This window comes from Choloepus didactylus, chromosome 6, assembly GCF_015220235.1.
Source record: "Choloepus didactylus isolate mChoDid1 chromosome 6, mChoDid1.pri, whole genome shotgun sequence".
In the NCBI taxonomy this organism is placed as follows: Eukaryota; Metazoa; Chordata; class Mammalia; order Pilosa; family Megalonychidae; genus Choloepus; species Choloepus didactylus.
This window is the reverse complement of record NC_051312.1, coordinates 34,961,143-35,104,181: the sequence shown is the minus strand read 5'-3', so window position 1 is coordinate 35,104,181 and position 143,039 is coordinate 34,961,143. Positions and strand designations below refer to the sequence as shown.

At 50.1% G+C, this 143,039-nt stretch overlaps 1 protein-coding gene across 4 annotated transcripts; it reads left to right on the top strand.

The window, feature by feature from the left end:
* The first annotated feature begins 83,416 nt into the window (after window positions 1–83,416).
* CD82 (CD82 molecule) lies at window positions 83,417–132,292 on the top strand. 4 transcript variants are annotated; one of them, XM_037838709.1, is made up of 10 exons: window positions 83,421–83,614; window positions 102,131–102,204; window positions 108,295–108,377; window positions 113,248–113,320; window positions 116,820–116,944; window positions 117,111–117,185; window positions 127,554–127,655; window positions 130,397–130,600; window positions 130,905–130,988; window positions 131,359–132,292. In XM_037838709.1, the coding sequence occupies exons 3-10, from the start codon at window positions 108,315–108,317 to the stop codon at window positions 131,434–131,436; spliced, it is 804 nt and encodes a 267-aa protein (XP_037694637.1). In that variant the 5' UTR covers window positions 83,421–83,614; window positions 102,131–102,204; window positions 108,295–108,314; the 3' UTR covers window positions 131,437–132,292. The 4 variants fall into 4 exon arrangements, with proteins under 4 accessions (XP_037694640.1, XP_037694637.1, XP_037694639.1 ...); XM_037838711.1 differs by lacking the exon at window positions 83,421–83,614 and adding an exon at window positions 83,628–83,914; XM_037838710.1 differs by lacking the exon at window positions 83,421–83,614 and adding an exon at window positions 97,333–100,308.
* Window positions 132,293–143,039: the final 10,747 nt, after the last annotated feature.

Sequence of the window (143,039 nt, the reverse complement as noted above, 5' to 3'; positions counted from 1 at the left end):
CAAGGCTCGGAAAAAAAGACACATGATCATAGTTTCCAAACCTCTGAAAGGCTGTTTAGTCCTACAGGCCACCAAAACAAAGCCTGACTTAAAAACCTGCGCTCTCATAACTTACTGGTGGGAGTATAAATTGGTCTGGCCTTTCTATATGTCATTTCAGCAGCAAGTGTCTAAAACCTTAAAAAGATGCATGTCCTTTGCTCTAGCAAACTCATTGCTAAAAGCAGAAGGAAATCATGAAATGAATACACAGGGTATAATCAAGGACATTCACCAAGCATTGCTTATTATCCTGAAAAATTGAAAGTAATCTTAATCTCCAACATTAAAGACTGGTAAACAAAATTGTGGAGTATCCATGCCAAGGAATCAAATGCCCATTAACCACCAGGCACCATGGCAGGGGAGGCCCAGGATGCAGATGGGCCCAGAGTGCCTTACAAAACAGAATGTGGACCACAATTTCATTGTTATTAAAACAACCTTGATATTAGTGCTTCTCAATCCAGCTGTGCTGAAGGATCGTTTTAAAAATTTCCAGTCCATTGCAGGTCAATACTTTTGCAAAACACAATAAAAAGGTAGTGGCAATGTCCAGTTGCTATAAAAGTTTTAAATGCTTATTCTGGTTTAACATATGTATTTCTTCATGTTTCAGGAACAAACATTTTGCTGGCCATACTTTGAATTACCCTGCTTTATATCTCATATTCTGATATAGAAGTTTGGGAGAAATGCAGTAAAATGTCGAGTGTTTGTTTCCAACTGGTGGATTAGGGGTGATATTTCTTTTCCTTTTTTCTTCTATTTTAACTTTTCTGCAATAAAAATGTTTTTCTTGAGTAATAAGAGAGAGCTGAAAGAGTCCAAGACTGGGCTGGATGAGCATTTTGTATTTGTAATTCTCTTTGCAGGTGTCTATGTGTGTATCTCATGACGGACTGGGAGTGCCTTAGGGACAAGAAAATGTGTCTTAGTCATCTCTATAAACCTGGCACCTGGCAGAGGGTCAGGCCCATAAGTGCTCCTTTAATATTACTAGATGCACATAGATTCATAAGGAGGTTGAATAGGCTGTTCTGGCACAGTCTAAGAAGCCAGGAGCAGATGGCCAAGGCATCTTCCAATTCCCGAATGAGGTCCTCTACCGCCTTGATGAGCCCAGATGTTGGTCAGCAGCTTCCTGCGTCCACAGCCAGGTCTGGAGGCAGGGAGCGTTGGTTCTCTTCTACGACTATGTCACCTCACCCCCATCTTGGCCATCCCCACCACCCCATCCTTATCCCTGGGTTCTGAACTCTCCAGCCTTCCCGCCAGGCCGGGTCAGTCTCACCCATGGATACACGGAGCAGCCCGTGCGTCACCTGCACCACACAGCCCCTGCCCAGCCAGCACTGAGCCACCAGACATCACGTCAATGGGTCCCAACCCGAGGCTGAGCCCTGGACGAGGCATCCTGAATGCAAGCGCCTGCCAAGGCCCCGGGCACCATCTGCTGGCTCCTCAACTCGGCTCTGGGGAGTTTTCCCAGGGACCTCCACCCTGCCAGGAGGCCCTGCCAGCTGGAGAAAGAGGGAGGAAATGCAGGGGCAGCCCAGTTGTGGTTAGCATGGGAGGAGGAGGTGGGTGGAAAACTCTCCCCCTGCCATTCCTGTGGGGTGGAGGCCTTGCTGTCCCCCAGGAGAGGCGTCTGGCTTTGTTGTTTCCTAGGGAGAAGAAAGGGCAGAGATGAGTTTTCCTGGCGCCAACAATGGGGAAGAATGTAAACCCCTGCTGGGATGACAAGGCCTCTGTCTCCCTGGGACCCAGGTCCAGTAGATGCCTGTGGGCCAGGGGACCGTGGCAGACAAAGCTGGCTGCTCAGAGCTGCCACTCATTCTGGCCCCAAGAGGGAGGGCCGGGTGACCTTAGGTAGCTGTTGGTCTCTCCCAGGGGCACAGACAGCTGGAAAGAACTCTGTGCCTTCCAGGGGCAGCAGATCATGGAGGTCGGGGCACGGAACTGGGGATTCAGACTATTCTAGAGTTTTGCATCAACCCAATGAGACAGGTGTTGGTGTTATACCTGTTTTACATATAAAGAAACCAAGGCTCAGAGCAATGAAGTGACTGATTTGCCCGAGGCCACAGAGCTGGGAAATGACAGAGCCTGGATTCAAACCCAGGCTGGCCTGTCTCTGAGACTCCAAGCTCTTTCTGCCAGGTGAAGCATGATTTTGAGTGCAGTCACACCCCTTTCCGGAGTCCTTCGCCTCTCCAGGCTCCCCCTACATCTGGCATGTGGGCTCTGCTTCTTCCTGGCTTCCATCCCCGTTTGAAAGTGCCAAGAGGTCAATTAGTATCAATGTACTCATTACAATAATTTAGGAAGTTTCCACCCCCAAAGGGTTAGCATTTTCAGAAGGGACTCTGGGAAATCCCAAATCCTCAAGCCCCAAAGGAGTGAATGTCTAATGGTGGAATTTCAGACATGATGGCAGTTCTTTGCTGGTGGATTCCTTCATGGGGCTCTTCAAATTGACCTATGTCTTGCATATAGCCAGCTCAGCCCCCACTAATGTCTTGAACTGGGTCAAAAGACCAGGATGGTCACCTGAGTTCTGACTCCCATTAGCTGTGTTTCCTTAGAAAGTCACCTGCACTCTCTGAGCCTCAGGAAACTGAAACAGTTGGCTAGAAAGTAGCCCACCTGTATCAGAATCAGTGCACGTGATAGTTGCAGGTACTCGTATCCCACTCCAGCTTTAAAGGATAAGCCTCTCTGGAGTGAGATGCCTGGGAATCTGCCTTTTAAACAGACTTCCTAAGTGATTCTGATAGGCACTATGGTTTGAGAATCACTGATGTAGAGGATGTCTCGAGTTAGTTTCATGCTCTGTATGTGACGGTGAGGGTGGTGGTCATTATGTATCTCTCTGTCTTCCCGCCACCCCCATGCTATCTCTGAATTCACTATGTCCGGGAGAAGCAGTGATGGTGGATCAAGCATGCAGGGAGTTAGGGCTGCCTTGGTAATGCAGCTGGACTTCACTGGGCACAGGGCTGGAACCTGGGTAAGGTCAGAGCTCTGTGCTGGGAGCCTCCAGGCTGGGTCTTTGCTCCAGGGCTGGCTGGGTCTGGCCCCAAGTCCAAGTGGACTGGAGCCTCCTCATCTTCTGCAGATCCCTGCTTTCCTCCCCAGGCTGTGGAGGGTGGGCCGGCCATGGGCCTGGGACCCTCTGCCTACGCTTAGCCCTGCTAAAGTGAATCAGGCCCTCCTCAGAGGTACTTCTTGCTGATGTTGGAGTCAGAGGCCAGATATGGGAACGGGAACCAGACAAGGGCGAGAGGCTGGGCCATCCCATTTGTCCCAAACTTGGGAAGACAAGTGGAATCCTGGAATTCTGGCTGAATTCCTGGAGGAACCTGGAATTTAGGCCAAATGCTTGGAAAGACATCAGCAACAACATTCAAGTGAAAAAAGCATCTTATAAAGCAGAATTTATAGTGCAATCTCATATTTGTATAGACTGTATATTTCAATGAATATATAGGTATGTGAATCTATCTATATGTATATCATGTAGAAAAAGGATTGGAATCAGATCCCTCAAAATGTGAATAGTGGTTCTCTCAGGATGCTGGACTTTAGGTTATGGCAGACACTGTGATGTGTTCAACAGCACCCACCCCTCTTCTTCCTAAACTCACAACTAGACTACATTTCCCAGGCCCCCTTGCAGCAAGCCATGGCCATGTGACTGAATTCTGGCCAATGGTGTGTGAGCAGAACAACCAATAAAACCTAGGGCACAGTTTTCACTTATTTTTTCCCACCCACTGGCTGGAAACACAGCACCCAGGGCTCTAGAGGATGGTGGAGCCACAAGATATAAGAATTCTGGGTCCCTGAATCATCAAGTGAAAGCCCACGTACCCAACACCCTCATTGGGCTTTTGCATGAGGAAAAATAATCTATTGTGTTAGGTCACTGAAATTGGTTTTTTTTTTTTTTCCAATTAGTAGCAGGTAGCCTACCCTACTTAGTACATGAGTGAGTTTCTTTTTTTCCCTTGTGCTAATTTTCTTAACATTTATAGTAGATACATATTTTGCTAAGAAGAAAAAGCAAACCACACAACTTATTTTTAAATGACAATATAAAAAACTAAATTAGATGGTTAAGCATAAAGGGCCTGAAAAATGTTTTAATGTTTTTGAAGGAAAATTTAATAGAAAAATTTGATACCACAGGAAAAAAAAAATCTTGCTGTTCTGGAATCCCCTGTACCCTGAGGAGATCCCCGCCTCTCTGAACTACCACCCAGAAGGACTTGAAGTAGCTTTTCTCCATGAGCTCCCCCAGGCTATGCTGGCCAAGGAGCTTTGCTCCAGCTTGGCTGTTGGATTACATCCCTTGGCCTGCCTGGCAGTCTCCATGCCGGCAGGTGCCTATGAAGCCCTTCCCCTCATTTTACAAGTGGGAGCCCCAAGGCACAGACAGCTGGAAAGGAACTCAGGCTCCGACCCCAGGCTTCTCTCCAGCCTCGGTGGGTCCTCAGGTGTAGAGAACAGTCTGAACTCCAAATGGGCATCTCCCCAACTTCAACACCTTATGGTTTTCACCAGGGAGAGCTTTGCTGCCTGCTGTTGGATCCACTGTGATTTCACAGAGTAGCCAGACCCAGGTATGGGACAAATGTCCCCCCATCCCTGCCACTCAGAGCTGCCCCTTCCCAAGGGTCGACTTCCAATTCAATTTCAAAGAACCCTCCCTGTGAGAAACAATAACCTTCTGCCAATTCCTTAACTGCCCCTACCCTGTGTGAAAGCTAAACTTAATTTAATTCTCACACTCCCCACTCCCATTTTTCATGCATGAGGTGGTGGGAGCTAGGCATCTTTTCATTATCAATAAACATGGGGTCCTTGAAGGCCCAGGCTTTAGTGCATATTTCTTGACAGGTAAGACCTTAACCCTCAGGAGAATCTCAGCACATGATAACCACGTGAAACAGCCACCTCCTGGGTGTGGTAACTTAATCCTCACATCCTTCTCCTCATACCGTCATCATCATCATCATCATCACCATCATTATCACCACCATCATCATCATCATCATCCCCACTTTACTGTCCAGTGAATCTAAGTCAGTCATCCAAGTCTATTCAGCTGGGAAAGAGAGGAAAGTGGATTTGAACTCAGATCTGGAACCCATATCCAGGCAATTTCCATATCCCAGGCTGCCTCTCTTCAAACACACACACATGCATTTATAATGACAAGGTATAAAGATACCATTCTAGGTATTTATAAGTATTAACTCATTAAATCCCCACAACAGCCCTAGGTCATCAGCACCTCTAATACCCCCATTTAACAGATGGGAAAAATGAGGCACAGCAAGGTCGGAAAATGGTACCACGGCTGAGCTGAGATTTGAACCCAGGTAGCAAGTCCCCAGACCCTACAGCTAACCCCTGGTTTCACTGCCTCCTTCTAGCATTCCCCATCCACACAACACTTTCGTTTTTTAAGAAACTCTACAGAAAAGAAGAAAAACCCAATAATGATTAAACTCCATCTCTTTGCATCCCTCCAAATCCAGGGCTGAATCTGTAACACACATAAGTATGATCATAACTGGCCACTAGCTGTCTTGGGCTTGGCCTTTGCACGTTCACCTATTTCCACGTGTCCACAGAGTCTACGGGGGTCCTCCCATTGTGCCGATTTCCCCCAGTTGCTTAGCCAGCCCCTCCCTTGTCAGGGTTTGGGGATGTCTCCTTCTACTAAGAGTGAGCCCTTGCCGAGAGCTAAGCCTGAACCAAGTGCTGGGCTGGGAGGTTTGCACATGTCAGCTGCCTGAACGTGCAAGGCAAGTACTTTATCATTTTCAGGCAGGCAACTGAGGCAGTTGGGCTACTTGGCCAGAGCTGTGCAGCTATTAAATGTGGCTTCACCCCGGATCCGGCTAGCTTGACATCAGGAACCGGCCCAGGAACTAGCCATTCAGTCTTTTAGGACCTGTTGGCTGAGGTCGCACCACATACCGGACTCAGCCTGTGCTGGGATCACAGATATGAGTAAGATGCAGGCCCTGCTCTCCTCTGGTTCATGGTCTGGCCAGGCCGGCATTAAACTCTCTTATCTAACAAGCAAGCAGCTCTCCAGGACCCCAAATGACAGCCTGGCCAGCCTCCACCCTTCACCTTGCCCTATATGGTGCAGCCTCCCAGCCTCAAGCTGGCCACCCAGTGCCAAGGCCTGCCCTCCCCTGGAGGGCGGTGGCATCTGGTTCTGCTTTGCTTGGGAAAATAGCTCCGTTTACAAATATTTGGACTGGGGAGCTTTTTTCCCCATTTGGCCTCAGCTTGTGCCTCAAAATGAAGCCTTCCTGTAAGGGAGTCGAGGCAGGGCTGCAGGCTGTGAAGCCTCTGTTAAATTCAGCATTTTCCTTAATGGAAACTGCAAACCCCCTAGCCCCCCACCCATCAGGGCTGCTGGTGGTCTGGAGCCCCAAAGCAGGCAGTGTTTCCAGATGTCAGGGCCAAGCTGGCAGGGACTCACTGACAGCATGTCATGCAGAGACCCAAGTCCCCTCCCCATGACACCTCAACCAAAGGGCCTTCACTCCCCTTCCCCATAACTCTCCTCTCAGGCTTGCCCCCCTTTCCCTACCAGCTCTGGCAGCCATCTTGATCCTCACGGACCACTGAGGCGTGGAAAGTAGCTGACCGGGCAGGAAGGGTATGGCAGGATGGAGGCCAGGATGATTCTCCTCAGGGGTTGCACCAGGTAGAGCTGAAGTGGAGCTGGGTCTCAGCCAGACATCTCTGAAGACTCTTGGACAAGCAGCATAGCAGTTCAAAGCGAATGGCTCATTCCTCACTCACCAGTTACTGAGTTCCTACTCAGTGCCAGCACCGAGCTAAAATGTGGGGGTACTGTGTGTGCCAAACCAGACACAGTCCCTCCCTCTTCTGCTCTCCCTTCCTAGTGGGGAAGGTGTGAAGATATCACCTGGTCACACTGATGGGCGTGGAGCTTAATTATGTGCAGGTCCAAAACAAAGAACCAGATGGGGATCCTGGAGGACTTCCTGGAGGAGGTGATGATTCACCTGTGTTCCATCATATAAGGAGAATGAGGTTAACTGGGTTGGAGGAGCAGGGAGTTTGGGAAGAAGGGAAGGGAGCTCAGATCAATGGGAAGCCAGAGAGTGAGGGGGAGAGTTTGAGGGGCCGGGGCCGGCAGACTGAGCAGGACTTTGAAGAGCACAGTAAGTACCTGGGTCCCAGCCACCAACTGGTCACCAGTGTTTTCATCTGGCTGTGTGCCCACTGGGCAACTTGCCTAATGACCAATGTGTCTAATGGCCATCCCTCACTGGAGAATTTTGTGGGGTTCTTATTATTTCTTTTATCGAATTTTGGCCATGGTTTTGATATTTTGAGAACTGTATAATATACCCAAGTGATCAAAATTTGTTGAAGAATATAAAAATGTATCTACGATGGTTTTTCAAAATCCTATGGTTTATGAAAGTGTAATTGTAAAGCTACAATTGAGTCTAACAGTTAAGAACAGGAAGCCTTGGGTTCGAATCCCAGGTCTGTCCTTCACAAGATTTATGAATCTGGACAAGTCACTCCCTTTCTCCAAAACATTTTTTTCAGCTGGAAAATGGGAATGAAAGTATCCATTTCACAGGATTATTGATAGAATTAATGGAGATAATAGCGGTAAGCACACTGTATTCAATTAACTATAGTCATCGTTTTCATTAACTTTTTCTTTCCTCCAACTGAAAACCCATTTCATCCCCCGTGTTTCTTATCTTGAAAATTATCCCCACCATTTATCTAGTATTGTTCAAGCCAAAAAAACCAGGGGTCACCTTTGGTAGCTCACTTTCTTTGGCCCCAGGAGCTGATCCAATCACAGGTGACTTCAGTGCTGCTTCCTAAGTCTACCCCACACCAGTCATGTCTCTGCTTCCCCCACTTCTTCTCCAGCCAGCTCCCCATCATCACTCCTAGATCACTGCACTGCCCCCTCACTGCTCTCCCATGTTTCGTGTCTCCCAGGCTGCCCCGGTCCATCCTCCATACAGCAGCAGAGTGACTCTTTAACAATATCAAGATAAAGCCACCCCAGTGCTCAGAGGCTTGGGGCAAATTCCTATCAGGGCTGGGATAAAACCAAAGTCCTTCTGGGGATTCCCAAAGCCCCTTCTCTGATTCCGTGTCCCCCCTTTCTCCCTCTTGCTCACTTGGTCCCAGCCACATTGGGCTTTTCCCAGGTCTTGGAACTCTGTCCCAAGGCCTTTGCACTTGCTGTTCCCTCTGCCTGGAACATCCAACCCTGAGATCCTCACGGCCATGGATCCTTCTTAACACTTGGGTTAAACTTTAATTTCAGTGCCTTGGGGAAGCTTCCCCGACCAGCTGTCTTAAGTCACTTCTCACCAACCCTCACTCTCTATCCCTTTATTTATTGATTATTTAATTTTGTTTTGGTTTATTTCCTTCACAGCACTTTGAACTTTTTGGAATTATCTTATTCACTTATTTGTCTACTTGTTAGTTACCTAGATAGAATATAAGTTCCTAGAGAAAAGAACCTGTCTTTTTTATCACTATATTCCCAGCATATAACAAGGGCTTGGTAAGTATGTGTTAAATGAATGAATTATTGTTAATACAAAATTAATGTGGAAATGCCTCAAGGGTCACCTCTCTCTGAAGCCACCGCTGGTGTTGCAGAGCAGCTGTGCCTGTTTCTACCAGCCACCCAGCCTGCGGTCGAACTGTTTTAAGTAAATTGGTCCAGAGCTGCTAAGCTAGCAGCTGCAGGGCTTTCCTGAGGATGGCTCAGCCCTGTTGCCTTGGTGGCCTGGAACCTACACCGAGGGACAGACTGGCACAGGCAAGGGCCTCCATCCCCACCATGCAGCTGACAGGCCAGAGAGCAAGGAGATCAGAGCCAAAAGCCAGAAACAATTTTCAACAGAGAGAGGAAGCTCCAACCGCCGACCGCAGTGTAATGAAACGAGAGAGCCACCCAGCGAAAATCTGTGTTTAGAAAACTGGGCTCTTCCAAGGCCTGGTCATACCAGTTCAGCATCTAGTTCCTGCCCTGGAGCTCATCTCCCCCTGCTGTACTTGGAGCCTGCACAAATGGCTCTGCATTGCTACTCCAATACCCTGGGGCTTTTTTGGAGAGCTGGGAGTCCCTGATATCCTGGGGTTCTCTGAGTCAAAGGAGACGCAAGTTCCTAAGGCTGGAAGGAGAAGGAATACCCTGTGCTTAGTCTGGTCTTGGGATTCGGAGGCTGTCCCAGAGCTTCTTGCATAAAGAAGATTTCCACAAAGCTAACCTGTATTACTACAGCAGTTGTGGGCAATGGACTCTGGAGCACCAGTGGGTTCAGGAATGTCCCCCCAAAATTGATGTCCTCAGGATGTGACCTTATTTGGAAATAGGGTCTTTGCAATTGTAACCAGTTAGGACGAAGTCATACTGGATCAGAGTGGGATGTCAATGCAGTGATCGCAGTGCCTTTATAGGAAGAGGAGAGGACACTGAGAGGCTTAGAGGGAAGACAGCCACATGAAGATGGAGGCAGGACGGCCGGGGACTGCCGGAAGCTGGGAAGAGGCAAGGAAGGACTCGTCCCTAGAGCCTTCAGAGCCAGTGTAGCATGGCCTTGCTGACCCTTGATTTTAAGACTTCTAGCCTCCAGAGTGGCGAACAATACATTTGGGTTGTTTTAAGCTGTCCCATTTGTGGCAGCCCGAGGAAACGAAGACAGGAGGCATTGGATTCAAATCTTGGCTCTACCAATGCACAGCTAGGTGACCTTGGGCAAGTCACTCTACCTCTCTATGGCTGGCTTTCTCACTGTAAAACGAGGATAATAACAGTACCCATGCCAGAGGGAAGCCTTGAGGACTGCTGGAGAGAAAGTATATAAGGTCCTCAGCACAGCAAGGGGCATGCAGGCAGTGGTCAGTGTTTGCCCTTATGATTACGCCTTACCCACCCTGATCAATTACCCAGAATATGAAATCAGACAGTAAACCATGACACTGCTACATCTCAGGGAATTGAAGTTTCGTTTTACTTTGTCACCATTTCAAAAGGCAGTTCTTTCGGATTCTGGTCAACTAACCTGAAAGTTTTCAGAAACTTTTCAGTCCTCACAGAGATTGTAAGAAAGAAATCATACTTTGCATGATCGGGCTAAGGCCTCACTCCTTACTACCAACCTCTCCCTGCCCCAATCTTTCCTGGAGAATACTCTTTCTGAAGCATAGATCTGGGAGATGGCAAGATTATTTTCATCTATCTGGAAAGCCCAAGACAATTAGTGGAAAAATTATTACAAACAATAGGACAGTTTGGTGAGGTATCTGGTGACAAATAAAGAATACAAAAATTAGTAGCTTTCTTATACAAATGTAATAACAAGTATAATGGAAATAGAGTCCATTTACAAAAACAACAATAACAAAAAGGCATAAAATACCTAGGAATGAATTCAATAAGAAATGTGAAAATCCATATGAAAAAAATTTATATAACTCCCCTGAAAGATAGAGAGGAGGACTTGAATGCATAGAGATATATCTTGTTCTTTTCTAGAAAGACTCAAAATTATACAAATGTCAATTCTCCTAAAACTTATTGAAAAACTCAACCCAATCCCAATAAAAATTCCAGTGCAGTGGTTTCTGGAACTTGACAATGTAGTCCTAAATTCTATTTGGAAAAACAAATATGAGAGAGTAAATATTTGGGAAAAAAAAAAGAGTAAAAGGGAAAACTTGTACCAGCAGATACTGAAATAAGAAGATAGAATAATGTAGATGCATTGATACAGGATTACAAATGTTCAGATCAATGGAATTCCAAATTAATTAATTTAGAATAAAAAGTCCAAATTAATATGGGAACTTAATACACTAGAAAAGATACTTCAAATCAGAGGGGAGAAATGTATTATTTGATACATAATGTGGGACAACTGGCTAGCCAGTTGGAATAAAAATAAAGATGGATTCAGACTTTTCTCACCAAAATAAATTCCAGATGGGATAAAATTTTAATGTAAAAACTAAGACCATAAAATATTAGAAGAAATTATGGAAGAATATTTTAAAAGGGATAAAGCCTTTAGAAGTAGCAAATGAGACCCAGAATCCATAATGGAAAAGACAGACAGTTTGGGGTTTTACAAATTTTATAGTAAAGTACAATGTAAATAAAGTTGAAAGACAAGCTTCAAATGGGAAAAATATGACAAGGATAAGTTTACTATTCATAAGATATAAAGAGCTCCTACAAATCAATGAGCAAGGAAAACAAAGAACTTGAACAGCATCAAAAAGATGGTCAACTTCTCTAATAATAAAAGAAATAAAAATTAGAAAAACAATGGCATGCATTTTCCTCACCATGCTGACAAAGTTTTGAAAGATTGAATAGCTAAGTGGTCAGGGAATAGGTGTTTTCATACATTGCTGGTAGAGGTATAACAGGTTGCAAACTTTTTGAACAGAAATTCAGCAATATCAATCAACTTTGTAAAGGTGCAGAATGTAGAGACTATACTTCTGTCCTTTTTGAATGCCAACACATCTTTTCATGTGAGGAAAATTGTGGGGTAGTGGCTGCTGTGCTGGGTCAACCAGATCCCCCTTGGGCTGCTGCGAGCTCACAACTGAGTATTCTCCACTCCATCCAGCAGCCCCGGGGAGCATTACTCTTGGCTGAAGAGAACCACCTCGCCCGAGGTCGTGCCTGCTTCCAGGAACTGCCTGCCTGGTGGGACTGGCTGCTGCAGGGATAGATGGGCCCAGCCCCCTTGTTCCAAACTGGGGTCACACTGCAGAGCCATCCCAGCTCCAGATCTCCCAATAGGGTTGGCAGAGGCTTTTGCAGTGCCTGCATTGCAGCCCTGGTGCCCTAACATACTTCCTTCTCTCCCCCATAGAGGTTCATCCTGAGAGCACGCCCCAGTCAACCTCCTGCAAGCAAATCCTTGCCTCAGAGTCTGACTCCCAAGGAATCTGACCCGTGTGACTTTCGGGGCCATGAGCAGTTCAAGAAAGCAGCCTTTAAAATAGGGTTTTAGAGCTGGATTGTGCAGCCCTGATCATTGCCGGTGCACTGCAGCCAGGCAGAGCTGGATTGTGCAGCCCTGATTATTGCCGGTGCACTGCAGCCACGCAGTTGCTAGTCCTTTGAATGCTGGTGAACGAGATGGCTTGGGAGTAGAAGGAAAAGTGCTGGCTAGAATAGCCCATCAGGAGTTTAACAAGCAGTAATTATAAGAACCACGTAATTGAACGAATGATGCTACCGGTAATAGATGCTTTGGAGATAGACAAGGAAAGCCCATTGAATCAGCAATTAAAAGTGCTTAATCAGCAATTAAAGACTGAGTGTGAAAACCAGAGGGCCTCCTTGGCAACACAGGTGTAGACTTCAGTCCTCTGCAGCCAGAAGGCAGAAGAAACTAAGGACCAGGCCCAACATGCCATCTTAGAGTAGAAGAGCTCCAGGAAAGGAGTTTCTATTCGAAGTCGGAGCTCTATTTGTGAAGGAGTAGGACCCTGATGTGACATGGGGGTCTCTAGATTGATACACTTGAAAAACATCAATGCCTGATGACCTTGAATCCTTTGGGCCTCAAGCAGTGGCCCTCTCCTTATTTAAAGGGCTGTGCCCCTGCACTGGCAGAGGCTTCTGCCTTCCCAGATGTTATATACCTCCCTAGGATGTACCCCTACCCTGTGGCCATTAGGCTAATAACTAGGATTAAGTCACAAAATAACTCAGGCAGGGAAGTGTTGGGCCTATTTAGGGAGGAAGGAGACCATATTCCAAAGCAGTATAACTGAACAAAGTCAATGTTTACAGTTTCCTCCTCCATAAAGTGCACATCCACATGGTACTTGCCTCTTAGGGTTCAGTGAGAGAAACCGCACAGAGAGGGTTCTTGATTGACTTGAGGTTGCACAGCTGGAGCGTGGGGCAGCTGGGACTCGCGTCCAGGGCACCTGACACCTCGCCCTGCTCTCGACCACCGTGCCAGATGCCCTCCACGGCAGCCGGCGGGAGCTCAGTGGATTATCAGACCCATAAAGAGATTTTCCCTTTCAACAATGAAAAATTACTCTGGATTTGGTTTAAGCCATTATATTACGATGCTTTAGAATAGATTTATATAATCAGGAGAGAAAGTTCTCAGGAGAAGGGCCTAATTCATAATTCTGGGACCAAGAAGCCTACAAGATTTGGGTTAAAAAACCTATAAAGAGTGGGTGACCTGGCCTTTTCCCTCCCACTTCCTCTACCCAGCCAACATAATTAAAGTTTTTGGCATTTCTATTCTTGACTCTACCTCAAACAGAACAAAACAAAACAACAAATCTTATTACTTGAGATTTATGGGGTCACAGTTAAATAATCTTCTGGGGATTAGGACAAGAGTGAACTCTCACTACAAACGTCAATGTCTTTGAGTCCCAGATTCCCCAAGAGCTGTCTAAAAGAGTCTGTATTACATAAGGAAGCATCAATAACGTGGCATATTAATATCTGTTTCCATTATTTATTGCCAGGATAATGCTGGGTAACAGCCCCAAAGACTCAGAGGCATGCAACAGCAAACACTTATTTGGCTCAAGTGTCTCTGGGATTCTGTGGATCTGGGCTGGGTGTGGCATCTGCAGCTACCTGCAGCTTGTCCAGGACACTCTGCCATGTTGGCTGGACTCACCCACAGAACCCGAGATGCTGTTTCTTGGCTGGGATGACAAGGCTGGCTCTGCGCTGCTGCCCATTTATCTCCTTCAGCAGGATAGCCTATTCTCATGGCCTATTCTCATGGCAGGTACAGAGAAGCTGGAGAGAGGAGGTGGAAATACGCAGGAGCTTTGAAAAGCATGCCCTGGCATCACATCTGCTAGTTTCCTATTGATTGGAGTGAGTCTCGTGTCCAAGCCACAGTCAGAGAGAAAGGACACTAATAAGTTACATAACAGGGAGTGAGAATCAGGGAGGGGTGAAGAATCTGGGGAGACCATCAATAGCTATCAATTATTGTGTATTTACTGTGATCCAGACCCTGGGCTGTGCCCTTTACAGACATGATCTTCAATCCTCACAAGTGCTATCATCCTGTGCCTGACTTAGAGCTTCAGAGAGGTGAAGCAATTTGCCCAAGGTCACACAGCTAATAAACAGCAGAGCTGAGATTAGAACTTCAGGCCTGCTGACTGCAGTAGATCTTTCGTCCTAGCACAGGGCCCGGATATAAATACTTCTATCACTAATTTTGAGGATATATCACAACCTAACTGCTTAAATTTCCAACTTAGATTGAAGAATAATGTAAAAGGTTTGGGCCTTGTTTGTTTGTTGGTGTGAACATTTTAAATCTAAAATGGTTATGATCCCCAAATAACAATAACAACAATGATTACAATAACCATTTATCAAGAACTTAACTAGGTGTCACACATGGTGCCGAGAAATTTGCATGCATTGTACCTCATTCAGGTTTCACCATAACCTTATAAGATAGGGCTTATTATCCCCTCTGTTTTACAGATGAGCTAGTAAGAGGCAGTCCTGGGCTCTAACACAGGTAGGGTAGTGCCAGAGCTTGTGCTTCTAACCATCTTGCTAACTGCCGTGTTTGGGGGTCACCTTGAGCACGGTGCCCCCATGAGCCCCTCTTAACCTCAGGTGTCTGAACTCCTGGGGCAGGGCTGACCCAGGCCTGGGGCAGGACAGAGGCCGTGGGTGATGTCTCAGCACCAGGGAGTGGAGAGGAAGTTTCCATGGTAGCAGCCGGAAAATTGCGCCGGGAAGGGGGGATCCTCCTCACTGAGCAAACAGGGGCTGGCCACAGAGACCAGGCTTCTTGGCAGTGTAGCCTCCAAGATGAATGGCCATGGCCTTCAGGGCTGGACAACCTCTTCTCGGGCCTTTGATGCTGAAAGCAGAACAAATGTGAGCCGGCCGCCCGGCCACAGCTGCCTCTCATTAGGGCCTGCTTCCTCTGGCCCAGGACAAGGTGGACCCGCGAGGTAAGCCAGGGCAAACGCCATATGTGTCTGCCGCAGCTGGCTGCAAAGCCTTGCTCTTGACTTCTTGCCCTCAAAACCACCTCCCAGCACTGCCCCCCAACCCAACATCCCCCTGGTTCTTCCAGCCAGAACGTAAAGTCTGAATGGGTCCTCCCTCCCCACCAACACCACCACGTTCCCCCGCTACATCCAATCCATCAGCAAATCCCATCGGCTCTGCCTTCAAAACAGGTCTCCGGTCTAAGCACTGCTCTCCATCCCCACTGACACCATCTTAGTCCGAGCCACATTGTATCTTGTCTGGACGACTGCAGTAACCTCCCACCTGGATTCTCTGCTTCCCTGCTTGCCTCCTTCCCCTCCCTCTGCACACATTACACTCCACAGAAAACTGATATATTAAAATTCCAGTTTGGACAATGTAATTTCCCTGCTCGGAATTTATGCAATAGCTTACTTTGGCCCCCAAGGCCCTGGAAGACATGGCCCTTGCTGAGTTCTCTGGCTTCCTCTCCTTCCAGTTTCTTCCTAGTTCACTCCTTCCTCCATGTCTGATTTAGAGCATACCAAGCTCTTTCCGGCTAAGAAAGGGCCTTTGCATGTGCTGTGTCCTCAGTCCTCTTCTGGGCCTTTGCATGATTGCCTTGTCTAAAGAGCCAAGGGGACAGGAACACCGGGGGACACTGCTATGATGGGGAGGGGCAGGAAAGACACTGATGGAAGGCTCAGGGCCTCTAACAGGAGAGGGTATGTGAACTTTTCCAAGTTCTAGTGGAAAGACCCAGAGGCTTGTCCCAAATCTTCTCTAGGGACTTGCGTAAATTTGGATGAGTCCCTGACTTACTGATGTGGACCTCGGTTTGCCCATCTATAAAATGAGCTGATTATTATGGACCAGACATGGTACATGACCTCATTAAATCCTCCCAACAACAATGCAAGGTAGCTATATGTTATCCCAACAATAGGTACTATTAGTAGCTCCATTTATTTTATCTGCAAATTTTACTGAGATGTATTCACATACCATATATTCCATCCAAAGTATACAATCAATGTCTCACAGTATCATCACCTAGTTGCGCAATCATCATCACACTCAATTCTGGATCACTTTCATTGCTCCAAAAAGAAAATTATCAGACATAAAAAAAGAAAACCCAGAACACCCCATATCCATTATCCTCCCCCATTATTACTGACCCCTAACATCTGCATGGCACACCTGCCACTGCTGATGAAAGAACATTAAGGTATTACTGTTAACCATAGCTCATAGTCTGCAACAGGTAATTTTTCCCCAAATACCACTCTATTATTAACTCTTTGTACAAGTGTTGTACATTTACACTAGTTCATGCAACAACTTATTTATATGTGTAGTGTTAATTGGTGACATACATGACTCCAAACAACCCCTTTCTTTTCTTTTTTTTAAATTCAGTTGTATTGAGAAAATTCACATACCATACAATCATCCATGGTGTACAATCAACTGTTCACAGTACCATCTTATAGTTGTACATTCATCACCCCAATCTATTTTTGAACATTTTCCTTACACCAGAAAGAATCAGCATCAGAATAAAAAATAAAAATTAAAAAAAAAAAAAAAAACCCAGCCAGATCACCACCCCCATCCCACCCTATTTTTCATTTAGGTTTTGTCCCCATTTTTCTACTCATCCATCCATACACTGGATAAAGGGAGTGTGATCACAGGGTTTTCACAATCACACTATCACCCCTTGTAAGCTACATTGTTATACAATCGTCTTCAAGAGTCAAGGCAACTGGGTTGGAGTTTGGTAGTTTCAGGTATTTACTTCTAGCTATTCCAATATATTAAAACCTAAAAAATGTTATCTATATAGTGTGTAAGAATGTCCACCAGAGTGACCCCTCAACTCCACTTGAAATCTCTCAGCCACTGAAGCTTTATTTCGTTTCATTTCACATCCCTCTGTTGGTCAAGAAGATGTTCTCAATCTCACGATGCTGGGTCCAGATTCATCCCCAGGAGTCATATCCTGCATTGCCAGGGAGATTTACACCCCTGGGAGTCGGGTCCCATGTAGGGGGGAGGGCAGCGAGGTCACCGCCAAGGTGGCTTAGTTAGAGAGAGAGGGCCACATCTGAGCAACAAAGAGGCACTCAGGGGGAGACTCTTAGGCACAATTATAAGCAGGGTTAGCCTCTCCTTGCAGCAACAAGCTTCATAGGGGCCAGCCCCAAGACAGAGGGCTCAGTACATCAAGCCGTCAGTCCCCAATGACCAAACAACCCCTTTCAATCAAACTCACCTACCATAAAGCACTATTGCTCATAATCTCAATAACAAGAGTGGCTCCATTGTTTTAGGGGAGGAAACTGAGGCTGAGGCAGATGAATTAACATGCCTGACAACACCCAGCATGAGAAATGGCAGAGCTGGGATTTGAACCTGAGTCTCCCTGACTCTGGGATTCACATCCTTGGCCTCTATGCCACAGAGCCTCCGAGAACTGGGGCCAATAACTGTCCATGTCTGTCTGTCTTTGCCAGATCTGCTCTATGACAAATACCGCACAATGGGTTGGCTTAAACAACAAGAATATATTGGCTCACAGTTTGGGAGACCAGAAGTCCCAAATCAGGGTTCTTGACTCCATGCCCTTTCCTGGAGCCTGTAGTGTGCTGGAGCTGGCTGGCTGCAGTCCTTGGGGTTCGCCGGCTTGCACCTCTGCTCCATCACAGGGCAGTGTCCTGGGTCTCCTTTTGTGGCCTTCTCTGTCTTGGGGCTTCTACAACTTCTGCCTTCTTCTAGTTTCTGGATGACCGTCTCAGAGTTTCTTCTCTTTATAAGGCCTCCAGTCATGTAGATTAATCCCACCCTGATTCAACTTAGTTTCATCTAAACAGGCTCTTTGAAGATCCTATTCACACGAGTCCACACCTTAATTAATAATAACATCTTCAACGATCCTATTTACAAAGGGGTTCATATCTACAGGAGCATAGATTAAAAACACGTCTTTTGTTGGGGTGCAAGATCCAATCTACTAGAACATCTGTAAATGGGCAAGCATCCGTGTAGTTGGAGTTATGAAACTTTGGGTGCACATGTCCAATGTAATTCTATGCAGTCTTTCTAAATGGTGATGTCCATCTGGACACACTGACAAGAAGTCTTTATGGTATACCATGAGGTGATAAAATGCCACACAAGCACACACACAATATAGATAATATACACATTGAACACTTTTAAGCACATTATATGTCGTCTGTCACATAAACTGAGGAGAAATTCCCAAGTCATACAAGTGACACCTGTGGGTACTTCCCAAAGCCATGGCCCCGTTGCCTTTGGAGAGACGGAGAAACAGCCGGGAAACCTCTGAGACTTGTCAATGCAGAGGTGTTCCCCTTTGGGCATCGGCTCCATGTTTTCAACTTTGTACCAGCTCTGAGAGAAAAAAAAAGATAGGAGTTCAAAAGCCACATCACCACATAACTAGGACCGGGGCAACGTTTTCACCACTGCTTTTAAAGATTCCTAATGGAAGTTATAGTTTACCTGTTACCTCAGAATAACGGCTACTGACCAACAGCCAGCGCCCTGCTACTATCTTCACACACGTGCCCCCGTTTAACCCCGAAACAACTGTCTGAGGTCCTTTCCAACTTTACAGAGAAGGAAACTGAGCTCCAGCAAACCTGAGTAACTGGACATTAAGTGACTGAGCTGGAGGCTCTGGCCATGGGCTGTGGCCACCGGAGCCCACACTATCAGTTACACTGGGGTCCGGTCAGGCTCATAAGTGACATCCTAATTAATGTATTTTTCTATAACTTTGTTAGTTGGCTATTGGACACTCCTCATCCCCAAAAGATGTACCTTTGCCTTTAAAGTCCCCTTTAGCTATTTTCCCAGGGGACTATATCACACGCAATGGAGAACAAAGGCTCTGAAATTCAACTCTAATTCACTGCCATTCAGGTGAAAAAACTGAACAATTTAGGAAGACGGTATAGTTAAGGAGCTTGGAAAGGGAGAGGTTGAATTTGGAAAAGGTAGCAGAAGGCTCTGCCTCCCAAAGGGGGCTCTGCCAAGTGCTTGGGCCAAATCTGGAGAGGGTGGGAATAACAGGCTTCCTTTGAGTTTGGATGGGAGGACAAGAGGAATTTGTGCCTTGCTTCCCAGGGAAAGTCTGGGCAAGCCTCGGGAGCAGAACTTGCCTGTGAAGGGTGTGGACAATGGTGGTGTCACGGGGCCTGTGCCAAGTCCCCTGAGCAAGCATGAGTGGGAGGGCAAGTGCATGGGGTCTCCCACAGCTCCCGAGTGTGACAGGAGAGCCTCTGTGTTTCCAGGGACATCTCCCCACTACATACGTGGCAAGTTTCCCAAAATAGGACTGACTGGGAGGTGAGGAGAGCCCAGAGCTAAGAGGGTCTGGTGCTGAGAAGCCTAAAAGAGGCCAAGCTGCCTCCACTGGCACCAGCCCGAGGGGCTGATGGCTGAGAATGGCATATGCCATCGCCGAAGGGACAGAACGAGTGGCCAAAACCGGGCCTAGATGAGGGGACGCAGGGAATTCCAAGTTTGCTCCAGTAAAAGCCTGAGACCCTCACTGCAGCCACTGTGTCTGCCTGGAGGTGACCATGTTTTATTGCATTGGCAGAATGAGGCTCCAGAGAGAAACGAAGGCTGGTCACAGAAAAGTAGAGAAGTTACCTCTATTTGTGCACTGAGTTTATGGCTGGTAAAACTTATATATGCTATACTGTTCCACGTCACCCTACAGGCCGGTTCCTGCTAGCATGGCCAGTTCTCTGCACACCCACCCATGCTCCGCACACCCACACACCCACCACAAACACACATACACTCACCACCCAAACACTGTGGCTCAGGAGGGTGTCTCTCTGACCCTGGGTGGTAGGCAGAATAATGACTTCCCAAAGATGTCCATACCCTAGTCCTTGGAACCTGTAAATATGTTATGTTGTGTGGCGAGGTGGTGGTAAGGTTGCAGAAGGTTGCTGGTGAACTGACCTTGAGATGGGGAGAGGATCCTGGATTTTCCAGGTGAGCCCAATGTAATCACGAGGGTCCTTACAAGTGAAAGGGGGAGGCAAGAGAGTCAGCGTCAGAACCAGAGAGAGATTTGAAGATGCTCCACTGCAGGCTTTGACACTGAGGAACGGGCCACAAGCCAAAGGTTGTGGGTAGCCTCTAGAAGCTGCAAAAGGCAAGGGAATAGATTCTGCCCTTGAGCCTCTGGGTGGCATGTAGCCCTGCTGACACCTTGACTTTAGACCAGTGAAACCCATTTCAGATGAATGAAATAAATTTGTGTTCTTTAAAGCCACTAAGTTGTTATAGCAGCAATAGGAAACTAATACATCTGCTCCCTCAGGATAGTCCTTTCCCTTTGCTTCCTGATCTCCCTTCTGCTGTTTCCCTTGCCCCAACTCGTCACCATTTCTACTTGCCTTCCTGGACCCCCCAGGAAGACAGTCTCCTCTCCAGGGCCTTGACCCCAGCCCAGAGCTGGGGACACTGTGAGATCATTTCCTGGTTTGGGGCATGGCAATGAGCAGCTCTCAAATACCAGTTCCCTGGGGCCGGGTCTAAGCAAGACCTCTGGGTCTTTGCTGAAGCAGCACCAATTGCTTACCTCTCCCCCTCCCTGTCCCCCAATGGCCAAAGGTGGAGCGCAGGCCCTGGGCTCCATCCTGCAATGACTCCAGTGTGGCCTCAGAGCAGGAAAGGGGGTGGGGAGGGGGTGGCTGGAGGAGAGTGGAGGGGAGGGGGTTGAACTAAGTGGAGAAAGAGGTCATCTCGAAGGTACCGGAGTGGATCACACCTCGTAAAACTGTGCGAACTGGAGTGCAGAGAGTTACTGCCTTGGGGACTTTCATCTCCTGTCAATAAAGCGTTATCAGCACTAAGCCAAGTTTTTGGCTCTTAATTCCAGATGTGGTCCAAAGCCCATCCTCAGCAGGGATCTTTTTCCCCCTGCCCTCTTCCCACGCAGAGTGTACCCGGGACAGTGCTGGACCTGAGGAAGGTGAGGGGCATCAGAAAAGCCCAAATCTGCCTTTAAAGGTTGCGATCTGCAGTCATGGGAGCCAGGCAGGCCCAGCCAGGTTCATGGAATGTCACGATGCAGAGGTTTCTGCCCCCGCGAGGTACAGAGGCAGCGGGGAGAAGGGAGCTAGTGGTGGCTCAGCCAAAGTTCTGGCTGTCCCTGCCAAGATGGGAAGAGGGACCCAGCCTGGACTGGGCAAGTCAGTTTCCTTTTGTGGCTTCCGTAGTCTTGGCAGAGCCTCTGGAACTTGCTCTGGTCTCTTTTGTTTATTCCACCAGTATTTATGTATTAAGCCAGTAGCACAGCTGGTCACTGTTTCAAGCTTGGGAGACAGGAGGAGCAGGGCTCTGCCCTTGCAAAATTCTAGTGGGAAGAGGTAAACACACCAAGTAAACACACACAGATTGTTACCAATGCTGTGTAAGAAAGGAAACAGGATGATACGGTGGCGGCTACCTTAGAGGAAGGGCTTTTATCAGGAAGTGGTCAGGTTTGGCTTCTCTGAAGAGGGGAGATTTGATCTGAGCCAAATCAAGCATGGAGAGGAACAGCATTCCGAGCAGAAGGAACAGCAAGGGCAAAGCCCCCAGAGTGGGAACAAACCTGGAGCATTGGAGGAACAGAAAGGTCATCATAGTAGGCATGGACTGAGTGAGGGAGAGAGCATTAGGAGGTAAGGACAGTACAACAATCAGGGGTCGGGTTGTGATTTCCATGTGTTAATTAGGTCCAGGTAAGGCACATGTGAAAGAAGTCCAGGGATTTGTAGTTTGGTGCTGGTACAGCATGCCACAGTACCATGGCCCCAGCTCCTTCCATGTTGCTCTTCCACATCCTCAGCTTGTAGCTTACTCCTCACAGTCCAAGATGGCTGCCTGAGTTCCAGACATTGAGTCTACTTTCTAGTTATTCAGGAGGAGGAAGAAAAAAGGAAGGCAGCTTCTCCCCTTTTTTTTGGACACTGATTGGTAGTTGAACACAGCACTTTTGTTTACATATTATTGGCCAGAAGTTAGTCTCATGGTTATATCTAGCTGCAAGGAAGGCTGGGAAGTCCTTATTCCAGATTAAGAATGAGGAGAAAGGGGAGACAAAGCATTGGGGTAGACAACTGGCAGCTCTGCCAAAGACCTATAAGGCCATGGTAGGGAGTCACCATCCAGAGCCACCCCTGCTGCTTCCTCCACTTAAACGCACATCCAACGATAAATGAATCTCCTTGCCCTATAAACCTAGGCCTCTTCTCATCTTCTCCATCTCAGGAATTGTCATTACCGTCCAGTCAGATGCCTAAGACTGAAGCCTGAAGTTCCTCCCCAAAGACCCACACCAACATCTCACCAAGGCCTGTCCAGTTGTCCTCTAAATATATCCCTCTCTCTCCCTCTGTCCTGCACTGTCTTAGGCCCATCTCTTCTCTTGTCTACTACAAAAGCCTCCAAACTGGTTTCTCAGATTCCCCATTAATTATCCACAGAGCAGCCAGCAGCAGCAGCACAAAAGTCACTGGCTCTGTCAATGGCTATCAGGATAAAAATAATAAGGTCCCAAGTCCACGACATGGCCCTGCAATCATCAGGCTCTTACCTCTTTTCTCTGTGCTGTCTTGCTCTCTCGCTTTCTGTCTCGCTCTCTTTCTCTCCCCTCCTCCCACACTGGCCTTCAAGTCATCAAACACTCCAAGCTCCTTCCCGTCACAGGACCTTTGCACATGCGGTTCCCTCTGCCAGGAAAGCTTCCCCTGCCTCCTTTCTCACTAGACTAACTGCTATTTATGAGGCCTTCCCTGATCTACCCCCTTTGTTGGGCATTGACTCATGTACCTCCCAGAAGACATGTTCTTAATCTGAATCCATTTTCCTGTGGGTGTGAACCCATTTGTAATTAGGTAGGACCTTTAGAAGATGCTAGTACTAGTTAAGGTGTGTTCAAAAGGAAATCAGAGTGGGTCTTAATCCATATTACCAGAGGCCTTGTAAAGAGAGAAAATTTGGACTTAGCTGGAGAAGCCAGAAGATGTGGAAGCCAGAAGTCAGAGAAAGCCACCGGACGAGACCAAAGATATGGCCAAGTGATGGAGGCAGAGATCCAAGCCAAGGAACCCCGAGGACTGTGGCAAGCCAGTACCAGAATGCTACAGACTGAAAGAAAGCATCGCCTTGCCAATGCCTTGATTTGGGACTTCTGGCCTCCCAAACCATGAGCCAATAAATTCTTGTCATTTAAGTGAAGCCATTGTGTGGTTGCTGTGCAGCTCTGGCAAACCAAGACATCCCTCCACCCCCGACTAGGTCATTGGCTCCCACACTGCCCTGTGTATCTCATGCATAACATATATCACAATTGCAATTAATAGTTTAATGTCTGCTCCTTCTGCCAGAACATCAGCTCCCCCAGGCAGGGAATGCCACATGTGCACTGAAGGGTCCCTGTTCCAGGCACAAAGCAGGTTCCCAATAAATGTGGGTTCAGTGAAAACACTGAATTTTTCTGCCAATCCCTTCGCCCCCAGCCCTGGGACAAGCTGAAGAGGGAAAGGCAGACGCCCGAGAGTTGAGAAACTGAAGAAACTGAACATGTTACCTGTGGGGCTCAATTTGTATCGACTAACAATTGAGTAATAAACCTTCTGGCTCCACAAAGAGGCCTTCGTAGTTTCACAAAGCTCTGGGTTTCTTGGTCATGCACAAACATGTGGCAGAGCCCATCTCTGGGCGTGAGTAACAGGTTTAAACCACATCAGAGACCTCCAGCAGGTGGAATTCCAGAAGGCAAGTGAGGGAGCAGCAGAGGAGGAGAGAAGGATGGGTCTCAGCAGGGTTGGAGGACACCAGGGTGGTTTACAGTGAGTTGCGCAGAGGCAGGTGGCACTGGTGAGACCAGAAGCCTGGTCCACAAAACCAACATCCTTTCTAGAAACATGTGGAGGAGAGAGTCTCTTGAAACTTTCGAGTAATTTTCACTGACACTGTATTTGATCAGGGTAGTGTGATGGCTATGGACCAGGAGACTCCAGCAGTGGGCTCACTCATTTTCTGAGCGGTTACTGTGTGCCACGCCCTGTGGCACTGTGCTGGACGCTTTACAGATATTTTTGCCTTTGATCCTCAAATGAATCCCAGTGAAGCTAGAACTGTTAGCCGCACTTTCTCAAGGACTCAATATCCAGAGGCAGCCTTGGTGCCCAGGGCAGTGGAGCTGGCTGTGTGCCAGCAAGGTCTGCTCAGGAGTGGTGGTGATGGTGGCATCTCCAATGGACCAGTTCATTGCACAGCTGTCCAGCCAGGTCCTGCAGCCTTGTCTGTTTAAATTAGTCACACCTGGTTCCTGTTGCTTGCCACCAGAAGCTCTGTGTAATATAGGTAGTTGGTCCCCAGCCCATTGGGGGGGAATCCACGAGTCCCTCACAGGGACCACCTTCTCCTTCCCCTGTGCCTCTGTCTGAGTTCAAGGCTTCACCCATGGTTGCGTCTCTAACCACTGTCCACACAGCCACCGGAGGGCATTGTCTAACCCAGAATGCTGACCCTTCCATTCCTGGCTGCAAAGGGTCTACAGTGTCCAGTAACCTTAAGACAAAGGCCCACTGCTGGACCAGGCTTTCCAGGCCCTGCAGATCTGGCCTCAGCTGCAGGCATGCCCTCTCCTGGATGCCTCCAGACAGTTCTCCAAAGGGGCCATCAACCCTCAGGCCTCTCAGCCCCTCTATCCAGTCGGGTCGGTCCCCTACTCACCCACGGTGGTTAGCAGAGTTCCCGGCACTTAGTAGGTGCCCAATAAATGGTTCTTCGGTTAATTCAATTAAAATTAGATGGGACCCCAAGCAGTCCTCCAATTCAGAGGTTTCAAACAGGTAGTCCATGGGTTGGATTCAGCCAGCATTACTTTTACAATTTTATTTTAATCAGTTGGCAGCATTTTAAAAGGGGGAGATTTCACAGAGGAATGAATCTAACTTCTGCTCTGACCCTAATTCCATTGGTTGGTGCTGAGTGGCTGCAGCGTACACACAGGGCAAATGTCCTCCACTTTTCCACGTCTTACATTTATGTAAAACCTGTCCGGGATTATTTTCAGCCCCTGATCTGTTTGAAACCATATTTTACATGGAAATAGATGCTCCGCTAGGGGTTTGCCCAAGGTCAGAGTTAAGGGCAAGCCTGGGCTGGCACCCAGGTCTCCCGGTCCTTGCTCTGCTCCACCACCTGCTCCCACGTGCCCCATGCATTGCTCTCCGTGTGGCTGGAACCAGCCCTACACACACCCCACACATGCTTGAAATCTCCGATTTGGATTTGCCTTAAGCTCCTTTGGCTGCAAAGTTGGGGGTGTTTTGGAGCCTCCTAAGTCTATGTCAACTCCCCACCACCACCACCCCCAATGAGATCCTAAGGTGCCCACACCTTGGCGTCCAGAGCCACATCCATCACGGACACCGGGCTGTCAGCGCGGCCACGTGCCCCTCTCCAAAGGCCCGAATTCAGGATGGATTTATCCCGGGGGGAACCTTGTTATGCTTTTATGTCTTCAATTCATTAGATTTTCTGTCAGTGGCATAAATCAGGCCTGGCCTTCTTCTCACACACCCGGGGATGGGGAAGACACGCAGGGAACAGATACAAAACGTGTGGAAGGGTGAGCACAGCAAGGAATGATTTTTAACACCCCCACTGCCTCTTCCAACCTGATAGTCAGTCTCTCTCTCTCTCTCTCTTTTTTTTTAAACAAAAAGAAATTTGAGAGAGGTCTTTGGTGTGGGGTGGGGGGGAGGGACAGAGAGGGAGGCCCAGATTGAGGGGTTTGGTTTCCTCCATAATCCTATGAGATTGCACCTAATTCCCCATTCTGTAGTCAAAAAAATCCCCCCTTTTATTTTGCTTACATGCCTATGGGAAATGACCTTTTAAAACATAAACCCAATCATGTTAAATTCTTCCATAGCTCTCCACAGCAATCAGAACAAAACCAAAACTCCCTGAGACCCCTTGTCGGCCAGCCCCTGGCTTCCTCTCCCATCTCCTCTTTGCTCAGTAAGTTGCAAAATTGTTCACTCATTCATTCAACAAACGTCTAACAGGTACCAATTACAAGGCAGGTACTTCAATAGGCCCTTGGGGTGCAGTAGGGGACAAACAGACAAAAATCCCTGCCCTTATGGCATTGACATTCTGCTTTAAGAAAGACAATATTACAAATAACATACATACTATGTCAGGACATGATAAGTCCTGTTAAAGAAGAAAGCAGAATAAGGGGTAGAGAGAGAAACGGGAGCTATTTCAGATGAGGTGGTCCAGGGAGGCCTCCCTGAGGTGTCATTTGGGCAAAAGGGGCCAGAGTGAAGTGAAGAAGTGAGTCCTCAGGGATAAAAGTCAGGAGAGCATTCCAGGGAGAGGGAATGACAAGTGCAAGGGCCCTGAGGTGGGAGCGTGCAAGGTGCATTTAAGCAAATGCAAAAAGGCCCGTGTGGCAGGTAAGGGGTGGGGTAGGAGTGAAGATGGAGGAGGCAGCCAGAAGCCAGAATATATCCAAGGACTTCGGATGTATTCTGAGGGTGGTAGGAGGCTCTGGAAGGTTTAAGCTGGAGAGCAACATGCTCATGTTTATGGTCTAAAAGGATCCCTCTGGCTGCTGGGTAGGATAGAACACAAGAGGGCCCCAGTGGAAAAAAGGAAGTTATTGCAAAATCCTGGCAGGGGGTACTGGCCAGAGCTGGGGCAGGGGGAGACTGGCAAGGGTGGAGTGGGCAGGAGACTCTTGGCACAGGGAGAATCGAGAATCGAACTTTCTGCCTTGGGTGCTTACCGGGGCACATGCTGTGACACTATGCTGGCTCTCTTTTTTTATATTACTATTATATTACTATTACCTCTCTCGAGTCATCCCTCTGTCTGGAAACAGCCATGGATTTAGAATCTCATGTCATACTCTGTCTTTACTTCCCACATTGCCTTTGCATCTCTGAAAGGGTGTTTGGTTCACACCAGCATGAATTTAGTGTAGATGGAACAAATACCTTCCTAAGAATGGAGAATGAAAAATGCAAGATTCTGTTCCTCCTTTCCCCAAGCGCATTCCCACATCAGGGGCTTCGAAGAAGCCACCCTTCTAGAACATGGACCCCTCCCAGCCCCCTTGCCCTTCACCCAGAGCCTCCCCTTCCATCTTTTAGAACAAGGACTCCCCGACTCTTTTGATCAAACACAACCTTCTCAGCAGCAAAAATATTGAGCCCACCACTACCAACCCTACCACTGTACATGTGGCTATTTACAAATTTGATACCTCTACCCCATCTTTTACCATCAAGCTGGACATGAAACATCAGAGAAAAATTTTTAGTTTCTTATTTTTAATTTTGAGAAATACAAATAAATGGAAGCTCTATTTTCTTCATGGACCCCCCAGTGGGTTCTCTTGAGGATTGGAAGACCATTATTTTAGAACTCAACCTTAGTTCTTTAGGAATGCCTTTTCTGATCTAGAGCTCATTCGTTCATTCATTCGATCACTGAGCAGACATTCATAAAGGATCTACTAGGGACTGAGTATGCGTTGATGTATCAGACACGGTTCTGCTCTTGGAGGCCACGAACCAGTCTTGGTTGGTCTTCCCTGTAATGCAGACTCCTTTGTAATGAGCTGTAAATATTTGTATTTAATTCCCCGTTTATACGACATCCACCTTTCCTGCCAGCTCCGTGAGGACAGGGCCCACGCTGGGTCTGTCATTATCTTCACTGTTCCATCTTTGGTGCCTGTTGTACAGTAGACACTCAGTAAGAGTACGGATGAATGATGAATGGGTGAATGAATGAACGAATGAATGAAAATGAGTAAATAACTGAGTTCACCTCCCACCCACCCCCTTTCCTCCAGCCAGTGCTTGGCAGGAGAAAACACTGAAGCGGCTCAGGGCAGCCTCTTGGCCGGTGGGGCAGGCAGACAGGCGGGCAGAGTGGGAGCGAAGGGGGAGATTTGTGAGCAGGGGCCAGGTTAGCAGCGGTTTTATTACATCCCATTAAGCATATGGTCATGATTATAATAAGCACATGAGTTATGGCGAGTGACATGCGTTGCTTAAAAAAAAAAAAATAAGAAAGGCGGAGAGGAGGAAGAGGAAAAGAAACACAGCAAGCCCCCAAAAGCAGCCAGGGGAGTTGACCTGCCCCGTCCTACAGCTTTTTAACCCCTTCACATCCTGGGCGAGAGAACGAAGACAGCCAGGGCTGTACTCCAGGGAGAAGAGGGACTCCTGGGAGACAGCTGGGGTCTGGGGGCCCCCAAGAAGATCTTGCCCACTTGGCTGCAAGCCACCAGACGACAGGGATGTGGTCAGCCCATCTTGGTGGGCCCAGGGTCTGGGGCAGGGCATGCACCAGGGTGTGGTGGGGTGGGGAGAGAGGGAAGAGGAGGAAGGAGAGAAGGGAGGAAGGGGGGAGACTGGAATCTCTAACTGAACCTTCACTCATTCATTCATTCAAGACACAGGCCTTCATGTCTGTGCTGCCTCGTGATGAACTCACCAGTTCTGCCACCCCCCCCCACACCCCTTTCCTTCCTCCTGCCCACTCCAGGGTCAAAGGGGTTCATAACCAGAGAAACAAAGGCACAAGCATCTTCATCCTGCCTCCATGACTGATTTGAACTTCACATCTGGTCAGCAGTAGAAGACAAAGGACCCTGTTCTGGAAAGTTCCACCCCACCCTGGAGGGCAGGCCCGTGGCTCTCTGCTTCAGGAGCAGGCCTCAGGTGCTGCTGATGGAGGGTGTGAGAATGGGGGACCTTGGCCGCCAGAATCTGGGATGTCAGGAAATGCCAGACCCCATCTCTGAAACGTGTTCATGTCACTTAGAGAAGGGCTCCTGAACTTGTGCTCGTGGTTTCACATCCTCTTTCCGGATGAGGAGATGTGGTTTGCTCTAAATCTCACCAGCAGCAGGTGGCGGAGCCAGGCTGGAATCCAGGTCTGGCCAACTCCAAAGCCACTGCTCGTTTCTTCCTTCCCGAGGCCTCAGCCTCCGCAGAGTGGAGCCGGGCCCTGCCTCCACCTGTGTGACTGTGGCAAGTTGGGCAATCTCACCAGGGCTCCGTGTCCTCCCCGGCAGGAGAGGAAGTCCCCCTCAGAGGGCTGTCGGGAGGGTTTACCACAGTTGCACACGCTGCGCTAGCGTCAGGCACAGAGCTGGGGCCACGGGGCAGGGTGGGGGCCTCCGGCTGGACCAAATTACAGCTCCCCAACTGAGGCGGCTTTTATTATGCTGTGTTTGGAAAGATTTTATCTCCTGAGTAAACTTTGTTTAAAGTAATGATTCATTTATGTGCCCCTCCTTATTCCTCAAAGATGCCTGTGGCTGCCCAGCTGCTATGAGATGACCCACGTTTCCACGCTGGGCTGTCAGAATTCCAGTCACTTCCAAGGCAGGACACTCTGTTCAGCCAGGATCCCCTGGCCACAGGCGAAATGGGTCGCATCTATATGGAATGATGAGATCACCCCTCTGAGGACCCCATGTTTGCCCTCACCGTCTCAATTACTTATCCTCTTTCTGCTTACGAGGAACTGAGACTTGGTGATGTTGACAAATCATCCAAGGTCACAAGCTGCAAGTGATAGAAAGCGGCTCAAGCCCAGTCTGATTCCTGGTCTGGAATCCCGTCACTGGGGAGGGGAAAGGTCTTCAGGTCACCCAAGCCCTGCCCTGAAGGCCTCCCCCGATTTGGCCCAAGGTGGGACGCTGGTGCTTGCGCCAGAGCCAGGCGGCCAGAAGAGCCCTGGGCTGAGCAACTTTGGGCAAGTCACCTCCCCTCTCTGTGCCTTGGGTTCCGCCATTATCAAACATGGAGGAGCATGCTTCAAAGGGCTGCTGTCAGGCTGCCACGAGATAGCGCAGACCAAACCAGGCCAGGACCTCAGCCTCCCGCTAAGAAGAATCTGCCCGGGGGCTGCAGGCCTTCTCCGTGCGTTGCCGGGGGTGGGTTTGGGGGGGCGAGTGGGGGGAGGGCGCAGGAAAGGAAGGCGGAGGAGGATCGCATTTCGGGGGCCTGTCCTGAGAACTGGGGCCGCCCCGCGGAGTAATGGCCGCAGAGGGACGCCCCCGAAGATAAATAAGACCAGTCCGCGTGAGCCGGGGCTCATCTTAACACTAAGCAGAGGGGCCGCGGCCCAGACTTGAAAGCCTCGGGCCGAGACGGATGGGCTGCTGCCGAGGCGGGGGCGGCCGGGCGCGGGGATGAGTGATGGGGTGTCGGGGCGCTCAGTCACCACCAGCCAGAGATGCCGGCCTCTGTCCGGCCGCCGGGACATGTGCAGGGCCCCCGCCCCTCCCGCCCCGCTGCCTGGGGATTTATGGCTTCGTTAAAGGCCGGAGAGGGGCTGAGGCCAGGCCCGCGGTGGGAGGATTTGATGTGCGCCCGGCTGCCCCTGTTGGATTTCCGCCCTGCGCAAACGGAGGGGAAACCAGGCTGGGCCCCAAGGGGCAGTGGTGACTTGGGGTCAGACACAGAGGGGCGTGAGGCCGGGCCTCCTTCCTCATAAGGGCTGGCCCCTTCTGGGTAGAGGAGCTGTGAACCTCCCAGGCGGCTCCCCAATTGGCCCCGCCCTCAACCAACAAGACCTGGGGTGCTTCCCAGCTCCACTGGCTCTTTCCAGCCCTTTGCTTTGTCCACACTGGTCCCTCTGCCTGCAGTGCCCAGGTGTCCTGCAGAAATCCCACCCGTCCTCGCAGCCTTGGCGCTTGGGCCACCTCCTGCTGGAAGGCATCCTTTGGCACTGTGCTCCATCCAGGCAAAGTGGGGTGCCCTGTGGCCTGCCTCTGACATCAGTCCTTACCAGCCTCTTCTACAATCATTTGATTATATTTGTTCCTGTGAGACCACTGGCTTGAGAGCAGGGAGCCTGTTTTTCTTCACCTTGACGCTCTCAGGCTTTACTCTGTGATATTAACTAAACCACCATTTATTGAGCTCTTACTGTATGCCAAGGGCTGTGCTAAGTGTTTTACTTTGGAGCCAGGCCATAGTCATCCATTCTACAGGCAAGGAAACTGAGGTTCAGAGAATCATTCACCAGGATTCAAACCCAGTTCTGTCAATTCCCAAACACAAGCGCTTAACTCTTCAGCTAAGCACTAACCTGAGAGGGAAAATCAGACAGATTTTCTTTTCCCTTGGTTGCTATCTTGCCATGTCCACCACAAAATGCCCACCCTTTGTATTTGCATAGTCATTCGGCTTCACAGGCATTCTCCCATTTGATCCCATAGCAGTCTTGTGAGGTCAGCATTACTGTGATTGCCCCATTTTGCAGACTGAAAACCCTGAGGCCCAGAGAGGGGACAAGCCCTGCCAGCATCCCAGCCCACGGCCTGCCGAGCCAGGACACCCTCACTCATGGACCCTCAGCTGACCCCCAGCCCTGTCCCTCTCAGACCAACCTCAGCTCAGGAGGCAGACCTTGGAGGGGTGTGAGTGGGGTGGGGAAGAGACTGCAGGAAAATGCTGGGGAACTCTTGGCCCTTCCCACTGGGGGAGCAGAGGGACCTCCAGGCCTGATATTCTGGGTTGGCCTCAAGACTTCCCAAAGCTCAGGCCCTTGCTACCCTTCCCACCCTCACCCCGGGAGGGATTCTTTCCTCCGGGGTGATTAAGATCCCTGACCGCCAGCCAGCCTGAGCTCTCCCACCCTGGGATGCTCCTGGGTCCCTGACCCCTGCCCACCTATACTCCTCCTGGCTGGGGTTGCAAGTACCTGCCACATTTCCCCTTCCCATCCAAACCTGCAGCTCCAGAGTCTGCACAGCTGTTAGGAAGCAGCCTTCTCCCACCACCGCAACCTCCCTGGTTGGGGCTACACTTCAGAGAGGGGTGTGGCTGATGGTCCAGAGAGGCAGTCTAGGGGGAAGCTGGAGCAGTGCAAGCTGGATCCCTTCTCCAGCTCCCCCTCAGTACCCTCCACATTGTGGAGGCTTCTCTGCTTGCTGGGTCCCTTCATTGTTTGGGTCCCAGATGTTTGGTGAGTCAGCATCCCAACATCTGTCCCAGAGGACCTCAGTCCAGCTCCCCATTCATCCCTTTTAGTAGAAAAGGGAGGCTTTGAGGAGGAAATTGATGTGTCTGAAATCTCTCCGGACCAGGACTACAGTTAGAACATGAACCTGCAAAGGTATCTGCATCCGTCATTCATTCATCCATCCATGTGTGCATGGCACTGTTTGATGAGCACTTACTATGTGCAAGGCACTATTCTCAGCATGGGGATACAGTCATGGACAGGACAGGCAAAACTTTTCATAGAGCTGTGGACACTAGACAGATATGCAGAGAATAATTCATTCAGGTTGTGATAAATCGCTTGTCTCTGCTCAAACATCGCCATCTCAGAGAGGCCTACCCTGACTCCCATGCCTAAAATAGCACCTTGTCAATCTCCATGCCCTTTTCTGCTTTATTTTTATTTTTGTAACATCTTGAGTATTTGGTATTCAGTTATGCATTTATTTGTTTACTCTCCATCTATCCCACTAGAATTTAAGCACCTTGAGAGCCAGGACTGTGATGATTCTGTGCTCTGTCTCCAACACCTGGCAGGCAGTAGGTGCTCCATAAAGACTTGCTGAATGAGAAATGAATGAATGAACAAATGTCATAAAGAGGAAAACTAGGGACTCTGAGAAGACAGAGAATCCCAGCCTAGCCTGGGGGTCAAGGGAGGTACCCCCAAAGCGATAGCTGAGTTCAAGCTGAGACTTGAAGCAGGGCAGAAGGACAGCAGGAAGGAGGTGGGGAAGGGTGTTGAGGTGGAGGAACAGCAGGTGTTCAGGGTCCAGGGAGGAGAGACATGGGGTGGGGGGTGAGGGGATGGGAAATGGCCTATGCACCTAAGAAGGGGCTAAGAGAAACAGGGATGCCAGGTGAAGGAAGTCAGTGGGGTTTTATTACATGCGGTTTTATACATATGTGTGCAGTCCTCGTGATTCACAGGCCTGTGTTTTGTGGGGGAGGGGCTTGGAGGTTCTCGATGATGAGCGAAACCCAGCCCCTCCTCACCTAAGACCCTCTGCTCTCTAGACCTGCCCTGTCCAACTGGGTAGCCACCTAGTCATGTGTGGCTATTTAAATTGAAATTAATTAAAATGAAATAAAATTTAAATTCAGTTCATCAGCTGCGCTGGCCACATTTCAAGGGCTTGAAAGCCACAGGGGACAAAGTAACTCCGAGAGTGGACCTGGCAGTGTGGAACATTTCCAGGGTGAGGAGCCCTGTCGGCCATCCTGTCCCATGATGCCGTGACTGGAGCTCTGGACTTGGTGATGGGGAGCCTCGTGCCCGCAATTCCTGTCGCCAGCTGCTCTCTCTGAGCCTCAGTTTCCTTCCCCTCTGTGATCCCATCCTTACCGGCTCAGCATGCACATTCCTGAGAGTGATCACGTGGTCCACCTTGTAGAGCACGGCCACACGGATGCCTTAGTCTTACAACAGATAAGCCCGGGAACTGCTCCTTTAAATGCCTGAGCCTTGCGAGGGAAGACAAAGTAAGAACAAGGTATTGTTAATGAGCAAGGATGTGATAGGGTACTCATTAAAGACCTCAGTGCCAGCAGTTACTTAAGATGCATAAGTGCTTTCTCCTGTATCATCTCATAGACGCCTCTCAGCCTTGGGACATCTATATTCTATCTCCATTTACAGACTAGAAAAAGGCTTCAGAGGGAAAGGCAGTTGTTGAAGGTCAGTAGAAAAACTGGGATAGGAGAGAGAGATCTGGGATTCAAGCTTTTTCCAAGATGCCGTGGAGGACAGTCACAGGTGGTTGCTGCAAGAGCATATGGGGAGGAAGCCTTTGTCCAGCAAGCTTCTGGCTTGTTCTTCTCTTGGGTGGCAGCTCCACAAGGGGCTCTAGATCCTTGGATTTAAATTCTGGATCTGCCACCTACTGCATGAGTGACCTTGGGCAAGCTGTTAAAGCTCACGTAGCCTCAATTTCCTTGCCTGTGAAACAGGCATGAGTTTGGTATCTGCCTTGTGGAGTGACTTTGAGAATGGTGGAATGACAGCTGTGAGGTTTTTTTGCTTTTATTTTGTTTTGTTTTTTTAAGAGGCTAGGTCTGGTAAGAGTTCAATAAATGCTGGTTATTGAGCTGCCACCCCTCTCCCATGGAAAATTAGGCTTAGGGACTTTGGATTTTAAAGAAATCATTTCTGGCAATCTTTGATCTAGGAATGATGGGGTCGTAAGTCTGAAGGACTGGGAATGATCAGTTCACGCAGTCACTCACTTGAACAAATCATGTGCCTCTCTGGGCCTCAGTGTCCCCCATTGGCACAAGGAGGCAGTGGCCAGCTTCTCTCGGTGCCTGTGGTTCTCCTCCCTCAGCCTGTCCCCAGCCAAGCTCCCTGTCTCCTGAGGCTTTAACTTCCTGTCAGAGACCTTGGGGCCAACCCTTCACCTCCTGCATGAATATTTGCACCTTCCCCCAGTGCAGATGTCCTGGAGTCCTGCCTCTCTGGCTCTCTCTGGGCCTGCTCCCTCTCCTTGCCTGACTGGCTGTCAGCCGGGAAGCCACTGTCCCCTCCCATGCCCCCAGTGTCTGCCACAGGGGCTGCTGAGCCCTGCAAAGGCCCCCGAACCCAAGCATCCCCCCTCCCCTAACTCCCGTCCATCTGGGTAGCAGGACATGCCCACACTTGCAACAATTAATTTTAGGGTGTTGACTCATGATGTGGGTGGGTGCTCCCCTAATCTTAGAGAGGACCTTATTTGCCTCTCATCCTAGATAAGTAGAGCCACACCTCCCAAGGCCTCCGAGTACGGAGAAAGCTTTCCCTAGAGACAGAGCGAGAATCGGAAATTCAGGACAGTGGAAGGGGGTCGCCAAGGGTGCCAGCTCTGGCAGGGTGCCCAGAACTAGTGGTTTTCCCAAACTGTCTCAGCCTGCGGATTGGAGGGGAGCTGGGGGTAGGGGAAGGAGGAGTGTCAGCAGCTGAGCAGTGACATGGAAAATTTCTGGGGTCAGAGGCGGCCTTGGGATCCACACTGCAATTAGGTGACCCAGCTTCTCCTGACAGCGACTCTGTGGAAGCCACCACCCATCCGTAGGCTGGCTCCCTCCTCTGCAAAACATCCATTTCTGAGAGTAGGCTGGAGCCAGACACAGAGCAGGCAGACCTGGGTCCCAGCCTAGGCTCCTCAGGACTTGGGGATGGTAGAAAATGGCTGTGCCTTGCTGGGGCTTTGTTTCAACATCTGCAAAATGGAGACAGTGACCCTCACCTTGCAGGGTTGCTGTGAAGATGAGAAATGGCATGTGTCCAGAATCTAATGCAGTGCCTGGCAAATACGTCACTTCCTCAGGGGAGCCTGCCCTGACCCCAGATGTGACCAAGCCCCCTTTGCAGGGTCTTTCTGCACAGAAGATGTTCTTCACAGAACTGACCGCTGTCTGTAGTTACGTATGTATTTATGTGATAATGTGATGAATCTCCTCCTCCCCCTCTGGATTATAAGTGCCTTGAAAACATAGATCATGAATTTGGCATGATCAGGAACTAGAATCTGGTGCTTCTAGTTAAGATCCAGTCAGGAAACCAGAACTCATGCCAGATAGCTCAGCAGAGGGAATTGAATACAGGGAGCTAGTTCTGGAGGGTTGGAAAGAGCCCAAAGGCCAAACGGGAGGCAAGGCAACCCAGGGACCAGCAGCAGCAGCAGCAAGAACCCACAAATATCCACTAGGACTCGAGGATAAAGAGAGTTGCTGCTGATACTAGAGCCCAGGGACCAGAATCAGTGGGGGAAGCTGGAACTGAAGCCAGGAAAGGAGGCCTGTCCACTCTTCCTGAAGCCACAGAGGAGACCCAGACACTACCCAAGATGCCACCTGAAGCAGAGAGGGGGGAAAAGTATCCCCAGCTCCTCCCTTCCTGCTGACCTTAATTTCCAACAAGCTCTTCCCATTGGCCAAGGCTGACAGGAAGCCGGTTGACAAGGGAGCCTGGGAAATGTAGTTTGCAGGGGTCAGCCTTGAGCTAGAGAGCAAGAGGCGGTCTGGGACCAGATCTAAGTGTGAACAGAAAAATGGCAGGCCCACTTTCAATTTATTTATTCATTTACCAATGATTATAAAGTGCCCACTAGGTACTGGGCACTGATCTAAGGTCTTTACAAAGATGAACTCATTTCATAAGCATTTGTTTAAGGAATGAACACCAAGCATTCATCGATTCCTATCAAGGATACCTGTTATTGTTGTCGGGGCTCCAGACTGCTGTGATTCTGGGATTTTCCCTTCTCTGACCTCACGACCCTAGCCCCACTCTGGCCTTCTCAGGCCCCAAGAGCCTGGGACCCAGGCCCCCAGGCCCTCCCCAGCTGTGAGCAGGGGGAGGAAGGGCAGAGGATGTGGCCCCGGAGCCTGAGCCCCCGTGGAGCCCCTCCATCTCTGCTCCAGGCTCCACAGGGAACCAGCACTCCCTTTCCCTGCCTGTCAATCAAACCCAGCCGCTTGGAAGTTCAAGCGTGGCCAAAAGGAAGCAGATTTCAAAACACACCTCTGCTTGCCCTGCTTTCCTCCCCCGCCCACTCATCAGGGCTGCTCCAGGCTCCCCGGGGGCCCCCTGGCCCCTGGCCTGTCCCAGGCAGAGCTGAAACCAGAAGGATCTCGGGCAGAGGCCGGGTGGGGGTGGGGCGGGTTGGGGGGTGGCAAAGGAGGGAGTGAGGAGCTCCTGTAAATGGTCACCTGGGCAGGACTGGGGGCTCTTCCTGGTGGGAGGAGAAGAAATCTGAGGCCAATTAAGGGTGGCAGCGGCCCCCGGCAAGGGAAAAGGGCCTGACTCCAGAATATCAGTGTGTGTGTGGGGTGGGGGGGCTACCTTCCACCTTCCCATCCTTGCTACTTCTGTCTATTACTCTAGAAAAGTCTTGCTTCTTGAAGATTCACCGAAAGTATCTGTTGAATGAATGGATGAGTGGATGAATACCCGCTGCGAGAAGTGGGTCCAACTTTGACTCTGAAGGTGAAGAGGAGTGTGATAGTGAAGGTGAAGGCTGGAGGGGCCTCTAACTGCCCAGAACCAAACTTTGGGCTGCTCTTCCCTATGTCTGCCCCTCCTCTTCCTCTCAGCAAGGGAGTTTGGGTCAGAGCACTTGGGCTCCGGTCCTGACTCTGTTGCCTGCTAACTATGTGACACTGGACAAGATAATCGCTTCTTCAAGCCTCAGTTTTCCTCACCTGTAAAATGGGGAGAGACCTCCCTCCCCATAGGATGCTGTGAGGCTGGAACTGGTGAGGTTTTCCTGTAAATAAATCCTAGCACAGCCCCCTGTGGGCCATAAAAGAGCTTCACAGATGTCAGTGCTCTTTGGAAGTTCAGAGAATGAGCTGGGGTTGTTAATAAAGTTAAAAACAGAGCCAAGGACTCTCACAAACAGCCAAAGCTTCTTGTTATTTCTTTGCAAAAGCAGATGTGGATGAAACAATACCCAGGCGTGGAGGCTGTGGAATGAATGACTTGGAGGTGGGAGCTTGCCCTTCCTGGTTGGTGAGTTAGTTTTTCTCATGTCCCCCTAGAAGTCCCTCCCTGCTCAAAACCCAGTCATAAAAGCAGTGATAGCCGGGACCACATTTTTCACTTTACTGCAGTGTTGTTTTCCATTTGGAAAATCTCCCCTCAGAATGTGCTTGAAATTTTGAAGAGGTGAGTTAATATATCGATGATGTCTTTATTGTCAGAACACTTCCTGAATTAGAAATAAAAGGTTCTGCTTCATTCAATAAAATGGCATGGGGCAGGGGGGGAGATTTCCTTTCGCAGGATGAAAGCCTACCTTTTCTGGCTAGCTTGGAGGGGGCTGGGGGATTTAAACTTTCTGAGACTTGGAGCTTGGGGCTGAAGATTCCGCTGACAACTCAGGAACCTGTCTGACATTCTGAGCCCAGTTTTCCCCTGAAGAGAATTCCCTGCCTTCCGGATGGCAGAGAGTGGAGCAGGTAGATATCTAAGCTGTGGCCCCAACGCTGGTCCTTACCTGGCTTGCCCAGCACCCGCCTTCCTGCTAGTCATCCAGAGCCACGGTGCAGACCCCTCCTCTGTAAATCTGCGAGGGACAAACTCTGCACGTAGCGCCCCTCCCACTTCTCCAGGCCCCACCGGCCTGAGCGCTTATCCCTGTGAGCCCCATCCTCACCCCCAGCTGGGCCTCTCTTATCTTTTGAGTTGAGGTCTGTCCGTGGTTCATTAGAAGAGGCAGATGTCAGGGTGGATTGGAGACATTGAGGCCCTGGGGTTGCAGGAATCTGGACTTGAGTCTCCTTGGTCTCTTAGTTGCTGTGTGACGTTCAGCAAGTGATTTCACCTCTCTGTGCTTCAGGTTCCTCTGCAGACAAAACTGGATACTCTTCTGTTGTAAAGATAAGCAGACAGGTATGGAAACAGGAACACAGGGCCAGGTAGCTACTGCCACTCCTTATTCACTTTCCTGAAGTCTTCTTATCACTGGGAAAGGAGCAAACTGGAGGAAGGAGGAGCCTACGATATATTGACAATGGGTGCGGCTGGGCAGCACAAGTTTCCTCTCAAGGAGAAACAGAGAAAGAGAAACAGGTGCCATTTTAATGAGCACTTACTATGTACCAGGCATATAGCAACTTTTATTCTACAGGCCCAGAGAGATTAAGTTATTTGCCCAAGGTCACACAGCTAACCAAAGAGACTCAGAGATCAGATTCATACCTAGGCCATCAGACTGCCAGTCTATCCTTCAGAATGCCTCTAGGTAAAGGAATGAATCTCAAAGCATGGAATGTCAGGCTCCATGGCAGGCAGGACAGGGGAAGTCCCAGCAACCAGACTTGTCAACCTGGGCCTGCTGGAAACATGGGAAGGGAGGGAGAGAGGGAGGGAGATTCTACTCTCCCCTGGAAGCGTCATGCCCTGAGCCCACCATTTTTCCCTAAAGGGAACATCATGTTCAATCAGAGAGTGGGATATTTCCCAGGGCCCCAGTGTTTTCCAATTCCATGTCTTATTTCCTAGGATGGATGTGCCCTATTTCCTGACCACGTGCCTTTCTGTGGCTCCACAGTCCTGCTTCCCAGTGGCCATCTTTGTCCCTGTTAGGCCAAGTTCTTGGGGGTCCAGGGCCCAGAAACAGGAAGCTGGGGGAGAGCTGCATCTGTTGGCCCATCCCTGAATTATAGTCAGAGTGTATTTGGTGCAGATCCTGTGATTTTGGAATCCTGGGGGGTGGGGATGGGGGGGCTGGGCTCGAGGGGGGTTGGGCCTTGTCTTGGCCACAGGGAATGGTGTTGGGGTCAAGCTGAGAGGCCTGGGCTGGGGCAGGGAGGAGACCATTCAGCCAAAGGGGCAGCTTAGCAAGGATAAGGGTGGCTTCAGGTCTCAGCGCTCAGCACCACTTCCTTTCACCCCTGGCAGTCAGGGAAAGAACCCAAGACGTTAAGTCCATTTGCTATGAGCCCACCTAACTGCTGTGTTCCTTGGATCAATTACTACCCCACTCTGTGCCTTACTTTTCCTATCTGGAAAATGGGAGAGATAACACGCTTCCCTATACACCCCTGTGGGACCAAATGATCTCTTCTACCTTCATTTTCTTAACCTTTTCCTCCAAACTGACTACAACCTAATCTTGTCCCCTCAAGCACCCTAGTGTCATTTTTCCATAAACTTCCAGCAAATCTAAGAAACACCCCCACCCATGTGTTCATGTGTTCACTGGAGAGGGCCCTTCCTCTCTGGGGCTCCCTCCCCAGCTCCCTCAAGGAGGTAACATGAGTCTCATTGGTGACAGCCAGCCCTGGGTTCGAATTCCGCCTCTACCTTCTACAAAGTTGTCAGCCTCTCTGAACATGTGTTGCCTACTGGTGTGACAATTATGGCTTGGTCATGACCTGAGCTACCACAGCCTGAGTCATGCTTCTTTGTCCCACCTGCCCATGTAGGGGGTCAAGAGACCCACCTTCAGTTCCAGACCAGGTCACTTGGTTGCTGTGTGGCCTGGGGTGCAGAACTCCACATTTTTGTGCCTTGGTTTCCCCATCTGAACAATGAAAGTGTCCCTTCTCTCCACTCCACCCACCTCTCCCCAGTGTCCCAGACACTCAAAGGAGCTGGAATAGAAAGGGGTTCAGTGACTGCTCCCAGCATGGAGAGCAACTGAGCGATCCAACCTGGAGGCCTTGAGGAGGGGAAAGAGGTGGGCAGGAGGCTCACCACAGGAAAGTGTGCAGCCCCAGCTGGAGCAGCCCCCCCCCCCCAACACACACACATACTGTCCGGCGGCCAGCCCTCCAGCACACCCCTGCCCCCTGGCTGCCTGGTCTGCCACCCCAGAATTGTACCCATGATTTGCAGAGTTAGCAGCTTACCACGTTACAGAGCAGGACCTGGGGAAGGGCTCCCCATGCTTCTGCAGAGCCCCAAGGCCCGGCTTCTGAGACCCTGCTCCCCAAGTCTCCAGAAAGGGGTGTCTGCTCTGTCCACAAGTGTCCCTGGGCCTCCAGAGGCTGAGCCTGGCAGCTATGAAATCAGAACAATCAGAATAATTAGAAGAAGAAGAAAGGGAAATTGGAACAATTTCATTTGACTTTCAAGATGCCGAGTGTGACAGGCTGGGCAGTTCCATTCTATCCATTCTGTGGAGGGGTAAACTGAGGCTTGGGTTCAGTCCTGGGTCATTCAGGGCTGACTCAACAACAATGCCAGGATGAGCTGTCACGTCTCGAAGGCCTGGTCAATGCAACTGAGTTTCTCATTCCCACGTCTGGAAGCAGCTAAAAGCCTCCAATCCCAACTCTGCCCCCAACCAGCTGCGTAACCATGGCAATGGGTTCGACCCCTCTGAAGATCCGTTTCCAGCCCCCTCCAGCCCCAGGCTCTATCCAGCCTCCCAACCTCCTACCTCCCCAACCACAACTCCCAAGGGACAGCACATTTCAGTATCACTGATTCTTCCCATCAAAATGGAGACGCTGTTAGAAAGTTGTTACCAAGCAGACTTCCTGGTGCCCTTAACCCACCCCTGAACCCGACCCCTCCCCTAGAGCACCAGTCAGTAGCATTTTCCCAGCTCTGTCTATGGACCAGTGTGCTGAGCAGTCTATGGAGACTTTCTCCTTTAGTCCTGACATCAGCCCTTTGGGGAGGGAGGAAGATGACAATGATGGAGAAGATGGCAGTCTCCATCCTAGAGATGAGGCAGAGTGTAAGGGGGATGCAGCAATTTGCCAAAGGCCCTCAGTTAACCATTTACAAAGTCAGGATTTGCACCCAGAGCTGCTGATTCCAGCCGCCAGCTGCTCTGCGTCATCACCACATTCACTCCTCCCTGGACCCACAGCTCAGACCTGACCTACGTCTTGTCCTAATTCCAAGGCCTCACCTTCCTCTGACTAGTGATGATGGGACAGCCGGCGTCCGCTGTGAACACCCTCCCTGGGCAGCCTGGTCTCCATTGGGAGGAGCCTACATCTGTCATGTTTTCCTCTGCTTCCCTGCAGCCAGTAAAATGCCTGAAGCACTATAGGCGCTCAATACCCGTTTGTTGATTGACTGACTGACATGTTTCAAAGAAGGAGAATCCCGTATCTCAGGACCCCTTGGCTATCGGGACAAGCTGGGTGGGCCTGGTGGGTGATGCCATGCTCTCCAGCCCAAGCCAGGAGAACCCTCAGGAAGCCTGACTCCTCCTATTTTCTGCTCTTTGCACCCCCTGCAATCCCACCTATTCTATGTGGCTACCTCCTAAAGTTCAGCTCTGTAGTCTCCCCAAGACCCAAAGGGCACACTGCCTCCCTACTTCCAGACCCCTAGACCATGACGAGTCCTCAGACAGGAGCTCTGCATTGAGCATCTACTTGCTGCAGAGATTTGTATCCACAGGTGACCTCCATGGCCTGCCTTTGCTGCCACAGGCCTGCTCCTGTCTCCCCAGCAGGGCTGTGTGCTCCCCAGGGCAGGATTTGGGTTTCCAGGTCTTGTGCTCTCTCTTCTGTCCATGCATTAACAAATGTCCATTGAACTCCTGCTTCATGCCAGACACTGTTCTGGTGATGGCAACTAGGGGTCCCCCAAGTGTCCACCAATAGATAAAACAGAGACTTTAGAAGGAAAATGGAAAAGCCACATCTGGAATTGGGAGACCAAGGTGCAAGTGCTCATCTTGCCCTTCATTTGCTGTGTGACCTTGGACTAGCCCCTTGCTCTTTGGGCCTCAGCTTCCCCATCTGTCAAGTGGGCCACCTTCCCAATTTTACACCTCCACACATTGCCTGTAACCTTATTTACTGAATATTATTCTTTAAATAAATGTCCTTTTCCAATTAAATAAATTTATTTTAAAAGGAAACTTGATATCATGGTGACAAATGAAAACTTAGTGTCATTTGCCATAAGAAATAGAAAGTAACCAGAAAAATAAATACAATGAAAATGAAATAATGTTATTAACATCACTGGAAGCTGTCCCCTGCCAAAGGCCCTATGCCCTTCTCTTTATTCTCTTCTTCCATCTAACAAACATTTACTGAGCTCCTATCACGAGCCAGGCCCTGTTCTGGTGCTAGAAATAAAGCAGTTAAAAAGAAATAGAGTGATGAATGCATAACTCTGTGATGATACTGCGAGCCACTGATTGTATGGATAGTATGGTGTGTGAATATATCTCAATAAAATTGCATTAAAAAATAAGAAATAGAAAAACTCCTTGCTCATGTGGAACTCATACCCTAGAGGAGGAAGACAGGCAATAAGAAGAATAAATACAGTGTGTTAGAAGGCAGAAGCCATGGAGAAAAATAAAGACAAGTATGTTGGTGGTGGGGGTGGTTAGCTCCCTTACACAGATGGTCCGGAAAGCCCTCAATATGAGTTTGAGGGAAGCTCAAAGTGAGGGCATGAGCCATGCAAGTATCTGAGAAAAGAGCATTTGGGACAAAGAGAACAGCCAGCGCAAAGGCCCTGGGGCAGGAGCAGGTCGGCAGGCTTGAGGGACAGCGAGGAGATCAGTGTGGACTGAGCTGGGGGAGAGCAGCAGGATCTGAGATCTCAGACGGGAGAAGCTGCTCTTAGCAGGGCACTTTGGGAACATTGAGAGGGGACAGAGAAGCAGCAACCTGAGGCTTCCTTGTTGGCTTCATCAGAAGGATGGAAAAGAGGTCAAAGAAATAACTCAGTGCTGTTCATTGCACTTTAAAGTCATCCTATGAAATGGCATCCTCCAGACATGGCTCACCTGGGCACACAACCCAACCTCCCATCCAGTGCACCTTGGGGCTCTCTAGGCTTCTTTCCTGCTTCCACAGTTCATGATTCTTCATAATGCAAAGCTGGGCACAGATGCATCCCAGAAGCTCAGAAAGTGATCTGCAGTGATCTACAAATGCTCGGGAGGCTTCCCTCTGACTCACCTCCCCAATCCATCTTGTATTTATACATCTGCATTCTTTATCCCCTTGTTTCCTGGATAGATCACTCAGCTTTGAGACTGTCTAATGCCCAGCAAAGCACCTGGAGGGCCTCTCTGTGACAGAGACCTGTGGCCAGGCCCCCACACCCCACAGTGCACACCAGAGGTCAGGTTGCTACCCTTGACCCCACAAGGCCCAGCCCATACACTCACTCAGCTAAGCCTTGCAGCAACCCCAGGTCAGTGCTGTCATTCTCTCCCAGTTTACAGAGGAGGAAACAGAGGTCAAGATAGGACCACACAGCCAGGAAATGGTGACATCATTGGCACCCCAAGTCAGCCTAAGGGACCCCCCAAATATTGCCCTTTCCCTCCACTCAGCATGCTTTGCCCAAGTGACAGAACCATTAGCAAACCACAGAGGATCCTGGCTGCAAAGAGAAACTTGAGGAATGTGGAGAGAGGGGTTTTCTGAGGCCAGGCTAGACCAATGGGTTATCCCTGGGCTCTGTACCCTCGTTCCGTGGGGGAGCTGGGGCTGGAGATTTCAAAGAAATCTAAGCCTTGAGCCAACCCTCAAGCTGCCCCAATCGAAAGAGGAAGGCAACCCAGACAAACCATTTTTCCAGAAGGATCCAGGCTCAGGATGCTGTAAGAGGGAGGGTGAGGCGCAGGGCCAGACTAGGGGGAGGCAAGTGAGGCACTTGGGGTGTGGAATTGAAGAAGGCACTCGCTCCCAGGACCTTGCAAGTATAGTGTCAGCATTTGCACACACAGACAGAAGTGCCTCCTTAACTTTTGCTCCTTGGGTGCTCCACTTGCCTCACCTTAGTCCCAGCTGTGAACTGGGACCACACTCTTCAGCTTCACCCAGGGGAGAAGGAAACCTGCCCACCCCTCACCCTTCTCCACAGCTTAACACTTCAGAGCCTCAGGCTTGCTAAGCTGATTTCAACTTCTCTCTCTGTGTGACCTTGAGCCAGCCCCTCCCCTCTCTGGGCCTCAGTTTCCCCATCAAGTGGAAATTTGAGCCAGATTAAACTCAGATTAAACCAGAGCATCTGAATCACTTGGGACATGTACAAGGGTTCGGGGGGTGGGGGGTGGTCCCTACATATTTCATAGTCCTAAACTCTAAACCCATGGAACCAGAATCTCAGTTGTAGGGGGACCCAGAAATCCATATTTTAAATCTGATGAGCTTCCAGGTCTGTGAGCTACTTAGAGCTTTCCAGTTCTGATTGTGTTTGGGTTCATGCACCCCAAAGTGGAGAAAAATGCCATCTGTTCATTCATTCGGTCATGCAGTCATTCATTCACGCCATCCATCAACAAATATTTTTGAGAGCCTACTGAAGGTCAGGACCTGCTCTAGGTTCCCAGGCAGTGGAGAGAGGGGCCGAGATCCCTCACCCTTGGAGGAGCTCGCTCAGAGGGCGGCGAGGAGGTGAGAGACAATAAGCAGGCGAATGCAAGCAGAGCAGGAGGCGCTTAGATAAGATCTGTGGGAAAACCACTGTGGTATGAGACTGGGCAAAGGGCAGGACCCCTGAGGGTCCTTAAAGATGCCTCTTTGAGGAAGAGACTTTTGAGCTGGCACCCAGATGGTGAGACACTTGGGAGGAAGCGTGTCCAGACAGCGTGGACGAGGACAGCCAGTACAAGGGCCCAGGGTGGAGACACATCTGGTGCACGTGAGCAATAGAAATAAGCAAGTGTGGCTGGAAGGCGGTGGATGAGGAGGAAGGGACTGGCAACGAGGGGGAGGTAGGCAGGGGCAGGGCTCACAGGGGTGGCCTTGGGGGGATGTCAGCAGGTTGTAGTCCAGGGGGATCTTCCTCTTTAGCAGATGGCTCTGGCCACTGGCTGAGAACAAACTGGAAGGTGCACTAGACAGAGCAGGAAGGCAGTCGCAGTGGCCCAGGAGGGATGGCCTGGTGTCCATCTCTGGAGGTGGCAGAGTTGGCATTTATTTTGGAGGGATGGTTCTGTCAACCCTCTTGTGCTCCTGTGGATGGATCTCCTGGGGGTGCTGTGAGTGCCTCGAGGACAGGGCTGGGTCTTACAGGGCCTCGTGGCTCCTTCAGAGGCCAGGCCTGATGAGGGGTATAAGAAAGTAACCAGAAAGCCTGCAAGCCCACCAGAGCGCGGACAATTCCTGACATGGCCACAAGATGGCAGAATTCCAGCGAATGCAAGGGAAGCAGATGGAAGACTTGTCAGGGCAGAGGTCCACGTAGGCTGGAGCAACGGGTGGTACACCTCCAGGGGGCGCCCCTCCTGTGGCATTCTATGCAAATGGTGCCTCCTGGGGACGTACAGGGCCCGGCCTGGCCTGGCCTCCCAAGTTCTGGTTGGCCTGGTGGTGCTAACCAGTAAGTGGGGGCTGAGCCATCATGTCTACTATAGACCCCCACCTACAGCTAAGAGCTTCCTAAAAGCCCAGACTCTGGAGCTGGCCTGGCTGGGGTTAAAGTCTGGCCCTAGAAGAGCTGCCTAATCTCTCCACATCTCGGTTTCCTCATCTGTAAAATGGGGTAGATTATTGTCCCCGCCTCAGAGGGTTGCTGGGCAGATCAAATGAGCTAATGCACATAAAGTCTTAAAATGCACTGGGCTCATTGTCTGGGCTCAGTAAATGTGAGATTTTAAAATAAATGTGGCTTTTGCCATTATAACTCCTTTCTTCAGCAAGTGAGCTGGGGAGGAGATTTGGCTCAGGCGGGATAGGATGTGGTGAGGAAGGGGTGCCCTTGGTGGGGGGGGGGCAGGAACTAGGAGGGAGAAGACCATCTCCTGTGTGAGCTGCACCTGGAAAATATAGACTAGAGCAAGTCCCAGGCTCAGCTTGAGAAGCTTTATGGTCAAATGGTGGAAACTCAGCCAGAGAGAATGTTACAACACAGCAGGGTAAGGGCAGGAAGGACAGGCAGACGATGGGAAATCAGGAAGGGTCCAGAAAGGCCAAGGAGCCTCCTGGAGCAGGTGGGGATGGCTGGGGAGGGACCAGGCAAGCTGGAGGTGAGGTAGGGAGAAGAGCAGAGCCAAATGCTATAGCTGGAAAGCACTGGGTACTTGCTGGGACAGGGAAGGGTCCAGAGCCTGGAGGACAGGAGTTTGGTGAGGGGTCAAGGGAGAAAAGTTTAGGCAGAAGGGCTGGGGCTGAACTGAACAGTCTTGAATGCCAAGGAGAGGAGTTTTCCATTTATCCCTCTGGGATCCCCTGGGGGGACAAATATAAAAGGATTTCACAAAAGCATATTATGTGCCAGGTGCTAACATGTTATCTCATTTAATATTCAAAACATCCCTCTTATTATCGACAACTATTATTATTATCTCTGTTATGGATGACGAGACTGAGGCTCAGAGAGGGAAAGTAGTTTTCCCAGGGCCACACAGCTGGGAGTTGGCAAAGACAAGAGAAGGACCTTAAGAATCCTTTGCCTTGCTGTGTGACCTTGACTCTGAGCTCCCTGCCCTTCTCTGTGAAACGGAGGAGCAACTGAAGAAGAGGGTATCTCAAGGAGTGAGGGATGGGCCTGGAAGAGAAGCAAGGGCTGGCTGGGCTGGGCCATGACTTCAGCAGGCGCTGAGAGTCTGGGTTCACCCCTTCTCTGGGGTGTGAGGGGCTGGCTGGGGCGAGGCCCAAGCTCAGAAGTGTCCTGGGGGCTCTGGCAGGCCTGGCCTGGAGTTAATTAGCCACTGGGAGGAGAGCACGAGGGTGGTGACCTTGGATGTGGGTTGGTGTCCTGAACACAGGCAGCCACCCGCCACTGGCCCTGACACCAGCCCCGGCACTTACGGACATCCAGCTTGCTCTTGTGGGGGCCTGGAGAGATGCTCCGGGGTTAGGGGCAAAGGGTGGGTGCAGCTTGGTGGAGAGAAGCCAGCCCTGGTCCTGTCAGGAGCCCTGGCTTCCAGACCCAGCTCAGCCACCGAGTCCTTGCGTGACCTTGGGCCAGTTCCTGCCAGCCTCTGGACCAGTTTCCCCATCCATGAAATGTGATGGATGAAGCCAGTGGCCCCCTTCCATGGGCTCCCTTCCAAACCTCACATTCCCTGGATCTGCGAGTGTGGGGGAAAGATCAGCGAGAAGGGAAGTCCCTGGGGGCTGGGTGGGGGCTGTCTGGGATGTGGGAGGACAGCGGAAGGGGAGCCAGGGAGAAGAGGACCTGCAGAGTCATCAAGACTCCCACTCGGAGAGGAACATGGAGAAACAGCCCACGGGTCAGCGCAGGGAAGGGTGGTCATGGGGGCAGAGCTGCTCACCCCAGCCCCCTCAGCCCCTGACAGGTTTGCTTTATCTGCTCCTTCATTTGACTTCCACACAGATGTGGCTTGAAACCAGGCATATGCTCCTCAAGATTAGCTTGAAAATCTGTGACCTAGGCCCATCTTATTTCACAGAGAGTAGGGCCAGATTGGGGAAAGGGCTTGCTGCAGTCACAAAACAAGGAGGGCGAAGGGGAGGCATCCCACATCCCTTATCCCCTTAACTCTAGCATGTCTGTCTCTCAAGAAAGAAAGTTCTTTAGTGTACATGAGGTGGGCTCATACAGACACAGAAGAGCCACCCAGAGGACCACTGGCTCTACTGAGGTTTTTGGGCTTACAGTCAGTCCCATTTATTCACTCTTTACCCCCAGGCATTCTTCCTTGGAATTCCAGGGTGGTGAGTTTTCATTTCATTTCCACCCAGAGAGCCAGAATCAGTGAAGCGGGGAGGTCTGCAAATGTCCCGGCCTCTGATTCTGCAGGGGAAAGATGTACTTAAAAACAAGCAAAGAAACAAGAAAGCAAATCAAACCTGCATCGACTATCAGATTGGGCCCGACAATTTGCCCATGTCCTGTCATAGCACTATTGCCCCTGCTTGGCAGATGAGGAAACTGAGGCTCAGAAAGATGAAGGGACTCTCCCCATCTGGGAGCAAGCAGTAGAGCTGGGACTAGAACCCAAGCCTGGAGGCTCCACTGCTCCATGCAGCCAGCTTCTGGTGAGGCTTTTCACACCCCTCCCGAAGTCTCCTCCTGGATGCAGAACACCTCCCATCTGCGAGGACAGCAGCATCTTCCGTGCCACGTGTCCTCCTCCGTGGGCCTGGACCACTGCGCTCAGGGCCTGGGAGGGCCCGGTCTCGAGACAAGGGTGACTCCTAGTGGAGGCTCAGGAGCATGACATGCTGCTATGTGTTAACCCAGCTCCTTAAAGATTCCCACACTTCTTTCCTCCTTCAATGCATCTTTATTGAAAGCCTGCTATATGCCAATAATTGAAATGCAGCGTTTTTCACATTTGTTCCTTTCAATCAGAGTAAATGAATTCCTACGTGGGAATGCAATTTACAATAATGTCCAACACTTTTTGAGGATTTGCCGCGTGCCAGGCACTGTCCTCAGGGCTTTACAAGAGTTAACTCATTTAATCCTGCCAACAAGCCCAGGACACAGGCCTTGCCTTCAGCTCCATTTTACAGATAAGGAGCGTGAGTGACCTCGCCAGGGCCAGGCAGCTTGAGAGATGCAGGGTCAGGAATTGAACTCAGGCAGACTTGCTCCAGAAGCCCTACCCTTCATTCCAATATTATACCACCTCTGTAGACAGCTGATAAAAGGGAGACCTCTTTGGCAGTTGAAAGAAGAGTTGAAAGGTTAGGAGCCAAGCTGCTCAGCCCATTCTTGCATTGCCACTGATGTTCTAGACCCAGGGACAGAGTGTTACTGGCAGATGAAGCAGCAAGTGCAAGGTCCCTGAGGTGGGAAGACACTTGGCACATTTGCGAAAGAAGTGTGACTGAAGCTAAAGAAGGGAGGAGCTCAGAGAATTAGGCAAGGGTCAGATCACATGCATTGTAAAGAGCTTGGGATTTTGTCCAGGGCAATAAGATGCCATAGAAAAGTCTGGGGTAGCTGCATGGCAGGTTCTGATTTGCATTTTTAAAGGACCACTCTAATTGCTGTGTGAAGAAAGATTACAAGGTAGCAGGAGTATAAGCTGGGAAAGCATTTAGGAGGTGACTATATTCAACCAGGAGAGAGATGATAGTGACTTGGAGTATGGTAAAAATGGGAGAGATAAAAAGAAATGAAAGGATTCAGAGGTACTTGGAAGTAGAGCTGGCCAGGCTTCCCGGTGGACCAGAAATTGAAGGAGGCAAGAGAAAGGGAGGAATTGAGGGTTTGACCTAGAGCTGGGACCCTTGCTGGACAGTGCTGTGATTTACTGAGATGAGGAAGGCAGGAGGGACAGGTTAAGGCAGGAGGCTGAGGGGAATAAGAGTTCCACATCTGGTTACACAAGAAGAGATGATTCAGACACAGTTGGACATGTGAATACGAGGCACTGCTGTACAGATTAGATCTGAGAATATAAATTTGGGTGTCATCTCATTAAAAAGGCAAGCCACAGTCTGGGAGAGGATATTCATAATTCTATACCCAGAATATATAAAGAATTCTACCAATCAATAAGAAAAAGACATGTGCAATTTTCAAAAATGGGCAAAAGGCTTGAACAGATACTTCACAAAAGAAAATATCCAAATGGCCCCCCAAATTTGGAAATGGGCCTAGCCTCATTCATCGTTAGAGAAATGCAAACTAAACCCACAATAAAATAGCACTGCACCCCACGCAAATGGCTAAAATTGAAAAGACTGAATAAAATGAAAAAGATGGCTAAAATTAAGTACTGATGGACCAGATGGAACGCCCGTTCACTGCTGGCAAGAGTGTAAGTTGAACTTCCCTTTGGAAAGCTGTTTGACAGTATCTACAAAGTTAAACATACTTACGCCCTATCACCCAGCAATACAATTCAGAAATGAATGCTTACGTCCACCAAAAGACACACACAAGAACGTTTATAGCAGCTCTATTCATAATTAGGTAGTTTGGGGAAACTTACCTAAATGTGGTTGTGATACATTCACATAATGACTATTACACAACAATAGAAAAGAATGGATTACTGCTGCAACATAGATGAAGCACACAGGCATATAGTGACATAGTGTGGACCACAGGAAACCAGACACAGAACAGTACATTCTGCATCATTTTATTTATTTTCAGTTTAAAAAACAGTCAAACTAATCAATGTTTATAGACATCAGAATAGTTGTTGCCTTTGAGGAGTGATGACCAGGGAACCTTCTGGGGAGCTGGAAGTATTCTTGATGTAGCAGGTGAGAAGATAGGTGTATATAAGTAACATTCATAAAACTGAATGCTTAATATTTGTGGACTTTACCATATGTAATTGCACCCCAATAAAAGGTTTAAAAAGTGTGATGTCATCTGCCTATAAATAGGGTTTTCCAGCTTGCTAATGCTGCTATTCTGCAAAATGCCAGAAATGGATTGGCTTTTATAAAGGGGGTTTATTTGGTTACAAAGTTACAGTCTGAAGGCCATGACAATGTCCAAATTTAGGCATCAACACAAGTGTGCCTTCACTGAAGGAAAGCCAATGGCATCTGGAGAACCTCTGTTAGCTGGGAAGGCATGTGACTGGCATCTCCTGATCCCAGGTTGTGTTCCAGCTCCACCCTCAGCTCCTGTGCATTCTTCAAAGTGTCTCTCTTGGCTGCAGCACCTCCTTCTGTCTGTGAACACTTTTATAGGACTCCAGTGATTCAATTAAGACCCACCCTGAATGGGTGGGGTGACAACTCCATGGAAATTATCCAAAGGTCTCATCCACAATTGATTGAGTCACATCTCCATGGAAACACTCAAAGGATTCCAACCTAAACAACACTAATACATTTGCCCACACACGATTGCATCCAAGAACATGGCATTTTGGGGGACCTAATACATCCAAGCCAGCACATAGGGTTATGGCCATGGTCAGGAGAGCATGTGTGGAGATGCAAGGACAGAGGATAGATGGGGAAGAGGTTTGAATTGTGGGGCACTTTAATATGTACAAACTGAGCAAAAGATGAGGAGCTGGGAAAAAAGAAGGAAAGGGGAAGTTAGGGGAGGACGGAGGAGTTAAACTGATTGAGCATGATTGTCCAAAGTTTTCAAGAAGAGACTATTAACTACATCAAATGCTGCTATGAGGGTGAGTAAAATGAAGACAAAATCTAACCACTGGATGTGGTCACCTTTGGTGACCTTGACAGGAGCCTGTCAGTGGAGTGGTAGGGAAGAAAACCAGGCTGGATGGGATTTACATGTGACTGAAGGTGATGAAGAGTTTACTGGGACTGTGTAGGCAACCTTTTGAGAAGTGCTGCTGTTAAGGAAAGCAAAGAAATAGGGTGGTAGCTGATGGAGGGGTGTGCCAGTTTGAATGTATTATGTCCCCCAAAATGCCATTATCTTTGATGTAATCTTGTGTGGGAGGACATATTAGTGTTGATTAGATTGTAATTCTTTGAGTATTTCCATGAAGATGAGACCCACCCAACTGTGGGTGATAACTCTGATTGGAAGATTTCCATGTAGGTGTGGCCCCACCCATTCAGCATGGGCCTTGATTAGTTTACTGGAGCACTACATCAGCTCAGACAGAAGGTGCAAGCTTGCTACAGCCAAGAGGTATACTTTGAAGAACCCACAGGAGATGAGAAGAGGAACTGCAGATGAGAGACAGTTTGAAGACAGCCGTTAAAAGCAGATTTTTGCTCCGGAGAAGCTAAGAGAGGACAAACAACCCAAGAGCAACTAAGAGTGACATTTTTGAGGAACTGCAGCCTAGAGAGGAATGTCCTTAGAGAGTCATTTTGAAACCAGAACTTGGAGCAGACACCAGCCACGTGCCTTCCCAGCTAACAGAGGTTTTCTGGATGCCATTGGCCATCCTCCAGTGAAGGTACCTGATTGTTGATATGTTACCTTGGACACTTATGGCCTTAAGACTGTAACTGTGTAACCAAATAAACACCCTTTATAAAAGTAAGTCCATTTCTGATGTTTTGCATTCTGGCAGCATTAGCAAACTGAAACGGGGTGTGTGTGGGTGGGGAGGGCTGGGGCACAGGAATTTTTTTTTTAAGATTGGAAATATGGCATGTCTATATGTGGAAATGATCCAATCAATAGAAGAGGTAAAAATGATGTTGGAGGAAGGAGAAAGAATTGAAGGTGCAAAGTCTTCAAGATAGCAAGAGAGAATTGGGTCTAAAGCACAAATGATGCACCATCACCACCACCACCAACCACTACTGACCAACATCAGCATCTAAGATCACATCACCACCACCACCACCATCACAACCAGCAATATCATTGTTAATACCACCAACATCAATACCATCCTCACATTGCCATCACAGTCATCACCATCACCATCACCATCATTGCCATCATTCCAAGTACAAAGCAAGGGGCTGTGTAATTACACAGCCTTCCGCTGAACTGTGAGGGGTATGAGGGACCAAAGAAGGACTCGGACAAGTACAGCCTGACTAGAAAATGAGCAGATTTATTAGGGGGCTTACATGGGGTCCTCGTCCTCGACGTTGGGAGGAGAGACAACACTTCTCAAGCTTGATCATCTGCATTGAGCAGAGGACAGGACAATGTTTTATAAAATTTGAACAAAGGGAGGTTGAGGTGTTGGCACATTGTGATTGGCTGTGTATACATTCAAATTAAGGAATTGAAAGTTGGCCTATCAAGCTTACTTTATTATGTACAGGAATGCTGTTTTCCTCAAGCTAAGATTTACTGTTTTACTGACAGGGAAGACATCTGTTCTCTAGGGCTTATGGGAAAGGGAAGAGTTGGGGAGATAATGCAAAAGTTCATTTATGTTACAGCCATCATTACACATCACTATAACAACTATAACCAACTCTAGCACCATCACTACCACCTTCACCAGAACAAGCATCATCATCACAACCACCGCCATCACTATTTCTGTCACCTCTATCATCATCAGCAGCAGCTGCAATATACCACCACCATCTTTACCATTACTACCACCACCACCATCATCATCACCATCAACACCAACATCACCACCACCACCACATCAGTATCACTTTTGACACTACCAATATATCACCATCCTCATTATCACCATTAAAATCATCACTACTACCTCCATCCCCGTCATCACATTACCATCTCCATCTTCTTTATCATCATCACAACTATTTCTATCATTATCATCATCTCCATCTCCATTACCATCCACATTGTAGCCATCACCAATGTATTATCAGCAGCATCACCATGATCATCATCATCATCACCATCACCATCACCTCTATCTCCATCACCACCTCCAATTCCATCAGCAGCACCTCCATCTCTGTAACTGCTACCATTATAACCACTGCTACTCCCACTTCCATTACTGCTATCATCATTATCTGTTCTTGAACTTCATCCTTCTTGTAAAGAGCCTAAAGTCCTTGTGACCTCATTCATCTGTACTGTTTCCCAGTTCTGTCTATGTCAGGATGGGCTCATTTTTCTTAGAGGCTCAAACAGGGGCAGTACCTTGTCAGAAACAGCCATGGAATGGAAGATGGTGTTTTTGGTTCAGGCAATGATCACCTCAGTTAGGGGTCCCTAGAATTTAGAGATTAATTGGGAGGGGGGTTACTTTTAGAATCCATATAAACTGAAAGGACCCTTCCAAGAGAAACAGCAAGTTTGTTGGTTAGGATACAGATTAGGCTACTGTTAAAAGATTTCAAAATTCAGTGGCTTAAACCAGATGGAAATTTATATCTCTCTTGGACCAGAGCTGGAATGGCTACTGTTTTAGTTTCTTAGGCTACTGAAATCAGATAGCATGAAATGGGCCAGACAATGGGAATTTATCAGCTTACAGTTTTCAGACTGAGAAAAATGTCCAAATCAAAGTATCATCAAGGAGATGCTTTCTTCCTGAAGACCGGCTGCCAGTGATCCTTGACTCCTCTGCCACATAGCGGCTCGGCTGGTCTCCCCCTTCTCTTCTGGGTTTTGTTGATTTCAGCTTCTTGCTTCCACGGCTTTCTCTCTGTATATTCTTCCTGCTTATAAAGGACTCTAGTAAGAGGATTAAGACCCATCCTGAATAAGGTGGGTCACACCTTAATGGAAGTAGCTGCATCAGAAGATCCTAGTTTCAATGGGTCCAAACCCACAGGAATGGATTCATGTATTAGTTAGGCTTCTCTAGGGAAACAGAATCAACAAGAGATATTTGTAAATATAAGATCTTATAAAATTGTCTCACACAACTGTGGGTATGCATGAGTCCAAATTCTGTAGGGCAGGCAGCAGACTGGCAACTCCAGTGAAGATGTTCGATGAACTCCTCAGGCAGCAAACTGGCAACTTTGATGAACTCCTCAGGAAATGCTTCACTGGTCAGCCAAAGAAGTGAAGGTCCTCTATCTGTCTTGCTTAAAAGTCTTCAACTGATTGGATTAAATCCAGCTGATTGCATTCTCTCATTGTGGAAGACATGCTGTTAGTTGATGTAATCAGTCACAGCTGCAGCCAATTGACTTATGATTTAATCAAACAGCCTTCTGGTTTATTAACCAGCCACAAATGTCCTTGCAGTAATGGTTAGGCCAGTGCTTGCTTGACCAGACACCTGGACACCATCACTTGGCAAAGTTGACACATGAACCTAACCATCACAATTAACTTTAAGAACATGTTTTTCTGGGGTACATACAGTTTCAAACCACCACAGCTACTCAACCATGGTGGGGACTCAGACTCTTTCTATCATGTTGCTCTATTGTTGATTTGGTTTGCTAAAGCTAATGAAATGCAATATACCAGTAATGAGTTGGCTTTTACTATAGGGATTTATTAACTTTCAAGTTTACAATTCTGAGGCTATGAAAAATGTCCAAATTGAGACATCATCAGAACAATAACTTTATCCTGAAGAAAGGCTGCTAGTGATCCAGGACACCTCTGTCATGTGGGAAGACACATGGTAGCATCTGCTGGTCCTTCTCTCACAATAGGTCTACACCCACAGGAATGGATTAAAAGAACATGATTTTGGAGTCAGTTCCAGGAAGATGGTGGAGTAGGTGAGGTAGAATGGGCTTCTCCTCCATGGACAAAACTAGAGAGGGGCTGGAGGATGCCCAGGACTGCAGTTTCAGGGTATAAGCAGCCATAGAGGGACTCCTGTGGTGTGTGGTGGGGATGTGGATGGAAAGGCAGAGAGACTGCACCTCAAGGGATGGGGAGAATTTGTTGGGCCAGGACTGCCTCCTGGCACTGGCAGCAGCCAGATGGCTGCTGGGCAAGGGAGTGGACAGCGGCTCTCCAACCCCAGGCACCCAGCTTAACAATTAACTGGGGAGATAAACCTCCACAACCATACAACTGGGAGCTCCCATAAGGGAGTCTGAGAGGCAGCATACAAGTATGGACTGCATTTACTCTCCCCACAAGGAAGTCTGGGGGCATGGGCAAGATAGGAACAGGTAAACACAGAAGCTCCAGGATTCCCTCCCACACCACAGAGGCTCACAGGCACAGGGCAGGCAGGGAATGGGGCATGTCTGATCTGGAGGGTGACCTTGAGCAGACTCCCTGATGAATTGCACAGGGCTCACATACACCCCCAGGGAAGGCAGTCCCCAGTGCAGATGGGGAACTGGTGCACTGATTGGATCACCACCCAGTTTGGACCCCGACCAGTCCACAAGAATGCCACCTGCAGGTAGGGCAGGGAAAGTGCACTCCACAAGCTGTAGCTCTGCCAAATTGTAAATAAATGCTCAAATAATCCTGCAATTCCCAAAATAATATTACCAAGATAAGCAAACATTCTGAATCCAACAGAGAATCATAAAGCACCTGAAGAACCAAGAATATATGGACAAGCCAAACAAGCAAATTAAAAAGCTGGAAGAGACACAAAATTTGGAGCAATTAATTAAAGAAGTACACACAAATCTCCAAAACAACTTCAACACAATGGCTAAAGACATAAAGGTCATCAATATGATACCAGAAGAGCATAAAGAAGAATTTGGAAGAGCAAATTAAAAAATAGATCTAGTGGAAATAAACGATACTGTTGATCAAATTTAAAATATGCTAGAGACACACAACAGCAGATTTGAAGAGGCAGAAGGAAGTATAAGTGAACTAGAGGACAAAACAATTGAATGCAAACACATAAAAGAAGAAATGGTGAAAAAATTGAAAAATTTGATGTGGATCTCAGGGAAATAATGGACAACATGAAGCATACAAATATAAGAACCATTGCTGTCCCAGGAGAAGAGAAATGTAAAGGGCTAGGAAGAGTATTTCAAGACATAGTTGTGGAAAACTTCCCATCCCTTCTAAATGACACAAATATGCATAAATAAAGATGCCCAACAAACTCCAAATAGAATATATCCAAATAAACCCACTCAGAGACATATACTGATCAGATTTCAAATGCTGAAGAGAAGGAGAAAGTCCTGAAAGCAGCAAGAGAGAAGCAATTCACCACATACAAGGGAAACAACATAAGACTAAGTGCTGAAGAATCTAAGATGGTGGCACAGAGAGGAGTGGAAGCTAAGTAGTCCCCTGGAACAACTAAAAAAATACCAGAAACAACTAGTAAATAATCTGGAATAACTGCAGGGGGACAAAAGTGACTGTCCACTCATCATACACCAACCTGAATTGGGAGGAGTGCCCGACATCACAGCATAAAATCTGTAAGTAAAAACTGCAGCTCCAAATCAGGAGACCCCTCCCACCACAGCCTGAGCTACAAAGCCTCATGGTGCCAGAGAGAAGCTTTCTCCCAGCAAGTGAATATAGCTCGGCCGAGCTCCAATTGGGGTTTTAATTAGCGAGTGTGAACTGCTCGCTATGAGATATGAATCCCCAACAAGTAGAGGCTTTGGGTGATCACTGACCTTGGAGAGCTGGAGGGTCGCCTTGGACTAGCTCTGTCCCTTTTTAGACTCAGTGGAGAAAGCCTCGGCCATTTTCAGTTCCCAGTTCGTGACCCAGACAGGGGTGTGGCACAGGCAGAGAGAGACCATTGAAATGCTAATGACCTCCCCCTAAGGTGTCCATCTTCTCTAAGAGGAAAGGGGTGGGGCCCAGCTCTACTACCTGCCTTTCATTCAGATCTTACATCAGTCAAGAATTATAAGGTAATCTTTGCATCAGGCTGGGAGCGACCCTGCATGGCCCAGCGGCCCGGGGCTTCCCTTGAGGGACGATGCACACTAGTGACGTAGCATAGCCTTCCCTCAACAGAGGTCCTGGACGATCACAGCTGAGAAGGGGGGGGCCGCTCAGAAAACCCAAGGACGCTACGTCAATGCTGGTGGTTTGTGAGTCAGCAACAGAGAAAATCTGGGGCAAAACTGAAATGAAGGCTTAGACTCTTGCAACAGCCTTGAATCTCCGGCAACACCTGGGAGGTTTGAATATTAAAGTGGCCCTGCCTTCCTGACCACCCAGACACACGCACCACATTCAGGGTGGACAGCTCCAACAACAAACCCAGACTGAGTTCACCAACTGAACCCCACAAAAATCATTTCCCCACACACCACAGAGACAGAGTTGGGGAGAACTGATTTGAGGGGTATGGGTGACTCGCAGATGGCATCTGCTGGTTAGTTGGAGAAAGTGTACGCCACCAACTTGTATTTGAAAAACTGGAGTGCTATTTTTTTTTTACAACTTGAAAGAACCCTATCAAGCAAAGCAAATGCCAAGAGGCCAAAAACAACAGAAAATCTTAATGCATATGATAAAATCAGACGATATGGAGAACCCAATCCCAAACACCCAAATCAAAATATCAGAAGAGAACAGTACTTGGCACAATTAATCAAACAATTACAATTGAGGAATGAAAACATGGCACAGGATATAAAAGACATGAAGAAGACCATGGAACAGGATAACAGGGACATAAAGAAGACCCTAGAAGAGCATAAAGAAGATATTGCAAGATTAAATTAAAAAAATAGAAGATTGTATGGAAATAAAAGAAATTGTTGGCCAAATTAAAAAGACTCTGGATACTCATAATACAAGATTAGAGGAAGTTGAACAATGACTCAGTGTCCTAGAAGTCCACAGAACAGAAAATGAAAGAACAAAAGAAAGAATGGAGAAAAAAATAAAAAAAAATTGAAAAGGATCTAAGGGATATGATAGGTAAAATAAAATGACCAAACTTAAGACTCATTGGTGTCCCAGAAGGGGAAGAGAAGAGAAAAGGTCTAAAAAGAGTATTCAAAGAAATTGTTAGGGAAAACTTCCCAAACCTTCTACACAATATAAATACACAAAGCATAAATGCCCAGCGAACTCCAAATAGAATAAATCCAAATAAACCCCCTCCAAGGCATATTCTGATCAGACTCTCAAATACTGAAGAGAAGGAGCAAGTTCTGAAAGCAGCAAGAGAAAAGCAATTCACCACATACAAAGGAAACAACATAAGACTAAGTTGTGACCACTCAGTGGCCACCATGGAGGCAAGAAGGCAGTGGCATGACATATTTCAAATTCTGAGAGAGAAATATTTCCAACCAAGAATACTTTATCCAGCAAAACTCTCCTTCAAATTTGAGGGAGAGCTTAAATTTTTCACAGGCAAACAAATGCTGAGAGACTTTGCCAATAAAAGACCTGCCCTACTTCAGATACTAAAGGGAGCCCTACTGACAGAGAAACAAAGAAAGGAGAAAGATATATAGAGAATTTTAACAGATATATATAGAACCTTACATCCCAAATCACCAGGACACTCATTTTTCTCTAGTGATCATGGATCTTTCTCCAGAATGGACCATATGCTGGGACATAAAACAAGCCTCAATAAATTAAAAAAAAAAAAAAAAAACGCAACTGAACATATTCAAAACACAATCTCTGACCACAATGGAATACAAATAGAAGTCAATAATTTTTGAAATGTAACTCCACTATTTACTTCCTACATGATATAAAATACACAAACTCTAATGACAAATCAGTGGTTTTGAACTCAATGTAAAATATGTAATTTTTGACAAGAACTATATAAAGGTGGGGGAATGGAGGAGTATAGGTACATAGTTTATGTATCCTATTGAAATTAAGTTGGTATCAAAGAAAAACAAGATTAATATGGATTTAAGAGTTTAATTTTAAGCCCCACACAGTAAGCACAAATAAATTATCAGAGAATATGACCATAGAGGTGAAAAGCAGAGTAGGGGTTAAGAGAATTGGGGGAAGGGGCAATGGGGAGTTACAAAATGAGTGTAGGGTTGCTGTTTGAGGTGAAGTGAAATTTCTAGTAATGGATGGTGGGAAGGTGATAGCATTACAACATTCTAAATGTGATTAATCCCACTAATGGAAGGCTGGGGGAGGGGGAATGGGAAGATTTAGGCTGTATATATGTTTCCACAATTGAGAAGAAAAAAAAAAAAAAGACAGTCTAAATAGATGACAATTGAATGCCAAGGATGACCCTGGATGGGATCTGAGAATGGAGGACAGGAGGCTCAAAGGGACACAGTTGAGACATAAGGAAAAGGAAATATAGAATGTAAGCTTTGTATCATTGTTGGATCTCTTGTACTTCTAAGCTGTGCTTAATTGGATTGCATAAAAGAATTAAAAGAATGTTCTTGTGCATGGGAATTGTATATGTGAATTATAGTGTTTGTTCAAGGATGTGTGCAGCTAGCTCTCATATGTTCAGAAGACAGAGCAATAGAGGATGGATGATAGATAGGGAGAAAGGGAAGGAGGGAAAGAAATAGCAGTGTGACAACATGTTAAAGTTAGTGGATTGGAGTATTGGGGGAGGGAGTCAGAGAATGCTGGAGTTCTGTGTATGCGGTTTGTATTGTTTTTGCAACTGTTCCTATAACTTTGAATTTATTTCAAAATAAAATGTAAAAAAAAAAAAAAAAAAAGACTAAGTGCTGACTACTCAGCAGGCACCATGGAGGCAAGAAAGCAGTGGTATAGCATATTTAAGATTCTGAAAGAGAAAAATTGCCAGCCAAGAATTCTTTATCCAGCAAAGCTCTCCTTCAAAATTGAGGGAGAGTTCAAAATTTTCACAGACAAACAAATGCTGAGGGAATTTGTTAACAAGAGACCTTCCTGGCAAGAAATACTAAAGGGAGCTCTACTGGCTGAGGAAAAAAAGAAAGAGAGAGGTCTGAAGAATATTAGTAAGGGCACCTTAAAGGAAAAAAAAGAGAGAGGGGGAAAAATAGATCTGACAACTAAAAACCAAAGGATAAGATGGCTGGTTCAAGAACTCCCTTCATGGTAATAACTTTGAATGTGAATGGATTAAACTCTCCAATTAAAAGATACAAACTGGTAGAATGGATTAAAATATATGAGTCATTTATACGCTGTTTACAAGAGACTCATCTTAGAACCTGCAGCATAAAGAGACTGAAAGTGAAAGGATGGAAAAAAATATTCGATACTAGCTGCAACCAAAAGAAATCAGGGGTAGCTATAATAATATCAGACAAAATAGACTCTAAATGCAAAGATTTCACAAGAGACAAAGAAGGACACTATATATTAATAAAACAGACAATTCACCAACAATCATAAATGTTTATGCACCCAATCAAGGAACTCTAAAGTATATGAGATAAACATTGGCTAAACTGAAGGGAGCAATAGACCTTTCTACATTAATAGTGGGAGACTTCAATACACTACTCTCTTCTATAGATAGAACAACTAGACAGAGGACCAATAAGGAAATTGAGAACCTAAACAATATGATAAATGAATTAGACTAAACAGGCATATATAGATTGTTACATCACAAAGTAACAGGATATATATTCTTTTCTGGTGCTCATGGAACATTCTCTAGAATAGCTCCTATGCTAGGGCACAAAACAAGTCTTAATAAATTTTTTTTTTTCCTATAAGGTAAGCTTTATTACATCAGTTTTTCATATGTGGAGACAGAGGCTTACAGAGTTGAAGGAACATGCACAAACTGACACAGCTAGTAACTGGTATAGCCTGTACTTATGCCTCTTCTGCTAGGAGTGGACTGCCTGTAGGCATGATGTCACAGGCCTTATAGCAGGTTCTCTAAGACCACTGTTCCAAGGTATACCAGGAATAAGGGGACACTGTCATGCGTCCTCAGTGATGTCACCTCCTGCTCTGCTTGGATCCTGATTCTGACACACAGCCCACATTTTAATTTTCACTTTTTGTCCTCAAAATAAAGTTATACGTGGAATATGACTCCCAGGGAGGAATGTAGACCCGGCATCGTGGGATGGAGAACATCTTCTTGACCAAAAGGGGGATGTGAAAGGAAATGAAATAAGCTTCAGTGGCAGAGAGATTCCAAAACGAGCCGAGAGATCACTCTGGTGGGCACTCTTACGCACACTTTAGACAACCTTTTTTAGGTTCTAAAGAATTGGGGTAGCAGGTGGTGGATACCTGAAACTATTAAACTACAACCCAGAACCCATGAATCTCGAAGACAGTTGTATAAAAATGTAGCTTATGAGGGGTGACAGTGGGATTGGGAATGCCATAAGGACCAAACTCCACTTTGTCTAGTTTATGGATGGATGTGTAGAAAAGTAGGGGAAGGAAACAAACAGACAAAGGTACCCAGTGTTCTTTTTTACTTCAATTGCTCTTTTTCACTCTAATTATTATTCTTGTTATTTTTGTGTGTGTGCTAATGAAGGTGTCAGGGATTGATTTAGGTGATGACTGTACAACTATGTAATGGTACTGTAAACAATCGAAAGTACAATTTGTTTTGTATGACTGCGTGGTATGTGAATATATCTCAATAAAATGATGATTTAAAAAAAAAAAAAAAAGTGAAAAGGAACACAAGCCAAGAAATCAGAACTGGTGCCTGTCCAAGAAGTCTATCAGCCATCTATAAGGACTGGAGTTAAAAGGTCAACACTGCAATTTTCTGGGGCATGAAAAGCAGCTATTTATTTAGTCATATATTCATTGAATACCAGGCCTTGTAATAGGCCCTGGGGATAAACTGGTGAGTAAGATGAATGCAGTCCCTATTTTTACCAAGCTAGCAGAGCAAAAAAATATTTTCTGAGTACTTACTATGAATAAGGGCCTGTGCTGGACACTGGGGGTAGAGCCGTTGTATGTAGTATAGCAGTTCAGCAGTTTCATCTAATTCAAAATAAGCATAGAATTAAAACAGCTGCCCTTTTTTGTGACTTTATTTCACAAAATGTAGAAAAGCCAGTGTCTGGGGTTACCAGATAAAATATAGAAGCAGTTAAATTTGAATTTCAGATAAACAATGAGCAATATTTTAGTGTATGTCCCATCTTGCAGATAAACAGCAAATAGTTTTTTAGTGAAGTATGTCCCATGTACCATTTGTACCAATCACGTTTCCTTGAATTTGCACGTGTTGAGTTCATGTAAAATGAGGTCCTAGTGTAACTGTAAAAACACCAGCATAATCGGGACAATGGATATATCCATCATGCCACTGATCTGCTTTCTGTCACTACAGATTGATTTGCATTTTCTAGAATTTTATATAAATGGACTTATATACATATGTTCTTTTTTATCTTGATCTTTCACTCAGCATAACTGATTTGAGATTTGTCTATGTTGTTGTATGTATCAATAGTTCGTTCCTTTTTTTGTTGCTGAGTAGTGTTCCTTTGGGTGGATATAGCACATTTGTTGATCCAGTCACATGTTGGTGAATATTTAGGTTGTTTCCAGTTTGGAGTTATTACAAATAAAGCTGCCATAAACATTAAAAAAAAAAATAAAGTTATAGTGAAACATCAATCTGTCACAATGAAACTCCTGATGAAACAAAGTTAAATCCTTTTATTTTTTAAATTCAAACACAGAAAAAAGCGTTTCTGTGGACGGAAGACTGTTAATTTGTCCATTTCATTAAGTGAAACATCTTCCACTAAACTATCCAACATTGAAGAATACATTTCTTCATCTCAAACCTACCAGAGTGTGCCCAATTTCCAGAGAGTGCAGATCACAGGCGATTATGCCTCTGGGGTGAGTTTGTCCTTGTCCCTCAAATATAGCTGCTGAGAAGCCACTAAGCTTGACTGTTCCACCTTCTCACCTTCCTCTGCTTCCTGATGAGAAAGGTGTTAGTTCTCCTGCCTTTTGTTAGTCTTCATTATTGCATTTCAATAAGAATATGCTGTCTTATATTTCTGTATTGCTTTTATCATCCAACATAATTTCTCCTCTTTTTCTCACCTGCATGGGCATGGAGACTATGCAGCAGAATGTAGCATATGTATTACAGAATGTAGTGGACAGATTTTGGCAAAATGACCAGAGAGAGCAGCAGAAAGTTTAGTCTTACTGATGGCATCACAAAGCAGGAACAAGACCTTCAGGGAGACACATGTTTTTCAGGAAAAGATGGACCTAGTGCAAAACTGGAATAGAGAGAAGGGCTTCAGGTAGTATGAATCCATCAAAGAAAACAAATCAGGAGGAGAAGGGGAAGGATAAAAGAGAAGAAAGAGAAAACAGAGAAAAGAAGGAAGATGAGAGAGAGAGAAGTTAGAAAATTCCCACAAGGCTATTGTTAGTTGACTGTCAGTCCTCTCCAATTTCATTGCAGATGCTTACACAGTAGATTATTGCTTGAAACAGACTCCAGTATGTCACAGGGGTAGTGAATTCATGTCACAAACAACTTGATCTGCTTATCCCATCCAAAACAGCTGGTCAATTAATAAATCTCTGCCACATGGACTTGCAGATGAGCATATTGTTGAAACTGCTGTTCGGCCATCAGTCTATGCTCCAAATATAGTTTTGTTTGTTTTTTTTTTTTAATCTTCATTTTATTGAGATATATTCACATACCATGCAGTCATACAAAAAAATCGTACATTCGATTGTTCACAGTACCATTACATAGTTGTACAGTCATCACCTAAATCAATCCCTGACACCTTCATTAGCACACACACAAGAATAACAAGAATAATAATTAGAGTGAAAAAGAGCAATTGAAGTAAAAAAGAACACTGGGTACCTTTGTCTGTTTGTTTCCTTCTCCTATTTTTCTACTCATCCATCCATAAACTAGACAAAGTGGAGTGTGGTCCTTATGGCTTTCCCAATCCCATTGTCACCCCACATAAGCTACATTTTTATACAATTGTCTTCGAGATTCATGGGTTCTGGGTTGTAGTTTGATAGTTTCAGGTATCCACCACCAGCTACCCCAATTCTTTAGAACCTAAAAAGGGTTGTCTAAAGTGTGCATAAGAGTGCCCACCAGAGTTACCTCTTGGCTCCTTTTGGAGTCTCTCTGCCACTGAAGCTTATTTCATTTCCTTTCACATCCCCCTTTTGGTCAAGAAGATGTTCTCTGTCCCATGATGCCAGGTCTACATTCCTCTCCGGGAGTCATATTCCATGTTGCCGGGGAGATTCACTCCCCTGGGTGTCTGATCCCACGTAGGGGGGAGGGCAGTGATTTCACCTTTCAAGTTGGCTTAGCTAGAGAGAGAGGGCCACATCTGAGCAACAAAGAGGCATTCGGGAGGAGGCTCTTAGGCACAATTATAGGGAGGCCTAGCATCTCCTTTGCAGCAACCATCTTCCCAAGGGTAAAACCTATGGTAGAGGGCTCAACCCATGAAACCACCAGTCCCCTATGTCTGTGGTCATGTTAGCAACCATCGAGGTGGGGTAGGCCAATACCCCTGCATTCTCCACAGGCTCTTAATAAATTTTAAAAGATTGAAGTTATTCAAAGCACATTCTCTTACCATAATGGAATGCAACCAGAAATCAACAACCACCAAATAACCAGATCTTTCATAAATATATGGAAGTTAAACAATATACACCTAAACATCCAGTGGATAAAACAAGAAATTGCAAATGAAATAGCTAAATATCTAGAGATGAATGAAAATGAGAACACAACATATCAAAACCTAAGGGATGCAGTGAAGGTGGTGCCCAGAGGGAAATTTATAGCTCTAAATGCATACATCAAAAAGCAACTAAAGACCTAACTGAACAACTGAAGAGGCTAGAGAATGATCAGTAAACCAACCCTAAAGCAAGTAGAAGAAAAGAAATAACAAAGATTAAAGCAGAAATAAATGAGCTGGAGAACAAACAAAACAAAAACAAAAACAAAAAACAAAACCAAAACAAAACAAAAAAACAATAGAGAGAATAAACAGAAAGTTGCTTCTTTGAGAAGATCAACAAGATTGACACACTCTTAGCTAGACTGACAAAAAGAGAGAAGACCCAAAGAACAGAATCAGAAATGAGAGCAGGGTAATTACTGTGAATCCCAAAGTTAAAAAAAAAAAAAATCATAAGAGGATACTATGAACAACAAGCTAGAAAATTAAGAGGAAATGGACCATTTCCTGAAAACATACGAACAACCTAGACTGACCCAAGAAGAAATAAAAGACAAAGCAATTACAAGCAAAGAGATCCAATCAGTTATCAAAAATCTACCTACAAATAAAAGCCCAGGGCCAGATGGATTCACAGGGGAATTTTGCCAAACTTTCCAAAAAGAATTGATACTATCCCTGCTCAAAGTCTCAAAAAAATTGAAGAAATTGGAGAAAAAGGAACACTACTTAACTCTAATACCAAAACCAAATAAAGATACTACAAGAAAAGGAAAACTATAGGCCAATCTCCCTAATGAATAAAGATACAAAAATTCACCACAAAATACTTGCAAATTGTATCCAAAGGCACATTCAAAGAATTATACACCACGACCAAGTGGGGCTCATCCCTGGCATGCAAGGGTGGCTCAACATAAGAAAAGCAATCAATGTAATACAACACATTAACAAATCAAAAGGAAAAAATCAAACGATCATCTCAGATGTTGAAAAGCATTTGACAAAATTCAGCATCCTTTTTGATAAAAACACTTCAAAAGGTAGGAATTGAAGGAACCTTCCTCAATATGATAAAGGGCATATGTGCTGGTTTGGATGTATTATGTCCGCCAAAACACCATTACCTTTGATGCAGTCTTGTGTGGGCAGGAAACGTATTGGTGTCGATCGGGTTGGAGACTTTTGATTGGATGTTTCCGTGGAGATGTGATCACTCAATTGAGGGCGAAATCTTTCACTGGATAATTTCCATGGAGGTGTGGCCCCACCCATTCAGCATGGGCCTTGATTTAGTTTACTGGATCACTATATAAGCTCAGACAGAAGGAGCGAGCTTGCTACAGCCAAAAGGGACACTTTGAAGAATGCACAGGAGCTGAGAGAGGAACTGCAGTTTACAGAGACATTTTGGAGATGGCCTTTGAAAGCAGCCTTTTGCTCCAGAGAAACGAAGAGAGGACAAACACCCCAGGAGCAACTGAGAGTGACATTTTGGAGAGAAGCTGAAGCCTAGAGAGGAACGTCCTGGGAGAAAGCCATTTTGAAACCAGAACTTTGGAGCAGACCCCAGCCACGTGCCTTCTCAGCTAACAGAGGTTTTCCGGACACCATTGGCCATCCTCCAGTGAAGGTACTCAATTGTTGATGCATTACCTTGGACACTTTATGGCCTTAAGACTGCAACTGTGTAACCAAATAAACCCCCTTCTATAAAAGCCAGTCCATTTCTGGTGTTTTGCATTCTGGCAGCATTAACAAACTGGAACAGGCATATATGAACAACCCACAGCCAGCATAGTACTCAATGGTGAGAGACTGAAAGTAATCTCTCTAAGATTAGGAATGAGACAAGGATGCCCACTGTCACCACTATTATTCAACATTGTGCTAGAAGTTCTAGCCAGAGCAATTCACCAATACAAAGAAATAAAAGGTACGCAAATTGGAAAGGAAGAAGTAAAACTGTCATTATTTGCTGATGATATGATCTTATATTTGGAAAATTCTGAGAAATCAACAACCAAGCTACTTGAGCTAATAAACAAATTCAGCAGAGTGGGAGGATACAAAATTAAAGCACATAAGTCAGTAATGTCCTTATACACTAGCAATGTTCTTATACACTAGAGGCAATCCAAAAAAATCCATTCAAAATGGCAACTAAAAAAATCAAGTACCTAGGAATAAATATAACCAAGGATGTAAAAGAACTCTACACAGAAAATTACAAATTGTTACTAAAAGTAATCAAAGAGGACCTAAAGAGGTGGAAAGATATTCTGTGTTCATATATAGGAAGGCCAAACATCGTTAAGATGTCAATTGTACCCAAACTGATCTACAGATTTAATGAAATTCCAATAAAAATTTCCAGCAACCTACTTTGCAGACTTGGAAAAGCTAGTTACCAAATTTATTTGGAAGGGAAAGGGGCCTCGGCTTTCCAAAAACATTCTAAAAAAGAAGAACAAAGTAGGAGGACCTACACTTGCAGACATTGAAGCCTACTATAAAGCCACAATGGTCAAAACAGCATGGTATTGGCACAAAGATAGACATATTGATCAATGGAATTGAGAGTTCAGAAATAAACCCCCAGGTCTATGGTCAACTGATTTTTGATAAGGCCCCCCAAATCCACTGAGCTGGGACAGAATAGTCTCTTCAATGAATGGGACTGGGAGAACTGGCTATTCATATCCAAAAGAATGAAAGAGGACCCCTACCTTACACCCTATACAAAAATTAACTCAAAGTAGATCAAAGACCTCAATATAAGAGACAGCACAATAAAACTCTTAGAAGATAATATAGGGAAACATCTTCAAGACCTAGCAATAGGAGGTAACTTATTAGATCTTACATCCAAAGCACGAGCAATAAAACTAAAAACAGATAAATGGGAACTCCTCAAAATCAAAAGCTTCTGTGCCTCAGAAGACTTTGTTAAAAAGGTGAAGAGGCAATCAACTCAATGGGAGAAAATATTTGGAAACCATATATCTGATAAGAGACTGATATCCTGCATGTATAAAGAAATCCTACAACTCAACAATAGTACAAACATACCAATTATAAAATGGGCAAAAATATGAAAAGACATTTTTCCAAAGAGGAAATACAAATAGCTAAAAAAAAAAAAAAAAAAAAAACCACACATGAAAAATATGTTCACTTGCTATTAGGGAAATACAAATCAAAACCACAGTAAGGTACTATCTCACACTAATAAGAATGGCTGCCATTAAACAAACAAAAAACAATAAATGCTGGAGAGAATGTGGTGAAATCAGAACTCTTATTCATTGCTGGTGGGAATGTATAATGGTACAACTGCTGTGGAAGACAGTTTGGCAGTCTCTCAGAAAACGAGAAATCAAATTACCCTACGATCCAGCAATTCCACTTCTCGGTATATACTCAGAAGATCTGAAAGTAGTGACACAACAGACATTTGCACACTGATGTTCATAGCAGCATTGTTCACAATTGCCAAGAGATGGAAACAATCCAAATGTCCTTCAACAGATGAGTGGATAAACAAAATGAGTATATACATATGATGGAATATTATGCAGCAGTAAGAAGGAACAAGGTCCTGAAAAATATGGCAACATGGATGAACCTTGAAGATATAATGCTAAGTGAAATAAATCAGATACAAAAGGAGAGCTATTGTATGTTACCACTACTATGAAGTCCCCAAACAATGTAAAATCAACATCATATAATGTAGAATGTTGGGGACTTAGAGATAGACAGAAGCTAGTGAAGAGGGAATGATAACCTAGTATATGCAGATATGTTAATGAGGGTGAATTTAAAAGTATGGGAATGGATAGAGGTGATGTCAATTCGGTAATGGAATTATAAGTAACAGAGCTGCATTGAAGGCAAACAGGATTGAAAGGGATTGTTAAAGACGTGTGTCCCACAGATCAACACTACAAATATAGATAGGTGCTTGCATGATATTCTTCTAAGGTGTGACACTGGTACAGAGAGTTGACAACAGACTGGTATATGGGAAAACCCTACCTATTGCATACCAGGGACTATAATTAATAGGGATACCTTACTAGTACTACACAAATACTAGGGACAAATGATTTAGGGCTGAAAAGAGCTATGGTGTATTTTCAGTCAGGAGAATTCTTTAAAATGGAGAGTGATGAGGAGTGTACAACTAAGTGATGATAATGTGAGATATTGATTGATTATTGTGGACAGAACATATGCTATGTGAAATTAGGAATCCCCCACTTTGTAAGTCAAGCCCTTGATCTTAAGGCTTGCTCTTGTGAAACTTCTGGTTGTAAAGGAGAGGCTATGACCACCTATAATTATGCCTAGAAGTCACCTCCAGAGAACCTCTTTTGTTGCTCAAATGTGGACTTTCTCTCAACTCTACAAATAAATTCATCACCCTCCCCTCAACATGGGACAGGATCCCCCAGGTGAGTGAGTCTCCCTGGCGATGTAGGACATGGATTCCGGAAATGAGACTGACCCTGTCATTGAGGGGTTGAGAATGCCTTTTTGACCAAAAGGGGGATAAGAAAGGCAACAAAATAAGGTTTCAGTGGCTAAGAGATTTCAAATAGAGCGAGAGGCTGTCCTGGAGGTTAAGCCTATGCAAGCTTCAGCTAACTATCCCAAATGGCCATAATATGATAAGCCCAAGTTAACAGTAGTCCTGAAAACCCTGAAGAATACCTGGGTCCCTATCTGAGGCTCTATAAAAGTTTCGCTCACTAAGTTTATTCTTCAGAAACTTAAATCCTCCAGAGAACTCCTATGCCAGCTATATCCCAAACCCCAGAGGCAAAAACCTCTTCCAGAACATCAACCAGTTGCATCCCCTCTTCCCATAATGTCAATACCCCTTTTCAACATGAACAAGTTAGGTTGGTCACTGCCTAGAAAGCCCTGAAGATAGGGAAAGTGATTAAACCAGAGGAAGGGATAACAACAGACAAGATAGAATTTAACAAAGGATTATGAATACTGAATCTCTATATAATTTTATTTTTCTTAGTTGCTATGGTATTAAAATTGCTAGAAGGGAAGAACTGAAATGGTGGAACTGTAACCCATAGCATCCTTTGAAATTTGTTCTATAGTTACTTGTTAAATTGTAATTTGAAAGTTCATATCTTTTTGTATATATGTTACATATTTTTTGCAATAAAGAAATAACTGAAACTGTGGAGCTGTAACCTATAACATTCTTTGAAATTTCTAATTACTTGTTAAATTGCACTTGGAAAGTTATCATTTCTATGTAAATATGTTATATTCCACAATAAAAAACAACATGATCTTTTCTGAGGAACATACAGCTTCAAACCGTCACTGTCATCCTCAACATGCAGCTTCCATTCATTTCAAGAAAGCTGCTCCAGTTGCCACTGCTGTGTTCATATTCTGGGTGGTGGAGATGGGAAAAAGGAAAGAGCAGGGCACTCTCCTTCTCCTTTAAGGATATGACTCAGAAATTGCACACATCACTTCTGCTCACACCCTTTGCCCATCAAGATAATTCAGATTTAATCGTTACTAGTTATTATATTATAAGAAGTTATTGTTTGTTGGGTTATTAAGTATTATACCAAGAAATTAATACATACCATTTCTAATTCTGTGATACAGATATTATGCTCTTTTAACTGTCTTCATTTTACACGAGGAAAGTGCTGTTCAAAGAGGTTGGACCCACTGTGTCCAAGATGCCTGCTGAGAGCTGCTGCACTCGCTCACAGACTGTGCTCTGCGGAGGGAGCTGGCTGACATTCAGACATCAGCAGTCACATCTGTTCGCTGATCTCTCCAGTCCAGGGTGAGAGGACTCCTGAGTCTGATTGCCTGTGTTTGAATGCTGGTTCTACCACTTCCTAGATGTTTGACCTTGGGCAAGTGACTCAGACTCTCCACACCTCTCTGTGCTTCAGTTTTCTCATTTGTGATTTGGAGACATTAAGGATGAGATAATCCATAAAAAGTCCTTAGCACAGAGCCTGGCACACACTGAGTTCTCAGGAAGGATTTAGTAGTAAAAGCAGTAATAATCATAGCAGTGGCAGCAATAGCAGTTGTTCTTATAACTGGAGCAGAAACAATAGAAACAGTATTTGCTAGTGGAAATCATTCCTCTTAGGGTTCTGACCTCACATTCCCCTCTGCTGTGGTCATTCCATGGGTGGGAAAGGTGATGGGAATGCTGATGGTGATGGGAATGGTGATGACAATAAAGATGACAGCAGTGATGATGGAGATGGAAGTCATATCAGTCAGGGTTCTCCATGGAAACAGAATATATATGTATATATATCCACAGAGTTGGAGGACACAATTTGGGAAACCCAATGGTTTTGATGAATTTCCCAGGAGAAGTTGGCTGGCCAACATAGAGATAGAAATTCTTCTTTCTTACTGCTGAAATCATCAGTTCTCCCTTTAAGGTCATCAATTGATCGGATGAGATTTCTCTCCTTTGTTGATTATGGATGCAATCAGTTATAGATGCAATTACCTGACTAATGATTTAAATCCATGATATATCCTCACAATAACAATCAGGCCAGCACTTCCGTGTCCCGACAACTGGACACACCATTCCCTAGCCAAGCTGACACATGAACTGAATCATCACAGAGTTGGACATGGTGGTGGAAGTGATAGTAATGACCTTGGAGGTGTTAATAGTGATGTTGATGGTGGTGAAAGTAGTGATGGTAGTGATGATGATGGTGGTGGTGATGATTCTCTTGGGATTGTGGCCAGACAACCCCACTCCGCTGTGGGGGACTCCATGGACGGAAATGTTGATAGTGATGCTGATGGTGAAGGTGATGATGACAGTGATGGCAGTGGTGCTGCTGCTCCTAATAGAGAGGATGAAGGTGGTGGTGGTGACTGTGATGGTGTGATGAGTGTAATGGAAACGATGAGAATGGTGACAGTATTGGTGGTGTTGAGTGATGTTGGAGATGGTGGCTAACGGTGGTGGTGGGGATAGTGATGCCATTGTGGAAACTAATTCTCTCTTATGTAAATGTGCAGGTGAGCCTAGCTGACTTTACAATTCAGAAACCCTAGTACCTTCTGTGTCTGTTGCTCTGCCTCCTCAACCCTTGAATATTATTTTGAGGTCTAATATAACTTCTTCAGCTCTGATCATCACACTTGCATTCTAGCCACGGGGAGGGAGGAAGGAAAAGGCACTCTCCTGCCCTTTTAAGGGCATAACCTGAAACTTTTTTGAAATGGAACTGAGACAGAACATTCTTTTAAATATTTCTATCATGGGTAAAGTTCATTATATAGTCCAGTATCATCATATGTAAAGATCTACAAGCAAATTCCTCTCAGATCCAGGAAAAAAGTGGTCTCTCCTGGTGAACTATAAGGTTTTCTTCCAGTAGAAGCAGCAAAACACCTGGCCTCCAAAGACAGGTGGTGCTTCCTGACTGAGCTAGTGATGGTGAGGCCAGGCAGGGATCTGGGACTGACAGTACAAACATGGAGTCCTAATAAGGGACAGGGTAGGTTTCTACCAGAATGGCAGGGGGAGATCTCAGCAGAGAGTGTGTGCTCCTTCTGTGTCCTAACACACATTCCCAGGGAATATGTTTGGGATGATGGATAAGACAATGGGATAAGGAGTCAAAAAAAACGTATTTTCTAATTTTGGTTCTAGCACTCACTGCTTTACAGACTTAGACAATTCTTGATTCTCACTTTTCTTCTTTTTATTTTTACCTGTGATGAAATTTAGAACACACACAAGTGAATATGAAAATGTGTATGTCCACTTTACAGGCAAAGTTTAAAACAAGCCCTGTGTACCCACTACCCAAGACAAGAATTATGACCTTAGGCCAGCTACTCAACCTCTCTCTTCACTTTCATTTCTGAAATGGGATTGATAACAAGAAACCTTCCTAACCTATCAGGCTGTTTTAAGCCTCAAATGCATTATGACATGTTAGAGGCTTAGCTCAGTGCCCAGGACAAGGGCTATCTTGTCTTTAATATTGGCTACCATTATGAGTGGGTCTTTAATTTTATCTGTACAGGTATTCCTCACCAAAAAATACCTACTCTACACCTGAAGTGTTGGATAGCAAATTTTGCATAGTGAGGGACTGCATATTATTTTAAGTGGGAAAAATAGTACATTCTTAACCCATCCAAAAATCCCAACCAATTTCTCCAAACATCATGTAAACATACACAACAAATCACCAAGGATTTCTGCACAATATAAAGCATCTAAAATACCAATTGTCTCAACATTATTGGCCAACAGGGAAATGTAAATCAAAGCCATGAGATGCCACTTCACCACTCACAGGGTGGCTATAATTTTTTTTAAAAAAAGGAAGATAACAAATGTTGGAGTAGATATGGAGAAATTGGAACTCTAGTGCATTGTTGGTGAGAATGTAAAATGGTGCAGCCACTGAGGAAAGCAATATGGTGTTTCCTAAAAAAGTTAAATATAGAATTACCATATGACCTGGCAATTTCACTTTTAGGTATATATCCAAAGAAAGTGAAAACAGGGTCTCAAACAGATACTTATACACCAATGTTTATAGCAGTATCATTTACAATAGCCAAAAGGTGGAAACAGCACAATGTGCATCAACAAATGAATGGATAAACAAAATGTGGTACATACACGCAAATGAATATTATTTGGCCATAAGAAAGAATGAAGTTCTGAGACATGCTACAACATAAAAGAACCTTGAAAACTTTATGCTCAGTGAAATAAGCAAAACACATAAGGCCAAATATCATATGATGTCACTTACAAGAGAAGCCTAGAAATGCAAATCTGCAGAGACAGAAACTAGATTAGAGGTTATCAAGGGATAGAGGGGGGAAAGAGGAGGTGTATGTTAGGTGGATGCAGAGTGTCTGTGAATGAAAGTAATTAAAAACAAAACACCAATCGCCTAATTATTGAACGCTTAATGGACTCATTAACCAGTTGGTTTGTCTGCTGTGCACATGCAGTATCGGCACAGTGCTCTGTGGTTCCTTGACCAATGGTGGTTGTCTGTCTACCACTCAATCCACTTCTCTAGGTTTTCAAAAAAAAACCATGTCGTGGTCAGGAAATAGGATGATGCTTTGCAGAGCCAACAACACTTTTATAATTGTTCTTTTCTCTCCAAAAAAAAGTGCAGTAGAGGAAGGCGTGTTCGTGGGCAAACTTGGGTCTCTCATCTGCTAATTCCTTTCATTAACCAATTTTCCTACCAGTAGATTAGATATTTTTGGCTTCTTGGCTTACCTACTTTCTTCGAGGGCTTTCCCTCGTTTACAGAAAACATTTACACTTAGTGATGTGGGGAAGATGATCACGGCGATTCATGGCATAACACAGCGTGCACACTGGACAGGGCCCTCCCAGCAGAGCTGCTGAGAAACGACTGCCTCTCACACTGTGTCTTCTCACGGGAGTCACCCACTTCGCCCACAGATAAATGTCCTTACTGGCATTATTGTGCAGAACTGTGAGAGCAGGCTATAGCTCATTAGTCAGAGAGTGAATTTTGGGAAAACATTTTTTCAAGTCATTATGACAAATATGTACATAAACATGTGCATGTGTGTGCATGTGTGTGTGTGTGATCACCCTTTCTTCAGAAGAAATTTTATTCCTATGTACAAAACAAATGAGAGCAGAGCAAGGGTGTGATGGTACTGGAAGCCCCTTCCCATTGAACCACCACAGTGGACTCCAGGCCCCTGGCTCACTCTCTTCAACCACGTGAAGCAGGCTTCAGCCACAGGACCTTTGCACGTGTGACTCCTCGGCCTGGGCCGCTCTCCCTCCTGGGATCTATGGGGCCTCACTCCCTCACTTCATTCAGGTTTGGGCTCACAAGTCTCCTCCTCAGATAGGCTTCCCTGGCCACCCTTTGTACAAAAGTGCTTCCTTCTTCCCACTGCTTGGGAATTCTGTACTACTTACCCCACTTCCGTATTCTCCTGTCCACCCACTATATACGTATGTATGTGTTTATGCATATATATGCATATATGCAAATGTATGCCTATATGTATGTATATATAATTTGGTTATTGTCTGTTACCTCCATTGGTAAATAAGCCCAAGAGTGCAGGGATGTTGCCTGCTGCATCCTCAGTTGTTTTCTGCTGCATGATCAGTGGATAGAGCACTGGGCAGGAGCTCTTGTAGCCAGCCTGCAGGCCAGCGGCCAAGGCACCACCGATCAGACACCCCCATGCCAGGCTTGGGCACTGGGAAGAAACAGGCTCTTTCAAGAGCCTCTGTGTTTTGCTGGTGGGTGGAGGCAGCCTCCCTGGTGGTGGCTTCCCAGGGGTTGCAAAACTGACTTCCTGGGGCAGAAGGGTGTGGGATGGAGGAGAGAGACAGTGACAGTTGTCTCATTAGGCCTGTTCTGCAGTGTATTTGGGGGCCTTATTCCTGGAAACTGAGCTCAAGTCTGACTCTCCAGCCAACCCCAGCCCCCATTCAACAAATCAGGTGGCTTTACAAAGAGCCTTAAAAAAAAAAACAATGATTATTTTTTATTAAAGTTGAAGATGTACTGAAAAATCATGTAGCAAATAGAGTTCCCACCACAGTAATGCAAGGTGTTAACAAGAGGGGGGTATATGTAAGAACGTGTTAATATTTTTTTGGGCTTAGATATCTAGAGTCCACTTTCCATGCTCATAACTAGTACCATAGTTAATATTATTAAAATTGCCATTATTAAATTAGTCATCAAATTATCTAGGCCAGACATTCAGCTGGCATTGCTTTGGCAGTCCCACACCTCAGGTTTCTTTGTCCAAGCTGGGTGAGGTGTCTGCACTTGGAACCTGCTGCAGAGACCTAATTCCATGTTTGCCCTTGCTTGGCGCCAGAGCCTGGCTCCATCCTGCCTGGCTGCTGTCTCCTCCTGAATTATCTGACGTCAGGAGGTGGTGGGGTCTCCAGTTCCTTGTCTCAGTCCAAGGGTCTCTTAATTGGCAGCACTGCATGATATGGACACCAGGGGGCGATAAAGCCATATTTTTGAAAGAATGATGCCAAAAGATTTTTTTCCCCTCTTCATTTCTGTTGGTGAAAGAAATGACTTGGAAACAACAAACTAGTCCATCTTACAGCACTAAAGTAGCAGATATCCTGTGTGCATGGCTCACGGTTTGTAGGCGAGGAAACTGATCCCAGAGGAGCTAAGGAGCTTGCCCAAGGTCACAGGGCCAGAAAGTTAGCTGAGCAGGGACTTGAGCTGAAGCCATCTCACAGAGGAGGGCTGTGTGAACACTGCAGATTTCACAGAGAGGACCGTGGAGAGAAGGGAAGAAAAGAAAAGGATGTGATGTCCCTGTCTTCTGGCAAAGGTCCGAGTGGCGCTGCTGCTACTCAGAGTGCTTGCAGGTGAACACCAATTCAGCCAGCATCTATTGACCCTCAGACGGTAAGCTCCTTGCATTCAGGAACCAGGCAGATCACAGAATCAAGGGAAGCAGGCTGGGTGAGGCAATAGGGAGCAGTGGCGATTGTGGCCAGCAGGAGGGTGGAGATGGTAAATTTAGGGGGCAGCTACAACTCAGTTGCCCTGTCGGAATGCAGATCGGAGTTTTCAGATTTCCTATTTTTCAATAGAAGCTATAAATCTAAGTGTTAGTGTGAATATTCCGATTTTTAAATGCTCCAAAATTTTTTTCAACATAACTCTGAGCATTGATGTTCTCAATTGTACAATGAATGGGAAGACTATCTCCACCACTGGTTTGTTGGGCTACAGAGGTTGTTTGTTTTTTTTTTTAAACCTCAGGTCCCTTCAGGGAAGGATATCACACTGGTTTTGTTTAGCCTCACCAGATCGCAGATGTGGGGGCTCCCCTTACTGCTCCCCAGGAGTGCAGTAGCATCCAGGGGCTTATTAATATCTGGAGACACTGAAGAAGGGCTGACTATAGGAGCCATCTCTATTTTCTGCTTTTCTGTTCCAACAACTCTTCCCTGTGGGTATGGAGGCCATGGAGAGATGGTCTCCAAGATGATCTACCGGTGTTCAGAGAGAAAATGATAGGATGGTTTATTTTTATTCACTTTTGCATATGTATATATTGAACATTTTACTAATTACTTTTATCTCATCTTTTAAAGTCTGTGTTTTGTGTATGTCTGGTGTATAATATGCCAAGTGGCTAGGGAAATAGTGCATACATATCAAGTATAAATAAATTCACTATCATATATTGGAGTGTGGGCTCATGACTGTTTGGGGTGTCGTCTATGCCCCACCATGGGGTTGCAGCAATGATTGAAAGGGAAAAGGAGGGATGAACAAGGAATTGTGGAGGCGGGAAAAGGCATCTCGGAATAGTTTCAACCAGTTACCCAAGTATCAAAGTTGTAAAGAAAAGCTCCGTGATATGGAAAGCATTACACAAATACTAGTTATCAAACTAGTTAAATGCACTTAAAAGTCACTTTTAAAAAATGCCTAGCCCATGGCAAGAGCTTACTTAATAAATGATGACTGCTATTATTATTGCGTCGTTGTTGTTGTACCACGGCAGTGTACAATGTGCACTGATTTATAGTTCTACTTCCTCACTGTGCTGAGAGCCCCCTGAGACCAGGGCTAAGTAGGATTGAGCCCTGAACCTTCAGAGGCAGCTGGGGCCAGAGTGAGACCAGACCAGGGGCTGAATTGATGTAGTTTCAATGATGGAGACAGGACCATTCAGTGGCTCAGTCTCTTCTGTGGGAACCTGGGCCTGGGCCAAAGCTGTTACGGGCTTAGTGTTCAGATCTCCATGAAGCCCTTTCAGAGAAAGCAGTAAAGGTCAGTAGCCCTGCTGAGCCCATTCAAACGCAGGAATTTCTGTGCTTAGGAAAAGACAGAGGCTGAGAAACTGCTCTTAACCACCTCCCAACGCTGACACCAAGTGGGAAGACAGATAATGGGAAGGAGTTGTGCAAAGCATGGCGGCCAGTGTTCTTTCTGCCAGCAAAGCATGAGCAGGTTCCCTTTAGGACCTTGAGGGAAGCTCTTTGACCCAGTGTGGGCCTTTAGGGGTCGATCATGTGGTTTAGTGTTGGGTGCTCAGTTAGAAATCTGGGTACCAGGATCCTCCTGACACCTTTGGGCCTTCACCTGGGGCTCAGTTTCCACAAATGAAAATTGAGTTGGCTGCAAACTGTCATTTCTCTTTGCTCCACCATCTTGGGCAAGTTACTCTCAGTGCCTCCATTTCCACATCTGGGAAATGGGCATAATAGTAGTGAGTACTTCACAGGGCTGTTATATGCATTTATAATGCTAAGGAAACGGTGCAGGTTGAGGGGAGGCAGGTGTTAGCTCTCTTCTGAGGACTCCCTGAAGAATAAAGATCCTAAAGAACCCAAGTCCTCGAGATTAACTGTCTGCTGCTGGCCTTAGTCATTTGTGCACAAACGGTTGTGCAAGGAAAATTACCTTTTTTCTTTAAATCACCTTCATTTGGACTCTTTGCTCCTATCAGAGGAAATTCTACTCCAGTCATTCCAAAGTCCCACTTGTGGCAGATTGTATTTTCCAAAGATGGCTGCCACAACATCCCCTCAAGCTCTATCTCAACCTCTTCAAAAATTCTTCCACTACCCCATCAAGAGAGGGAGACTATGTCTCCAACCCTTGAACCAGGTGGACCTCGGAGACTGCCCTAACCAAAAGAATGCAGAGGAAGTGATGCTCTAGGATGTCCAAGGCTCAGTCATAAAAATGCCATACACTTCTCCCTTGTTCTCTGTTGGCTTTTGCAACCCAGCTGCCCTGCTGTGAGAAAGCCCAAGCAGCCCTGGGGGTGGCCTAAGTGGAGAGAGATGGAGGCCCCCAGTGGCTGAGCTCCAGCTGACAGCAAGCACCACGTGCGTGCACCATTTTGGAAATGAATCCTCCATCCCCCACTGGAACTGCCCCGCCTGACACTACAAAGAGCAGAGATAAGTCTTCCTTGCTGAGTCCACCACAAATTGCCCATGCATGAGCTACATAAATGAGTGGAGTGGTTAGTTTCGCAGCAATAGGAAACAGGCACACCACCACCACTCTCCCTCCACCCAAAATTGTGCAAAGGTCTTGGAATCTTTCCTAGACTGCCCTCTGGTCAGCAATCACCAATGAGACCCTGACACCCCGTTTTGCCCACAAGGACTTCCAGGTCTTCTGTTCTGCTGCTTCTGTGTCACCTTTGGGTAGTGGAGTCTTTTGAAAGGCTGGGAACCCCATGGCCATGCCCTTCCCTTGCTGTATTACCATCTCCCCACTTTGAAGTTGGTTAATTGATATCTTTTCTCAGGACTTTCTGGAGTGGTTCTTGCCCCTTTTCTCACCTCCAAGACTTCTGGTTTCACCTGTGGAATGGACTGAAGAATTTCACAGAAGATGGAAGGTGTCTCTCACTAGAAGTGTCTCTGCTTTCTACCTGGCAAAACATCCAAGGTAAGTCATGGCAAAGCCTGGCTCCTGCTGGAAGAAAGGAGGAAAAGAAAAATGCTGGGAGAACCAATCCAATCTGATATTCCAGTAAATGGGCCAGCCTCACATCCACTCAACGACAGTACAAGGGTGCTAGGTGCTAGGGAGTGCTAGGTGCTGGGGAAATAAGACCAGCCATAGACTTAGGCAAGAGGGACCCCAGCCCAAGGCCCTCTGTCCATCCAGAGCCCACACCCCAACCCCTTTCCAGACCATGCTTCAGACATCTAAGAACATGGAATTCTCTGCCAAATTGGCCTGAGTCCAGTTTTAGGGCTGACATAAGCTGCTTCCCCAGATCCATCCTCCTTTGCACCCCCTAGAGAGGTGGCTAAGTAGTGACTGTAGGCAGGGTGTGTGGACAGAGTTTGGGCAAGTGGACCTGGGTGTCCACATGCCTGATCCTGGCCATTTGTGATGCAAGATTGGGGTTAGGAAGAGAAGTGTAGGTGGACTGAGGGCTGGGGTCCAAGATTGGTCATGTTCCTGCATGGAACTCCAAAGAGTCCAAGAATTCTGAATTTGAACATGGCCTTCTTGGTCATTATAAAGAATATCTGTCAAGGTAGAGGATAAATATATTTTATTTTAACTGTCTGTTAAATATTTAGACATAAGGCATGTGGACCTTGATTTGCACTCTCAACTTTTCACGTTAGGGTAGATCTGTCGAACAGGACCAGACCCCAGGCTATGAGCTCCTTCAGGAAGACCCTCTTCCATAGGGCTTATGATGGTTTGAAGCTGCCTGTACCCCAGAAAGACAGGCTCTTAAACCTAATCCATTCCTCTGGATGTGAACCCATTGTAAGTAGGACCTTTTGAAGTGGTTACTTCAGTTAAGGTGTGGCCCACCTCAATCAGGATGGGTCTTAATCCTATTACTGGAGTCCTTTATAAGAGAAGGAAATTCAGACATAGAAATAGAAAGCCAGAGGGAGCAGCCAGAAGCTAAACATCAGTGGAACCCGGAAGAAATGGGAGAGATCAGGATTCATCACCACGTGCCTTACCATATGACAAACTAAGGACCAAGGATCACCAGCAGCCAGCTCCAGAATGCCACAGTCTTTGGGAAGAAAGCACCGCTTTATGACGCCTTGATTTGGACTTTTTCCCAGCCTCAAAATGTGAGTGAATAAATTCCCATTGTTTAACCTGACCCATTTCATGGTATTTGCTTGAGCAGCCTAGGAAACTAAAATAGGGTTGCAGAGGATGATGGGGGAGCATGGCAGGGATTCCAGAAGCTACTTACAGATGGGCCCTCCATGTTGCCACAGCTGCCCCCACCTCTAATCCAGAGTGGCAGAGACAGGAAAGGACAGCAGATGGGACTAATCGGAGGGACCATCTTTATTGGGGAGGAGTGACTGTTGGGCTCCAGCTGTTTTGCCAGCTGCCAGGCACCATCACAAACACCCTCACCTTGGATGGGGGAGGGAGGTTGGGGATGGGACAGGGAGGAAGAGGAGGATATCGTTATGCCCATTTTACAAGTTTGGGTAGGGTGGAGAGCTGGAACCCAGCCCAGAACAGTGTAGCACAGTGGTTTTCAAAGTTTGATCCTTGTACCAGTAGCATCAACATCATCTGGGGACTTGTTAGGAATCTTGGCCTCTTGAGAGGTGGACAGTGTCCCTCCCTGGGTGGGACAGCAGAGCAGGGCACTGCTGGGCTTAAAGGATCCCCAGCCCCACTCTCCCAACTTGGTGTGGAGATTGTGTGGAGACTTTTTACTGGAAAGAGAACATGTATTGAGCATGTACTGTGTCCCAGTATTTCAGCAGTGTTATGCATTTAATCCTCCACGACCACTCACAAGACTGAGATTATTATTATTTCCCTTTCAAGGACTTATCCCAGACAGGTTAAGTTCCTTGTGCTGAGCCATAAAGCTACCAGGAGGCTACCTAAGTCTGCGTGATTCCCAGACCACCCAAACTTCTCCACCAGTCTGCTAAACAGTGGTGCTCAAACTTGAATCCACTTCTGAATAACCTGGAGGCTTTGTTAAAACAGGTTGCCCGACTCCTCCCTCAGTTTCTGATTCAGGAGATCAGGGATGGGGCCCCACAATACACATTCCTACTAAGTTCTCAGATGATGTTCATGTGACCTGGTCCAATGTCCACGCTTTTGAGAACCACTCTGCAGGGCTGGGATCCAGCTCCCCACCCTACCCCACCCATGCAAAAGAGGCATACTCATACCGCTTCACAATGGCGTTGTTGTGAGATGCCAATGAGATAATGCAAGTAAAAAAGCTCCCTCAGCTGCACAGGTCCTGGTGATTAACCGGGTAACCTGCCGAGGCTGGTCCCCCGGGTCTGGGAATGCAAAGAGCTGGGATGCGGGGTGGGGGCATGACAGCCGTCTGGAGGTCTTGTGCAGCCCACCTTAACTCTGGGTCACTTCCCAATGGAGAAAGCCAGTTCCTGAGGGTTCCAGCAGCCCCTTCTGTCACCCCACTCACCAACCCACCCCTCCTCCCTCACTTCAGGCCGCCTGCTGGGCACTCGGTCTCCAGGGGCCGGTCCAGGCGAGCTGGGGCAGCCACAGGCCTGTGATTCAGGGCCCGAGGCTGGATCTTGCTCACCCCCGCCTCGAGTGTGAGTCGGAGAGCCCGCGACTTCCCTTTACTAAGCCTCAAACTGCTCATGAGTAAAGTGGATGTCACGTGAGTGCCATCTGCACAGAGTTGTGGGAATTCAAGAGCCAGGCCTTTTTACAGCACTTGGCGTAGAGCCCGGCTTCTGGCAAGGGTTCAATAAACGGGAGCTCTTGGTATTTTCAAAAAGTGCCCAGGCCGGGGCCGCCTCCTGAGAGACGCCCGGACTTGGAACGCAACTGCTCCCACGCCGTTCCCCGGCTGCACCCGGATGCACTCGTCCTGGAATGCCGGCGTGGGGGCCCCAGACCGTGCCGCTCCGGGTTGGAGTTGGCCCTACCGGGCAAGATTAAGGAGGGGTTGGGGCGAGGCTGAGGAGGGAATGGGGCGTGTCTGGGGGCGTGGCCTCGCCCTCGGAGGGCCAGGGGGCGGGGCTAGACCCGGAGGAGAGTGTGTAGGAGGTGGGGGCGGTGAGAGCCCACCCACCACCTCACTCGCCCGCGGCCTGAGGGGTGGGGAAGGATGAGGGGGGCGGAGGAGGGGTGGGAGCGTTTGGCAGCGCTGTGAGTGGAGGCCCCGCAGCAAGCAGGGCCCGAGAGCCGGGCCTGGACAGGCTGGGAGCAAGGCTTCACCCGGGCAGGGCCCGGGGACGGAGCCGCCGGGGCCAGAGTAGGGGTCCTAGGAGGCAGGGTCCCGGGCCTCACCCGCAGCAGAGTCCGGGGGCGGGACTGGCCAGGATAGCTTGAGGAGGCCATAGTGGGGCGGGGCCTCCCTTCCGGCAGGGCCTGGGGGCGGGGCTACAATCCTGCAGGACCCCGGGCTGGCTGACCAGCGTAGGGTCGCCTAGGGGGTGTGTCCAGGGGCGTGGTCCCCAAAGGGGCGGGGCTTGGCCGAGGCCCTGGCGTTCCCCGACGGCCGCTGGGAGGAAGACCGCCGAGTGGCTCAGCCCAGCGCTGCGCAGTCCGACTCTGGGGCGCGAGCGGGCGACGCCAGGCTTGCAGCGCGGAGCAAAAAGCGTAGCCAGCAGGTGAGAAGGGGGCAGGGGGAGGCTGGCCGGACAACCGGAAGCAAAGTTGGTATTCGTTCCCCTCCTCGCAGAGCTTGGCCGGGCTGCTTTCTCGGAGGCAGCTGGTGGGTGAGAACGTGCATGCCCCGCCTCCTGGCCTCTCGATTCTCCATCTCCACCATGCACCAGCGGTGTGAATCTGAGCCCGTCCCCGCCGGCTCTGGAACTCCCAGGTTCTAGTAAAAGGAGGTGGTTGAACCAGGTGAACCGCACGTTCCTGTTGCCCTTTCTCACCAAAGCCCGGAAGGTGAGGGCTGGCAGGTGAGAGCGGGCTGCAGCTCAGCCACAGGTATTCGGGGCAGGTCCCGCTGCCGTTTCTTTCCCTGCAGAATGGGGCTGAGCAAAGTGAACTCTCCAAGAGCGTGAAGCGAATTGCCTTAAAGGTCACATTAGTCACTTCGATGGGGCTTGAATCCCCATCAGCTCAGCTGAGCCGGGTCCCTTCAGACTTCAGGTCGGAAACTCGGTGGGACTTTTGGCCACCTCCTGGGGCTTTTCTAGGTGAGCTGGCCTGGCAGGCCCAGGGCGGAAATGGGGGGCAAGTTCTTATCTGGGCGAGTGGGGAGAAGGGAAAACCCAGCTGATTGTTGGGCCCTGGGAGCTCTTGCCATATGGCCAGGGTTGTTTTGTGCCTGTAAGGGTGGGGGGGTGGGAGGTAGAGGGTAGGGTATAGTAGTTGGAGACCCTAGTTCACTAGTCAGGGGCTTAGGCTTTGGGGTCAAACAGACCTGGATCCATCTCCCCTCCAAACATGTTTCCTCATCTGTAAGACTGGGTGATGACTACCGAAGGGTAATAGGCTAAACAAAATAATGTGTGCACAGTGCTTAGCAAGGTGCCTGGCACACAGCAAGGAGGCCTCACTACATGACAGCCTCCCTGATGTGGACGGACAGGTGATGGGCTGGCTTCCTGCCAGGGAATGAACCCATTTTTTGGAGGGCTGGAGGCTCACTTCAGTTCCTCCTGATGTTGTGAGGGACAGCCAGAAATTGCCACCTGCCTCCAGCATCAGTCTGTCCATTTGGTGTGTCACCTGGACAAAGAGTGGCAGAGTTTTCTATCATCTTGCTTGAGTCTGGTGGGTATTCAATTGAATAAACCACAAATGTTTACTGAACACCTACTATATACTAGACTCAGAGCTAGGGGATACAGCGGTGAATTAGCCAGACCTCACCTTGAGTTGGTGACAGTGAGGACTCCCCCAGCACCCCAAGCCCCTGCAGAAGAGGGTAACCCACACCCTGAGCCAGGAGGGATTTCATGGGTCTGTACTGCCCTAGTGGCTGGAATCCAGCTAGTCCTTCACACTCCTGGCTCTGGGTGGAAATGGGGGGAGGGGGTAGTTTGGGCACCTGTGTGCCTTGAGCAGTGCCGCAAGTCTGCTCCCTGCGTCTCTGGCAGAGACGAGCCACCCGTGTTGGAACCAGCCAGAAAGTACTATATAACAGAGTTTGAAGGCTGTGCTGAGTGGAGGAGACTGTGTGTGGGTATGGGGGTGGGGTGGGGTGGTGGATTCCTGGAGTTGGTGAGACTTGAGCATGACTTTCTGTCTGGAGTCCCAAGTCCTGGTTGAGCTTAGATCAACTTGGGGGCACTGACCCCCTTCTCTGAGTATCTGAGCCGCATAAGATTAGAATGTGGCATAGTAGGGAGGGAGAGGGCTCAGCAGGTGGTACTTGTGGTGGGCAGGAGAAGATGTTCATTTCAAACAGTGCTTATTAAACATCCAGTGGAGAGCCACCAACCTCTCAGCTTTTCATCGTGAATGACAAGCAATGGCACACTGTCCCTACCCTCTAAATTGCCTACTATCTGGGAAGGGATAAGGGATAAGGATACCAGTGACTGATACATGATAAATGATGAAAGGATTGAAGGGATCTTGAAAACTTCCTGAATGATCTGGCATTCTGGATGGGCTTAAAAGAATTGGAGGGTTCCAGCAGCCAGAGCAAAGATGGTGTTCTGAGTAGAGGAAAATGCCCAGGCAGAAACAAGGAAGTCATAACATGCAGGGAATTTTCAGGAAACTCCTAGATTGATCAGTCTGGCTGAAGAGTTGGGACTATGCAGGGGATGGGAAGCGAGAATAGATCAACTTGTGGAGGGCCTTGAATGCCAAGGTGAGGTGTTGGATTTGATTCGTAGACAGTGGGAAGCCATTGAAAGTTTTTGAGCAGGGGAGTGACATAATCAGAGCGGCACTTTAGGATATGTGCCAGCCATGCTGGGGTGGAGGATCCAGCGGTCAAGGGAGGATGAACCAATGCCTTTGGTGATGGGGTAGGCAGAGAAAGAGGGGCCTGGGTGGCTTTGGGGATGCTTGCAGCTGCGGACTGGAGGAAGAGACACCAGCCATGGGAATGGAAAGGCACGGTCAGAGAAGTGGTGGGGAAGCCAGGGTGGCATGGGAAGAGGGATGTTCTAGCACGTGCCATGTTCCTCACCCAGCCTAGACCCGGGCACATAGCAGGGAAGGTGGCTGGGGTGGGGTGAGCTGGGGTGATGCTGGGGAGGATGACAGGTGCTGAGAGTGATGGGGAAGGGGCCATCCAAGGAAGCCCTTGTGTTTGTCCATGAAGAGCAGGCATCGGGGGGGAGTGGTAGAAGCTTGAGTAGGCCAGCAGTGGAGTCGGAGTGAGGTGGGTGGGAAGAAGTGCCTGTGGGTCTTCCCCTCCCAGCCTCATCCCAGGGAGGGGAAGGTGAGACATTAGCTCTGTACTATCTCTGGTAGTGGGGCAGCCATCTGGGGCACCAGCTTCCTGCACATGGTGGGAAAGTGGGGGATTTTCTCGGTTGTTTCCCCTGGGCTCCTCTGAATTTCCTCCAATGCAGGGGCAGCCCTGTCTCTCTCAAGGCCTCAGAACTTCTGAGCCACAGTCTGGAAGCTATAGCCCTTTTATGCTAGCACTGGTTTGGGTTTGGCCTTGAGCCTTTGCCCCAAACCGTTAGACCCACCCTCTTCCTCTGCCCCATGGGAAGCTCGGAGGGGACGGTTATGGTTTATCAAGAGGAGAAGACGAGGATCAAACAATCAGGAGTTGGCTCTCTGGGAGGGAGGAAGAGAGGGAGCACTCGGCTGGCTGCGGTGTCACCTCAGCCTGGCCTCTCTGGGGGACGGGATGGGGCGAAGGTTAGGGGGCCGGTTTAATCTCAGCAGGAACTGCCCTGCCCACCGGCTTCCCCTCCTTTGAGCCTGGGTCTCAGGAGCCGGGAGGGGAAGCCCAGCGGTAAACATGAGCGAGTGGCACTTATTGCTTCCTTCCCGCCCTCACCCCTGAAGCTGCCAGCAGACCCGGGAGCTGGCCTTCGTAACCTGCCCAGTTGTCGTCCCTCGGGGGCTGCCTTGTTCCTGACTCACCCCTGGGGTTCCCCCCAAGCTGCGGTTTCCCTGTCAGCAGCTGATTCGCTCTGTGCTGACACGGAGAAGCAGCTGAGGGGCAGCTGAGGGGCGGGAAGAGGCCTGTATTGTGGTTCTTGGAGTTAGTTCCCAGCTCAGATCTTTACGTCTGTGTGACCCAAGACAAATTTCTCCTGCTTTATGGGCTTCCCTTCCCTGCTCTGTCTCAGTTCTCAGAGGGTTCTGCATCCTGGAAGCTGTCTTTTGTAAAGTAGAGCACGTGGGAATATACACATGCACACACACACTCTCATCATGGTCCCAGTAAGAGTGGAGCCATGTGGCTCCCCTCAGAGGATGGTATTTATTCCCACTTCCTCACTCTTGCTTTCCCTGTTCCACCGCCTGAAGCACACCCCCTTCCCCACTTCTGCTTAGCTGCAGATCAGGGAGATGGCATAGCACGGTGGTGACCAGCTGCACTCTGGAGGTGGAGCCTGGGCCCTGTCAATTCCTAGCACACATGACCTTTTCTGAGCCTCGGTTTCTGAATCTGTAAGCTGGGGATAATAACAGTAACTAGCTCAGAAGGGGACATGGGGATAAAATGAGAAGAAAAAAACGCATGTGAAGCGCTTAGCCTTTTATGCCTAGCACACAGTAAGTGCTCAGTAAACAGGAGCTATTATTTTCTGCATCTGGCCAGTCTTTAAGGCTCGCATGCAGGCTGCTTTTAAGCACCCAGGGGTTTCCCCAGAGCACCTGCCTTCTGTACAGGGTCTCCAGCATGAGTGTGTGTGTGTGTGCCCCATGACGCTGATCATTTCCGGCTGTGTGGTGCTCCCCAGCTCTTCCCGGGGTGGCAGGCTCCCTCCAGCATGACTCTAAGTTTCCTGAGGGGGAAGTAGGTCTGAAGGTCAATGGCAGACTTTCCCGGAATCGCCTCATTTCCCAGCCCCTCTCTCCTCTGTGCTGGTCTCCTCTTGGGTCCTGCTGCTATGGATATACGGGGTGTCCCTGGAACCCCTCTTGGGCAGGGACTGCCTTCTCTGTCTCTGTCTCCTTGGTTCGCGGCACAAGGCCTGGCACACAGCAGGCACTTGGGAATGATGGCTGGATGAGTAAGTGATTCTCCTCAGGGGGCTCCCAGCAGGACCCAGCTCAGGGCCAGGCACTGGGTGGCTTGTTGGCAAGGCAGAGCCAGGAGGCAGGGTCTGGGTGCCCCTACTCTGCCCTTGAGACCTGCCCTCCACCCCCTGTCCCCCAAGTCAGGGAGGCGGGAAGGAGCCTGGCAGCCTAGGACTGCTTCAGGGGGCCTTGGCCTTGCACATGAAGCCTGGCCTTTCCCCTCCTGAGAGGGGAACAACCCAACTTCCTCCAGCCCCAGCCTGGTGAGGGGCCACTCTGGCTTTTAGTGACCCCTGACTCAGCCAGAAAGGGCACCTTCGGGTCAAGAGTTATTTCAGAAGGTGCTCCTGCCCTGAGGGGCTGCTACTGTCCTGAGGGGGTGGGCAGCTCTGGGTAGCACCTCCACTCCCCCACCCCCCTTCTTTCCCTGCACTGCTGGATTGAGCGGTGATCTAGGTTAGGAGTTGCTCAGAGTTCTGGGCCTTGGCTCGTGCAGCCAAGGAGGCAAGGAAGTGGACAAAGCGCTGGAGGCCGGTGTTAGGAGCTGCAGAGTGACTCTGGCCAGGGAGGTGACCCTCTGGGCTGGTTTTCTTGCTCTTCAGACAGCAAGTGCTCCAGAAGCCTGCCTGGGTCCCAGCTGGGCCCGGGAGAGTGGGAAAGGGACTCTAGGCAGGGTCCTGTGGTGGCTAAGAGCTGGGAGTCTGGACTCGACTGCCTGAGGGTGTTCCCTGCTGCTGCTTCCCTGTGAGCTGAGTGTGGCCTTGGGCAAGTGCCTTAACCTCTCTGTGTATCAGTTCCAGCATCTGTAAAATGGAGATGGTAATAGTAGTTACCTCAGAGGGTTTCTTTGAGAATATGTTATGTATGGGAAACATTTAGGACACTGTCTGGCACATAGGAAGGGCTATACATGGGTCACCTGTTTTTGGTAGTGTTTCTACTTCCAATAGGAGGTGGGATTTAAGACTCTGAAGGCATGAGGGCTTGGTAAAGGGCTTGAGTCTAGGGATCCGGAGACCTGGGTTCTGATACCAGCTCATTCTTTACTTGCAGAGTCGCCTTGGGCAAGTAATGGCTCTTCTCTGTCGGTGTTGGTGTCCTTATCTGACAAGAGAAGAAGTTGGGATGGGTTCCTCCTAGCTAGCAAAACTGTCACCCTGCATCTGCTGCATTTGGCTTTTGTAAGCGAGGGGCATATGATACCACAGTGGGCAGCCCCAAGGCTGTATTCATGGGAAGGACTTCTGGCCTGTCCTGTGCACTGAGACCCAGCAGAGGGAAACTGCAGGTGGGCAGCTCGTGGCTGCTGCCCCAGGGGCATGGCGGACACGGTGGCGGAGCTGCTCCCCCGAGACTGTATGCCTGCTCCGTAAGGCCAGAAAGTAGACGAATCAAGTTAAAGGTAGCATCACAATGGGATTATATAGATCCAGTGACAGAGGACCTTTATCACTTTTCCCTATTTGCCAAATCTTCCTCAGGGAGACTGAAAAAAAGAACACACTCTAATGCAACAGAAAACCTACTATTTAAACAAAACAAAACAAAAAAATCTGTTATATGAACTTGGGATCCAAATACAGTTTTTGTTATTGTTTTGGTTTGTTGATAAATCATTTTTTCACAGGGGGTTGGGGATATTGGTCTGGAGTAAACCTCAATTTGTCAAGCCTCGGGGACCCCGAGGATGTGTCTGGAGGGCATACGGGGTCTACAAGCCCCATGGCCTGGGATTCAGGAGTCAGATGTGGATGGGGAATGCACTCCAGCTTCCCTCTGGGTGCAGGGCTTTTAGAAGACTTTTCAGTGGTAGGGAGAACCAGAGGGCTTAATAACCTTCAGTTTCTTCATCGGTACAATTGGGAGAATAAGAATATCCACCTCGGGATTGCTGTGAGGGTTAAATAAGCTTAATGTGTGTTGCTGAGCATTTAGAGAGGACCCCTCTTCTTCTAAATGTGGAATCAAGTGAGAAGAAAAGTTGACAAAGATGACACTCAGAGCATTACTGACGCGGCGTTAGATCTGAGGGCTCACTGACCGCCTGTCCTGGCATTGGAGGTGCCTGCCCAGCCATGGGCAGGGCTGGACGCGGGCCAGCCTCCCTGCAGGACCAGCTGGTAGGACCAGAAAACAGTCCAGAAGGAAGGCTGCCTGCAGGCAACCAGGCTTTGTGAGAGGCGGGCACCACTGAGCATGCCCAGTGCGTCTCCCAGACAGATGGGCCAGACTGGGGCGGGGAGTGAAATGAAGAAGGGGCGGAGCCAGGCCAGAGGTGTGCCTCCTGGTAGGGGTCCCTCAGCAGGGAAACAAGTGGAGAGTGGAGGATGCGTTCCTCCTTACACATAAGGAACTCTGAATGGTGTGCTGTATGCTGGAAGCACTCAATAAATGTTAAATGGTTGTTGCTGCTAATAATTATTATTATTATACTACAGCTGGAAAATCACTCTCCCACTCACTGTCTTAGTGGCTTGTCAGCATTTCTCTGGGAGAAGGAATATTAAAATATTGCTGTGGGATCTGATGAGACACCATCATTTGTAGAGGAAATAGAAACTCAGCGCCGTGGGAAGTGATTTAGTCTGAGGTTGGGCAGCACGTGAGGGGGCCGCCAGGCCTTGGGCCACCCTTGGTCCCTGACCCCTGCCCTCTCTGAAGATACGGTAGAGGCAAAACAGGGTGAGGGAGGGTGCGTCGTCTACTCTGGCACTAGGCAGTTAGAGTCCATCTGAAAACTCTGATCACCTTTCTCCCTGCCCCACACCTTCCCTCGGCAGGTGTCGTGGTTCTCAAACTTTGTGCATGTCAGAAATCCCTGGAGAGCAGCCAGTTAGAGACCAGTGGGGCTGGGCTTACAGCTCGGCCACCTCCAGCCCCTCTCGCCCTGATGTCAGCCAGTCCCGGTGTGGGCCAGCTCCCCCCTCTGCTTGCTGCTTACCTTTGGGCAAATTTCTCAACTTCTCAGAGCCTTGACTTCCTTATCTGTGAAATGGGAAGCAATACCGGTACCTTTCTTACAGGCTGTGTGAGGGTTAAATGAGCTACTGTGGGTGAAATGCTTAGTGGTGAGTTTGGCACTGAGTGTGCCCCCAATAAAGGCCAGTGGATGAAAAGGCTATGAAGGTGAAGCCTGATCCTGCCACTCCTTTGGGGAAATACCAAGGAGTGTCCTCTCCAAAGGCTGAGGTCCCTCATCTGGAGCAGAAGATCTCTTCTGGGCTCTTTGGGGCTCTGGGGATCAGGATGGGCCTTAGGCCCCTGTGGTCTTAGTTCTCTGTCAGACTCTCTGAGCCCAGCCTGGATCTGCATGCTGTTGGCCTAGATTTGGAGGCTACCGTCTAGATTCACAGGATCTTGGGGTTGTGGGCAGCCCTGTGATTCATTGAGTCAGCCTACCTACCTGGTCTGATCCCCTCAACAGCATCCAGCCTTTTTTTTTTTTTTTGCATACTTTAAGATTTGGGGAGCTCATTACCTTCCATCTCTGGGCACATCTGACTCTGAAAAATATGGGGAGGAACTTGAAGAAATCCAGTTGACAAAACTCCGCAAGCCTCCACTTGTTTATCCTGATCGTACTCGTTGGGACCACATGGAATGCAGCAGGAGTCTCCAGGCCAGTGGTTCTGACGTAGGAGACATTTGTCAACTTTTTAAAAAACCTTCATCTCAGTCTGAACCAAGTGACTACTTTGGAAACATTTGAAAGATAAAGAACAGACGCAAAGAAGGAAATAACCACTCAGATAACCACTGAGAACAGTTTGGTATTTTTGCTCTTTTTTTTTTAAACAGAGATTGGTATCACACCAACTGAACCACTTCCTGTGCTGCTACTTTTTCCTTAACATTATATAGGGAGGATTTTTCCACGTCATCAAATACTCTTCTGCAGCATGTTTCCTGGTGCCATAGCCTCTTACCACATGGATCTACCATGACCTGATTAAGCATTGCCCAGCTGTTGCGCAATTAGACTGTTTTCAATTTTTTATTAGTGTCCACAAGGCTGCAGTGAACGCTCTGTCCATATGTATATTATGTGCTCGACCCTAATGATTGCTATGGAGTGAATTCCTAGAAGTGGATTTCCTGTTGTGTGGTTTTTAAGCTCAAGGTCTGAGGACCAGATTCTCAGGCAAAAACCCTTTTCGCAATACCGCTAGGCTTAACCCCAAAATTTAGCTCCAGTCCCACTTTGGGGGGGGGACACTGTCTGCTCATCTGTGCTAGTTAACAAGCCTGCAGAAGGAAGAAGGCAGGCCTGTGGGGATGTGTGTGAAAGAGACAGAAAGAGACAGATATTATTTTCTCTTCGATAATAGACTGACTTTTGACCCTCCTCCACTCTTCTCTCTGGGACCTCATTAACTAATTATGGGGTTCCTTTACTATTTAATGACCTTTCTCCATGATGGCTCCTTCCTCCCCAACAGCCTTCTGGAAGCCAGGGAAAGGGAAGGGGAAGGTGAGTCAGTGGGAGGAACTTTCTCCAGAGTAGGAGGTGGGTCGTGGGGTGGTGCAGTGGTTCTCAAACTTGACATACATCAGTCAACCGGAGGGTTTGTTAAATGCAGATTGCTGGGCCCCACCCCCAGGGTTGCTGATTCCACTGAGCTGGGTGAGGCCTGAGAATGTGCATTTCTAATGCATTCCCAGGGGATGCTGTTGCTGCCTGGAACGAGTAGATGGGGTAGGGGAGGCTGGGTCATGTGTTTCAGCTCCTGGCAATAGGAAGCTTTGCCCTGTTTAACAAATACTCATGCCTGTGCAGCCTGGACTCACCCCCTCCCCAGCCTGCACTTCCCCATCCCTTCTCCAACATGTCATGTGTAGATTGGGAGCTTTATGGGCACCAGGACAAGATGATTATTATCATCTCCATTCTACAGAAAGGAAAACCAAGGCTCTGAGAAGTGACCTGATGGGTCTGAGGTACTCTGAGCCAGCAGGAGCTGAACCTGCCCCTGCCCTCCCACCCCCCTTCTGGATTCCTTCCATGCCTGTCTGGGGCAGGAACAGCGGTGCCTTCCCTGAGCTGACCCAGGGGACCCAAAGTGAGGAGGCCTGGGAGGCAGGGACCCCCATATTGTCTCTGAGCCAGGATCTCAGACATCCTACTTTTCTATCCCTCCACGAACTATTCAGTAACATGATCTTCTTCCAAGGCTTAGTGTTCCCCAGCCAGTTATTGTTCTGGGCAGGTTATCCCGGAGGCTGGAAACTTTCTCCTGCTGAGCTTTCCAGTTTCTCCTGGGCACTGCCCAGCAGGTGCAGTAGAGGGAGGTGAGAGAGACCCCCATCTGGTCAGCAGCTGGTGCCCCAGCCCCACACTGGGCACCCTGCAACTGTGAAGTTGCGTCCTCTTCCCACCAGCATCCCCAGCTGGAGGTAATCAGTCACCATTTTACAGACAAGGAAACTGAGGCTCCAGGAGCTAAAGCAGCTGGTCCAGGGTCACGAAGCTCTAAGAGGCAGAGCTGGGGTTTCTATCCCAGACTCCAAGGCTGAGGCTCCTGGCCTGGTGTGGCAGTGGGTCCTGGACAGAGCTGGGATGTGGGAAAGGCAGATTGTCCCACCCACCATCCATGCAAAGAGGGTCAGAGCTCTCGGGATCCAGGGTCTTGCAGGCGAGGTCCAAGAGACCCAGTTCAGACCCTGCTCTGTTGGTGTCTGGCTGGGTGACCTTAGGGAAACTACTTCCCTTGTTGGGGGCGTCCAAGTCCTCGTCTATCATAATAATACCTTGTGGTTAATAGCTTTTAGTGGTGGACATTTTCTCACGTACCTACTCCCTCAAGCTTCCCAGCACCTTGTGAAGTAGGTGGGGAGGGTGTTATTAATAAGCCTGTTTTTACAGGTGATGACAGAGGCAGTAAGCTAGCTGCCCAGGGCTCCCCAGCAAAGAAGAGGTGCCAGAGCCGGGCTGTGGACTGATGTTGTCCGTCATCCAAGCCGCCTCCTAAATAAAGAGGGAGAGCTCTGCACTCCTCTCCATTCTCAGCCTTAGGATTAAAGGTCCCAGGCCTCTTAGTCAGGCTGCTGGGTCCTGAGTGCAAGGGGGCCAGGACCTCAGGAAAGGCTGGCCTGAGACCCTTGCTCTGAGCCAGGAACCCATAGGGGAAGGAAGAGGCCCTGCCCTGGGGTGACCCAGGCTGTCCATTTTTCCAGCTCCTGCCCGGGCCCTGGCATTTGAGACTCCCGGTGGTGGGAGCAGGGAGGGGTCTGACCCAGGCCCCCATCCCACTTTAGCTCCTGGCTTCCCTTCAAGATTGTGCTTGTTCTCCAAACATGCCATACAGAATTTTCCAGACTCTCTTACCTCGGTGCCTAGGCCCTGCAGCTCTGTCTGGAATGCCCTCATCAACTACCCTCTCTCCTGACCCAAGAATTCCTCATTCTTCCAGGCCGGGCTCCAGCGCTTCCTTCCTCCAGGCGGCCTCCCCTCCTGGTCCTCTGCCCCAGCCGACTCAACTGACTCAGGTTCTGTCCAGCGGGTGAACTGGCTACCTGTGTATTTGACTCCCCAACTAGGCCATGAGGCAGGGACCGTGGCCAATGTGAGTCCAAGCCCCCGCAGGGTCTGCCCTGCCGCAGGGCTCAGGGCAGCCGGCTCTGTGCCTGCTGGGGACAGCGGGCCCACTCAAGGTCAGCTGAGACCTGCGACTCTCACGCTTTGCGACTTGGGGCAAGTCACTCACCTTCTCTGACTCCTGCCTGCCTTCTAATAAGAAAGTTACTGCTTAAATGAGATCAAGTATGCACGACCCGGCATTGCCATCTAGCGGGTCCCAGGTGCTTGGGACATGCTGCCCCCTCCCCTTCTCTGGAATCATCTCAGGCTCCACTCGGCCTCCACCCACCCTGGTCCCCCTGGATGGGGTGTCTGGTTGAGCCTTGGGCCAAGGCCTGTGCTATATCTGCTCCACGTGGGGGTGTTCTAGGCTGATAATGGGGGAAGGGTTGGGTGGAGAGGAGGCATCAGCTCCAAATTTGGAGGTCTTTAATCAGGCTCTGCCATTTCTAAGCCGTGCCCCTGGGGCCTCCGCATCTGTGGAAGGGAGGTGCCTAAATCACCCGTGTCCTCAGGACCCACACGCCAGGTCAGCCGGCAGGAGGCTCCCTGGTAGAGCTGGCTGAGTAGGGGTGGGTGTCCAGGTGAGGGAGCCCCGAGCCTGGAGTCAGGCCTGTCGCTGCTCATTTATGTGCCCCTCTTCCTCCTGAGAGACCAATGGTCCCCTTTTCTCACCTGGCCCTCATGTGTGCTTGGCTCTGGGCCTGGCTTGCTGGCTCGCCCCAGGGGACGCAGCATCTCTAATTCCTGAGATGTGGTGGTGTCACTGCATGTCCTGTCCTGGAATCCCAGGCCTGATCCCTGGGGCCCAGTGGATGCACAGGCCTTTGCTATGATCCCAAGCCCCTTTCATTGTCATTTCTGTGTGTATAGCCTCCCCTTCCCCCCCACCCAGCCGCCCCCATCCCCCTGCACTGAAACCTCCTCACAGTGATAATAATCACCCACTTCCCTTCATTGGGTTAGAGCTTTTTATTTTATTTGTTTTTTACTAATCCTCACACCTCCCTGCAAGACAGGAATGAGCGGTTGTTACCCCAAAGCGAGGTTAAGGCCCACAGCTGGGCTGCACTATCCTCTACCCACCCCTGCTCCCCACTCTTGGAGGGAGTGCAAATTCTGGATTAAATTTTGCCTTCCAGAGGCCGCACCTCATCATGCCTTTCAAAAGGAGAGTAGAAAGTGGGTTGACCCGTGAGAGTAGAAGAGTTCTGGGTCTCCTGGCTCCAAGCTCTCAGGCGATAGCTTGGGGTACGGGGGTCCCAGATGTCCACCCTGCTTTAGGAGCAGGCACGGGTGAGGGAGGGAAGTGATGATAGGCCGGGGCTGGCTGGCTCTTTCCCTCCTTTCCTCCTTCCTCCTTCCTCCCCTGGGCCCCTGGGGGATGTAGGGCCCTTTGGGAGCCTGATACTCGCTCTGACATAACCACTCCTGGCCGCAGTCGTGTCCCTGTTCTGTCTGTGCTTTGTCTTCCATAGACCATAGACGTCTAGGAGGGGCTTGGCTCGCAGCAACCCAGCACCCCTTCCAGTCATAAAGACCCAGTCCGACTGCCTGCTCAGGCATCTCAGGGGGAGGCAGGGTGTCCAGGGTGCCATTCTGCAGCCCTGGAATCTGGAGGAGGCCAAGGCTGGGGAGAATGCGCTGGGGAGGGGATGGGCCATTGTTTACGGCCAGTGTGGGGGGGGGGGGTTAGTGGGGAGCCAGAGCCAGAGGCCCTCACAGAGGCCGTGGGGGAGGCAGCGCTCTTGGTTACAGAACAGTGTGTGGAGTGAGCACGCAGGGCAGGTTGTGGCGGGTGGGGATGCCTGGGCTCTCCCGGGCTTCGCTGTGGAGACCAGAAGGAATCTGAGGTCTGCAGGTTGGAGCTTGGATGCGGGAGAGGCTCCCATAATCTCGGAGGATGCCCAGGAGAGCGAGAGAGCAAAAGTGAGAGGAAAGAGCCAGCCAATTCTCAAGGTCTTGGCTAGGGCTGCTGTAGGATGCTCTGGGCCTCTCGGTGTGTCTCTCTCTCAGTCTCAGTGTCTGTCTGTCCCTGTTTCTGTGTCTCTGTCCCCCTCTCTGGGTCCCTCTCTGCCTGTCTCACTTCCCCACTCGTGCTGTCCCCACCTGCCTCTCTGGCTTCCCCACTCTCACTCTCCCCTCTGTGTCTCCCCCTCTTCCCGTCTTGCTTCCTCCTTTCTGCACCCCACCCCACCCCATCCCACTATCCCTCCAACTACTCTCGAGGCACATCTGAACCCGAGCATCCCTGGGGTACCAGGGCCCATGACCACCCTGGCTGAACCCACCCCGTGAGGAGGAGACCCCAAGGGCCTCCCCTTATTTCCAGCCCTCCTACCTGGACTGCCAGGAACCCAGGCTGGTTGAATGGCCACCGCCCTTCCTGGGAACCAGTGGCTTGAGCTCCACCCAGAGTGGGGTCAGCATGGCCCTCCGAGGGCCCAACTCCTGCTCCTGACTGTGGAAATGGATCTCTCTGGGCACTCCCCACTGAAGTTGGAGCCTGGGTACTGGGTGAGGTTCCCCGGACACTGCCAGGAGCCTCTGGGTGTGAAAGGGAGAGTCTGAGACAGATGGTCTGTCCCAGAAATTGGAAGAGACTAGAGATGGGGAGGGATGGGGCAGGGAAGACCCAGACATCCACGGACAGAGCTGTGGACACACTCGGAAGGGAAGAGACAGGTGAGGGAGAAGGACAGGGAGGGGGTGAGGCCCGGGAGAGCCTGCCTTCTGCCTCTCACCTGGGCTGAGCTGCCACTTGCTGGGCCTCAGCCTGGAAGATCCACCTCTGCCCCCAGTCTTTGGGGTTAGAGACCTGTCTCTCCCAACCTCCCCTCATCTTTCCTGTGTTTTCACCCAAGGATCTGTGGAAAGAGAAGTCATAAAGAAAACTTGCAGAACTTGGCTTTTACTGTGCCTTACCTCTCTCTCTATTCTCTCTCTATATATATCAATTATCTGTAAATCCAGAATAGCTCTCAGGTCTGTGGAAGCAGGAAGTATTTGCTCATTTTACAGATGAGGAAACCAAGTCTCAGAAAGGCTAAGTGACAGATAGGAAGGGGTAGACAGAGCCAGGGTTTGAATCCATGTCTGATCACTGCCCATTCACAGATACCCAAGTTGAGGAAATTAGGCCACCAAATAGTGCTCCAGGAGGGTCTGCACTGGAGTGTATTCTGGGAAGGCTGCCTGGAGGAGGCGGCATTGCAGCTGCCCCTTGTCCTTCCTGAGCTCACTGCCTGGGGAGGGTAGGCTGTGGCTGAAGGGCCTGCCTGCTGCCCTGTAGGGTCCCTGTTTAGAGTCCCCCTTCCCTCTCCCCCATCACCCTGCCGGGGGCCCAGGCCTACAGGCCTAGCCTTGATTTCTTAGGAATACCAGCCCTGGCCCAGAGCTTAACCCTTTGTTAGCCACCTGCTGCAGCCACCAGGCTCTGGTTTGGGTGTGCGAGCTGGTCCACAGTGCCCCTTGCGGCCCCAGAGTTTGTCTTCAATTGCTTGGATTCAGAGACTGGGCCCCCAAACCCAGTTAACCCAGGTTGGACCTTAGTGGGGCTGTTCTGACTACCTTTCATTTATCACTTTGTCTCTGCAGGCAGCAGAACAAAACAGTAAAGCACAGGGGCTCTGGTTCAGGCTGTTGGGGTGCCACCCCAGCTCTACCACCCATGTGACCTTGGGCAGCTCCCTTTACGGCTAAAGATCTCAGCTTCTTCAACTGCAAAGTGGGGTTAAAAGCAGTGCTCACCTCAGAGTGGTTGAAAGGATAAACTGAGTCACGTGCAGGCTCAGCATGATACCTGGCAGGTAGCAACCATGAAAATGTTAGCTTTTATTATTGTTAAATACGGGAAACCGTGCTCTGAAGAGCCCACCTTGACCCTCAGAGGGTGTGCTGGGCCAGGGGACTCGCCGGCTGCTTCACCATGAGGTGTGTGTGTGACTGCTGATTGTCACGTCTGTGTCCCTCCTAGGCAGGGCACTCCCTGAGGGCAGGGATGGGGTTGCATCCTCCACTTCCTGTGTCTGGCTTACAGGATCATATGACAGGGGCTCTGGATCGCATCTAGTAGACAAACAGGACACCCTCTAGGCTCTAAAGTCCTCTGATTCCTGGGAGGGTGTGTGAGCGACGTGTTTCTTCCAGTCCGTGAGGCTGGTGGTGGGAGCTGCTCACTTGTGTTCCGAGCAGCTGACTGTGTCCCCAAAGCTCTTTACATGTGTGATTTCAATTCAACAATCCTGCAAGATGTGGGTGCTACTAGTATCATCTTAGAGGTGAGGACCTTGGAGCTCAGAGTGGTTCAGTAAACTCACTTGCTCAGCTAATAGCTGAAACTCAGGTCAATCTTAAAGGAAACTTGCGCTTTATGGCCTCATAATTTTCCTGGTGCCCAAAGTAACAACATTTATGTTTGTTTGTTTGTTTTAACAACTACAGAAAGGGGGAAGGGGAGTAAGACCAGAGATTGAAAAACAAGATAGTAGGGAGGTCAAAAGCCTGCCCCTGGAGTCAGCAGGGGTTGCAGGAAGCACATCACCTGTCCAATGTGGAAACGAACAGAGCTGCATGTGACCAGCCTCTCGCCTGGGCCAACAGGACAAAGTCCAGAGAACTGGAAAGCAGTGTGCAGACGGGCCGGCTTCCAGAGCAGGGCAACCAGACCGGGCTCTCCCCCTCCTCTTCCAGCCAGAAAAGCAGTCTGAGCTCCCACGGGGTCAGTTGCCTGACTCACCCAACTGGCTGGGCAGTGGCTCAGGCCAGAGGCTCAGGGATAGAGGCCCCACCCGTGCAGAGGACAGGGGCCCTCCTTAGGCTGCCCCACCCCACCCAGCCCTGCTTATCACTGGTTCCCTCGCCCGGGAGTGGCAGTGATCGCTCTCTGACTCGGAGGCCTCCCAGCCAGGCACACCTCTGGAGGCTGCTGAAACCCCCAGAAGTCTTCAGACTGTTGGCTAGGCAATCGACAGCTTCCAGATGATAATCATCATCATCATAACTGCTAACATTTATTTGACATTTACTATATGCCAGCTACTTTATGGGTACTAATACACCACAACCCATTATTAAGTCCATTTTACAGGTAGGAATACTGAGGCACAGTAGTGACGTGATGGTCTGAAGCCACACAGCTGGGAAGATGAGGCAGTCACATCTTCAGGCGAGGAGCGTGGGAGGAATGGGCTGGCCTGGGCTGCAGCTTAGATTGAACCCTGCTGTGCCACAGCCTGAATTACTGTCACACCTGTGTGGGGTGGGAGGGCTTAGTATCCCCCTTCCCCAATAAGGAAGCAGCTCTGCAGAGGCTCCCAAGTTCAGGTGGCTGACACATGGCAGAGCCAGGGGTGGGAACCCAGGGCTGACTGTATAACTCTCAGTCCGGTGCTCCACATACCCCTCCGTGCAGATGCCCTGGTGAGCAGAGATAGAGCAGCAGGTGGAAAGAGAAGAGCTCTGGACCAGGCATCTCCAAGTCCTCCCTGCAGGCTCACCTCTGAGCTTGCCGTGCACCTGTGGCAAATCTCTTGCTCTTCCTGGATCCCTCTGAAAATGCTGTGATCTCACAGTTCTTCTCGTGCACAGTGATATTGCTCTGGGGTAAGTGACCCAGGGGGGTTGAGTCTCCAGGAAGAGACTGAAGGAGTGGGGGTGTCATTCGTCACTTTTTCCAGATGCTAGAGTGCCAGGCAGATTCTCCCAGGTCAAGTCCTGCTGCACCAGGAAACCCAGACTTCCTTGCACCCCACGTGGGAGCAGAGGGACTGGGCTATGCTGAGCATGGGTCTAAGGCAGGAATCCCAGTGCAGCTACACATAGTACAAAAGCCTGATGCCCAGGCTGTAGCCCAGACCAATTAAATCAGGATCTCTAGGCAGGGGACCCAGGCATCGGCAATTTTTAGAGCCCCCAGGGAATTCCAGGGGGTAGTCAAGACTGAAGAACCACTGCTCTAAGAGGTTTAGGAAATGGGGGAAGCCAGAAACTCCTGTCTCCCAGGTGGGCTTCTTGGGGTCAGTAACCCAAAGTGGTGTGCCTGCCTGTGTGCATGCATTTTTCCAGGGAGGGGTCCACAGCTTCCATCAGCTTTTCTGACTCAAAAGAGGTTAAATACCAGTCTCAGGAGGAAGCAGCAACTCCCACACAACCCCCACAGCCAGCAATGTGATTTCCAAAGACTGGAAACCTCCATTGCAGAATCAAAGTTGGTTTGTCTTAGCTCTTCTGGAAAACCCTCCTGGCCTCTCCCAACCCCTCTTTCCTCTCCTTCTTCCTGAAAATACCTACTGAGCATTTAGCATGTACAAGGCCCTCTCCTAGGCTCTGGATACAGGGGTGCATGGGACAGGCGTGGCCCCTGCCCTCTGAGAGCCTGTATTCTAGTGGGGTCACAGGCACGCCGTGAACAAGCAGGATAGCTGCAGTGAGCTGTGGTGAGTGCTGGGAAGGTGTACATGGACTGGGGTGACAGACTCTGGTGTCAAACCTGGCTGTACCTTAGCATCATGTGGGAACGCTGGCTCCACCCCTAGGGATTCTGATGACTTGGTCTGGGGCAGTGCCTGAACATTGGTACTTTTTATTGCCACTGTGCAGCTGGATTTGAGGCCCACTGTGTAGATCGAGTGCCAGGAAAGGCCTCCAGGAGGAGAAGGAGCCAGCCAGGGGCTTGAGGGAAAGCTACTTCTGGCAGTGGAACCTCAAGGACAAAGGCCCTGGGGTGGGAAAGGGCCTGGTGTCCTGGAACAATGGGGGAGGCCAAAAGGAGTGTTCGTATGCGGGTTTGGGGGAGGTGATAGTAAGGAGGACAGGGGAGGGGCAGGGGCAAACCAGGCAGGGCCCCACCAGCCATGTAGGAGTCTGGATTTTATACCCAATACATCGGTAGCTATAGCTAATATGTTGGAGGCCTGCAGGCAGGGGAGTGACAAGATTCAATTTGCATTTTTAAAAGAACACTCCCTGCTATGTGGATAATGGAGTGGGGGGAGCAGGTCTTGGCCAGGAAGCTGTGCTTGTTTGGGGAGGAGTTGGTAGCATAGGGCCCAGAGAAGGGGTAGACTGGAGACACATTTTGGTTGTGGGGATTGAGGAAGAGGGGGACCCAAGCGTGGCTCTTAAGTGTGTGGCTTGAGCCAGTTGGTGGGTGGAAGTCCTGTTTACTCCCCTCCTCTGAATCCTGGAATGCCAGCCATGAAGGGACCCTCGAGGGCCGCTGGCTCGGCGTTTCCTAAGATATGTGCCATGTGGTATTAAGAGCTATTAAGGGAAAAATGGTTTCAGATCAGTTTGGAAACGACTCCGCCGTGTTTCCTAGTGGACATCTCAGAGACTTCGGTGGTTAATGCACGGCAGCTCTCCACGGGGAGAGGGATTGGGGCTCCACATACCTGGTGACGGTAATATCTTTTGTTGTCCACAGTGCATCTTCTAGGACCTGTGTTCTGGGAACACAGCGTTCCGGGAAACGCTGCTCTGTCCGGGCCTATTTGACAGGTGAGGAGGCAGCCCGGGGAGGGCCTTTGTTGATGCTGGGCCAGGGGCCCCTGTGGCCTGAGAGCAGGGGCTGAGCCCACGTGCCGAGCAGGCCTGCAGCGCTGGGGCCACCACACCACTTGGGTTCCCCAGGGCTGTTGGGGGACGACTGGGTTCTGCCATCAGGCTAGGAGGGCTCAGCCCTCAGGGGAAGGACAAGCCAAATCTCCTTCTCCACAGATGAAGCTCACAGGACCCAACACAGAGAAGGAGTTATACTCGAGACCACCCTCCTCCAAACCCACCTCCTGTGCCCCAGGGCTTGGGGGGAAGCTGAGAGAGCTTGGCAGTGGGTCCTGGCATTCTAAGCTGGCTTGGGGTGCTCACGCCACGTGTCCCCCACCCAGCTTGGTAGACTGAGGACACAAGGTTTCAGACATGGGTCTCAGACTCTCGTCAGGTGGATGAGCGCTTGAAAGTCCTGGTGTTCTTTGTGGAAGTCCATTCATCCCTCCGCCCCTCTGCCTCCCCCCCGCCGTACCCTTCATCTGTTCTTTCATTCAGCAGCATTGATTGGGGGCCTACTTTGTTCTCATGAACATGGAGTCCCTCCCCTCAAGGTGTCACAGTGCACAGGGGGGATGGACAAGTTAGTAGAAAATTACTGAATGGCATGGTGAGTTATAAGAGCAACCATCATTTACTGAAAGCCTGCTATGTGCTCAGCATTTTACATGTTATCTCATTTAATCCCTGGACGAATCTGCAAAATAGGTTTTATTTTCCTCATTTCACCAATGAGGAAAGTGAGGCCCAGAGAGGTTAGGTCATTTGTTCAAGGTCACATAGCCAGGAGGTGATGCCATGGATTCAAACACAGGCAGTCTCGTGCCAGAACCTGGAGCTACTCCAACATCTGGTGCTATTAGAAGGAAGCAGAGAGGAAATGCCACTAACCAGCATGTTATAAAGGGGGTGGCAGTGGCAGTGGTGACAAGGCTGGCTGGGGGAGGAGGTTTCTTGGAGGAGCTGAGTATTGGAGGGAGACTAGAAGTTAGTAAAACATTAATATAATAATTTCATTGTACAAACTGATTCAACATAAAATTATATATTAGTCAATTTAAGCTGTAGTAGCTTGGAAATGATCAATTTACCTGCTGTAAAGTATAATATAAAATTGACACCTCATCCCCACTGCTCACACAGCTGTCAGTGACTGCTCCAGAATTTTCCAGTAAGATGTGTTTGCAGCTGGTTCCCTCATTTTGTTGGCCATCAGTACACACTCCAGCAGGAAAGCCCAGACAGATCCTCCAAGTTTGCAGAAAATGTATACATAAGAGCTTAATATGGATGGTGTTTTAGTTTCGTAGGCTGCTCTAAGCAAACACCACGAAATGGTTTGGTTTAAACAATGGGAATTTATTTTCTGGATTAGAATCTGGGTTAGCATCAAGGTGATGCTTTCTTCCTGAAGAATGGGTGCTGGCAGTGCCTGGTTCCTCTGCTGCAAGGCACGTGGTGACATCTGCTGGTCCCTCCCTTCTCTTCTGGGTTTTCGCTAATTTCAGAGTCTTGCTTCCATGGCTTTCTATCTTTGTGTCTGAATTCTTTCTATCTTTGTGTCTGAATTCCATTCTCTTATAAAGGACTGCAATAATAGGATTAAAAGCCATCCTGGTTGAGCTGGGCCACACCTTAAATGAAGTAGCTCATCACTTACCCACTTACAATGGGTTGACAGCCACAGGAATGGATTAGACTTGAGAACATATTTTTCTGGGGTACATACAACTTCAAACCACCACAGATGGGCATTCTTTTTGCTTAATTTCTTTTGCAAATGACAAATTCACCACTCACTCGTCCCACAAATATGGAACAGTTGATAATGATAATGGGTCTAATGCCAGCTCCCAATCACTGAGCCCTGACCATGCCAGCTGCCCAGCCATTGTGACCTCACTCCTTCTTCATAACAGACCAACAGTGGGTACAATTAGGGGTCCCATTCCACAGGTGAGAAGAATGAGGCCCAGTACAACCCTTGCCCGTGACCATGGGGTGGCAGAGCCAAGGTTTGAACTTGTATCCAGGATCCTGTCTCCTGAGTAAGTGGCTTTAGTTCTGCCATCAAGCTCGCTGGTTCCCCTCTCCCCCAGGCTCCCAAGCTAAGGGCGGTGCCAGCCTCACTGCCTGACAGGCGCTTGGATGTACCCCACTTGATCCCCTGCACCAGTGGCCACCTGGCGTTTTCTGACCAGATAGTATGTGTTTTGGGCTTTGTGGGCCATACGATCTCTACCACATTGAATCACCTCTGCCATCGTGATGCCATAGCAGCCATGGACAGTACATAAACAAGTGGAACTGGCTGTGTTCAAAGACAGCTTTATTTATGGACATTGAAATTTGGATTTCATGTCATTTTCATGGGTTATAAAATATTCTTTTTATTTTATTTTTTTGACTGTTTAAAACCGTAAAAACTGTAGCTCACAGGCTGTAAGACACAGCAGGCAGCGGGCTGGATTTGGCCCACAGGCTGTCATTTGCCAACCCCTGCCCTATACCAACCTTACTCCTATCCCACGGTCAGGGAGGAACAGGCAGAGCTGGAAGATGACAGGCTCTCCAAATCCAACTCTGGGGTCTCCTCAGGACTTGGCAGTGGTTGGAGGTCCCCCACAGTTGATGCTGCACCCCACTATAGGGCGGCCAGGGTGTGGCACCCCTGCCCTTGAGGACCGACTTGACTTCTGTGGGGTCTCCCTTTGCTCCCTGTTGACTGGAGAGAGGCGGAAATGTCTGCACTGGGGGAAAGAAAGACTTCTGCCTCTGGATCTGGGCCAAGGTGCCCTGGGGCTGCCCACCCCAGGCTCTGGTTCTCAGGAGCTTCTGCTCCCTCGGGCAATTCCCAGGTAGCTTCTGGAACCTTTCCAGTTGGCTGAGCTGCCTGCCACTTGTGGGGCTGCTGGCTCCTGCTTCAGCTTCTGAACTCACCTAGCTGCCTCTTTTGTGGGACGGAGAGGCTGGGGCAGCGGCTGGTCTAAGATCTAGAGCTCTACTTTTGTGACCTTGGCCAGCTTCCTTCACCCTCCTGTGCCTCAGTTTTCTCAGAGGGAGCCCAGTGCCTGGTTTAAAGACCAGCGAGCCTGCCCGGGGCCGGGAGTGTCAGGACCCAGCCCCGCAGCCTCGTTTGATGCCACTGAGGCTGGGGCCTGCGCAGCAGGGTTTCCCACCTCCATACTGCCCGCCAGACCGGACTGACTCCTCTGAGCAGTCGCTTGGGACTCACCACTTAACTGGACAGAGGAATCCCAGTCTTTCCAGAGATCCTTTTGTAAAGTCTTGGCCACTACCCCAGAACTTGGGCTCCTCTTAGGCCCTGGAACCCACCACCACTTAACAGTTACGTGAGCTGGGGCAAGTTACTTGCCCTCTCTGAGCCCTGGGCCCCCAAGAATAGAACCTGCCTTCTGGGCTGGTTGTGAGTCTCCAAGGAGATGATGTACACCCATGTCCCCAGGCAGTAGGTGCTACCTGCCGGCAACCACTCCTCCCTCAGCAACCCCGTGTTTACTTTTTTTCTAAAAACCGCCCTCCTCTGACTGTCCCTGCCCTCTGCAAGGCTGCCCCAGGACCTGAGGCCATGTGAGCCGGAAGGTGTAGAAATCCCCTTCCCGGACTCTCCAGGCCTGTGCAACGGAGCGGGATGACGCAGAATTGCCAAAGGCCTGTTTCCACACTTCTCCAATTTCACAGAGAACACAGGAGGCTCCTTACTCATGACCCCCGGGCGTGCGACTGCATTTACAAGAAGGTCTCTGGTGAAGAGATGATTTCTCTGCACCAAGGCTTGGTCAGTTCGGCTGGCTACACCCCTGCCCTTGACCGGGAGGAGACCCGCCAGGCCGACACAAAGCAGGCCCCTGGAAGGAAGGATAAATATGCCTAGCTCTGTTGAGAATTTTTCCTTCCTAGCTGTGCAGGTTTATTAAGCACTTGTGGTGCATCAGGCACCACGCGGAGGAGAGAGGGAGGAGAAAAAAGTAGCTCTTCTTTACATGGAGGGTACTTGGGCAGCCCTTGCACGGGCCAGGCCTGGGTTTAGGGATTTGGGATCTCTGACCCCTCTGAAATGGGAGATTCCTTGTTTTCTCCTCTCCAGGTCTGGGGGAGTCCCAGGGGGCAGTTGCCAGAGCTGGACTTCCCTGGCTTCTGAGTCACTGCTGTCTCTGCGATTCCCAGACCCAGGCCTCGAGCCCTGGTAGACTCCAAGAGCCATTTAGTCCAATCCCCCATAGAGCACTTGAGCCCAATGTACGTATTTATTCAGCCTTTCCTTCCATGTCCCTTGTAATGGGGAGCTCACTCTCACCCATGTAGCCTTTTCCGTCTGTGGACAGCCTTGCTTCACCTTGAGCCCAAATCTGACCCACAAAAAGGCAGCTGAAGGAAACTTTCTCTAACAAAGCTGTTAGAAAACTGTGGACCTCCTGTAAGGTAGTGAGCCCTCCATCGCTGGGGGTATGTAAAATAGAAGCTAGGCTCTCACTTGGCAAGGGTTAGCAGGAGGTGATTTTTGAGGTCTTGTCCCGTCCTGAATTCTCATTTGTCCAGAGAAACCCCATATGCAGGCAGGGCAGCTTTGCAAGGCTTCAGGACTGCCTTTCACCCCTTGCAGAGGAAGAAGGGGTGAAGCATCTTCCTGGGCCACCCTTTCCCCTCTCCCCCTTTCCAGAGAGGAGTGGGAATGGAACTGAGCCCAGCTCTGCCCCTGCAGCTGTCCCAAGCCAGCTGTTGGCCCCCAGCTGCCTGACACTGACTCCCCTTTCCCCACCTGGCCTGCGGGCTGGCAGTTGGCATTCCTGGGTTGTCTGGTTTCAGGGAGAGGGTAAAGGGCAGCCAGCTTCCAGCTTCCCTCTTCCTCCTTTGCCAAACTCCCCTCTCGTGGGATCCTTTGGCGTTGAGGAACACTGAGTGCTAAGCATGGTTTCTGTCATTTCAGAAGAAGTCATATCACGCAGGGTGACTGTGAGCAATTGGAAACAACCCGTGTCCTATCTTAGAGTATTGGTTAAAGGCTTTATGATATATCTACACTTGGGACTTTAACTTGGGTCCTTGGGGTTCCTGCATGAGCTTCATGGGGTTCACAAATCACCAGATGTTATTTATAAAATAGTACCTATCTCTTAATTTTCTTGGGAGAATTGTGATCCCCAAAATGTTAATAAACACTGATCCATAAGATGGTTTTCTATGCAATATGTAAAATTATGTTGTAGAGAACTTTATCAACTTACAAATGTTTTCCCAATAGATTGTAGAATGAAACAAGCAGGCCATAAAACACTCTATACACTATGTGCCCAATTTTGTTATACACATACACACATACATACACACACATACATACTAGAAGTGTAGCTGCTGAAATGATGACAGTTTTCATCTCGGGGGTGAGATGATGGGCAATTTTTGTTTTGCTTGTGCTTTTCTGTATTTGTTGAACGTTACACATGGCACATTTATTTCTTTGTAATAAGGTGGTTGGAAGGGTACTCAGTCCATTTTCTACAGGGAAGCAGAACTCTCCTCCTCTCCCCAGTAACTCCGCCATCCTCCTAACCCTCCAGCCCCAGAGGGGGTCTGCGGGTCTGTGGAACAAGCCACAGGTTTTGTCTCTGGGGCCCTGTCAGTCACTCACCAACTTCCTTGCCTCTTGACTTTGACCAAAGTCCATCTGGGGGTGGTTTGGAGCCTTGGGGGCTGTGGAGGGGAGGGCCTCCCTCTGTATCTCCTTCTAGCCCCAGCCCTGGTGGAGTAGCTGACCCCAGACTTTACCAGCCAGGCATCAAGCTGCTGAGACCGCTCGTAGGACTACACTTCCTGGCTGTGTGATTTTGGGCCCATCACCCAACCTGTCTGGGCCTCAGGGCCCTGTAAAACATAAAACCTGCCTCACGAGGTTGTCATGAGAGCCAACTCTGGGGGCCTGCGGCTGGTGGATTGTGGGCCTGTGGGTGCTGGTTCCCCCTCCCCCTGCCACGGCCCAGGCTCACCCACTCTGACCTACCTCCCTGCCTTCTCTCTTCTCCCCAGGAAGCTTCTGGACCGGCAGGATGGGGTCTGCTTGTATTAAAATCACCAAGTACTTTCTCTTCCTTTTCAACTTGCTCTTCTTTGTAAGTACAGCAGCGCCGCCCCAACCACCCCGACAAAGCCTCTCCTCCTAGGGGCACCCCAGCCCGATGCTCTTCAAGATGTCCAGGCCCTGGGGATGGGTGGTGGGGTGTGGGTCCTGGGGGCTGAGGACAGACCGTTCTGAGTGGAATCGGGTGGGGGTGGTGAGGAGACTCCCGATGTTCCCCAGCTGGCCCTTTGGCAAAGCTCTGGGCTCCTCTGCCAGCCTTCCCTGCCCCTGGAGCCCCTGGAGTATGGAGGCTGAGGCCCGGCAGGGAGGGAGGTGGGCACGGGGAGTGGAGAGCCACCAGAACTGTGTCCTCCTAACTCGTCACTGGGCAGCTTTTGGGGGGGATCCTCCTGGTATCTCCTAGAGATTCCCCTGGAACATATCTGGTCCTCTCCTGATCCCCCAGCCTCCTCTGCCTTCTCTGACAAACTTACCTGTTTCATTTCTGGGTACCACCTCCACCCCATTGTGGGGACGGTCTCCTGAGCCGTGATAGGGTGGGCAGGAGGAGGCTGGGCTCTGGGCCAGGTGGGTTCAGAAGCTCTCTGGGGGCCCCATTCGCCCTTCCCCAGACGCATCCAGGCAAGGCTCACTGGGTCCCCCAGCCACAGGGCCGCCCAGATATAAGCTCCGAGGCACATCTGGAGCTGGTTTTCCTGGGGCCTGGATTTTCCTCTCTGGCCTGCCACTGACTCCTGCCTTGGAGCTGCCAGGATGATGGTGTGTGTGTGTGTTTGGGGGATGAGGGTAGGATGTGGGAGGGGCCTGGGGGACCTTCACAGCCCCCAGAGGGTACTAGAGGTGGTGGACTTCCTCACACACACCACATACCTGAGCATCACCCTGTACTGTTAAAAAATCAGGTTATACAATAGGATGTTTATCAGGGTCCAGTTTAATTTTTTAATTGTATACAAAAAAATTGTATACATGCATGAATATTTTTGAGAGGAGAAGGAAATACCTTAGAAGATTAATGTAGGGATTCCTGGGAATTTTTATTTTATTCTTTTTGTGTCTCTGTATTTTCCAAATTTTCTATGATAGACATGAATTACTTGGGAGAAAAAAAAATTTTGCAATACCAATTACATAAGATTACAGAGTTTGGAAACTAAAGAAAAGAATCATTCTAAGTTTCCCTTCATAACTTTGACCCGACCCGCAGATACTTACAAGTCTGTTCCTGGGCACACGCACACTCACACAGACATACAGACATGCATGTGCACACATACACAGAGACATGTGCACACACAGACACACATGCATGTGTACACGTACACACACACATGCACGTGCACACACAGACACATGCACAGACACGCACAGCCCTGTTGCTGCCTGCCCCCACTCTTTGCCCTGGTTCGAGCTCCATCCTCACAGGCTGGAGCACTGTGTGTGGCTCTGGCCCTCCATGGCTCCTAGCCAGGGCTAGAACCCACCCTGGGCAGGCCTGGGCACCTGGGCTTCCCCAGCTTGGCGAAAAGGCTCCTCCAGGCCAGCCCAGGCTGCTGAGAAGCAGCTGCTTCAGCAGCAGGAGCCAAGCCCACCCTGGCAGGCCCCTGGCTCCTGGGCCAAGGACCAACTTAAATGGCCAGCTGGCCAGGATGCGGGGAGGGGAGGGTTGGCATAGCTCCAGCCCTGGGGGCTCTAGCTTCTAGAGAGTGGGGTCCTAGCTGCAGCCCAGGAGGCAGAGGTCACGGGGCTTGGGGTTCAAAGTGGAGGGGGGTCAAAAAGGAGCAGAGTCAATGATTTTGGCCAGGGTGTCCCTCCCTGTTCCTCCTCCAGGCTGTCTATGGAGCCAGAGACTGGAAAAGCTTCTCTCAGGCCAGCACTTGGGGGGCTGGTCTGGGGCCTATCCTGGGCCTGGCTCCTGCCAGCTCCTCCTGGGTCTGGCAGGAGTCGGTGCTAACTCCCTGTGTGCTGGGGCCCAGGGCAAACTGTCGGGGTGTGTAGTGTGTTTGGCTGCAGAGAGGGAGCTTTTGTTAGAGGAGAGCAAGTGGGAAAGAGGAGGGTTAGGTGCGACAGTGTGTTGATTCCTTCACACATTCACTTGTCATTCGTTCAACAAATGCATGTTTGACATCTCCCTATAAGACCCTGTCCTGGGTGCCAGGTAGACAACAATAGGCAGAAGAGCCATGTCTTCTGCCCTCATGGGGCTTTTATGCCGGGGACAGCAGGCTTCTATGAAATAAATATTCCAGTGGATTATAAAAATTGCCGCCGTGGTGAGCGCCAGGGATGAAGAGAACTGCTGCTAGGGAAGCAGATAAGAACGAGCCCTTGACCCCATCAGGGGGCCAGCAAAGGCTTCCCAGTGGGGGTGGGGAGGGAGGGTTTTGGCAGCAGGAGTGAAAGGCCTGTGTGGGTGAGTGGGGCAGAGCCTGCCTCTCCAGGGCATGCACCGGGCCCAGGAAGGAATTTGGTCTTTGCTTTATGCACCTTGAAACAGATGATGAGCTTAGCGGGTTGGAAAAATCGCCCTGGCTTCTGCGGATGTGCACCCACATGTGCATATCCATTGTCTTCTTTGCCTGTACTCTCTCCTGGCTCCACACTCCTGAGAAAATTGCCCTGCCGGCTTTTGTCGGGACCAAGGAAATCCAGAGGCTTCTGGTGCCAGTGTTCTGCGGGAAGGATGCTCGCCGGGTCCTGGCTCCTGGCTGAGCCCCCTCAGGAGACGGGCTGGTTAATGCGGGGTACGCCCCATGTCCCCAGCCTTGGTTCACAGAGAAAGGAGGCGCCATGGAGCCTTGCCCATTCTGCAGGGCCACCTGTCTCGGCCTCCTTCCTGGCTGTCCCATGGCCCAGAGCCCCTGCTCTGTCAGGCCATCTGGGCTGGGCAGCACCCCTGCAGAAGGACTGAGCAGGCAGTGCCAGAATGTGCCTCTTTGGGTTCCTCTTGGCAAGCTGAGGAGCTTAGCTGGGCAGTCTAGGATTTTGAGCTCCCTGGGATGTTTGCCCAGAGGGAATTTTCTGCCCTGCCCCCCACTCCCTTTTTGGAGGGGCTGTTCTCCCTCCTGCCTCCGTGAGTGCAGGAGTGGGCAGGGTAGTGGGCTCTGCCCACATGGGTCTGAGGTGCATGGGGGCTGACCCCTGGAACTGTGCTGGAAGGTGGGGGTCGGGGTGGGCAGGGCTTCAGGAGTCCTTGGGTACCAAGCTCCTGGCTCCTCCCAGCAAACTGTGCAGCCCAAGGCAGCCCCACCCTCGGTGATCTCTGCCCCTCCCGTGTCTCAGTTGCCTTCCTGTCCTGTGCTAAGACCCAGAACGGACCCCCAAATACCCCTGCAGCCCACGTGACCCCATCTGGCCTAGCTGGCAGATCTGGGTTGGAACTCCTGACAGATGTGTTGGGTGACCTTGGGCAAGGTCAGGGCCTCAGTTTCCCCATCTGTAAAATGAAGACAATAACAGGACCCATCTGACAGAGAAAAGAAAGGACACAAGCTGGCGGAAGACAGAGGTGGAAAAATGTGGCATCAGCAGGCCTTCGGCCCTGGTGGCCCTCAGCTGCTGTGTCTTTCACAGGCCAGCGCTAGGGTGAGGCGAGCGAGGCGTTGCCTCAGAATCAGGAACAGCACCAGCCCGAGCCATGGTGGGGCCTGAGGTAGAACAGAAAATCAGTTATACCTTTCCTCTCTTTACTTAAAATTTTGATAGTTATTCATCATGGATTTTTTTTTTTTTTTGCATTCATTTTGATTTTTTTTTAAATGTTGGTTGAAATTATTATTTATCTGGATGATTGAGTTTTTAAATTTTGCACTCCAGTTAAGTGCCTCACTTACCTCTGTCCTAGTCCTGTTCTTTAATAACAACAGAGCAAGGCTGATCGGGACCCTGGGCCTGGTGCTCCCCCTGGGTTGAGGACTATATTGGCATGTGCCGGCCTTGGGGTGATGGCTGACAGTGGGGTGAAGGCTGAGGAGGAGCCCACAGATGCTGCCAGAGGAGGGTGGGAGGGCTGGGACCCCCTCGTGGGTTATGCCCCACCTGGTAGGGTGATGCAGTCTTGGATGGCCTTGTGGGGTAGTGGATCGTGGCTGGGTCGCCACCTGATGAGATGAACTCAGATTGTGGGTGCCGCCCTGCTGGGAGGGGCAGGCAGGGAAGCCCTGGGCCGTCGTCCTCGTCCGTGTACTTTCCTAACCCCATGTTGACACAGCTTGGTTCATGAACTCATTCCCTTGCCCAGTCACCCAGCAACCAGCTCTGTAGGGCTCCCAGGAATATGGAGCTGCGTCCAGCTCAGTCCTGCCCACAGGGGCCTCCCAGTCCAGCCAGGGAAATAAGCTCACAGCAGAGAGTCAGCCCCCCCCGGGAATGGCTGCTAAGAAGGGCTGCACAGTGGTTGCCACAGAACAGGGGCCCCTTTGTCCGTCAGGGAGTGTCAGGGAAAGCTCCTGGGGGAGGTGGCCTGGAGGTGAGGTCTTAAGACAAGTGGGACTTTGATGTTCAGGTCTGCAGAGGATCTTCTGCAGAGCCTGGCCTGTTTGGGAAGCCCCCAGCCGCGTGAACTAGGCTGGAGTCAAGGGGATAAGAAAAGGCCAGGAAGTGAAGCAGGACGGCACCCCTGGACAGGAGGCTGTGCCCTTGAGAGCCAGGGAGTCCATCTGACCACACAGGGTGGAGAGCCGGGGGGTTGCTTACACTTGGCCCTGCTGCCTGGATTATTGGGGTTTGCCGGGGACTTGGAGTTTGGGGCCCGAGGCCATCCCGACCTGCTTGCTTGGGCTGGGGAAGGATGGAGCTGGAGTCCCCTGTGCTCCCCTGTCTGGGCCATAGGGGCAGCTGGGAGGGGCCCTCTCACCCCATGTGCTCTTGGGCTCCCCACTCACTGCCCGTTCTCCTTCCAGATCCTGGGCGCAGTGATCCTGGGCTTCGGGGTGTGGATTCTGGCCGACAAGAGCAGTTTCATCTCCGTCCTGCGTAAGGACACCTCCGCTTCCCCTGCCCTGGGCCTGCACTGGGGGGGGAGGGGGGGGCAGGGCTCCCCCTGCAATGTCTCAGCCTCGACGCCCATCAGTTTCCAGCTGACCTGGGGGCCTTGCCAGGTCCTGCCTGCTGACCACAGCACCACGGGGCGCTCCGCAGGGGTTTCTGGAAGGAATTTTCTCTCCTACCCCAAACAAAGCTGCTGTTGTCCGGAGAACGCTGGGGCATGAGGGAGGCTGATTTTCCCATCCTGGCCCCTTCCCTTGGCTCTGATGTTGAGCAAGCCTTTTACATTCTCTGTCTCTCCATTTGCCTGTTCAGCAAAGTGTGGGCGACACTCCCTCTCCTGCCCATTTCAGAGACATTTAGGAAAGAGCCGGGAAGTTAGATTATCAGGGGTTGAGGAAGGGCTCACGGATGAGGCAGGTGCCGAGAGCTGCCTCCGTTTATCACACTTGCCATGTGCCAAGCATAGCACCAAGCATTCCACATGGATAAACTGTCTTAACCCCACAATGGCCCCGTGAGGTGGGTATTATATTCCTACTTCACAGAAGACACTGAGGCTCAGGGAAGTTAAGTCACGTGCTCAAGTTCCCACAGTGGCTGAGTGGTGGATGTGGGACTCGAACCCCACAGGCTTTGGTCCTCAATGCTGCGCAGCCTGAGACACGGGATAAAAGCCCCTTGGAAAGAAACCCCAAGCGTTCCTGTCAGGATGGTAGAAGCCGCTCTCGGCCTACTCAGTCTCCTCCAGGAAGCCCGCTAGGCTTGCTGCCCTGATCCCTCATGGACTCCCTGAGGTGGGGGGAGGTAGAGCAGAGGCCCCTGACGAGCACAGCAGCACCACCCCCCCATTAAGTATGCCCCTGGGTCACTTCCCCCTTCCAGCAGCTGCCCAAGACAGCAGGTTGGACTCAGGCCCATGACAGCTGCTTGATTTGCATAAAGCGGAACCAGGCTGTGTGCGAGGGTGGGGCCGCACCTGTCACCCTGGCCCCAGGGGGCTCGCCTTGCCTGGAAATGGCTAGGAGCCGGGGTGATCTCATTTTCTAGCTACATGCGCTGCACCCCAAGACTGTCCTAACTGCCTTTACTGGAGACCGTGGACCAAACCCTCCTTCGGGGGGCAGAGAGCAGGTTTCCTGCCTCAGCCTGGTGCCCACGCACTCTTCCAACATGGGAGGCACCCTTCTCGGCCATGGCTGAGCCCAGATGCCCCACTTTCTGGGCCGTGGCCCACAGCCAGCAGGCTCTGTGTCACAGGGCAAAGTCCGGCGGCCCAGCCCACAGCGTTTCTGCCCTCAGTGCCCCACCCCAGGACTCTAGGGCTGGAGGTAGGGGGCTTTGGCTGCTTCTCCAGCCTCCTCCCTGTGTGGGTCTGAGAGTCTGGAACTGGCCAGGCTCGGTGGCGCAGCCTGGTTGTCCTGGGGTGTGTGTGTGTTGAGGTGGGGGGAGCTTTTTACAGATGCCACGGCCCTGGTCCCACCTGAGGGATCTGACTCCATTGGTGTGTGTTGGCCTGAGTACTTATATTTTTAAAAAGCTCCCCAGAGATTCCGTAGCAGCCAGTGTTCAGAAATACTCATCTGCTAGTTGGGTAAACTGAGGCTCAGAGAGGGCAAAAGGACTTCTTAGAGTCACTCAGCAAGTGAGGGTCAGAACCGGGAACCCAGTTAGCGGTAGCCATGGAGTAGGAGCCACGGAGTAGGCTCCTGACCTACTACGTGCCAGGCCCGTGTGACACAGCTTCTCCCCTTACCTAACTGAATCCTCCTGTGTCCATGGGGGTAGCACTACCACCCCCATTTTACGAAAGGGAGCTCACGGCCCAGGGAGGTGAAGGAGCTTGCCCAAGCACACACAGCTAGGTGGGGGCCCCGAGCCCACGCCCTTAACCCCCAACCTCAGAGCTCTGCTGCTCGCCATGCGTTACCACCTTAGTGAGTGGAAGTGGTGCGGTGGTTAGGAGCCCAGACACTGGAGCCAGGCTGCCAGGGTTCAAATCCTGACAGCTTTTTATGGGCGAGCTATGTGACCACGGGCAAGCTCTTTGACCTTGGGCAAGCTGTGTGACCTTGAGCAAGTGACTTCACCTCTACCTCAGCTTCCTCATCTGTGAAATGGGGTGTAATAAGAGGTACCTTACAAGGTTATTGTGAGAAATTAATGCCTCGATACCTGAAAGGAATTTAAAACACTCCTGGGGAATAGAAACCCCATATAAGTGGTTGTTAAATAAATAGGTTCTATAAAACGGCTTTATGAAGTGAGACTTCCTAAACATGTTTTACAGAGAAAGAGATATGCCCAGGAAATGGCTCGCTCAGGGTCCGAGCGTGTTCGCAGCAGAGCCGGAATTAGAACCCACAGTCCCTTGGGTTCCCCAGTCCCTTTCAGTTTGGCCACTTCTTCCCTGCACATGTCCCTGAGAGGCCCAGCAAAAGTAAAGGACTTCTCTGCCATTTACGGTCGATGTGCTACCCTAGGATATGCACTTGCCCCCTTCTAGGTCAAGTTGCTTGGATTTGGGGTGGGCTGAGACCCTGAGTGAGGACAGGGGCTGGTGTCAGCGAACTGTCCTGAGCCACCGAGACTTGCAACTCGGCTGCCTCCTGGGGCATGGCCAGAGTTGGGGTCTCCGGCTATTGTGAAAATGAAGCAGGATAATTTGGACAAAGGGCCCAGTTCAGGGCTGGCACACCGGGGATTTCCAAGCAGCACCAGTTCCGTTTTCTGGGAGTAGTCCTGGGAGGCGTTGTTGGAACGGAAACCCCGGGAGTCCAGGACAAGTGAAATTTGACCACCTCTCCCTGCCCTTGTTGATTGCTGAGAGCCGGGGTGGGGGGTAAGGGCCTGGGAATAAGGCGGTGCTGGGTGCTAGGAGGCTTTGCTCTGTGCGCACCCCTGTGGGGACTCGGTTCCCGGCTTCCTGGGGGCTCCTAGGGGGAGCTGGGCAGGGGCAGCCCTGTCCCAGCATCCTGAGAGTGGGAGTATGTAGGTCAGGGCTCTTCCTGAGTTCCAGAACATTCTGTCTGTGACCAGAAAGAGGAGGTGGATCACATGCCCTCCCACCTACCCAGCCTCCGGCTTCATAGTTATCATCGTTAAGGATGCTAACGCCCCTCAGTGGCCAAGATGGGGACGTCAGTCTCTCCCAGCACCCTCCCCCTCCAGGGAGTCGTGGCCAGCAGGGCCTGTGTTCTCCCTGCTTACTGTGCCTTAGCTGTTAGGGGAGAGCATTGAAAATGGAGTTCTCCCAGGAGAGTCTTTGTCCAGCTGTGATAATCCCAAAGGGAGTGAGGGAGCAGGTTCCTTGTTGGGTGGTGAGAGGCCAGCAGGGAGATGTGACTGAACCCCAATACCCCGACTCCAAGGAGGGGCTCGGGGAGCAGTCCTGGAGCATCGGGCCCTCCCCTGCATCTGTGTTTAGTCAAGGGGGCCAGGCAGGCCAGAGCAGACACCCTTCTCTCCACCCGTCTGCCCCCTCCAGAGACCTCCTCCAGCTCACTCAACACGGCGGCCTACGTCTTCCTAGGCGTGGGGTCTCTCACCGTGCTCATGGGCTTCCTGGGCTGCGTCGGCGCCATCAATGAGGTCCGCTGCCTGCTGGGGCTGGTGAGTCCGGGCCCTTCCACAGCTGCCCGCCCAACCCCTCCTCCAGCTTGGGGAGGCTGAGCACTGCCCCAGCCCAGACCATGGGGTGGGGGGCACCTCCTGAGGTGGGAGGGATGGCTGCCCCTGGTGGGAGGCCTGCAGCTGACTGCTTGTTCTGCATCCCCAGTACTTTGCCTTCCTCCTCCTGATCCTCATTGCCCAGGTGGCTTCTGGGGCCCTCTTCTACTTCAGAATGGATGAGGTAAGCACGCACGGAGCACACACACACACACACACACACACACTCACACACCCTGGGGCTGGGTGGGCCATACGGAGGATTGGCTTTGGGGCTGGGGGGACTGACAAGAAGCCTCTTGGTTGTCACAGACAAACCCACTAGGTGCCAAGGGGCCTCTCCCCAGACCTCCTGTTCCTCGGGATCAAATGGGTGGAATGTTGGAGAAGACCAAGTGTAAGGGTGGAGTGGCTGTTTTCTAGCTGTGTGGCCTTGGGCAAGCTTCTTGCCTCTCTGGGCCTCAGTTTTACCACCTACAAAATGGGGACAATAATGAAACTTAACTCTTGGTGTTTTTGAAAGGATTCGGTGAGATTATCTTGGTAAAACACTTAGCAGAGTTTGTAGCATAGTAAGCACTCAATAAATGTTAGTTGTTCTTGTTATCAAGAGGCTTCTGCAAGCAGGAAATCCATGCTGTTCATCTACAGATGAGGCCCAGGGGGGAGACTGGTAATAAAAAGGTTAGTCCAGAGTAAGGGGGAAGGCATTCAGCTTTAAAGAAGAGAGAGTCATGACTTACTGTGGCTTAAACTCCAAGTATGTGACTTTTGGCTTTGGTCACATACCTTGGATGCGTCAGAACAGAGACTTCCATCCTGATTCCCCTGACCCAAGGCCCATGTTGACTTAACCGGAAGTCTGCTTTGGAATCTCAGAGGCCCAGGTTCTCACTGTCTGTTCAGCAGCCCCACTGTGATGGCTTTTCTGCATCATGCCACTTGCCTCATGGGCACAAGATGGCTGCTGCAGCGCCAGGCACAGCGTCAGTGCTGTTGTGGTCAGGAGAAGGGGAAAGGGGCACTACCAAGCTAGCCATGGCCATCCTTTTTATCAGAAAAGCAAGCCCTCCAACAGACTTCCCCATACAGGGTAGCCCTGGCTGCAGGGGAGGCTGAGGAAGCAAGTTTCCAGCTTTTAGACTCTAAAAGCTGGTTCCTACCTGAATTTGCTTTACTCTAAAGGCAGAGGCTCAAGAGAGAAGGGAGCCAGGAATGGTGGTTGGGTCAGCCAGTCAATTGTGACTGTCAGGTTACCATTTATGAAGCACCTTCTGTGCACACATGGTATCTTCTAGAAACTTTACATACATTATCTGGTTCTCACAACTACCCTGCAGTGTAAGTGTTGAACTGATAGCTGGGTGTCAGGTGCTCAGGGAGATGAATAACAACGACAGCCTCAATAGCAGTAATCGTAACTCCCATGATCCCTGCAGTGGTTCTGCCCACACTGCATTTCAGGTACTATATTGGTCACATTGCATTAATTCCTCTCCATAACCTTGCTGGGTAGTGTAAGAGTCCCCATTCTGCAGATGGGGTGGTTGAGGGCACTCAGCTGGCCAGTGGCTGGGCCTAGGTGAGATCCCAGGCTCCCTGACCCCTAGTCTCAGGGACCCAGCCTCCCTTCAGTGCTGTGAGCTTTTGTCTGCTGGTGGGGGTGGTGGAGTCAGAGGACAGGTAGAGATAGAGACACAAAGACTGCTTTCCTGAAAATTCCTGTATCTGACCACTTGAAGGCCAAGTTGTCCCAGATCCCCCTTGGAAGGAGACTAAGAAAACATTACATCAACAAATAAGAATTTATAGAACTTAGAACATGCCCAGCCACTAAGTGCTTCACACATACTGCATTTAGTTATTTATTCTTCACAACAAACTGATGAGGTCAGTGCTATTGATATCCTTTTCAGTTGTGGAAGCACAGAGAGGCTAAGGAACTTGCCCAAGATCACACAGCTATTAAGTGGCAGAGCCAGGATTTGAACCCATGCATCCTAGCATCTGAAGTCATGCTGGCAAACTTTTCATTGTGGTGGTTCCTACCTGAATTTGCTTTACTTATTTCTACTCTATAGCCACTCTATTGCCCGGGAGAATTGGAGCCAGCTCTCAAAACAAGAGAGATCAGAACCCACATTAAGAGAGATGACCATTGTTCCTGAATGTAGGGGATGATATAGATCCTCAAGGCTAACTTGAGTCCTGAGCTTCCTGGCAGCCAAAGTAAAAGGGGAAATGGTAAATTTCATAGATGAAAGGAAGCTTGACTGACTATCAGACAGGAAGCCAGCGGTTAGGCGAGGGACGCTCCTTTCTCAGCAAAAGGGTTGTGGGGTCAGGTCTTCCTTTCTGCCCTACAGCACCTGGGGCTTCTCTGGGGGGCTAGGCAGTGGTACATTAAAATCAGGTGGGTAAGAACCAGGCCCCAACCTGGTTCCTCTGACTCAGAAGCTGGCCATCTCTGTGGGGGTCTCAGGCATGCACCTCTCACCCTTTGTGTTTTACAATCTATTAGTAATAATGTCAGCCATCTGTCAGGTGCTGACCACGTGCCAGGAGCTGAGCTTTATATGCATTTCACTTTTGCAACCACTTCTCAGTTTAAGAAACTGAGGCCTAGAAAAGTGGAGTGACTTTTGGCTTTGGTCACATGCCTTGGATGCATCAGAGCGGAGACTTCCATCCTGATTCTTCTGACCCAAGGCCCATGCTCTCCTGGGCTTCCTCATGGGCTGGAAAAATCTCTGTTTGACGAAGAGCCAGGCTCTGGAGGAGTCCCACAGCCCCAGAGCAGGGCTTGTTTAGAGAATCAGAGCCCCTGACTGCAGCCCAGGCTCTGTCCTTTGCACGCCCCCTGCCCCCTCCACCCCCAGGCTCCACCCCTCACCCTCCCTGGTCCCAGCCCACCTCACCTTGGCCCACCCCCTTTTCTGGAAGGCAGGGGAAGTTCTGGCGCCACTGTATCGCCCGAGTTGGAATGAACAATTTATTTTTTCTTTGCCCAACACATTGTAAATCTCAGTGGAAGAATAAACATGCCCCTGAGAATGTTTATTCCTGCAGATGAGGCCCAGCTGGGGATGTGGGACTTGCTCAAGCCTGAAGAAAAAGGCCTTTTGCATGGCCCTACTCTTGAGGCCTCCTGGGCAAGGGGTGGAGGTGAGCTCCTGGGGTCCCCCCGAAGGGTTCTCCAGGGCTACCGTCTGTCCTTCCTGCCCCACAGCCCCAGAAGCCACTGCTCTCAGGGGAGGACAGCAACCACGGGGAGGCAGGAGCAGGACACGAGCCTCGTAAGCCTTGGATTCCGCTTCTGTAAACTGGGAATAAACCCACCCGGCCCCCAACCCCAGCCAGGGTTGAAGTGAGCATAGCCTGCCATAAGTCTAGAAAATACAGCGTGGTGTCCAAGGGCCTTGACTCCAGAACCAGACTACCTCCTTTGGAACCCTTGCTCTGAGACCCTGGGCAAGTTCCTGAGCCTCTCTGTGCCTCAGTTTCCTCATTTGTTAAGTGGCGATAAGGGTCTACTGTCCGTTATCTGCAATCCTGAAATTTAAAAAAAAAAAACAAAACTTTGAAAACCGAAAATATCATTTGCAACTCATTTGGTGACAAAATCAAACCTGCATGGAAGTGAAGCTGTTTACTGTTCATTTGCCCCATTTAGTGTGTCCCCGAGAAATATGAATGGGAATAATGGTGGGGTACTGCTCCAGAGCCTGGAGGTGTCATATCAAACCCCCGCGCACCCCCGCCCCAAGCCCCCTTCTGAAATCAAATACTTCCCAGTGCCGCACACGTCGGGCCCAAGGGCCCCGTTAGCCCTATGGCAGAGGCTTAAGAGCCTTCATATGTGCAAAGTGCGTAGAGCAGCGCCTGGCTGGGAGCAGCTGTTTGTGTGTATCATTGCAAGTGTTTATTATTATTGTCACCATTAATTCATTCAAGTGCCTGGTAAGGGCTTAGTATATGGCAGCTGTTCCTGTCAACATCATTGTTAATACTAGTATGAGCAGGAGCCGTGGGAACCAGGCTGGGGTGAGAAGTTAAGGCCCTTTTGGCATCTCCTCTGATTGTTAGCCAGCCTCTGTTTAGTGGGTAGACCCCTTGTCTGGGACTCAGGGCCCTGTGTTCTTGGATGGGCTCTGCCATCGATTGCTGTGTGACCTTGGAAAAGTTGCCCAGCCTCTCTGAGCCTGGGTGACACCCTGGCCATTCCCATCTCTGACATTGGTATTCTGGCTTGTTCTCTCTGGCCACAGGAGGGTGAGAGGGACGTGGATTTAGTGTAAGAGTTCCTCTCTGATGTTCTTGGTGCTGGGCTAGGTTGCTTACGCAGCGGGTACTGCTAATCCTCCTAACATCCTGGGCATGTGAGGGCAGTGAGGCTCTGAGAGGTTATACCAGGTGTTCAAGGACGCATGTGGAGGTGCTGGAGCAGGAGGCGCGGGGGCTGAGAGCTAGGAGGGGAAGAGGCTCACTTGGCCTGGGTGGGAGCTGGTGGAGAGTTGGGGGGGCAGTGGCCTGGGCATGACTGCTGGGAGAGGTTGGTCAGGAGAACCATGATTTTTTCCCCTCTTGCCCTCTCCCACCTAAGAAGCCCGAAATGGCCCGTGTGCACACGCTCTGCTGGCCCAGGTGGTGAAACGGGTTTCTAGAGGACAATGCAGCCCTCTGTGCAACGTCTGGTTCCCATGATGGAAACTTTCTGATCCACTGGTCCTACTTTCTACAGGCTCAAGACAGGGGAAGGTGACCTTTCTTTTCCCTCTTGGGAGGGGAGAAGAGGGCACCCAGAGGGTCTCCCTATGGAGGGAAACTTGAGTCTCTAAGTCCCTGCTGGTGCTTGGCTCTGGGCGGTGCTCTGTGATGGGTGGAGGGAAGTTCTAGACTCAGGCCCTGCCCTCAAGGAGCTTGCAGGCTGGGGACATGACTTAGATCTCCTGCCGAATTCTGGAATAGCTGACTATGTGGCTTGCAGCTGGGTTTTCAGGAAAGCAAAGGTCAAGGAGCTTGCAGGCTGGGGACATGACTTAGATCTCCTGCCGAATTCTGGAATAGCTGACTATGTGGCTTGCAGCTGGGTTTTCAGGAAAGCAAAGGGTCCTCATTTCCTGCAGGGATACTAGGACAAAGCATCAGAACAGCCATCTCTGTGTTCTAGCAAAGCATCTGGCAATATCTGCTGTAGGGACCTGCCCAAGAGGACTGGAAGATGTGGGCTCATCATATTGCATCTGGGGTGCCTCATAAGGGGCAATTTGACCCACTAGAATAAAAAGCATGGAGAGAGGTGTGGACTGCATCCCAAGCCGGGAAATTACTCTGGAGAGGAGAGGGGCAAATGGAGAAATGATCTGGTCTCAGATATCTGAAGGATAATTGTCCTGGGAGAGAGGGATTTGGATGTGCTGTGTGGGTCCAGCTGGGACTGGGGTTTGTAGGTGGGCAGGGAGATGCAAACTAATACAAATGGGTAGAAGCCATTTAGGCCCAACATAAAATGAATCGCTTTGTATTGAGAGCCCTCCAACCCTGGAATGTGCTGTGGTGTGAGGTACTGAGTTCCCCATCACTGGGAGTATGTAAGCAGAGTCTGGGAAAGCATGGGAAGGATTGTTACATTTGGATGATGTATTGGACTCACAGGTCTCTTTTACTCCGACTCTCTGTGGAAAGTCATAGTGCAAGGTAAGATTGAAGCACATATTGGGGCACAGGAATGAGTAGAGTTGCTCAGAGGGCAGAGGGACCATGGGTTACCAGGGAGATGGTGGGTGGCTTGCCATGGTTGAGGTTGCAGGGCTTGGGAGCTGCACAGATCAGAGTCAGTGTCATACCTGTGCTGCTTGCTAGCTTTGTGACCTGGGGCAAGTTGTTCCAAGTCTCTGAGCCTCTGTTTCCTCTTCTGGGCAGTGGGGAGGAGGGTATTGGGCAGAAATAGGACTGGCTTATAAGTGTGCAACCTGTGCAATTACACAGGGTCCACCCTTAGACAGATCCTGTGATTGGATTGCTCTGTTGCCACTATCCTGAAATTCTTAATTTTTAAACAGGGGGCCTCCCTCATTTCCATTTTGCATGAGATCCTGTAAATTATGAGCTTGTCCTAGGCAGACCTCTTCATTGTATGTGACATTAACCCAACAGAAACTGGCCCAAGATTGCTGGAGGCTCAGCCAGATCCAAGCTTCTAATAGCTGCCATCGGGCCTCTGTCTCTCTCTGCCCCTTGGCCCTGCTCTCCTGCTCAGGTGGGCTGGCCCCAGTGGAGATGGCAGTGGCCCCAGCAGCTCAGGCTCTCATCCTGCCAGTTTATCAGAAAGAGGGCCAGCTGGGGTCACAGGCCCATCCCTGAACCACTCACTATGCCAGGGTCCAGGGGCACTAAGTACCCGGCCTGGTCCTTATGCCCACCCGTAGCAGCAAGGGGGTGGGGCTTCCCGAGCCACAGGGACAGATCAAGGGGTGGTCCCCCCGACGGGAAGGAATTGCTATTCCAAAAAGGGAGAATGGGTACAGGGCGAGCAAAACAACAGAGGCCCCTGCAGGGATAAAATGAGATCACGAATGTCTGCTAGCTCTCCCTCCCTGCTCTCTCCTGTCTCAGTAATTGCGCTGTTGCCCAGGTGACCTTCCTCAGCTCCCAGCAAGGCCTCCTGGGAGGTGGGGTCCCAAGGTGTTGGCCCCGAGCTGAACCAGCCTGGGAGGCCACGGTCCCTGTGCCCTGCCGGGTCCCTCTGCCACACTTGGGGCTGGAGGATGATGCAGTGTTTCTGTGGAAAACCACCCAGCCTCGGTGGAAACCACCCCCAGCCTCCATCACTTTCTCATTTCACTGGGCTGGGTGGGAAACAGGGAAGTCAGGGCTGCTGTGGGGTCAGAGACGGCACAGGGTTTATAAATAGAGCCTGAGGTTGGTGGGGAGGGTAGCGGGAGGAAGGGACCTGGTGGGTGGGGAAGGATGCTGGGGAGGCAGCTCTCCATGCAGATGCTTCGGGGACGTCCCTCCTTTCCCTGCCCCAGGGATCCTCCGTTCTCTGGGGTGCAGAGGACGAGCAGAGGCAGTGAGGGCAGAAGGACTCAAGGTCTGCAGGTGGACAGCCTCAGCTGGGTGACTTGGGCAAACCACTTACCTTCTCTGAACCCCTGTTAAGAAAGCCTGTAGAGTTTTGTAAAAACATGGGTTCTGGAATTGGACAAGCCTGGGTCCACAGGTCAGTATTTCCACATGTTGGCTGTGTGACCTTGAATGAGTTAATTAACCTCTCTGGGCCTCATTTTCTGTATCTTTCAAATGAGGGAACCAAGTCAGTACCTAGGCCAGGTCTGCTCTGAGGATTGCATTGAGATAGGGCATTAAAAGTACGGTAAAAACCTGGGGCCTGGTACATAAAAAACTTTGACTGCTATTATGATGATGTGGAGCTCTGTATGAGTAAAAAGAGAGAGAGAGAAAAGATCATGCTAAGTACTTTCTTGAGAGGGAGAGGTGCAAAGTGGTCACAGGGTGGGAGTGGGGGCCTGGCTGGAGGGAGGTTGGTTTCCCCAGGGTATTTACTGGAGTGGGGCCAGCAACCGGGGCTGCGGGTCCATCTGGAGGATGTGGGTTCTCCGAGCACAGCATCTGAGGGTGCAACGAGAAGTGGGGGGAGGCTCAGGCTGCCTGTGGGTAGCTGGAGGAAGCCCCACTCATAGCGTCTTCTCGGGGCTAGGCTTTGACACCCCCTGCCTGCAAGCACCTGTCCCACCTCTCCCAATTCCTCTTTCTCAGGAACCAAGGGGCAGGCGCCCAGCCGTCCGCTCAGTGCTGGGCCAGTGCCCGGTCGCTTGCCCTGGGGTTCCCGCAGTGACAGCAGGGGACGATGACCAGCCTTTCCAAGCTTGAGTGCCCCCTGAAAGCCTCTGGGCAAGGTCCACCGGAGAGGCCCGCCGGGGTCAGGGAGCGGCCGGGGGGGTGGGCAGGGCTGGCACGGGGAGGGGGGGGCCACACCCACCTGTCCTGGTGCTTGTGGCTGATTTTGGATTTGCAGAACAGACTTGTTCCTGAAAAGCTGCTGTAAGTGGGGCCCTCTCTTTTCAACACCCACATGAGAGGCCATTGGGGCTGAAGACTTTTTTTTTTACATTTTTTTTTGTGAAATATAACATATACAGAAAAGTGATAACTTTCAAATTACAATTTAACAAGTAGTTAGCGAATTTCAAAGAATGTTATGGGTTGCAGTTCCACAGTTTCAGTTATTTCCTTATTGTGAAATATATATATGTAGAAAGGTGATAACTTTCGAAGTATGATTTAATGAGTAGCTATAGAGCAAATTTCAAAGAATGTTATGGGTTACAGTTTCACCATTTCAGTTATTTCCTTCTAGTTATTCTAATACCCTAACAACAAAAAAAAAAATAAAAACATTTTAAAAAAGCATATATATAAAGATTCAGTATTCATAATCCTTTTTAAAGTCCTATCTTGTCTGTTGCTACCCCTTCCTCTGGTTTAATCACATTCCTGATCTTCAGGGATGTCTAGGCAATGACCACCCTAACTTGTTCATGTTGAAAAGGGGTGTTGACATTATGGGGAAAGGGATGCAACTGGTTGATGTTCTTGAAGAGGCTGTTGCCTCTGGGTTTTGGGACTTATCTGGCATAGGAACACTCTGAAGGATTTAAGTTTCTGAAATATAAACTTAGTGAAACTTTTATGGAGTCTACAATAGGGACCTGGGTATTCTTTAGGATTTTGGGGACTACTGTTGGTTAGGGCTTATCCTACTGTGGCCATTTGCGATATCTAGCTGGAGCTTGCATAATAGTAACTTCCAGAACAGCCTCTTGATTCTATTTGAAATCTCTTAGCCACTGAAACCTTATTTTGTTACTTTTCTTTCCCCCTTTTGGTCAAGAAGACATTCTCAATCCCTCAGTGACATGGCCAGGCTCATTCCTGGGATCCGTGTCCCACATAGAGGAGAGGATAATGAATTTATTTACAGAGTTAGGCCTAGAGAGAGAAAGGCCGCATCTGAGCAACAAAAGAGGTTCTCTGGAGGTGACACTTAGGAATAATTGTAGGTGGGCCTAGCCTCCCCTTTACAGTCATAAGTTTCACAAGGGCAAGCCTCAAGATTGAGGGCTTGAGTTATGAAGTAGGAGGTTGCTAATTTCACATAATATATATTCTGTCCAAGATAAACAGTCAGTGCCTCATGTTATCTTCACTTTGTTGTATGATCATCATCACTCTCAATTTTAAACAGTTATCATTGTTTAAATGATAACCGTGGGACTGAAGACTTTTGATCCATGAACTCCTTGCCTGCCTTCTATGTAAATCAGCATTTTCTCTGTGCAGTTGAATAAAAACAGGTGTTTCTTTCTACCTCTGCCAGGAATCCAAAAGTCCTGAGTGCACATAGTCAGGATGTGGATTTTAGGGAGCTCTGGGTCAGGCAGCCAGGTCACAGAGAGGTGTCTAAACACCTCCCCTCTCCCCCACCCCCAAACATTCACTACTCGTGAAGGTTATAAATGTCCCACGTGCTGCTACCCTCTGCAGGGGTTCCAGGTCCGGGGTCCCAGGCTCCTCCTCCAGGTGTCTCCCCTGCAGTGTCAGGGCTGTGTTCCCAGAGACCACACCCTGCTCTGCGATAGGAGAGTCGAGCCTGGCTCTCCCGCCCTGTCCCTCCTTTTCTGCGGTGGTGTCTCCTTCGCTGTGGGGTAGGATAGTCACGGTCTCTTCCTCCTGGGCTGGGTGGGGCGAACTGACACAGGCGTGAGCACTGCTGGCCCCGTGCCCAGAGCCTGGTGGATCACTGGTTAAACACACTCATCAGATATTTATCGAGTACCTACTCTGGGCCGGGCTTCCCTCTAGCACCTGCAGTCTCTGTGGTGAGCACACCAGAGAGGGTCCCTGCCCCCATGGAGCTGACATTCTAGTGGAGGAGAGAGACCACAAAACAAAAACAAAATAAAACCCTGAAAACAATAGTAATCTCAGTGCTATTACAAAAAACACAGCAGCGGTACCCTTGCAGGATGAGGAGGGGTGGGGTGGGAGTGGGGGGTTGGAGAAGGGCTGTCATTTGGTAGTGTGGCCCTGCAATGTTTCTCCGAGGAGGTGGCACTTGAGCAGTGCCCTGAAGGAAGCCGAGGAGCAAGCCGTGTTCATATCTGGGGAAGGAGCATTCCAGGCACAGGGAGCAGCCAGTGCAAAGGCCCTGAGGCAGGAGCCAGTGGGTGGAGGGCCTCCTAGGCCTCCAGAGGATGTTGGTGTTTTTCCTGAGTGGTGGGAGGCCACTGGAGGGTTTCCAGCAGGGCAGTGGCGGAATAACTCGTGGTTAAAGGGCCACACAACCACCAGGTGTGGACTAGGAGGGTTTGGCCCTGACTGCATGGGGCTGGCACCCAGGAAGGGCCCGGAGAGTGGCTGAGATGCATCACTCTCAAGCCAGCTCCCCAAAGTGGTTGGGGGGCTGGTAAAATTAGGTGTGGCCTGGGCTGCAGGAACCTGACCCCAATCCTTGCCTTCACTTCTGCAGGTGAAGCAGGAGATGGGTGACATCGTGTCCAAGCTCATTAGGAGCTACAACACCACTGGTAAGGACAGCCTGCAGGAGGCCTGGGACTACGTGCAGGCTCAGGTAAGCGGGCCAGGGTGGGCCAGGGCCACGTCGTCTGTGTGTCGGTCTGGGTGTCCATGCTGCCTGTGTGTGCCCAACAGAGAGAGACTGTGTTCATGAGTATGTGTGTAAGTGCTGGGGCAGGGGGCTCTTGAGCAGCCCCCCTCCCTGGAACCCCCACCAACCCCAATTCCTTGTTTAGGGGGTGCAGTGCCTTGGAGGCAGCTCCTGGCATGCAGGGCTCCCATCGGGGACCAGAAAGAAACGGCAGCTCTTGACCCCCTCCCAGCCCAGACCAGGCTGGGGAGGGTTGGCAGCTCCACCCTGGGTGTTAAGAAACTGGGCGCCGAGACTGATGTGCTGATAGAGGACTGAGTGGAGGCCAGTCGGGCAGGGAATTGACTGGGGAGGTGCCCAAGGAAACTTCTGGGTGAAGGGAACATTCTATCCAAATCTTGATCAGGGTGTTTTAAAATTTGTCAAGCTGAACTCAAAAGGTTTGTGCACTGCAGTGTATATGTTTCATGCTTCAGTTAACAGAGTGAGATAGAGTAATTGACTGACAGATGAATGGACAGACTGACTGATGGGGCTTCTGACCTGTCTTGATGGTGAACCAATCACCTCACCCACAAATCGACCTCGACTGATGGGTCCTGGTTCCACCTTATCATGGTCCCAGGTGCTGTGTGCCCTTGGCTGGAACCTGCCTTCTCTGGGCTGCAGCCTATTCCTTGCTCCAGGAGGGCAGTGGGCACAGTGGTCACTTCAGACCTGCTGGCACTGACCGCCTGTGATGGGAGGCTGTGGGGTATGGTGGTGGGGTGGGGGGCAGAGGCATCAGGAGAGAGCCCGGCTCTGAGGTACTGGGATAGTTTGGACCTTGGAGAGGGCACTGGGTCCATGACACAGGGGCCTGTCCATTCTCTGCGCTGTGAACAGGGGCAGGGGGTGTTTTCCGGTCTGTGTACCTCACTGGTCACTGGGTTAAGGATCAGAGGAGCTCAGGTCAGGGGGTGGGGCTCCATCAGCTGGAGGGCTCATGCCCACTGGAGAGGTTTTTCTCATACCTTTAATTTGGGCCATAATTACTAAGACCTTTTGCTAAGGATGAATAAGTGCTACCCTTCAAGGGGTCTGGGGGAGAGAGGAGTCCCTTGGGAGCTGCTGGTTGGGGGGCAGCAAGAGGATTCCTGCAGCAGGCAAGGCCTCGAGGTGATTCTGACATTTGCTTTGGCACGTGGTTAAGAATGCACGCTGTGAGTCACACTCCCTGGGGCTGGAGTGCTGGCTGCCTCTTCCTAGCTGGGCCTTCTCCCAGCCTCAGGTTCCTTCTCTATAAAATGGCGCCACTGATCCATGCTTGTGGGAGATCAAGTCTGCATCCTGCTGGTGGCGATGTCTTATTCCCCGTGCACAACCATGGAGACCCAGGGTGGACGGTGGCACATGCTGCCAGGGGCAGACGCCCGCACAGGCGTCTGTAGGGGTGGGCGTGGGGACCCGGGAGAGGAGGGCTCTGCCCACTGCGGTGGATGGGCCAAGGCCAGCTGCCTTTCTGTGCTTGGCCCTGCACACCTGTGTACTCTCAGAGGCGCTAGCTTTTTCTGCCGGAGAGAAGGCAGCCAGGGTGGGATAGGGAGGCAGACTGGGGGACAGGAACGTGAAAAAGGAAACCTGGATTAGCAACCCCGCCTGGAGGCTGAGCACACCTGCGCGTGCCTGGAGCGCCCCCTGCTGGCCACTGGGCTGCGTGTCTGGACTCGTCACCCAAGGGGCAGGTGCAGGTGGGAAGCAACCCCGGGCTGGGCGCCATGGCTCGCCGCTCCCCCTTGCTGTCCCACTGAACCTTCCCAGGGACCCTAGCGCAACAGCTGCTATTATCCCACTCTCCAGATGTGGAAGTTGAGGCTTAGAGAAGTGCAGCAGTTTGCCCATGCACAAGGCAGGGCCAGGATTTGAAACACCCAGGGCCACTTGCCTTCCAGGGTGTTTCCAGCACAGGACCAGCCCCTGGGACCCAGTCCCTCTCTACTGAGAGCTCTCATGTCAGGAATTCAAGTCCAGGAAACTCTTTGTAGCACTCAGAGCCCAGGAAGGCTTTTTTCTACACCCCTCCCCCTAATTTAGAGCATTTTCCCCTCTAAAAAGGCAGAATTGCCCATGTCTCCTTTTTCACTGTTGCGACTAGGAAGCTCAGAGTCAGATTTCAACTGCAGCACGAGCTCAGCAGCTACAAGTGGCGCTGGCATTTACTGAGCTCTCATATGCTTTCCCAGCCTGTGCTGGAGGCTTTGCCTGCCTCATCCCATCTAGGCCTCCTAACAGCCCTGTGACAGGAACCTTTGTCGTCCCCATTGTGCAGATGCCTCAGCTGTGGTCACTCAGCTGGTAGGTGGCAGAACCGGGGATTAGAACCCAGGAGCCCGACTCCCGCTCCCACACTCTCAACCGTGTGTCACCTGCCCTCCTTGTGCCCCGCATACCTATGTTCTGTCTTTCAACTTGAGCTTCTCTCCTACTTTGCTTTACATTTTTGCTTGTTGTATTAATAGTCTATGGCACATGTTTCCAGAAAGCCCCTTTATGTCCCGTGTGGCTTAACAGAAGCCAATGTGAAACTTAAACTCCAATCCTGGAGGTTTGGCTGGGGTCCCAGAGGCCTGGAAGTGACAGATCCAAGCCTCCGTCACTTCTGCCAGCGGGTCCAGAGGCCTGTGGCAGGTGGTGGGTGCGAGCAGCCTGGCCCTGTCTTTGCCCAGATGCAGTGCTGTGGCTGGTTGAGCTTCCGCAACTGGACGGACAACGCCGAGCTCATGAGCCGCCCCAACATCACCTACCCCTGTTCTTGCAAGAAGAAAAGGGACGAGGACGGCAGCCTCCTCATGATGACGGGCTTCTGCGAGGCCCCCCACAACAGCACCCAGAGTGGCAACAGCCCCGAGGACTGGCCTGTGTACCAGGAGGTGTGTGGAGGGCCGTGGGGCTGGGGACAGGGAGGCTCGGGGAGGCTCAGGGACGCCCGTGGGTTCAGACACTCAGGGCGACTGCTCAGGCCTCCCTTCACTTGGTTGTTCCTTCCTTTGATTTTTCTTTTTTTTTTTATGTTTTTTGGTCATTTTTACCTTCATCTACTTATTTGTCCATCTTACTCATTCAAGGGACCCACAAGCAGGCCCTTTGGGCTGGGGCTGGTCCCTCTTGGTGATTGTGTGGGGTGGCCTGGCATGGCTCAATGCGGGGTGACGTGGCTGTGTTCTCCCCTCGCAGGGCTGCATGGAGAAGGTGCAGGCGTGGCTGCAGGAGAACCTGAGCATCATCCTAGGCGTGTGTGTGGGCGTCGCCGTCATTGAGGTCTGCATCCCCTCCCCTCTGGCCCCTTCTGTGCTCTGCCCTCCCTGATTGTCCTGGCTCTGCCGGTGTCATCCGGGAAGCTGAGGTCTACAGGACAAGTGGCCTGTCAGCCTCTAGAGGCCCTGCTGCAAGGCTGGCCTGTGTGCCATGCAGCTCTGTGGCCTCGCACAGGGCACCATCCCTCTCTGGGCCTCCCTCTGCTACCTGCATCACAGGGTGGCTGTGAGGCTCAAGTTGAGCATGTCTTTAATCCGGCTTAAAATCTGGGTGTTGACCTGGCTGGCAAGATGTTTCTCCTGTGCCTGGGGTGGCGGGGGCCCCTGGGAGACTGGGCAGTCCCACCTCATCTGACTCTCCTCTCCCTCAACAGCTCCTGGGGATGCTCCTGTCCATCTGCTTGTGCCGGCATGTCCATTCCGAAGACTACAGCAAGGTCCCCAAGTACTAATGCAGCCCTTGTCCCCACCTCCTGCCCGACCCCAACTTCACGGCTCTTAGGAGCTTCCCTGGCTCCCTCCTCCAGGCCTACCTCCCTTGCCCTACTCTTCCTGTGCTGGCTAGAAGTGGGGCTTTCTAGGGCCTGGAGGAACCCTCTGCCTGCCTTGCTCCTGCCAGGCCTGAGCCCTGGCTGCTCTGTGGCCCCTCTATGCCCCACCCACCAGGGTACTCTCAGTAACTCTGAGAAAATGCTCCCTGCAGTGTCCCTGTCCTACTCTGGGTGGGCTGGATTTCTACCTGCCCTCGAGGCCATGTATATTGTATGGCCATGCATATTAAAAAATTGGGGTGGGGGTGGGAATTTGAGCAAGGCATGCTGGGCTGTCGGAGCTCTGCCCACTGCGTGGGTGCACTTTTTTTTCCACTAAGATGCTTGTGTCTTTGGTTTTCACATTTTCATTGAAGATAATGGGAGAGGGTGGGTTTTTCCTGACATTAAGGGGCAGTAGTTCTTCCCCAGGCCTGACCCAACCCCATCCAGGCAGCTCAGATCAGACTGGGCCAAGCCATGGGGGCAGGACCTCGGGGATCTGGGTTCACCCTGGGCTGCTTAGTGAGCCCCAGGGGAAGGCACCGAGCTGGCCCGACATTCTCCAAGACCCTGAGCTGTCCAGGGGGGAAGGCGCTCTCTCCTGGGAGGAGCAGGGCCTACCTCTCTGCACCAGCAGTCCTCTGCCCCCCAGGAAGTGGGGGTGGGTGAAGCTGTGCCTTGTAGGGGAAATGGGGAGTGGGCTCTGCATGCACAGATGTATAAAACATCCTCAAGATCAAAAGAGTGACTATTAAAGAGGATTTGTAACAACCCAGCCTGCCGTGGTGGAGATGCTGCTTCTCAGGGAGACCAAAGGTGTCTGGGAAGAGGGGTCAGGAGGGAGTGGCTGGGTCTGCTGGGCCACCTGGCTGCTGTCCCCAGGGACCAGGGCCCTTTGGTGGCATCTCCTGGACTCTGGACTGCCTGCCTGGCTGCCGGAGGGGCTGGGGTTTGATTTGGGTGTTGAGAACGGTGTAGACCTCTGGGCTCCTGCTGAGACAAGAGTACAGGTGCCTCCAGAAAGTACACAGAAGTGGGTTGGTGAGGGGGTTGGTGACCTCCGGGGCAAGCTTGGCCTATCTTTTTAGAGCATCTGCTTTTTGGTGAAGATCTGCAGAAGGAGACATTTTCATACTAAAGAAATACAATGGAGTAAGATGTGCAGAGTTCAGGGGACTTTTAAAGAGGAAATGTAGACTTTTTAAAGGAACCTCTTGCTTTAGCACAGCTCCTACAGCTGAGCACCAGGACACCTGCTGTGCACCATGAACCTTTAGGGCTGCTTAATGCAGAAGACGAGGGAAGTCCCCCACTTGGTGTGTGGGTGGGGGGGTGGTGAGGAAGATTGGGGAAAAGGAGACCTAGGAGGGAGCTTGACCCTCCGTCTCCTCCTTTTCCACTTCTCCAGGTCCCTGGAGGAGGAGGAATAAGTGGGGTGGGGAAAGTCTTTCGCCTTCCATCTGGAAAGCCAGCGCCCACCTTGCCTCCCTGCAGTGAGCAGGTAGGGCAGCAGGCAGCAGGTGTTACAGCCAGGCCCACTAGGTGGCGCTGCTGCCTCAGCCTGGAGCCCAGGACAGCCTGAAGTCGCTCCGTGGTTCCTCCAGGCACCTGGACAGCCCCAGGTCTGTGGGCCTCTCACTCCAGTGGGCGCACTTGTGAAAATGCAGATTCCAGGCCTCAGGAACTCTGATGCAACCAGTCTGGAGTAAGGACAAGGAATCTGCATGTTTTTAGTAGACCTCTGAGGTGATTCCTGATTCACATTGCTTTCAAGTCTCAGGCTCTGGCAGGATGCAGCCACAGACTGGCTCCTCAGAAAGAGAAGCTGGTGGTGGCCCCGCAGGATTGCCTGATTCTTGGTCTAAACTGATTTATTTCTAGCAAGAGATTTTCTGTGGCTGACATATGGGGTAAGCCCACTTTCAGGTCTCTGGGCCCAGCACTGGGGGTTGAGTAAACCCTAAGCTCCTTGGGAACTAGTCTTGTTCTCCGCTACTGTCAGGGACTCTCCTTGCAGCCAAGTGTCAATCTGTGAGGGCTGGGGGCTCCAGCTGAAGCCATTCCAGTTTATTTTATTTATAACCTGCCTCATTCCACAAAAGAAGTACGTGTAATAAAAGCTAGCAGGTAAAATATCAGTTTATGAGGAAGTATAGACTTGGGTGAGGTGAAGTAAACACAGCTGAGTTGTCCATAAAGTTATTTACCTGATGGTGGCAAATGCCTGTGCTGTGCACGTAGGATGCCATTTGCAGCCGTGCTCACGGCAGACATCACTAATTGATCACAGTTCGCATGGGTGCACCCGACATCACTAATTGCAGCCTCAGAAACCCCAACACAGCATGTCCATCAGTCCAGTTGGAATGCACAATGAAAGTGGTCACCGTCCCTGAGCTATAGCTGTTTCATTGAACTATATATAATTTTGTCTCTGAGCTTCTTGGCGGTCAGAGGAAAAACAGAAAACCTTCACCACTTACCTAGCTCTCATTTCCCAAGGTTGGTTGGGAAAGTGAAGTTTTCCTCCTCATTGTGCCACTCAAAGGAATGTGGCTAGAGGCTAGAACCCCAGACCTCCCCCAAAGAAACCAACCTTGGCACCCCTTCCCAACTGGATTTAGAGAGGTCATTGGGCTCGAAAGCATAAATGAGCATACTGTGAACGTGGCCCCCTGTTGATAGCTGGCAGTGGGGACAGAAACAAAGGCCCACGCAGCAAGAGGGTGTCTTGTAGTCGATGTTTGCAGGGCACTTGCTCTTTGCCACGCCCCACCGACAGACACTTGCCCAGTCTTCTCTATAGTCCTGCACGGTGCGTCCTCATTATCGTGCCCATTTTCCAGATGAGGACAGTGAGGCATAGAGGTTAAGCATTGCCTCCACAGGCCGCTGTTGGCTAGAGGAACTGGAGGTCGTGTCAGCGGGCCAGCTGCACAGCCGACACTGCCTTCCCCTACCACCACCGCCTCTGGGCCAAGGCTGCAGTGGTTCCGCTGGGAAAGCCATTGGGATCTGCTTCACCTTGACCTTCTGCCTACTCTGTGCCACAGGAATCCCACGTGCAGACGGGGAGAGAGCCTGGTTGGTGGGAGGAGGCAGCTACCACTAAGTAAAGAGATATGGCTTGGTCCCTGGCTGTGAGCAGGGGTGTCCCTTGTCAGATAAGGAGAATCTGGGGCTCCAGCTGGACTCTGAGCTATTTGGGGCTGGTAATGGGTCTGATTCTGCTCAGAAGACACTCAGCTCCCCCACGCAACTTCTGGGTCATTAGGCTCAGAAAGAATTGCCACTGTCCGTCCCCTCGCCCAGGAAAGGGCTCAGGCTCATGAGTCCGACAGCCCTGAGTTGGAATCGAGGTTCTGGGACTTCATAGCCACGTGGCCAAAGCATCCTGCTTCCCTGGTTGGAGGCTCCCCTTCTCCTCTCCCAGCCTCACAGCTAAACACTGAGATGTCAACAGGGTCAGGTGAGGCTCTATCTGTGATACAGTGTTTGCTGGCACAGAATAACAGGTCAATTCCTGTCAATTCTCTTGCTGCTTTGGGAGGGGCTGGCACCCCCAGGAAACCCAAAACTCACTCCCCAAATGCTTCCAGCTGGGCAGATGTCTTTATGGTGTCCTGAACAGGCAGTGGAGAGGGTGTGGGGCACACAGAGGGTATAGGTCTGCGGGAGGTGGGGACAGAGGAGCACAGGGGGCAGGAGAGTCGGGGCTGCCAGGTGGGCCGAGCTTTCCAGTCCTTCACTGGTGTCTGGGATGTGGGGGCCCCAGCACGAGACCCGGGGAGGAGCAGGCATGAATGGAGATGGCTGCCCACGTCTCTCTAAGGGTTCCTGCAGCCCCCGGGAGTTGGGGGTGATATCTAGATGGAGACAGCAATTGGATGACCACAGAGAAGCTGGGGGGCCCTTTCTTCCCCCATGCGCATCTCTCCTTAACCCCTTCTTGACCTGAGTGGTGGGAAGAATGGGGGTGTTAGGGGTAGTCCAGGAATCTGAAAATCCAGCCCCCCCTGCCCTCTGCCAAAGAACTGCAACACATTAGCATTATGGTCTGGGTGGGTCAGGCCCAGATGTCCAGTGTTCACCTTGGGGTTGAGGTTGGGAGTTTTGAGGGGGTGGCAAGCAGCTGCAGAGCTCCAGCCTAAATGGGAGCCCCAAGGGCCAGCTGAGGGGGCAGCAGTGGGGGGATCCCCTGAGGGTCCCCTTTGTGGCCTTGGCCACCACTTTCTCAGTGGGGGTGTCAGTGGTTCCACCTGGCCTGTCCTTACTGGCCCTGACATTCTAGATGGGGGCCCCTCCCAGCTTCCATCCTTAGGGAGGGTGCCAGCTTCTAAGGGTGTCTCCTAATAAATGTCTTGTCCTTGGGAGCCAGGGCATCAGGCTCCAACTTCTTCCCGTGTGATCCTGGGCCAGACAGGGTGGGGGTGAGCTCAAAACTGTGTTTGCAAAACACTTTAGAGAAGATTAAGAAAATTCCAAAAGTTATTAAGGGGCTGGGTAAAATCCCAGCCTGCTTTCTCTGGCGTGCCCACCCTGCCCCAGGCCTCCCAGCTGGGGAGCTCCAGAGCAGGATTTGGACCCCACGCACCCGACTTCAAAGGCCATCCCCTGGGCTCTGCCACCTCCCACCACCCCGGGCTATGCTGGATTGTCAGACCACAGCACTAATTTTTGTGAAATCTGGTCACTGTCGACACTGAGCCTGGTGGGCCACTCATTCCCACCTTCTGGAGAGAACCCAGCTTCTAGCTGCCCCCCTCTTCCCAAGGCCTGTGAAATTTCTGCAGGAAAGGGACGGAGACTGATTTCTCTAATTCCTGAATGAGCTCTGCAGCCAGTCATCCATCCCAGGAGCCTGCCTGGGGCCTCCACCCCTTCTCGCCTTCCTCCATGGGCTGCTCGGATAGGGGCCTCCCCCAGGGCTGCCATCTCTTCCACCAAACTCTGGGCCAAGGGACATGCTGTTCAGGGGACTGGCATGTGGCCCCATGGTGGGCTGGCTCCCAAGCCAGGGGCCAGGAGTATGCACGGGTGCCCCTTGGCAGTGCCCCCCTCCCACAGCTTCTTTGGGCCAGGCAGGAAGCACAGGTGGGCACGAGCTTGCTCTCTGGCTTCCCTGGAAGAGTCAGTGGAGGTACCTGGGAAGTGTGCAAGAAGCTGGGCTTGGGGATTGACTGGCATGGACACTGACCAATGAGAACAGAAGCCATGCTTGAGTTGGAATCGGGTCCACCTGCTGTCATCAACCTTTGCAGGTGCCTTGGTGGGGGGGTGGGGGTAGAGGTTCCCAGGAGTTGGGCTGGGGGCATTGCCATCAACCAGTGGGGAGCTATTTCAGTATTTTAACAACTGGCCTGGTTCTAGGGTCCCTGAAAGCTCCCCTCTTCCCAGCTCTTCTTCCCCTCAGACTAAGAAGCTGCAGGTGGCCAGTGGTGGGCAGGAAAGGCCAAATGCCCCTCAGCCTGGCCCTGCCCAGCCTGCCTGGCAGTGCCCCCTCCTCCTCCAGCCCCCTCCCTGGGGTTCCAGATGAACAATTCCCCCCAGCTGGGGGGGCAGCAGTGGGGGTGTAGGTGGAGTGGCACCAATGACACTGGAGCATCCAGCTACCAGGCCGTCTCCTGGGCCAGGGCTGTCACCCCCTCCTTGCCCTGCAGCCAGACAGAGACCCAAGTTGCCTCGTCGCTGCAGGGCACACATTTGGCTGCTGTCTGGGGTCTTTAGAACCTGTGGATTAAGGCTCACTCATTCATTCACTGAATGAATATTTAATGATACCTGCTGTATGCCAGGCACTGTTGCAGGCTCTGGGCACACAGTAGTAAACAAAAAGTCCCTGCCCAAGTGGCACTTGCATTCAGGTGAGTATGGGGAATCTCATACATGTACCTGGGCACACAGAGACACAGAGACACACCTGCACACAGGTGACACACACCTGTACACCAGGCACACCTGCCCGCATGTGCACAGGTACATCCCAGCACCCACGTGCCAATTGCCGACAGCACTGTCCAGGCAGAGCATTGTCGTGGGACCCCCGGGGGACTCGCCCAAGGCCTCTGGCATCCTGTGAAAGGAAGTAGACTAATGAGCAGCAAGTGGAACAAACAGGAAAGGGGGTGGAGGCTCTGATGGCTCAGCCTCCCCTTCCCCTCCAGCAGAAACCAGCCACTCCCTTGGCAACCCCTCATCCCCCCATCCCCACTGAAATCAGATCCAGACAAAGAGCCTCTGTTCTGCTCACGGGGGTGATTGGGGGCTAGTGACTCACCTCTCCCAGCCTCAGTTTCCCCATCTGTAAAATGGGGGCTGTGAGGCCTAATTCCCAGAGTGCTTCAATGAGCCAATGCATCCAACAGCTGCTTCCCAGTGCAGTCTGTTCCCACTGACTTCCCCAGCGCCTGGGAGATTCCCGCCCCCTGGGGGTGGCCCTCCCTAGGTGGGGGTGAGGCATTTGGGGAGAGCTTTAGGGCAGAGAGGGCTGATGGGTCCTGAAGGTGGGGGCAGGGCAGGGCCCTGAGCTCAGCCCCCTGCCCAGTGGGGTTGAGCCGCCTCAGGCCTGGGGAAGGTGTAGCCAGGTAGGAGGCTGTTAGCCGACCGGACCCTCGGATGTGAGCGCCTCCCCTTCCCAACCCCACCCCACTCCCTCCCCAGCTGCCCCTCTGAAGTCATTTCCCCAGCACCTGCCCTCTGGCCTGGGGGAATGTCAGGCCCAGAGCCAACCCCCCACCCCCCAGAGTTACCTCAGATGCCTCAAGCAACACCCTCTGGGAACAGGCTCCCTGCAGGACGCTGGGGTGGGGAGGGGGCACCAGCAGGAACAGCTGGAAGGGCAGAGGGGCTGGCGGGGAGGGGGCGGATGGAAGGCTGGAGCTGGATGAGTTGTGGGGGCAGGAGCGGGCGCTGGTGACAGTGGAGAGATGGGAGTGAGGGTCCAGCTCCCCGCTGCATCAGTTACCCAAGTGAGCCCAAAGGCCAGTTCTCTCTGTCCTCATTCGCGAAGTCCTCGGGGCCTGGGGGGTCAGGAGGTGCTGGTCTTGGGGTGGTGTCTGCATGCCCTCCAGTTGTGGTGGGGTGAACCCACCTGGTGAATAGGTCTTGGTCTGGTAGGGGTAGGATGTGGGGAAAGAATCCCTTCTCCAGAGGAAACCCTAAAGAGAAGAGAGGGAGGGTGGGAGGGTGGGTGAGGGTGAAGCTTAGAGCAGGACCCAGGCAGAGGAGGAGCTGGGCCGACTCAGCTGCCACATGGACTGTATCCTCAAGTGAGTGTGACTCGGGCAGCAGCAAAGGGACAGGCAGGGCAGAAAGAAGAGACAGTGGGAAGCCATTGCAGAGGGTACCTTCATCCCGGCAGGCACAGGGCGGCACGTCCCTCTGGTAGCTGTCTCTTCCCCAGTCATCACTGCACAGCAGCTGCCATGTACTTGGTCTTAACCTTCAAGCCTCACACCCCACAGGGGAGACACAGTTGCTCTCTCCACATTGAGAAGTTACATCACTTGCTGCAGGGCTGCCCCACCTCACAAATCCAGGAGTCATTCACATTGTAGTTGAAATAAATGTGCCTTCTGGAGTTGTCAGGGAACAACTGGTATGGCCGCACAGGACACTCTGGTGTCTGGTCATGGTTAGTGGAGAAGCTGAGACCAGCCCCTGGGGGCTGGGGCCATGTGTCCAGTGCCCTTTCCACTGGGTCTCAAAGCCAATGGGAATAAAGATCTTTGGTTCAGAAAAGGAGTGGAGGAGGTGGGTCCTTTCTGAGGAGGTTCAACTCAGTTAAATGTAACATTTCATCCATCCATCCATCCGTCCATCATCCATCCATCCATCCCTCCACCCATCATTCATCCATCCATCCATCCATCATCCATCTGTCCATCCCTCCACCCATCATCCACCCATCATCCATCTGTCATCCATCCATTATCCATCTGTCCATCCATCAGCTCAGTAAATAGTTATTAGTCACCCAATAAATAGGCCCTGTGGCCCGGTGGCAGGAATTGGGGTCCATCAAGGTATACATGGTCCCTAATGCTGTGGAGCTTACAGTCTAGTAGGGGGATCCAGACAATAAACATGAATAAACCAGAAAACATGCCCTGGGTTGGAGACAGAAAGGGAGGAAAGAAGATTCAGAGCCCCTCTCTGCCTGCTGGTCAGTGCACAGGAGAAGGGGGGAGAAGCCTGTCCCCCGGCTGGCTGTTACCCCATGTCCCCCCTGCCTGGGAGTGCCGCGGGGGCTGCCTCGCCCGGAGGTAATGAATTTCAGTCCCCTGGGAGGATGCACGGGAACCAGTCAGAACCTGAACACAAATGAGAACCAGGCACCACTGCCCCACCCCCGGCATCGGGAACTGACCTCCGTGGGCCTCCATTCAGCGTGGGCAGGAAAACTTTTCCCAGGGGGCTGGAGGGAAGTAGTTGTAGCTTATTCCCGTCTAAAACGCCTCTTCAGGGATCATTTAATGAGTTTGTTTAGTGGACAGCTGGGGCTGCCTTGTGGGAAGGGGTGTCCAGATGGGCCGTGTGTAATGTCTTCCTCTGAGGACTGGCGGCAGGGACTCCACCCGGCGTTGATCCGTGGGAGATGTGGGGTCCTCAGGGCCCCAGGACCCCAAGTGCGGATGTGTGGGCCTGGCCCTGATTGGGGCCAGGTCTCCGTCTCTTGAGGGTAAAGTAAAGGAATTTGAAGGTGGCGGCCTGGTTCTGACTAAGGCATGGAAGATGCAGTGGTGAAGACACCTGGGAGAGCAACAGGCTTTCCTGCTGGTGACACAGGGCAGACTGGGCAGCGGAAGTGGGAGTCACCCTGGACAGTGGGATGATTCGCTGCACTGAGAATCAGGAGACCCGGCTCCTATCCCAGGTGCCCCGAATTAGCTGCATAGCTGATGGTCAGCTGTTTGCAAAAATAGCCACACACAGCCCCCCTTCCTATATCCATGCCCTCTGTGACTGCAGCTACCTCCTGTCTGAATCTGGGCTGGCCTTGTGACTTGCTTTGTCCAGTAGAATGTGGGGGAAGAGAAAGCTTGTCAATTTGGAGCCTAAGCCTCAAGAGGTTTGGGGCACTTCCAGTCTCTCAAACCCTGCTGCTGCCACGTGAAGAAGCCCAGGATAGCCTGCTGGAGAATGAGAGGCAAGTAGTTGAGTGAGACACCTCATCATCCCAGACGACAGCCAATCCACCCTCTAAAGCAGAGCCACCCACCTCACCTGCAGATGGAAGAGGGACACTGGAAGAACCACTGAGCTGAGCCCAATCTAAATGTCTCACCCAGAATTGTGGTTATTGTTTTAGGCCCTTCAGTTTGGGGGGTGTTTTGTTACACAGCAATAGCTAACTGATACAATGATGACCTCAGGTAATAGTAACGACAGCTCCCATTTGCAGAGACCTAGTGCTAGGCACTGGACCTCCATTCCCTCATTTAATCCTCACGGTAACTCTGAGAGTTGGTGTTTGGATCCTCCTTTTATAGACAAGAAAAGTGAAGTTAAGAGAAGAGATGGATCTAGTCTCAGGCTGTGTGATAAGAGATAGAGACAAGACTAGACCCTGGCATCTGTCTTCATGAACTCAGTGTTTTCATCTCCTTCCCAGAAGAGCCTTCATGTCAGAGAAAGCCTGTGGCACTTGGGAGAATGTAATGTATTCTGCACACGGGAGGTGACATCATTGAGTGTTCTCAGCCTTCCATTCCCCGAGAATTACTCTGCTCTCCTCTCACCCCAGCCAAGGCCTCCAATTCCCTTGTGCTTCTAGAAAGAAAGACAAAAGGCACAGATGTTGGGCTCACTTCTTTCTTTTTTTGTTCCACCTCTTGCTTCAGCAGCAAATATTTATTGGGGGCCTGTGATGTGTAGACCACTTTTGCCCATTTCCATAGTTTTCTATCTTTAGTGATACATTTTTGGGACCCCTCTGGTGTGCCAGGCCCTCACTCAGTGCATCTGATCCTTAGAGTGGCCCTGGGGTGCTAAGACCATCCCCAATCTACAGATGGGAAAACTGAGGTTGCACAGGGGTGAAATGGTCTGCATGAATGCACCTAAGTAGTGAGAGGCTGGGACAGATTCCACCCCAGGTTTGGCTGAATTCAGCCAGGTCCCTTCCTGCTCCACCATCACAGTTGTGGCTTTTCAAAATGGATTTTGAAATTCCGCATGGAAGAAGACTGGGTAGAGGGGGTATTGGAAAATGTCCCTGACTCCCAAGAGCTGGCTGGGCTCCCTCCCATGAGGCTGAGGCTCCGGATAATGCCGTGAGTGTGGAGAAGTAGCCACAGGCCCCCGCTCCCTCTTTCCCGCTTTGTGTCTACAGCTGTCAGTCACAGCCATCCTTCATCCCAGCCTGCCTCATCCTGGCCCTCGGCTCAGCTGCTGGACCCCTGCCATCTTCCACCACCAGGCGCCGGGCATCGTGCCCTTCCCCTCTCTGGCTGAACTGTTTACAAATGAGGAGTTCAGGGAGAGTCTGGGCTGCCTCCTCCCAAGGTGGTCATACCTATTTACTGCAGGCCTCCCAAGGGTACCAGAGCTCAGCCCCACCCAAGGGTGCCCTGGACGATCAGAATTGGCTGCAAGGCGCCTTAGCCTGTTGGCTGCTCAGGCAGATGTGCTCGTGGGAGCAGAGGTGAAAAGCACTGAGGTGAGAAGCCAGGAGGCCTGAGGGTCTTCTAAGCCATGCAGGGATGGACGCATGGCTAGCTTCCCCGGTGCAACTTCAGTGCTGGAAAGAGCCATGCACTGAGGGCCCCTCACTGGCTGGGGCACCTTCAACAAGGCCCTCAGCCTCTCAGGATCTCCATCTCCTCATCTTGAAATTGGACAGAATTTTCTGAGCCCCAAACCACCGATGCTAATAACTACTGTTTAGTTGTGTGCTCGGCCCTTTGCACACATCATCTTAATTCTTTCCACAACAACCCTAGGACATGAGAATTCTCAGCGTCATCCCTGTTTTAAAGAGTTGAAAACTGACAAGGCTCAGCAAGGTCAAGTAGCTTGTCTGGGGTCACACAGCTGACAAGTGTGCAGCCACATGGGGTCTGAACTCAGCCACCCTGCCTCCTGGCTTAGGGCTCAGCCTCTTGGCTGCCCACCTCCCTTTCCCCGCAAGGAAGTGAACCTGCAGGCGCACGGCCGGATTCATGAGCTGTTCGGGTCCCCCTTCCACACTGGCTGGCCTGATCCTCTGGACTGTGTTGCCAGCCCTACAAACGCCCCTGGTGCTGTGAACTCTTTTGTCCCGCTGCCCAGCTCAGAAATGAATTATTCTCCTCCAGCCCCTGGAAAAATCAGCGTCTGTTCTCCCACCTAACTCCTGCTTCTCCTTCCATCTCCCTCCAGGGAGCTCCCCTCACTGCACCCCCTAATGACATGGGTGGCCTTGCTGGGCCTGCCCTCAGCCCTCTCTACAGGGCCTGGCACGGCCTCCTGTCTGCCATCACACGGGCCAGGGGTTCACCAGACTCTGTCCTTGCAAGCTGCAAGTGGAGCAGTCTTTAGTT

Coding starts and splice junctions, on each gene's coding strand:
- CD82 (XM_037838712.1), top strand. CDS start 108,315: ATGGGGTCTGCTTGTATTAAAATCACCAAGTACTTTCTCTTCCTTTTC. Junction 116,945..117,110: donor TCCGCTGCCTGCTGGGGCTG/GTGAGTCCGGGC, acceptor CTGCATCCCCAG/TACTTTGCCTTCCTCCTCCT. Junction 130,989..131,358: donor TGGGCGTCGCCGTCATTGAG/GTCTGCATCCCC, acceptor CTCCCTCAACAG/CTCCTGGGGATGCTCCTGTC.